Source organism: Conger conger, chromosome 16, assembly GCF_963514075.1.
Source record: "Conger conger chromosome 16, fConCon1.1, whole genome shotgun sequence".
NCBI lineage: Eukaryota > Metazoa > Chordata > Actinopteri > Anguilliformes > Congridae > Conger > Conger conger.
The window spans coordinates 32,477,909-32,599,804 of record NC_083775.1 but is presented as its reverse complement, the minus strand read 5'-3'; the positions used below and the strand labels follow the sequence as shown (position 1 = coordinate 32,599,804).

At 40.9% G+C, this 121,896-nt stretch overlaps 5 protein-coding genes across 5 annotated transcripts; 1 reads left to right on the top strand and 4 right to left on the bottom strand.

The window, feature by feature from the left end:
• Positions 1-4,380: 4,380 nt before the first annotated feature.
• On the bottom strand, positions 4,381-6,773 carry LOC133114174 (GTPase IMAP family member 4-like). The gene is made up of 2 exons (XM_061223345.1): positions 6,743-6,773; positions 4,381-5,060 (listed from the first exon to the last, which is right to left on the bottom strand). Exons 1-2 carry the CDS (start codon positions 6,771-6,773, stop codon positions 4,381-4,383), a joined length of 711 nt encoding a protein of 236 aa, XP_061079329.1.
• A 14,312-nt stretch (positions 6,774-21,085) lies between these two features.
• LOC133114173 (contactin-associated protein 1-like) lies at positions 21,086-65,620 on the top strand. The gene is made up of 24 exons (XM_061223343.1): positions 21,086-21,158; positions 22,471-22,572; positions 24,392-24,585; positions 25,981-26,134; positions 27,123-27,326; positions 28,595-28,779; positions 29,000-29,152; positions 29,681-29,942; positions 30,661-30,810; positions 31,655-31,826; positions 32,450-32,556; positions 35,121-35,243; positions 36,200-36,364; positions 37,170-37,326; positions 38,419-38,546; positions 38,748-38,921; positions 41,086-41,304; positions 41,912-42,151; positions 43,639-43,872; positions 46,699-46,826; positions 46,954-47,047; positions 47,934-48,164; positions 48,935-48,982; positions 65,415-65,620. The coding sequence occupies exons 1-24, from the start codon at positions 21,086-21,088 to the stop codon at positions 65,618-65,620; spliced, it is 3,903 nt and encodes a 1,300-aa protein (XP_061079327.1).
• LOC133114550 (C-reactive protein-like) lies at positions 55,487-59,864 on the bottom strand. The gene is made up of 3 exons (XM_061224043.1): positions 59,815-59,864; positions 59,389-59,461; positions 55,487-56,178 (listed from the first exon to the last, which is right to left on the bottom strand). Exons 1-3 carry the CDS (start codon positions 59,818-59,820, stop codon positions 55,562-55,564), a joined length of 696 nt encoding a protein of 231 aa, XP_061080027.1. The 5' UTR covers positions 59,821-59,864; the 3' UTR covers positions 55,487-55,561.
• On the bottom strand, positions 62,362-63,965 carry LOC133114549 (C-reactive protein-like). The gene is made up of 3 exons (XM_061224042.1): positions 63,913-63,965; positions 63,518-63,590; positions 62,362-63,033 (listed from the first exon to the last, which is right to left on the bottom strand). The coding sequence occupies exons 1-3, from the start codon at positions 63,913-63,915 to the stop codon at positions 62,408-62,410; spliced, it is 702 nt and encodes a 233-aa protein (XP_061080026.1). The 5' UTR covers positions 63,916-63,965; the 3' UTR covers positions 62,362-62,407.
• A 35,223-nt stretch (positions 65,621-100,843) lies between the features above and the next one.
• Positions 100,844-103,098, bottom strand: LOC133114485 (C-reactive protein-like). Its single transcript, XM_061223942.1, has 4 exons — positions 103,025-103,098; positions 102,661-102,733; positions 101,908-101,934; positions 100,844-101,636 (listed from the first exon to the last, which is right to left on the bottom strand). Exons 1-4 carry the CDS (start codon positions 103,028-103,030, stop codon positions 100,990-100,992), a joined length of 753 nt encoding a protein of 250 aa, XP_061079926.1. The 5' UTR covers positions 103,031-103,098; the 3' UTR covers positions 100,844-100,989.
• Positions 103,099-121,896: the final 18,798 nt, after the last annotated feature.

The window sequence follows — 121,896 nt, the reverse complement described above, 5'->3', positions numbered from 1 at the left end:
ATTTTTCTTGTGGCTTTTTAAAAACAAATACACAAACTAGTATTTCAAGTTTAGATACCTGCTAAAACATAGCAGTAACAACTCAATGTTTTGTACCTAATTCTGCCAATTATACCTTTTGAAGAACAAAAAGTTTCATTTTTATCAGACTTTCCACCTTACATTCCACCTTTCCAACTACTTGGTTGAATATGCATTTTTGGTCATGTTCTGGCCAGAACCAATAAATTATCTATTTGCCTCCATTTTCCTTGTGGCTGTTCTTCACCAACATACAGTAAAGTGAAAAAATTGGGACACCCTATGGAAAATTGTGTTTTTTTAAACATTTTTAGACATATGGATATTTAATATCAATTTTAACAAAACTGAGAGGTTCAAGTAATATAACTAAACAAGTAAAACCGAAGAAAATCCTTTTTAAAACTTTCTGTAAAATGTAATAAAATAAAAATGCAATTTCTGGTGAGGAATAAATTAGGACATCCCCACATTTTTTCCCACCTAAAATGGCTGAAATCACACACAGGTGTATCACATCAGGTGCACATGATTAGAACATTGTTACTCAGCATTTTGAAGGAGGCTTGCCCTATTTAAACCTCAGACATTTAGTTTGGTGTGCTCCTGACTGTCGACGTGAGGCCTTCAGAAAGAAGATTGTAGCAGCTCATGAGTCTGGTAAGGGATTTACAAAGATTTTGAAATCAGCCATTCCACTGTCTGGAAAATAGTCTACAAGTGGAGGACATTCAAAACAACAGCCAACATGCCCAGTCTGGCTGTCCAAGCAAGTTCCTGAGAGCAGAGCGCAAGATGCTAAAATAAATCTCCAAAACCCCTAAAATGTCATCACGGGACCTACAGTGACTGTTGATGTGAAAGTGCATGCCTCTACAATCAGAAAGAGACTGCACAAGTTCAACTTTCATGGGAGGTGTGCAAGGAGGAAACCTTTACTCTCCAAGAGAAACATTAAGGCCAGACTGAAGTTTGCCAGAGAGAACCTGTTCTAAAAGTTCTGAGTCTAAAATTGAATTATTTGGACACCAGAACAGAGGACATGTTTGGCGCACACCAAATACAGCATTCCAAGAAAATAACCTCATACCAACTGTGAAGCATGGAGGTGGAACTGTCATGGTTTGGGGATGCTTTGCTGCAGCAGGACCTGGCCAGCTCACCATCATAGAATCTATCATGAATTCTACAGTGTACCAGTGGGTGCTTGAGGAACATGTGAGACTATCTGTAAAAAAATTAAAGCTGAAGCCAACATGACAATGACATGACATGACTGGACCCAACATGACAATGACCCAAAACATACCAGTAAATCCACCAAGGACTGGCTGAAAACTAAGAAGTGGAGAGTCCTGGAATGGCCCAGTCAAAGCCCAGATCATAATCCCATTGAGATGCTGTGGGGTGACTTGAAACGGGCTGTACATGCAAGAAACCCCTCAAACATCTCACAGGTTAAAGAATTCTGTGTTGAGGAGTGGGGCAAACTTTCCTCAGACCGATGTCAGAGACTGGTAGATGGTTACAAGAAGCGTCTCACTGAAGTTATTTCAGCCAAAGGAGGTAAAACTAGGTATTAGGGGGTAGGGTGTCCTAACTTTTTCCTCAGTTAGAATATGCATTTATGTTGATGTGAGTAAAACGAGGTTAATTTTTGTTGTTTACCTGCAATTAGATCACTTTCTTTTCCAGAGATAAATAAAAACAAGATTAGACATCGATATGTGATCATTTCTTAATGAATAACTGAATATTTAACGGGGTGTCCTAATTTTTTCACATGACTGTATGTACTAAGTCATACACCAAGTGGTGCAGATGTGGTGAGCCAACAAATATTGAAAAAAAGGCAAGTTGCAAGATTTAGCATTTTTTAATGACCATAACTTTTTTCTGAGCAGAATTATGAATTATGAAAAAATCGATATAAAAATATATCTGACTTTTATTACAAAAAAACCTCCGTATGAGTCTTGCATCTGGATCCTCTGTTCTGAGACCCTGATAGTGATGCTGTATTACACTGTTCAGTGTTGATTTAGTATAAGGAGTGGTTCTATATTACACTGTTCATTGTTGATGTTGTATAAGGACTGATGCTATATTACACTGTTCATTGTTGATGTTGTATAAGGATTGGTGCTATATTACACTGTTCAGTGTGGATGTTCTATAAGGAGTGATGCTATATTACACTATGCAGTGTTGATTTGGTATAAGGAGTGATGCTATATTACAGTGGTCAGTGTTGATGTAGTATAAGGAGTGGTGCTATATTACAGTGTTCAGTGTTGATGTAGTATAAGGAGTGGTGCTATATTACACTGTGCAGTGTTGATTTGGTATAAGGAGTGATGCTGTATTACACTGTTCAGTGTTGGTGTAGTATAAAGAATGTTGCTATTTTGCACTGTTCAGTGTTGATGTAGTACATGGACTGATGCTATATTACTGTGGTCATATATTCATGCATCTGCAGTCCCGCACTGTTCCAGTCCCTGGTCTCTTTCTGTGATGTCAGAGGCCTCTGTGTTGCTAATTTCAGAACTTGTTTCATATCCAGATGCAGCAGCAGCAGAATTCCCTGAATGCTTTTCACTCATCCAGTCACACACCTTGATGCAGGCCCTTGCAAGATGAGAGGTGTCAGGCTCTGAGGATATCTCTGCACACACTGTGAAAGGAAACAGGCTGTATCAGAGAGCGCTGGTAGGCAAATGCAACACTACAGTAAAGTAACAATCATTACTCATGCATTACACTTCAGAATGCCCATACTAGGGTATTTTCTACATCCTTTCAACGATACATGTCACATTTCCTGTGCTCCTGTCTCAGACAGTGTTACTGTGCTGTTCTGATGTTCACTGTTGTCAGTGGTTCATCTGGGACTAAATACGGACAAATAGCAAACAAAGAGTCGGAACACAGGGCTGTGTCTCGGTAACCAAGTTAATCTCCAGGGCTACCTTTTCACCTAATGCTTAAAACCTTTAAAATTGTATTTGTACTTTGTTGTTCCTTACCAATTCTTAAACATGGCCAAACTAGACACAGCATATTCAGAGACAAGACACAAGTCATTCTAAGGAGATATCCAGCTGAAGAGCACAGTGCTACCCAGCTGCACATCCCGCCTGACCCAACTGGGTAGTGTGATGTCCACTGGGTGGCGCAGGATGCCTGCATATATCTGGCTTAACAATTGGATAGTGCCTGGCAACTGTATATGTGGTGTCTTGTAACTGGATATGTAGCGTCTACTTTGCAACGGTTTTTGAACTGTTCATCTCTCCATAATCAAGCCTGGACCTGAACACCATTAGGATCTCTGCCTCTACTACAGACTGAGAAGCTATCTCATGAGCTCATTACTGTATTTTTAAAGAAATACATTTTCAGGAATTTACTTTTCACTAATATCCACCAATCTGCCTTTGTATACTCAATGGACTGAAATATAGACAGAAATTCTAGATATAATCTGCCTAGTTTTTTTCCTGAATGAAAACATTTTGCAATTACAAACTGCTACACTGATTAAATAAAACCTGAAGAAAGGGAAACACCAGTCACCCTCTCCTCCACTAGAGCTTTCTTACATACACATACTTCCTACAATAAAAACTGAACATAAAATAGAGAGCAAAAGATTCCAATGTCCAGCAGTTGCTCTCATACGCTCCACCCACCCTGAGGAGTGTTGTCATGATCATAAAATAGTAGTGTGTAGAACTCAAATTTCAAGAAAGGTTCAGTAGATAAGGATGTAATGTTAAAGAAGTTAAGGGTTCCCTTTGTTACTAATAATGTTGACGATATCAGCTTAAGTAAACTCACAGTTGGGGCCTTCCCCCATGCTTGCCGCTCCTCATTGGAAGGCTGGTCATGTCCTGAATCATCCTTCGAAATTGACAGAACATCCCTATTTCTTTCCTTCCCCACTCCTTTTCAAAAGCAGCATCCTCTCTCTCTATCCACTGTTGGGCATGTGTCTTGCTGGCTGCTTCCGTAAGAGTCCTCCCCTCTTCCTCAGAGCCAACAGCTTCTACCAAACTCCTTGATGCACAGAGTATGTCTCCCCCTAGAAAAATGCGTAGTGAGCAGTTCAGCTTGATTCAGAATGGAATGAACCAAACTCACCATAGTGGGGGGTTCCCATGCGGCCTGCCTTGTTTGGTGGAGTGGTGTATTCCTGAATCATCTTCTTTAGGTTCAAGTCTATTCTGCTCCATTCCTTTTCAGGATTTTTTAGGAAATCAGCAGGAGGCAGAATATTGCCTCTTTCTCTACAATCCAAATACAGTTTCTCCAACAGATCTTCTCTCCTGATCCACTGTTCATCAAAGATTTTCATCAGCTCCGTTTCTGCTTCTCTGTGCTGAGATCAACCCCCAGGGTCTCTCTGTCCTTCTCGTCTATCTCCTCCATAACTTCACTTTGTGTCTCAGTCTTGAGAGGAAGGACAATTCGACCTGCTAACATCTCTTCAATCTTCTCCAGCAGCTCTGTGACTTGCATGTTATCCCCCCTTTCCTTATTGCTGAGGACATGGTACCTGTTCCCACATCTCTCTATAAGTATCTGGAGGGCCTGTCCTTCTTCTTCAATGTGCTGCTTGATGGTCATTCCCCTGAAAGTGTCCCCAAAGGTGAACAGCAGTATAGTGTGTCTCCACACTGTTTCGCCGAGAAGCTCCAGGTGTTCCTGCACTGCTATCCTGTGTTTCTCTTGGAATGAAGAGTCCAGATTTATGAGCAACAGGAAAGCATGGGGTCCAGGGGGACACAGAGACACACTAGACAAAATCTGGTCTTTCAGCAGATCTGGAGAATCTTCAACAGGAAAATAACAGATCCAGCCAGGTGTGTGCACCAAAGTGGCCTGCCTCCCATCTATGGTAGCCTGCACCTTCTTACCCTCTAGAGTTTTTATTCCAGGTGCAAACTCCTGTTTGCCCAAGATGGTGTTTCCTGCTGAACATACCTCCGATCCCACCAGCACAATCCTCAGCTCAGGGAGATGTTGTGTCTTCCCTGTCAGAGAGAATAAGACTCTTTATTGCTGTTCACCAGAACATAAATTTCATAGATGTGACATAGATTTTATAAAAACTGCTGGGGTCTCTCATCAATGGTGTCAGATTAGAAATGCCTCATTGCAGAACCAGTGAAACTGCAACTGCTTTTAAGCTCAACTTGGAACTGGGTTTTTCACTTATACATGTATTATTACCATCAATATGTTATGATATTCCACTGAGCACACCTCAACTTTTGACACCAATGTAGCGGCAGGGATCTGGCGAGGCTTGAATTTGGGTCTCCTGGGGTAAAGACAGCTGCACTAATCACTGCACTGAAGATGAATTCACCAGTAGCAGAGCAGCTAGCAGTTAGGCCGCCCTTTGGTCGGACCGCAACTTTGGCATTGTATAATTTCTGACCAAATTTTTCTTCTGGCTGTTCTTAACGAATACATCTACTAGTATTTCAAGTTTGGATACCTGCCAAAATATAGCAGTAACAACTCAATGTTTTGTACAAAAGTTTTCAAATTTTAAGAAAGTTTCATTTTGATCAGACATTTTCCATCTTACAAACTACTTGAATATGCAGCACTTTTTTGTCATGTTCTGACCATCAAATATTAAAAAAAAGAAAAAAGGCAAGTGGCAAGATTTAGCATTGTTTAATGACCATAACTCTGAGCAGAATTATGAAAAAATGATGATTTCAAAATCTGAAAGGTTTCAGGTGATATGGATATGACACGCAAAAAAGTAACACAAACTCCAATTTCCACTCACAAGTGACTTTTTGGGTGCCTGCCTCCCTTTTTAATACCTCTAAATCATCAAATCCAATGAGACTAAAGTTTTGGATATTCTCTATTGAATATATAAAGAACATTTATACAAAGTTTGAGCAAAATTGGAGTGCCTCCCCTACACCTCTGGTTGATTTTTCACACAACTGTAATTTTACTCATAAAAAAAGTAAAATACTGTTTATAATTCAGCTTCACACTCCCCATCTAATTGTCTATTTGTCAGCAAGACTTTCCCAGAATGTGGCCTCTGGTTTAAACAATGAGGGGATGTGGGGATCACTATTTTAATTATTTTAAGCTGATTGCATGCATTACCCAACCCGTATTCAGCAGTAACTCCTCATGCACCAACTAGAAGCCAGAGCCCAGTGCCAAGCCAGTCCCCGTGTTTGCAGAATTTTGAAATGCAGGTTTCTAGCCCTGCAGAAACCTATTTTATCACAAAATCTCTGCCCAACATAATTATGATACTGGATATTTCACCTGAATATTGCAGACGGTGTGCAATATTTGGTCATTACAGTCAGAAAGCCATTGAGATATGGTATGACTGAAATATAGGACAAATACTGACTTTCTCAGAATACGTTGCGACACACGAAAAAGAGCTGCATTTCAATAAGTTGAAACCTTATTTTTAGGAGATACCATTACTTGATTTTATCATATCATTTTGAACTTTCAAAAGGAGCACGAAACAAGCCAATTGATGCTTATGCTTAAAAAATATATATATTACGGACAATGTAATACTTTTTACTTTCTGCAAAGTAGCCAGTACTGCAACAGGGATTGCAGTTAAAACTGTTTAAATTCCTTCAGAACGTGTTTTTGTTTGAGATGTATGACTATGGGCAGACATACACATTATTAAAGGAAAACTCACCAATATAACCAGATGATCCACTTGTATCCATTTCTCAACTTGTTTGTTCTCTCTTTCTCACACATACACACACATGCTTTATTCAGAGTGCAGCTGTTTTGGGTTTGAAGATTCTCACAGGACTGTAGAATCAGCAGCACTGGTCCTCTCCTGCTGTATAACTTCACTTGATCTGAGCCTCAAGTGTTGCTGAGCCTTAAACATTGAACCATGAGAAGTGGTAAACATATTTGTCTGAACAAAATACATAACTTTCCGAACTCTATGTACCTGGCTTCACGTATATAAGTTAATGCTTAACATACTGTCCATGAGGAACTATGAGCAGCATAGTCCATAGGGCAGCTGAATTTGAGATTCCTCCTGTACGAGTGTTGAGGTTTTCAACTGTGGGCCCTTCTCTCTGTTATCCTGTCTGAATAAAGCGACAAATTTGATAGGTGGGTGGATTTACCCACTCCCTCGTCTAATTGTGTATTTGCAGACAAAACTTTCCAAGAATGTGGCCTCTGGTTTTTTCCAACCAAAGATTGAAAGCAAAGAGAGAAATAAATGAATAAATGATTCCACACACAAGTCATCGATCTGTAATGTTTCCAATTGGTTGAAATACACCTATATGGTGTCCAATGCAACCTCTTTACTCCAGGAATACTGAGGTATGACAATAGCCCAAACAAATCCCAAAGCAACATACTGACTTAAACGTGCAGTACTGCACTTTAATGAATGCAATGATGTATTTTCATTTCATTCATGTGCTTCTGCTCTAGCCAGCTAACTCTGGATAATATCCATAAATATTTTACTAATGGCCACTTACATACATACAGTCCTGTAATGAAGCAGTGGCCATTAATAAAATGTCATACAATTTTTAAAAAAGTGTAAGTGGGACAGAAGGCTTCAACTGAAAACTCAACTACCAGCTTTTGCCATTTTTATGTGGATATCTCCAGTGCCACCATGTGGTTGGATTGGGCTAAATCTCTACTGCACGAGTTGTGATCCAACTGTAAATGCACACCCCGAGTTGTGTAACTTTATTTCAAACAGTTTAGGAATCATTAGCATTTTTGTAATAATTGAATTTGAAATTAACTGAATAGTAATTTTGGCAGAAGAAACAAAAACAAAAAAATTGGGTTCCAGCAGCTTTGCTGCTTGGACCCCTAATAATAACCTGGAATGATTGTTTTCTAATGTACATATGCATTTGCACTACATTAAATGAAATAAGGGATATTGCCATGCTGATTGAAGAGTGGCAGGGAGCTTTTAAAATGCCTATCTGTCATGATTAAAAACAAAGTAAATCCCTTTTCAATCCAGTCCAATCTATCCCCAACACCAACACTGCTCTGCCACGGCCCATAAACCCACTGCTTAATCCCAAAGCCATTTCATATCGTGGTCAGGCTGCTTTGCATGTCACAGATTTGCTCTCCCCCCCCACAAAGCACAGCTGCCATTGCTTAACCCATTCATTTCAATTAAATCCCCAGTTCTCCTTTAACATTGAACAGCAGTATTCTTCTGAAAACAGCATTATTCAAGCTAGTAGCTGCATATTTTGTCTACTTAGTGCCAGCCTCCCAAGTCTGCTGATTTCTAATGAGCAGCTATGGGCGACATTGGTTCAGGAGGTAAGAGCAGTCATCTCATTGGTTCAGGAGGTAAGAGCAGTCGTCTCATTAGGTTCAGGAGGTAAGAGCAGTTTTCTGCCAGTCAGAGGGTTGGATCCCGCCCTGGGTGTGCTGAAGTGTCTCTGAGCAAGACACCTAACCCCCAATTGCTCCTGATGAGTTGGTGCCTGGCATGGTGAGTGTGTGTATGAATGGGTGAATGAGAAGCATCAATTGTACGGCGCTTTGGATAAAGGTGCTATGTAAATGCCAACCATTTATATCTGAACAAAGTTATAAACAATAGAGCAAAACATTTGAACATTCTCCTCAATATTACGCAGTAAACCTGGGCCCGGAGGATATTTTTTTGAAACTGACATGACGCAGCTCTCAGCCTCATGGGCTTTGAAGTATTACATCAGGATCAGCACCAGGGTGTTCTGGTTGAGCGGGCATTTACATGTTTTCATGGGGGGTGGGGGGTCTATTCACTTGACTTCACAAATGTAAATTAAATCACATGAGCAATGCATAGAACATTACATTATATTAATGACATTTAGCAGACGCTCTTATCCAGAGAGACATACAATGAGATGAAACTCAAACCCAGGGACAAGTGCGATGAGGACCCAAGAGGAAAGTCCTACCGTGACCACAGATACAATTTGAACCCTTGAATACATCAACTTACCAACTGGCATACCACGGTTGGCAGCTAGAATAGAATAGAATAGCTAGAATACCAGAGTACAACAATAACTATATCTATCTATGGCCTACGCAAGGCAACTCATACACCTTAATAATAAAGCACAAATATACATGCCCAAATAGTAGGACACATTCTCACCACACGCACACACACAGCCAAATACACGGATGAACACAGTAGGATATATTTGCCTGCTGTTTATCCCAGCTGAGCTGCACACTCCATGGTCACCACAAGCATTTCTATCGTCCAGAACATCTGTGCAATAGGCCTGCTCTCACTAGACCTAGAAAGCTATGCCTATGATAATTAAAGTAAGAGGAAAATTTGATTCAATGCTTGATTGTATGACACAGTAGGCCTCAAACAAACCACACAAACAACCCCAGACATCACTGAGACAAGTATGGAGGTCTGTATACATCCATGCACAACCAAGTACACATTTGAAGCAATACTGCCCACCACAGGTCTTAGGTCACCAAAATGGCACCAAAGCTGATGGACATATGGGATTTTAAAGTGAATAGATTTATGACATCACTATTTGTGAATTTATCACAAGGGAAGACCGGGGATGATTACAACAGTTTTTGCCCCAACAGAATGTGTGATTTAATGTCAAATACAAATAAGTTAAATTGAGTGATTAATGAGTTAAATTGTTACAACCTATCCCATTACTGGGGTACAATAATATACTGTCTGTAACAGTGTATATGTGTGTGTGCGTGTGAGTGAATATGTCAGCTGACTACCCATGTACACACAAGAGTGCGTGTGTCTACTGGAACACCTTTGTCTGTTTTTCTCTTTCATTGCCTAGGCACACTGATAAATAAATAAATAAATAAAATAATAATAAATAAAACAATATACTGCCCTAGAAGTTAAATCAGCTGACCTACAATGTAGTGACTGCTAAACAAAAAAAGGATTAGATCAGAATGATTACTTTTGACGCTCAAAATTTTTTTATTTTATTTATTAAAACACCCAGTATTTAATGTAGACTCATCAAACTTCTCCTGGGAGCTCAAAGGTTAATGGTAATTAAATTGGTGATCACATTACCACAACTAATCCAATTGTTCAAATGGATGATGTTACAACCATCCCTGCTCTCCCCAATTCTATTCTTTATTAAGTACTATTGCACAGTGCATTCATTCAATAATTAATTCCATAATTATGTTAGCAAGTGATTTCACACTAGTTTCATATTGCTGAGGGTTCTTTGTTTGTGAATTTCTCCTAATCGTCAGAATATTCCTACCATCAATACATATCCAACACCGACACACGATTTTTCATACACTAATACAAACTCCAAAATAGGATAAGAACGGTGGCTGAAAAGAATAGGCCATTTTGGTCAATCTATTGTTTAACTTATTTAACGGAACCAACTCGACTAAACTACGTCTGTTTGCGCTCAAATCAGCCAACGCTCACCTCAAATGACTTGGAAATTGTAGATGTATGCAGTTTCCTTCATGGAGCGCTGGTTAGATAAAGACGCCGTTGATATGATGGAGTAATTCTAATCAAGTGGGCAAGTACACGACAGGTAGCCTACACTACGTTGTTGAACCCCGGTAGAACGCACTTTTCATTGCTCCCAACTTTCTAAGCCACTTTCTAGACACAACTTTCGAGCTAGACGCATCAAACCAAGTCTGAACTGTCCGATCTGCGAACAGTGTACTTGTACAGCTACAACTTTCCTAGATTTCGAATCATTAAAAAATATATATCCCTAGTTTTAACTGCTTTCTACAGACATCTTAACAGATGACGGACGCCGCAGGTAGCGTTTATCCTCAAATAACATTCAGCGCGCACGTTCACGGGGCAGCTTAGCATCAGCAGTAGGCGAAGAGCTGATGCGCGCCCCCGCTCCAGCCGAGAGTACCTTTGATAATCGAGAAAGAGAGCTGTAGCTGCACTCGCTAGAGTTTGCCAAACGGGGGAAAGGATGCTACCGTGGTTGTCGAAAAAAAGAACATACAACCGAAAACAAGAAGGATAAACGTATGAGGAAACCCCTGTCTTATAAGAAGAATGAATCTCAACATACTGGGAAGTCTTTTACTTTTGCTCGGTTTTCAGCACTGTTCGCCACGTAAGTACAATGCCACAATTGGAATTTATGGTTTGCCATTATAAACAATTAAATTACATCCTTCTAGTTACTATAGCCTGCCAAATGCCATTGTTAGTAATTGTTTTAATTACATTGATTTGATTAAATTGATTAAATTAAATTCAATAATACATCCTAAACGAAACAATGTTAACAGCGAATGCTAAAAGTCAATATTCCAACTGTATCCAGAAAGCAAGCCCTTATCAAGGCAATCGCGCGCGGCCGTTGCTACCTTGCTGCTGCTCACCCTGTTAAATCGCTCTGCATTGCAGTGTTTTCGCCTCCCGAAATGTCTGTACGAAAAGGTATATCTTGCGCCCACAGCAATGAAGACTTGTGGGCACTCGTTGTAGTGTCTCATGGAATAAAATGTTTGAAACACATAACGGGATGTTTCTGCTTCGTCAGATGACGGTGTTGTATTTTGGTGCATGGCTATTGCCGTGCACGGTCCCGTTTCTTAAAGTCCCCTTGCGGGACCAGCCCATGCAGCAGAAAACGTGCTCATCACCTGTCCTAAACCTGGTAAAAGGAACACTGTGGTCTGACAAAAACAGCACGAACAAATTATATGACCAACGAACATCTCAGCAAAAAGAAATGCAATTGGTGTTACAGCGCATACTGCGCATAATTTGCATGACTTCGTTTTCCCGGTGAGAATCAAGATGCAGAAACCCCCGTGACAAAAATAAAAGGTCATTATTGTTCAGTGCGAGCAAAAGGGGTTAACTAAGCACAACTCATCCGCTTATTCTGTTCTGTGTCAGATTTTGTTTTGATGGTATCATGGAATTAAAAATCTCCTGGCGAACATGACAGCGTGCAGCCTCTAGGCTATGCTCTGTGTACTTGTGTAATGCTGTTCGAATGATATTCATTATCACTTCACATGGTATATTTTATACAAAGGAAACGTTACCTGTGTACATACATTACATAGTGTATCTTTTACATTTAGGCTAATTGCTTATCATTATGACAGTCATATGGGCAGATAGAACTGCATAATTTTGTAGGCTATTTTCTAAAGCAGGGGAGGGGGTAATATTGGTTCATATTTTTGCTGGTTTGAGATTGTACCGTCATCATTAGTATTTCATGTGAATTGTAAGACTTTACCTCACGATTTCACAGTAAAAGGGTAATGAAAGTGACCAGGTGTTTTGTGTTGGGTGTTTGTGGTGATTGTGTTTGCTGCATGTGTCCTTTTATTTGGCAGTGTAGAAACGGTTCTCTTGTTTCTGCGACTCTGGCAGAGAACCAATAGATTGCTGTGAAATGCAGCAATTAAAAATGGAGACTTTGGCCGATGCTAAAATATTTTGTGATTTGTACCGAAACATAGAACAGGATAATTTGGGCAGGATATGACCTCTCTCTCTCTCTCTGTTAGTTAGGCTTCTGTGTTTTAAGACTCAACTGTAAACTCACCTCAGTTGGATTCAAAATAATTTTACTATTGAATCTTTTATCACTTATATGTTTTTGGCATTGTATTTTTAATAGCATTGTATTTTAATGTCTTTATGTTTTGTTTGACTATGTGCTAAAATTAATAATAATAATAATAATAATAATACTAATAATAATAATAATAATAATAATAATAATAATAATAATAATGTTGAGTTCTATAGCTTCTCCTCATGGCCTTTGTGTGCCTGTCAGTGTAAATACCAAGTTATATACTATGTCAAACTACTTTGGATTAATAAGCACTTTTGCAAGAAGCCACTCCTGCTGGAAATATTTTCAATTCAGTGGTCATGTTTGTCATGGAAAGTTTCTGAGAACAACTTTCAAAAAGGAGCTTCTACTGAACATATTAGTTCAAACTTGGAAGAGATGTAATTTAAATGTTTTACTGTTGATTAGCTGTTGTTCGACCAAACAGAATTGGCAAGATGTGACTGTGATATGATTGCTGGTGCCAGGCCTGGTGGTTCCAGCATCTCAGAAACAGCTGCTCTCAAAATTTGCTGAGTAACAGCAATTACATTTCAGCAATGTAACAACAATAAATGACTTGTAGGCACTGCACTGGAAATGCATTGTCAAGTTTGCGTTAGGATCCAATTGTTAGACCATGTTCAAAAGGTTAAGGCCACCAACTTGCTTAGCTAGCTCAGTGTTAATGTAACGTAAGATGTTCAATGCAAAACAAGCGTCACTTGTCATCAATTTCAGCCACTGCGTTCTCAAGTTCATATTGATTTATTTTGTCGTATTGAATGTGCTGGCTCCGGGTTTAGTGCACGCCTCTGGGATGTTGCTCAGAACCTTTGTTAGACCATGTTAAGGCAGTGGCATAACAAGTGAACATTCTAATGATACATTCTAATCACATTTGTGATATTTGTGATGTTGGGCCAGTTCTGGAGTGATCACATATTTCAGATGGTATTACATTACATTGTTTTACATGAATGCAGCAGACACTCTTATCCAGAGAGATGTACAGTTGATTAGACTAAGCAGGAGATAATCCTCCCCTGGAGCAATGCAGGGTTAAGGGCCTTGCTCAAGGGCCCAATGGCTGTGCGGATCTTATTGCGGCTACACCGGGGATTGAACCACACAGGCAACCCTACTGGTATGCATGAAAGGGTTGAGCGAAAACATTTGCGAAATATAAGTTAATGGGGAGCAGTTTGCAGATGTACAGACAGCTTCTGAATACCCAGCTCAGATTAGACATGTTGAAATCAAAATTAATCTTTTCCTCAATTTATTCTATTCTTCATAACCATACGAACACATCTTAAAGTATATATTCCCGAAAATACAAACATTGTAATACTTTTGCACCCAAGTTTTTTTCCATCCACTTCCTGGAAAATCCGATTTTATGAGATTTGATGTCATCCTGTACTAGTGGCCATGTATTTACGTGAAATATCTGTCAATATTCCATTCCCCTCCAAGCAAAATCCTTTCACGTAGCTGGCATTCTTCCACCCAGAGCCATAGGCTACGGCTCCGCTTCCTTCAAATGGTAAATGGTTGGAATTTATATAGCACCTTTATCCAAAGCGCTTTACAATTGATGCTTCTCATTCACCTATTCATACACACACTCACACACCGACGGCGATTGGCTGCCATGCAAGGCACCAACCAGCTCGTCAGGAGCATTTGGGGGTTAGGTGTCTTGTTCAGAGACATTTTGACACAGCCCGGGCGGGGGATCGAACCGGCAACCCTCCAACTGCCAGACAACTGTTTTTACTGCCTGAGCCATGTCGCCCCCATTGAAACAATTGCCCCCAACTTGGTGATTTTAGACAGATGTAGTATTAATTCATGGAGGGAGAGGTAGGTTGACTATGATAGGTGTGTCATAGTCTGACTAACATGATGATCGCTTCATAACCTTTTTCTTTTCCGGCAGTGGTGGTCAGGGTTTTGGGTGCTGCTAGGGTGCTGTGCAATACGTAATCGTGGCTTCCTTCATCCTTTCGGTTTTTTAAATTCCTGATTGTCTTTCAATTGGCGACTGTTAACATTAAGCCCAAACAAAACGTACATTTTCTGGGGCAGCATGTTGAACACCAAGTTGCAAACCATGGACGGAATAACTGACGTAGGTATGGTTTGCTGGGTAGGAAACGTATCGTTCAACCCAGAAACTGTAGCAATTGAACGTGTCCCAGGTGAGGTCACATGACATGATTTGCCATGACCCTCTATGTGACCTGGGTGTGCAAGGCGTATCAAAGGCTTTGCCATGCATGATATCATCAAACACTGATGATCTTCCACAAGGGGTAGGTATGTCCTTTATATGGAAACCTGGTTTACAGAAGGTGGCTCATGTGAAGGATGTCTTTTTTCAGCATTGTGTGATGTCATGGATACCAATTTCACACTGCGGGCTTGATCCTGACTGGAGGAACCTAGGTTATTTATGTAGGTACTCTCCAATTCATTGGACATAGGTGAAACGATTTGCTTCTAAGAAACAGACCCCGGCACACTTAAAACACTTAAAGGTCCCATATTGTGTATTTTTCAGTGTTTTATTTTAGCTCCTGTTATCAGTAAGAAGGCATTTTTGTGATTTTAAATACCAAAAACGATCTCTATCCAGTTTTAAATGCCCATTCTCCAGCGCCTCCCTTGAGCATTTCCAAGAATAGGCTGTTTCAGTGACTGTGTCTTTAAGGCTAATTGATATCAATGAACCTCCATTCTGATCGCCTGGCTAGCTCCAACTAAATGAACGAGCGCTTGGATTTGTTCTGGCTACAAGGTGGGCCGCGCTGAAGCAAACAAGCGCATTGTTGTGATGTCACTTCTTCACGGAATTCCGAAGGGCTCATTTAAATGCAGATTTTCTTCATACGGATTGTGTGGATTTATACGGGAACTGTGCGTTTTGATAATTTCACAGTATATTTAAAACAAATTTATAATCCCGTGCTGTTCATTAACCATGGTACTCTATGCCAATTTCTTACCTCCAGATCACTGTTCCCCACATTCGGTTTTAAACACATTTCCGAAATTAAACCAGTGGTCTCCTGGGATAATCATTCATTCTGTGTTAACATATATAAAGCTTTGCAGAAAATGGTTATGGACAATGTATTTGAACTCTGATAGGGATACAAAGATCTGTAGCTGCATTAGCTTTTGTAAGGTGTCTCATGATAATTATAACTATAAATCATTTTTCCCACTTCTCATGTCCTGTTCAGATGGGCTAGCCCACTCATTGTTTCTGTTGTTTTGTGTTGTGGACTACAAGAAGGAGAGGAGGCAGCTCTCTTGGCAAGTGTGATGAATCATGCACAGAGGGTCTTGAATGGCAGGCATAAATAATCGCACAGAGGATCTTGAATGGCAGGCATAAATAATCGCACAGAGGATCTTGAATGGCAGGCATAAATAATCGCACAGAGGCTCTTGAATGGCAGGCATAAATAATCGCACAGAGGCTCTTGAATGGCAGGCATAAATAATCGCACAGAGGCTCTTGAATGGCAGGCATAAATAATCACGCACAGAGGGAGAACTTTCAGGCAGAAATGTATTCATGTTATAGACTGCCTAAAGAAGTTACTGGATCAGTGTGACATCTTTTCCCATAGTAACAGCCATTTCTTCCATGTCTAGAAATTTGTGGAGTATAGCACTATTGAAATTATTGTTGTCCATTTGTCCTTTTTATGTCTTGGTCTCAAGCCTCTAGGCTCGAGACTCAAGCATATTCTGTTTCATAAAATGGGCATGTGTTACAGTGGACAAGCAGGGTGGTAAGGCACTATGTCTTTGTGAGGGTGAAGAGATTAAAGAGAAGAATGAGGATTTCTTACTGAGTGATATATTGATGGCAGAGAGGATTGCATTGTGGGGGAAAGGTGAGACGGCAGCAACGGGATGCTCCCTTCTGTGCTCCTGCTGTATGTTCAGTATGGTGGAGGGCCTGTCCTCTAGCGTGGTGCTGTTGGTGCACTAGTGGCAATTGTCGCTAGTGCTGATTTAATGCTGATTTCACTCTTTGGCCTCATTCATGAGAGAGGGCTTTAAACACAACCAAGGGTATTACCAGACCTGGGCGAAATATGTAATTGTTTTGGATTAAAATATTTTTCTGTGCTCGGTTGTATCAGGGGAGGGGGGGGTAGGGATGCAGTAGCAGACCAAGGGAATCCACAAGTTAACCCAGAGGGTTAACCACTAATATCACCAAGCAATTTTAGAAAGGGACAGGGAAAAAACAAATAGAAGAAAACACTTAACAATCTCTCGGCCTACTCACTGAATCTTCGGTCAGTGGTCTATAAAAATAATTAAGGAAACACCATCATGGTATATCTATAAGAAGGGCAAAACAGAAAGCCAAAATGGGAAACCAAGTGGAAAGACACACACAGTAAATTAAACAAACAAAAGACGAGGACAAAATGCCCTCCACAGAGCTAAGAAGGGGTTCCGCTAAGAGAACCCACCAAACGGTGTCCAAATTTCGCCGATAGGATTGACACGGTAACTACTGTGGATTTGCGTACCCCTACACACTAGCGCAACAACACAGGCTAGCGCTCTGCATCAATGTGCACAGAGCCAGGGAAACAGATACCTTTATAGAGCTCACACAGTTGAGCCCCATCAGGGTTTTTTGTGGGCAATTGTGGTTGCCAATTTGGTTGCCAATTGTACCCCAATTCTATTCCAATCCCTCATGTGGCTGTGGATACACCGCAACGGCCCCATCGCTTGACGGCCCGGGAGGATCAGGATATTAGAGGTGCGCCTTCTTCAAGCCACATCGTCTCAAGTTCCCGCGACCGTGAAAACAGGGCTCTTCTGTGGCAGCCAGACATGCCCAAACCGTAACACTCCCACCACCCGTGTTTCACACATAAAGAGGCATGCTTTTGGTCTTGGGCAGTTCCTTTTGGCCTCCACACTTTGCTCTTGCCATCACTCTGATGCAAGTGTATCTTCGTCTCATTTGTCCACTCTGTATTCCACAATATACAAAATTGTGGAGCCCGGAGCCAAATCAAGAAAATCTCCTCTTTGTCCAAACCGTTATCGACGGCCCTGTATATCTAGTGAAACTTTGAAATCCAGGAAGAGATTTAGAAGGAGTAGTGCACTTGATTAAATGCCAAGGGCAGGAGTAAATCCAGATAATCTGTGGTCTCCCCACATTATATCAATGGAGGAATTAAGTTCCTGGCAGTAGGTCGTGCAGTTTAATGTGTTTTCTGCTTTTCAGCATACTCTATTGGCTGTGCTCCAAAGGCAGATGAACCCACAAATAGTCTTTCAGTTGGGTAGAGTTCATCACAAGGCCAGTTTAAAAATGCAATGTCTTTCTTAAAGGCATTTTTTAAAATCACCGTCAGTGTAGCCAAATCTCCAACGTGTGTTACCCAGAAGGTAACAGGCACTCAAACTCCACCCTTGAATGCAGACGGGTTTATGGGCGATCCATGACACTCCAATGAAAATACGATGTTTATCACAGCATACAGATATCACGGAACCTACCTTGGCTAGCCTGAGCGATGTGAGGACAGCTCTGACTTTGCCAAGTTACTCAAAGTCAGCAATCGCCATCAGCCATCGTTTTGACATTCTACCAGCTCCATTGCAGCCATCGCCATTATCAATACATCGAGCCTACCGTTGTGTTTTGCTAGCTCACTTTACATTGGATGTTGAGACCTATGATGTTTTCACTCATTAGATTAAGCAACGATGCTCTGGTTCAGTTGTAACCAGCTAATTTAGCTAACTAGCTAATCTAAACTAAACTAGCTAGTCTAAGAGACCAGCTAAATTACAGACTGTGATGACGTAGCCGATGTGAATAGCTGCCCACTTTATAATTTGTATGGATTTAAATGAGAAAAAACAAGCTGAGCAGCTACATTTCTCATTAAAATTAATTCACAATATGGGAATGAAAGCGGGTGTCAACCATTGAGAAGTTATCCCTGGTGATTCTCTAACTTTGACACTGCCGTCAAATGTGACGCGATGGCTACAGTGGAGCCGCTGTCATTAAAATGGATTCGCTCTCTCAGCTTCCGATGGCTGATGGCGATTGCTAACGTTACAGTTTTGAACCGGAATTTACTGAGGAACAATTGCAAGAGCGAGAGGGACAAGGGGTCCAGGAGGGCAACTTAGCAACGAGTAAGTAAATATCTAGCTATCAAGCTGTATCAAAATCTTGGCTATGGATACTTCTTATAAATAACCTTCCTATTACTGCAGACAAATTTGGTAAGTACTTCAGGATGTAGCAAGGGTTCATCCTGAAGTTATTATTGGCAGTGATGCAAACTCTGTGTTTGGTTGTCCATGTTCCTCCGCTGTCTTCCTCTGTAAATCCTGGTTAAAAACTGTAAGGTTGTATTTCTTTGTCAAAAATCAAAAAGGTCATCCTCTTACTCGGCAAAGTCAGAACTGTCCATCCTATCGCTCAGGCTAGCCAAATACGTTACAGTATTTTCTTGGAGTGTCATGTGATCGCCTGGATGGGTGGCCGTCCATAAACCAGTCTCTGCGTTCAAGGGTGGAGATTGAGCGCCCGTTACCTTCTGGGTAACGCAGGCTAGAGATTCAATCTTTGTTTTGTTTTGAGAAGTTTTGCCACATAGTTAGGAAACGGCTACCCTGACGGTGATTTAAAGAATGCATACACTCATAATTTAACCATTTAACCCAAATAAGCTCAACCGAAAAAAGCGTGATAGTGCTCTTTTAGAGGAAGTGATACCCAGTGTGTTTTCAAGCATCTTCTGATATATTTAAATGTTATGAATATCCTATCGGTTTTCCTGTTTGTCCCTTGAAGGTTTTATTAGAAGGAACATTGTTGGAATGTTGTTTGGCTTTGCTGTTACTGTTAACATCAACATACTATTGTAATGGATTTTTAAGTTAGCAGAGTTCACGGTTATGACATTTCAATACTTTGGGACATTTGTCAAAAGCCTATGGACACGTGTCATCCACTGTACAAGTCAATGACATCTTAATTGTGATTTGAGAATCAGCCATTTTATAAGATTGTGCTGTGGGTAGGGAAAATAGGTTGGGGATAGAAACCTTGTCACCAGAGTCCTGTTTCAGGTTTAGTTGGCTTTACAGTCTGCAAACAGAAGACTACACAACAAGTTAGTGGGTCTTGATTTCAGTACTGAGAGCCTTTCGCCTTTTATAGACAGGCAGCTGATTATCCAAACATATTTAATCTGTCCCTCTGGCTCTGAGATAATTGGTTGCCTGATTGAATATGGCTGCAGAGATACTGAGGCTAGAGTGGAGGGCAGGGGTGCTGATTCTCTCCTGGCCTGTTAGTGCTGTCGAAGGTGCTGAGGTTCTCCTCTGTGGGTGACGTTGGCCCAGGTGGTAAGAGCTGTCGCCAGGCTAGTCGGAGGGCTGCTGGTTCGATCCCACCCTGGGTGTGTCGAAGTGTCCCTGGGCAAGACACCTAACCCCACAAATGCTCCTGATGAGCTGGTTGGTGCCTTGCATTGCAGCCAGTCGCTGTTGGGGTGTGAGTGTGTTTATTAACAGGTGAATGAGAGGCATCGATTGCTTTGGATAAAGGCGCTATATAAATACCAACCATTTACTGCTGGTGAAGGGGACATAAAGAGTCAGCATTGGCCAGATACAGGGAGGGGCAAGGATTCTGATTCCACAAATACTGTACAATACAATACTATTTTAGCCTTGACAAGTAAGAAATAATTAAACACTTCAGTTTTTGTTTCATGCACCATTTCACCAGGAGATAATGTTTTTTCAGGGTTTTAAAAGCCAACACCCTACTAACCAATTTGTCTGTTTCAAGACACTTTTTCAATATAGGCCTGAAAGCTTCAAATCCTGTTGAAACAAAAATGATTATAGCCTGAAAACATTACAATCCTACTGAAACAACAGGATTATATACTGTCTGGCTCGAAAGACTAACAAATACAAGAATGCCCCCTCCCCCCTTAAAGATAGTGCATTGTGGGATATTTAACATTTTATAGATCTTGTGGTATGTTTCATACTGCAAGGCCTGGGACTGTACTGTAAATGGTCCTCTGCTGACAGAAAGAGTTGGGTGTCATCGGCATAACAACGATATGACATGCCATGCGCACTGATAACACGGCCAAGGGATCTGGTGTAAATGGAGAAGAGGAGGGTGTGATTGCCTGAAGGGGGTTTGAGGGGATAGGGTCGAGGGCACAAGTAGTGGGGCGGTGGGAGAGCAGGAGGTGAGACACATCAGTATCTGTAAAGGGGAGAGAAAGAGGAGAAACGGGGCAGGCACAGAAAGGGAGGCAGGCACGGAGGTGGCGGTGGTCGCGAAAGTGCTGCGGATGTCTGCATCCTTCTCGTCGAAGAACACTGCAAAGTCATCAGCAGTGAGGGAAGACTATGATGGTGGGGGAGGTGTGCTGAGGCGAGAGGAGAAAATGGAGAACAGTTGACAACGGTTAGAGGTGGAATTATGAATTTTTGTTTGATAGTAGTTTCTTTTGGCAGTGGTGATAGTGGAGGAGAATGCGGCCAGGAGAGACTGGTGGGAAGAGAGGTCCGATGGGTCCTTTGATAGGCTAGTCCTGGAGGAACGTAGAAGGTCGGAAACCCATGGGCTGGGAGGGGAGGATCGAGCAGGCCTGGACACAAGAGGACAGAGAGAGTCAAGTGGTGATCAGACATGTGTAGAGGGGTAACAGTAGGGGAAGAAGAGGAGCAGTTCCTCACAAACATCAAGTCTAGAAGGTTTCCAGTCTTGTGGGTTGGGGGAAAATGTTGCACGGAGAGGTCAAAGAAGGGGAGTAGTGGTAGGAAGGCAGCAGACTAGGAGCCTTCCAGGTGGATATTGAAATCTCCCAGGAGGATCAGTGGGGTGCCATCCTCATGACACTCTACTCAGCGAACAAGCTGAGTAGAGTGTCAAGCTCATCAAGGAAACTTCCCAGGGGACCTGGAAGATGATAAACAACAACAATATAGAGTTTACCGGGGTGAGTAATTGAGACAGAGTGGTATTCAAAGGTGGATAGGTATAGGTCAATGAGGGGAAACACAGAGAATTTCCAGGAGGGGGAGATCAACAAGCCAGTGCCACCTCCATGACCGGATGGCCCTGTGAGAAGGAGGATGAGAGGGCAGCAGGGGTGGCGGTGTTATCTGGTGTAATCCAGGTCTCGGTGAGGGCAAGGAACTGTAGGGACAAGAGGGAGGCATAAGCAGTAATGAAGTCCGCCTTCCGTGTAGCAGACCTCCATAGTCCCCGTGCAAGTGTGAAGTTGTCACAGGAGGTCAGTGTGAGGTAGCGGAGGTTGGTGGGGTTCTGTCGCCGTGGAGGGCTGGAAGCGCCATGGCGTAACTGTGGTGGTGATAGCACTATGTGGCCTGATTGGTTGTTGCAGCCTTTCTGACTGGATATAGTTGATTTACAGGTTCATCCTAGCACACATGTACAACGCTAATGTGTAGTATTATTACATTTATTGTATCATGACCTTGACCAAGATAACCTTCATAAAGCAGCCTTCCTATAGCTACTAAATAATGTAGTAATACAGTGCATTCAGGTTCTTCTGAATTTGCTTTCTGCATGTCTCATATGAAATTACAAATCCATAAAGTCATCCTCCTAAAAAAATGTAAGTCTAGCTGTAGTGATTAGTCACGTTGTTATTCTTATGTATAGACATGTATAATTCATCTCCTCTCTCTCTCTCTGTCTCTGCAGGAGAGTGTGTTGATCCAGTGGTTGGCCCCCTCTATGCATCCTCATTCTCAGCCTCATCCCGGTATAACTTTATATACTCTCCAAACTTTGCCAGATTATACGGTAAGTGTCATAACTAATGGAGGACTCACTTATGTTTTGGTGCAAGATAACTTTAGATATTAACATGAGCACAAGCACAGACACCAGTGAAAAATTGTGAAAAAATGTGGTCTAGGGTGGGTAGAGTCGGTGTGTCCATCTTATTTGCATACAATATTTTCTAACCAATTACTGGCTTTGAAAACAAGCCGTTAAATTTAATCGATAAATCTGTGGCCTTCAACAACTGAATATCTGACACTTTTCAACCAGTTTTTTAAGCCAAAATGATATTACACCTGTCCACACAATTAATCAGATTCCAACGTTTCCACCATGGCCAAGACAAAGGTGCTGTCTAAGGACATCAGAGATTGTAGACCTGCACAAGGCTGGGATGGGCTCCAAGAAAATAAGCAAGCAGCTTGGTGAGAAGTTAACAATTGTTGGAGCAATTATTAGAAAATGGAAGAAACACGAAGTCACTGCCAGTCTCCCTCGGTCTGGGGCTCCACGCAAGATCTCGCCTTGTGGGATATCAATGATCATGAGAAAGGTCAGGGATCAGCCCAGTACTACACAGGAGGAGCTTGTTAATGACCTGAAGGCAGTTGAGACCACAGTCACGAAGAGAACCATCAGTAACACACTACACCGTGAAGGATTAAAATCCTGCTGCGCGCGCAAGGTTCCTCTGCTGAAGAAGGCACATGTACAGGCCCGTCTGAAGTTTGCCAAAGAACACCTGGATGATCCAGAGGAGGCTTGGGAGAAGGTGATGTGGTCCGATGAGACCGAAATAGAGCTATTTGGCATCAACTCGACTCGCCGTGTTTGGAGGAAGAGAAATGGTGAGTACTACCCCAGGAACACCATCCCCACTGTGAAGCCTGAAGCTTCAAGTTGCCAAGCGACAGCCTCGGAACCTTAAGGATTTGGAGAGGATCTACAAAGAGGAGTGGACCAAAATCCCTCCCAAGATCTGTGCAAACCTGGTGAAAAACTACAACAAACTTCTGACCTCTGTGCTTGCCAACAAAGGTTTCTCCACCAAGTATTAAGTCCTATTGTTCTATGATCAAATACTTATTTCATGTGAAAATATGATATTAAATTAGTAAACTTTATATGAGGTTGTTATTGTAGATTATCTTTGTGATATTCTGTCTCTCAATGTTAAAATGTACCTATGATTAAAATTCTACACAGTTCCATTCTTTGTAAGTGGGCAAACCTACAAAATCAGCAAGGGATCAAATAATTATTTCTCCCACTGTATCCTGAATCAGCAGTCTCCGTGAACAACTTTATGTTGTGTCCAAGGCTAGTGCAAAAAGTGACATAACCTGGAGATTATAGGAACAATTATATTTTGAATCCTAAGCAAATGTGATGTGGTCTGATGAATCCTATACCTACACCTGGATAGGTTTATGCTCACAAAAAGCCAAAGGAAGCCCTTTTGCTACAGGACGTGTTACCCTTGGTGGTGGATCTGTCATGATATGGGCTGGCATCTCATTTGTATCATTGGGTCCGTTAAATGGTCATATAATGGCCAAGGAATATGAAGCAATTTTACAATACCATAATGTCATTGATCATTTATGGGACATTTTGGAGTGTTGAGTATGACGTAGATTTTCACCACCTTCATCCCTTGAAGAACCGGAGGCTTTCTTTCTTGAATGACGGTCCAGTATCCCACTGCACACAGTTGAGAACTTGTATGACAGCATTTCAAGAAAGACTGAATGAAAATAGTGGTCCTACTCCTTACTGGATAGTCCTGTACTGTCATATTATTATTTCAATGCACGCATGTGTATTTTTTGTACAGGAAGTAGTGGGTGGTCTCCATCACCAAGGGACCGGCAGCCGTGGCTCCAGATTAACCTGAAGAGGAAGTACCGACTGGTAGCCATCTCCACCCAGGGCACCTTCAACTCCTACGACTGGGTCACCAAATACACCCTGCTGTATGGAGACCGGCCAGACTCCTGGACCCCCTACACCCAGAGAGGGGGAAACTCGGTAAACCTGGGACACAGAAAGAACCGGAAGGGGTGGGGATATATGCAAATGTGTTGTCATTATTTAGTAAGATGTTCTGTTGGTTATATTAAGAGGCTGTGACAGAGACGGAGTGACAGTGTTGTATATTGATGTGCTACATTTTCATGCCATTTTTGAAAATGTATACCATATTTATACCATAGAACAAAATATGGAATGTATTGTATGTAAGTGCCCAGATTTGTGCTAAAACTGTTTTAATCATACCACAGAACAAAAATAGCTGTAGAAAGTTCTTTGATATGCACGTCTGTGTCAATGCTGTGTCATGGATATCTGCAGCAGGCATTTATCATTCATCAAACATGAGCCGAAAGAAATGTACCATTAAGTTTTCGGATGTCAGTTTTTTTGTCCGATCCGGATGGACTTCATGAGTGGCCTAAGCTGTTCGTATTGTATGTGGAAATGCACATGGTGGTAAAGCTTGTTTTGTGCTTTTATTATTCAATTCATTCATGTTTCATATCATATTTTGATTTAGAGTAGCAACATTATTGACACTCTAGGCCAATTGAATATTATAATTATTCATATCATCTAAAAAACACAACTGGATTCAACAGTAAAATGGTGACAGTTTCATCCGCCCTTGGTAATTCCAGGCAGCAACTTCTCTCCTACAATTTCATAACTTTACCTCCAGTTTTATATCAAACCATTATTGTTGTACCTGTTCTATAGTATGTGGAACTCAAGACAGAGTTTACAACAACAGCAATATCCCCAGTGTGTATACAGCACGTACAGTAGCACGGCACGTACGCAGTTCATGTAGCCTATATAAACAAAAGTAGGCTAATTAGCAACAAACTATGTTTAGTTGTTAGTTTGGCACATTGCTTTATGTTTCTCCAACAGGACAATTTTTCAACAGAATAAACAAGAACAATAATAGCGAGTTCAAGTTCAAGTTTATCATATGAGAACATCATGGCATAGAAGATGTTGAACTCCTGAATTTTAATATACATTTTAATGTTCGCAAAGACAATTACTAAGTAGCTGTAACACACACAGTTATACAATAATTCAAAAAGAGATCAGACCATGTGTAGGCCTCACAGCATAAAGCAAAAGTATTTTCTCGGCCATCTCTTTAAGTTGCCTGGAATTGCATTCTGTGGTCCTTATAAGGTATTTTAGGGGCGTCAATTTATGCTACTCATAAGTTTTGTGCACACGATTTGTGTTTATGATTGATTGGTATTCACCTCAAAAACCTGTATTTACACCTGTTTGATAAATCCGGCGGAACTGATATATGAGGCCCACTGTTTTCATAAGTGGCCAGCTCTTTGGGAAGGGACGTTTATCTCTGTTGTCAATAGTACCGCCCTTCTCTTTGGACAGACCCTTTCGGGGAACTGGAACTATTACCAAGTGAAGAGACATGTTTTCCACTATGCCTTCACCGCCAAACACCTCCGCTTCCTGCCCCTTGAGTGGAACACACAGTCGGGCGGCAAGATTGGCGTTCGGCTGGAGGTCTACGGTTGTGCCTACGGTAAAAGCTTTTCAGTCTATATCTTTTAACGCTCTGTACTCCCAAACTTGAATTTTTGTTGTTGAAAACATGTATTTAACCCTCCTATTATGTTTGGGGTCAATTTTACCCCATTCAGTGTTTGACATCTCTCAAAAACCAGTTAACCCTTCATCTTGATACTGTATGATTATTTTTATTTTGGTAGGATTAAATAGTAAACGTGCCATAAACATACTGCTATGTTTTCAGTCCTGAGCCAACTTTGCATGTGTTGTTTGGGCTTATTTTGACCCTTTGTAATGGTACAAAATGTCAGAAAATATACAACCATTTTCATTTTTATCTCAGATTTCTTTGTGAAAATGCCAAAGAGGTGCCAAACTTTCACTTCCTGTACCTCAGGCTCTAAAATGAGATGTTTCCCACAGATTTTTCATATTTATAGATAAAAGGCTAGTAATTTGGGAGACAATAATAAGGTGACACACAAAGTGTCAAACTTTTCTTTTGCAATAATCTCGTGTTTCTTTAAACTGTTAAAAGTACATAAAAATGGTCATAAAATCTTAACATGATAGGACGGTTAAGTACTTTTAGTTTCAGTGCCCATGCATTAAAATGAGAATTAGAATTATGAAAGATGTGCCCTTCAGACTCCTATGTGTGTGTGCCCTTCAGACTCCTATGTGTGTGTGCCCTTCAGACTCCTATGTGAAGTGTGCCCTTCAGACTCCTATGTGTGTGTGCCCTTCAGACTCCTATGTGTGTGTGCCCTTCAGACTCCTATGTGAAGTGTGCCCTTCAGACTCCTATGTGTGTGTGCCCTTCAGACTCCTATGTGTGTGTGCCCTTCAGACTCCTATGTGTGTGTGCCCTTCAGACTCCTATGTGTGTGTGCCCTTCAGACTCCTATGTGTGTGTGCCCTTCAGACTCCTATGTGTATGTGCCCTTCAGACTCCTATGTGTGAGTGCCCTTCAGACTCCTATGTGATGTGTGCCCTTCAGACTCCTATGTGATGTCGTACGATGGCGATCAGATGATGGCGTACCTGTTCCCGCTGGGTAACCTGCGCACGCTGCAGGACCACGTCGCCCTGAACTTCAAAACCCGGGAGAGGGACGGGGTGCTGCTGCACGCTGAGGGCTTCCAGGGGGATGTCCTGACCCTGGAGCTGCAGAACGCCCGCCTCTACCTGCACGTCAGCCTGGGTGGGTGCGCCTCCTGTCCCGTGAGGATCATGGGGTGCTGAAGCAATTGGGTGTTTCTACCAGACATTTTCCTGCATTTCCAGAACACTGGATTTGAAATGAAATGTGAGGTTAAAACGCAGACTGTCAGTTTTAATGTACGGGTCATTTCCATCCATATCCAGTATACTTCCCTACTTATACACACATCAAGCACCTCACCGATATGCTCACATTACTTAGTTCTTGTAAATACCATAGCCAGTTTGGAGACATTTCAAGGCTGCAATATTGTAGACAAACAATTAAGCAGTACTGTAATCCAAGCTAGACGTCACACAGTCATGAACCGTTTCTTCAGCATCTTGAAGGGACTACATCTTCCTTTATGTAGGGGAGATCCTTAATTTAATATTGCTCAGGTCAAAGAAGGCCACTCTTTTGAAATTATTAATATGGGCCTGAGAGGAAAGATCATGAATGTCTTTATGTTTTTAACAACTGCATTGCCTGAGACAGGTATGCCGCCATCTAGATTTAAATAATGTATAATGATTAAATAATGATTTAGGGCCTACGGCCAATACCTCAGTTTTATATGAATTCAATACGAGGAGTTTTTGGGTCATCCAGGCTTTTTTAAATGTAAAATGTCTTTAATTTGGCTGGATGGGCAACTTTACTGTTGTGCAGTTGTGCATTCAATGTACTAAGAAAATGGTCAAAATGAAAAGGACTAAGTGGTTCAATATCATCCATCCATCCATCCATTATCTGAACCTGCTTATCCTGATCAGGGTCGCAGGGGGGCTGGAGCCTATCCCAGCATACATTGGGCGAAAGGCAGGAATACACCCTGGACAGGTCACCAGTCTATCGCAGGTCACACACACCATTCACTCACACACTCATACCTACGGGCAATTTTGACTCTCCAATCATCCTAACTTGCATGTCTTTGGACTGTGGGAGGAAACCGGAGTACCCGGAGGAAACCCACGCAGACACGGGGAGAACATGCAAACTCCGCACAGAGAGGCCCTGGCCGACTGGGATTCAAACCCAGGACCTCCTTGCTGTGAGGCGGCAGTGCTACCCACTGCACCATCCGTGCCGCCAGTTCAATATCATCAATTTCAATACCAAAACCAGGTCATAACTTAGACCAGGTCTAAGTTTTGACTACGATAATGTGTGGGGCTGAGAACCTTTTGTATAAAGCAGATGAAGCCAGAGTGATCACTCTCATGGGCCAGTACCGATCTCACAATAGAGTCTCTTTATCACAGGGCACAATACCATTCAGGAGGTGGACGGTATGACCACTCTAACCGCGGGCGACCTCCTGGACGATCAGCACTGGCATTACGTCACCATCAAGCGCTATGGTCGGCAGGTTGACCTGACGGTTGACAGCCACACCGAGAGCACTATCTGTAATGGGGAATTCATCCACCTTGACCTTGATACTCAGGTGAGAGCTTAAGGGAGAGGCAGCTACTCACTGTTTCTTGATCAAGCAGAAAAAAGCAGTATCTCATATAGGTAAATTACTAAGCCAAAATGAAGCTCGTAATTTCATAATAAAAGCTTTGGATTGAAATGTCACCAAAAAAGAATGAATTAGCCTATAGTGAGGTGGGCAAGGTTCCTTAAATTTATTAGAAAAATGTGCTGGTTTCATTCCCTGGCAGGTGTACGTGGGTGGAGTGATTGAGCCTGACATGCCACACCTTCCCGAGAAGAGCAACTTCCGAGGCTGTCTGGAGAACGTCTTCTACAACGGGATGAACATGGTTGACATGGCACAGCGCAAAGCCCCGCAGATTCGATTTCCTCGTCGGCAGGTGTAGCACTTCACAGCAGTGCCATCGCTTTACACAACCCCTGACTCCTCCTCCAAAGACATGTAGGCTCCATAGCTCACTTTCAAAAGAGATGTCAATCTCAATGTGACTGGTGAAATAAAGGTTAAATAAATACTTTTTATTTCTTCATTTGGGCAAGTTATCATGGGAGTTCCTGCTATAGATAGGAAGCCTCTCACACGCCTTGGTTTAATAGTGAAGATTGAATTAATGGTAACAGGATTATCCAACAGTCTAAACCCAACTCACAACACCCAGCACTCTGCATTCAATACGTGATACTAAAGTCAATGGGGATGATAGGACTGACAATTGTTGCGTTTCCCAGCGTGGTCAGCACAGTACCAGCATTGATTCATAAAATATGTGATGTTTAGTTTATGGGACTTATTATCTGTTACTGTCATCTGTTGCGTATTTGTGAGCCTCAGCATTGTCAAGTGGATGACAGGAATTTCATTGAAATGTATGGTAAGAAATCAATGTTCTTTGTGTTTCTGTTTCCAGAAGATTGTGCGGTATGCCTGCCAGGACATCCTGCTGAAGCCCCTGAGTTTTGTTGGGCCCAAAAACTACCTGCAGGTGCCGGGAATGTTCCGGAAGCCCCGCTTGGCTGTTAAGTTCAAGTTTCGCTCTTGGGATTACACAAGCCTGTTGATGTTCACCAGGTTTTCTGATGACTTTGGGTCTCTGGAACTGGGCCTGAGTGAAGGCCAAGTGAATGTGTCCCTCATGCAGCCAGGCAAGAAGAAACTGCAGTTTGCTGCAGGTGAGAGTAAAGAAATTAACATTAAATAATTAACCCTCCTGAGGGTTAACTGCCCCTTAATAGGGCATGAAAAGTATACATTTGCATGAGTGCAACATTAAACCCAGGGCTTATCGTGATCTGATACCTACTGTATATGTACATGTGCTATATATTCGTGTCAAAGTTGTGCTGGGTCTAGATGTGTTAGGTCTAGAGGTTTTGGGCCAAGGTGCCACATTTAGATACACTCGGTGTAGATGTACTAGACATACCGCAGATGTGCAGGACATAGATCTACTGGGTGTATATACATTAGAAGTTGATGTAGATTTGCATGATGATCTGTTGTATCACATGTATTTGTTGTATCATGTTCACCATTACATTATTATCAAAAGATTCATTGTTTTAGCCCCTTTCTAACAAGACCAAACATGAACACTTTAGGTAATTAAACATAGCTACTGCATACAAGATTGAAAATAACTCCTACTTTTAACAACAGATGTGATGGTTGTAAATTTCAACAAGCAGGCCTCAACAACCAGTTCTACATAGACAATAGGATTGGATTGTTGATTATATCAGATTGGCATTCAAAATGAAAGGAAAGGAAATTAGTCTTATTGCAGTCAGTGGGCATGCTGAGCCTTGACACCCCATAATATCTTTGTGTTCTGGTGTCTCTTCAGAGAAAAACTCTGTAATAATTAGTTATTTTCCCTGATTGTCTCAGGTTACCGTTTGAACGATGGCCTCTGGCACACAGTGGACTTAGTGGCCCGCGACAATTTCATGATGGTGACCATTGATGATGATGAGGGGTCGCCCCTAAAGATCAACGGTCTCTTCACCGTGCGCACTGGAGACCGCTACTTCTTTGGAGGTGAGTTTAGTGATCTGAGTGATGACTGTACTTCAGGAACAATGGCACAGCTTATTTTCTTCATTTGCATTTAGTACCTGACCCTCAGTACATAACAGAAGAGAAGCAATTAGCTGTATAAACAGAAAATCAAGAAATGATAAAGTAAGAATCTGGAAAACAGAAGCAAGAAGTACACATCAGGCACAGACAAGGGGCACCAACAGGGATTCATCCATGAAAACATCTCACATTGGGCCCCACCTCTCCTGAAAATCCTTTTGCATATTTCATTTGTTTGTTTGATATCTGACGGGGATAATTGAGGAGAGGATTCCCCATGAAATAAAAGGTTCTTGGTCATTACTTGTCTTCTTAATTATAAAGTAGATATTTATTTACTTGGCACACTTTATTAACATTAGGTCACTTGAGATCCAAGTGAGACTGCAGCAGTACATTTAATGATTCATGAATGAATCACAGTCACAGATATTTAGAGAAATAGATTCAGAAATAGATTCAGATTTACAGTAAATAAAACAGTGGACGGTTATATTTGAATATAATTTGAAAATAATTTTGGACTTTCTATGACTAAGATTACACACCTCACCTTCACATGATAGTTTATAACACGTGTATCGCCACCAGTTGTTTTGGACTGTAATGATATGCAGTCCTCTTGCTGCTGTTTGGTGCAAGAAGTATAAAACCTATTTTTCCGTGCCTCCAGTTACACATAGGTTTTCACTAATGGCCTCTAATCCCAGTTGCACTCAGGCCTGTTTGGGCTTGAAGGCTGCAAGGCTACACGGAGCACTGTTTTTCCCCATTTCATCTCTGGATTGCCATCGCCTTACAGGATGTCCCAATACCAACAACACAGACACGTGTGAGACCAAGCTCGAGGCCTTTCACGGCTGCATGCAGCAAATATTCATCGATAACGAGCTGGTGGATATCGACGTCGTGTTGCAGAGACGCTGGGGGCGCTACTCCAACCTGCTGCTGGCCACCTGCAGCATCACCGACAGGTAGCCACCTGCAGAACCAGGCGAGGCACCGGTTGTGGAGTCAGATCATAGGCCAAGCACAGGCTCCACTTAAACCTCTCTTGTGCCTCAAGTGTGAACCGCCACAAAAAAAAAAAAAAAACTGCTATAATGAGAACAAGACATTTTGTTTTCAATCCATTCAGGACCACAGACTCCACTGCAGACTTACTGGTTGAAGTCAATTCTTGAACCCATGCTTGAATGTCTTTATGATTCCAGTTGACGGTTTCCAATGTGAATTTTTTTGTTTGTGTCAATAAGTTTCACATCTCCTGCAAGTATTTACATGGATTGAACTGGCTTGAGCCAGACCAAATCAATCACTACCATTGGAGATTGTGCATTGCTGTCTCTTTGAGATGCTGTAAATTATTTAAATTCTTTCAAAAATATTTAGACTAGAACTTTTTTCTACCGTAGTGAATGTGAGCAAAACAGGTTTAATTTAATTCAGATTTGAGGGCTGAATATCAGGAGAAGAGATGCGGAGCAGTTTGATTTAGAGTTGTGCATTGGAGAGGTTTAATTCAGACCAGGTTAATGCCGCAAATGTAAACAGGTTTAGTTGAGTTTGACTCCATGTTTGCTTGTGTGTTTTCCAGGTGTATCCCAAACCCATGCCAACACGAGGGGAGGTGCATTCAGTCCTGGAATGATTTTATGTGCTTGTGTGAAAACACTGGATACAAGGGGGAAGTATGCCATGCGTGTGAGTATGTGTGTATATGCCTCCGTATATACTATACAGCGCCAAGAAAAAGTATGTGAACCCTTTGGAATTACTTGGTTTTCTGCATTAATTGGTCATAAAATGTGATCTGATCTACTGATAGATCCCTGATATTATTCTGTAGGATACCTTGATAAACTTGAGAATTAATTTTCCCCTCGATGATGGCAAGCGGTCCAGGCCCCGAAGCAGCAAAGCAGCCCCAAATCATGATGCTCCCTCCACCGTACTTCACCGTTGGGATGATGTTTTCATGTTGGTATGCAGTGCCCTTTTTACGCCATATGTAGCGCTGCGTGTTCTTCCCGAACAATTCAACCTTGGTTTCATCAGTCCACAAAACATTTTCCCAGTAGCGTTGTGGAGTGTCAAGGTACTCTTTGGAAAACTTCAGGCGTGTAGTGATGTTTTTTTTGGAAAGCAGCGGCTTCCTCCATGGTGTCCTGCCATGGACACCATGCCTGTTCAATGATTTGCGTATGGTAGACTCATGAACAGAGATGTTAACCAGTTCCAATGATTTCCTCAAGCCTTTAGCTGTTACTCTAGGCTTCTTTTTTACCTCACTGAGCATTCTGCATTGTGCCTTTGGAGTCAACTTGGCGGGGCGCCCACTTCTAGGGAGAGTAGCCACAGGACTAAATCATCTCCATTTGTAGACAATTTGTCTAACTGTGGACTGGTGAATACCTAAAGTCTTGGAGATTACTTTGTAACCCTTTCCAGTTTTATGCAAGTCAACAATTTTTGATTGTAGGTCTTCGGAGATCTCTTTTTTGCAAGGCATGGTTCACATCAGCAGATGCTTCTTGTGAATAGCAAACTCAAAAAGTTTGAGTGTTTTTTATACGTCAAAGTAGCTCTACACCTCGCTCCAATCTCGTTTCATTGATTGGACTCCAGGTTTGCTAACTCCTGACTCTAATTAGCTTTTGTTGAAGTCATTAGCATAAGGGTTCACTTACTTTTTCCACCAGCACTGTGAATGTTTAATGGATGTGTCCAATAAAGACATGAAATATTATAATTGTTTGTGTGGTATTAGGTTAAGCACATTGAGTTTGTCTATACTTGGGACTTGGATGTAGATCAGATCACATTTTATGACCAATTAATGCAGAAAACCAAGTAATTCCAAAGGGTTCACATACTTTTTCTTGCCACTGTGTGTGTGTGTGTGTGTGTGAGTATGTGTGTATATTCTCAGTATATACTGTGTGTGTGTGTGTGTGTGTGTGTGTGTGTGTGTGTGAGTATGTGTGTATATGCCTCCGTATATACTATATGTGTGTGTGTGTGTGTGTGAGTATGTGTGTATATTCTCAGTATATACTGTGTGTGTGTGTGTGTGTGTGTGTGTGTGTGTGTGTGAGTATGTGCGCATATGCCTGTGTGTTAGTATGTGTGTGTGTGTGTGTTCCAATATGATATGATAGAGCAGGGCTACTTGACTCCAGGTCCTAGGGGGGCCGCAGTGTCTGCAGATATTTGCTCCAACCGTGCACTACACCACCTGATTTCACAGACAATTTTACATACTTTGTTGTAATAGTATCATAGGAAATATGATCATGAGTGAAATCAGGTGGTGTAGTATGTGGGGCGACATGGCTCAGGCAGTAAGAGCAGTTGTCTGGCAGTCGGAGGGTTGCCGGTTCGATCCCCCGCCCGGGCTGTGTCGAGGTGTCCCTGAGCAAGACACCTAACCCCCAAATGCTCCTAACGAGCTGATCGGGGCCTTGCATGGCAGCCAATCACCGTCGGTGTGTGTGTGAGTGTGTGAGTGTGTGTATGAATGGGTAAATGGAGAAGCATCAATTGTACAGCGCTTTGGATAAAGGCGCTATATAAATGCCTGCCATTTACCATTTAGTATGTGGCTGAAGCAAAGGCCTGTAGACACTGCGCCACTCCGGACCAGGAGTAGCCCAGATATAGAGGGAGTGTACGTGAATATGAGTATTTACACTCACTGGCCACTTTATTAGGTAGACCTGTTCACCAGCTCCTTAATGCAAATATTTAATCCGATAATCGTGGCAGCAACTCAATGCATAAAATGCATGCAGACATGGTCAAGAGGTTGAGTTGTTGTTGAGAGCAAACATCAGAATGGCTTAAAGACACAACATTTTAATTACACTGTTCATGCAATTGTGTAGGTTTGTTTACCTGAATCCAGAAAGAAATCTGGTTTGATTGAATAGTATATGCCCTTAAACTGGCATAGTGTGTTTGATCGAATCTAGGGGTTATTCTCACACACTAAAATAATGCTATACCATGAGTTCTCAATGCAGTTTTTCTACTGACATCGTTCTTTCATTTCTAATTTCAAAATACTTTTGTTGACTAATGTTTCTCTCATGAAATGAACTGGATTCAATCCTATGAGATGTAAACTGCATGTAAATATTCTTCCTGTTCATAAGAGTGTTACTGTATGTGGCATTATTCTTTGAACAAACCCGTGGTTAATAAGCCTGTTGTATGGGAGAAGACATTTTAAAACACTAACTCCCCTGTCGGTCGTCTTGGTGAAGCGGTCTACAGGGAGTCATGTGAGGCGTACCGACTGAATGGGAAAACTAAATCCGGAAACTACACCATTGACCCTGACTTGAGCGGCCCTCTGAGACCTTTCAGCGTTGACTGTAAAATGAAAGGTGAGTTACTGTATAACTTCTCTCAGTATCTTATAATTATAATATTTAGCAGCTTCCTGTTTGTGTTTCCATCCTGATCATGTTCGTTAGATTTATCCCAAGCCTAGCCAATAGAGTCAGATCCATGCTATGGAAGCTTTCTGCCAGTATGTTTTAATTATTTAAATTATAGACTTAAAGGTGAAAATAGTGTGAAACTAAACCACTTGTGGAAAGTAAATAATTGAAATGCCATTGGCAATGAACCAAACCTGCATTATGCTTAAAAAACAAAATTGGGATTCTTTGTGAAGGATATCGACTTTCTTGCAAGTACTAGCATATACCCTGACATGTAAATTGGCTAAAGATCTTGTTCTTGTAAGACTCTAATGTTCTTGAATGGGTTCTGACCAGTGCCTTATCATGGATAATGCTGTTTGTCACAGGCGACATAAAGTAAATAAGGTAACACTTTACAATAAGGTTACATGAATTGCCAAGAACTAATGTAGTTGTTAATTATCTAACTACTGAGAAGTTAAACTGTTCCACTTTATTTTTGTATTCACACAGCATGAATACATCCTAACAACTACATTAGTCCATGACAATTAATATTGGAATGAGAAGAGCAGTTAATGTATCTGTTAATGCTTCACTAATTATATGTTTATCCTATGGTTTGCAAATGTATAAGCATTCATGTAACTAATACAGTAGTTAGGAGTTAAGAAATACATGAACAAATGAAAAGTAGTTGTTAACATTCATCTGAACAACTACATGAGTTAATGCCGATTCATGTGACCTTATTGTAAAGTGTTACCGTAAATAATGACTTCAACCTTGCCTTCTATGGTTATGACTCTGACTACACCGTGCCAGGTAAGTGAAGAATAGATAGCTGTTTCTGATATAATGTGGGTCCTGTTTTTCAAATACAACAAACGTTACGCTATTGTTGCACTTCCTAGCAAACAAGGCCTGGACAATTGTGGGCCACGACCATGTCGATATCACCAAGGTGACAGATTACAACGCTTCCTTGGATGAGGTCACTGCGCTGGCTCACACCTCAGAATACTGCGAGCAGTGGATTGAGTACTCGTGCAACAAGTCCCGCCTGCTTAACACGCCCAGTGAGTGTACTCACTTTACTTTACCCCCCATCAACATCACCGTGTTCACAGAGAAGGGGTGTGATAAAGAGTGTTGTGGTTTGAGGGTGTTTGTTGCGTCAATTCCTCTCTTGACCATTAGAAGTCTGAAATTACCTATTGTACCTTTACAATTCTTGTTTTTGTTTCATGTTTTTAATCTGGGCCTCAGTCCAATGTAACCGGTGTCTGTAGAGCTGATCTTTGGGAATGTGATAGTTTCAGCTTGTTTTGGAAAATGTGTATTCACATTTGGTAAATATTAGTACATAGGCCGTAGAGATATTATGCTGCATTCACATGCATCACGGTAGACAGTAAACTGGATGTCATTACAGTGGATGCGAGCACAATGGTAAAATGTGATTAGGACGGAAAAGAACTCTGTCGATGGCTACGGCAGATGACACTAGCTGCTGAACTTTTTTACATTTATATTCAATGGTATTCCAAACAGGATGGAACACAAAATTGCCTTTACATTTTTCTACATATGCAATCCTCCTTTTCCTATCCACATCGGAAACTGCCTGTATTATATGAAAATTAGCTAGCAACATCACCATAGCAACATCCAGGCAGTTGCAGTCCTGCCCTTTTTTCTGTACAGTCCCAAAAGTGCTATTCTGCCGTCTACTCTCTACTCTAATCCGTGTGAACACAGCATTAGTCTATTTTTCACAGGGTACACAGGTATACTTGCATGCTTTTAGTTTGATATGTTGAAACTATTAGGAGTGGTTACCTCGCATGTATCGACTGATGCTCATTTTTTTGTATGTCTTAGATGGGAAGCCATTCAGTTATTGGGTCGGTCGTCATGGCGAGAGGCAGGTGTACTGGGGCGGTTCCTTCCCTGGGATCCAGAAGTGTGCCTGTGCCGTCAATCAAAGCTGCGCAGACTCCGGGCTCCACTGCAACTGCGACGCAGACTATGGAGAGTGGTGAGAGAGGGGTAGACAGAGATCAGAAGCACTGCATGCAATGACATTCATTTCCAAAGAAAGTCTTAACTTAAAAATGCTGAAGAGAATGTTTGGGGGTTGTTCCTTAAATTGTTTTCTGATAACAATCAGCGGATTACGATATAAATACAGATTTCGTCTGCAATTACAGGCTTCACCAGTCCCTTTCAAATGTGACCTGAGTCATATTGACCCCAAAACGTATTTTGAGTTTTAGAAACTAATTGAAAGAGGAGAATGTATGCTTTCTAACGATACCTAAGTTATCCAAGTTATCTCTCCACTCGAGATTCAAAATAGCGAGTTCTTGAGTTACGTGAGGCTGGGCTAACGAAACTCCGGGGCTATAACTTTTAATCTTATCTATAAACCCTTTAAAACTATATTTTTACTCTGAATATTAACTTTTGGCATTAAGACATACAAACCATGAAAGCAAATACATTAACATGTAGCCACGAACGCAGCTGATGTGGGTGTTTGTGACTGGTGAATGGTGACAAGCTGGCTAGCCTCCAAACAATGCATAACTCCGGTGTTACCGGACAAAAAAATGAAGATGAATGCCTAAAACAGCCAAAAGTTAACATTTTTACATAAACATTGATTCATGTGAAATTAGCCAACTTACAACTGATTATGAACGGATCACAAATGTAGTCCGGTTTTAGGAGTTGGAGTAAGATATGAATCATGCTTGCTTTTAATTTGACAACCCCATCCCTTCATCAAATACGGTTGCCAAAAACAGTAAAATAATAAGTACAGAAACTGCCCACAAACATTTTTTACTTTTATTTTTACTTATTTTACATTTTATTAAGAAATGTTTGCCTCCCATTGAAAACAAATGGCTTCAAAACTGAGATCTGATCAAGTTTGTTTTCTGCTTTTCCAGATTTTATGATATTCCATATTCAGTTGTGTGGAAAAAAGTAGCTGTCCATACTGAAGCCAAACCTGACTTATTTCAATAATTTGAAAATTCCATATTCATTTAATGTATATTGTATGTAGATAAAGATGCAATTACCTGTATTGTGCTAACAAGCTTTACGTACCTGGAAACAGGTACTCAGATATGGGCTGGTTGAACTTCCGGGACCACCTGCCTGTCCAGAGGATTATTATCGGAGACACAAACCGGACAGAATCAGAGGCCCAGTTCAACCTTGGACCCCTGCGCTGCTATGGCGACAGTGAGAGCACATTCCTTTGCAGGGGAAAATCCTTCTATCTCTGATCAGTGTTGACTGCAGAGCAGTGAAAATATGTTGACAGCCCAGTGTAGCATACACGCTGGGTTCAGTTTAACAGTTACACTGTACACTGCATGGCATTTGCTGTACACACTGCAAAAAAAACTATTTTCGATCATGACCCCTCGCACCTACCCACAGGAAGCACATGGAACACAGTCGCCTTCACCAAGCCCACCTACATGGAGTTCCCCACCTTCAGACCTGGCACCACTGCTGACATCAGCTTCCACTTCAGAACCACGGCGGACCACGGGGTGTTCCTGGAGAACTCAGACGAACATCATCGCTGTTTCATCAGAGTGGAACTCAACTGTAGGCCCCTCACTCTGACAGCACCATCACACACAAAAGCCCTCTAACAATATGCTACAGTAATAGTGTTACTGAAAATCATATGTCAGAATTTAATGTAAAAATTTTATTCATTAATTTCCTGTCAATATCCATTTTGAATGTCAAATATTTTTAAAATATGTTAAATAAGTCTTTACCCTGAAAATGAAATGTTGTAAAAAAAAATATGTAAACACATTCAAGCTACATCTAATAGTCATTCTATATATTATTTTGCTCGAAAATCTCAGTTGCATATCATGTTACCATGTGACATCTTGCGTGTACTGGGATTTAAAATGTGAAATTATGCAGTAGCAATCTTTTCAGTTACAGAACAGGGAATCATGTGTATACTCAACCATTTTAAATTAAGTCTTGCCATTGGTAACCACCCCTGTTCCTGGAGATCTTATTCCTGTAGGTTTTCGTTTGAACCCTTACTGTATGCTCGCTCACCTGACTCTACTAATTGGCAGCTCAACAAGATCTCTGGCTGTTGAATGAGGTGTGATTTGTTAGGGTTGGAGTGGAAACCTACAGATCAGTAAATCTCCAGGAACATGGTTGGGCAGCCCTGCTCTAGCTGTTGAATGAGGTGTGCTGTGTTAGGGTTGGAGTGGAAACCTACAGATCAGTAAATCTCCAGGAACATGGTTGGGCAGCCCTGCTCTAGCTGTTGAATGAGGTGTGCTGTGTTAGGGTTGGAGTGGAAACCTACAGGTCAGTAGATCTCCAGGAACATGGTTGGTCAGCCCTGCTCTAACTGTTGAATGAGGTGTGCTGTGTTAGGGTTGGAGTGGAAACCTACAGGCTAGTAGATCTCCAGGAACAGGGTTGGGCAGCCCTACTCTAACTGTTGAATCAGGTGTGCTGTATTAGGGTTGGAGTGGAAACCCACAGGCCAGTAGATCTCCAGGAACATGGTTGGGCGGCTCTGCTCTAGCTTTTGAATGGTGTGCGATTTGTTAGGGTTGGAGTAGAAACCTACAGGCCAGTAGATCTCCAGGAACAGGGTTGGGCAGCCCTGCTCTAGCTGTTGAATGAGGTGTGCTGTGTTAGGGTTGGAGTGGAAACCTACAGGCCAGTAGATCTCCAGGAACAGGGTTGGTCCATTTCCCTCGGGGATACCACACTCACGCCGTCACCCAGTGCAAGGAACCTTGGCGTGGTGATGGACAGCAGACTGTCCCTCTCCGAGAACATTGTGGCGGTGACCCGGTCATGCAGGTTCTTCCTATACAACATACGGAGAATCCGCCCCTTTCTCACCCCCTACTCGACCCAGCTCCTGGTCCAAGCGATGGTTCTGTCCCGCCTGGACTACTGCAATTCCCTCTTGGCTGGCCTCCCAGCGTCTGCCATCAGACCCCTCCAACTCATCCAGAATGCAGCAGCTCGTCTGGTCTTCAACCTTCCCAAATACTCACACGTCACCCCCCTGCTTACTTCCCTCCACTGGCTGCCTGTCATGGCTCGCATCAAATTCAAAACATTGGTGCTAGCCTTCCAAGCAGTTAAAGGGTCTTCCCCAGCTTATCTACAAAAAATCATCAGACCCTACACCCATGCCAGACCTCTTTGTTCAGCCTCCACAGGCAGCTTGGCACCTCCCCCTCTCCGAACCTCCACCTAACGCTCACGATTACTGTCTGTTTTGGCTCCACGGTGGTGGAACAAACTCCCCGTTGAGGTCAGAACTGTAGAATCTCTCCCCACCTTCAAGCGCAAGCTGAAGACACACCTCTTCAAGCAGCACCTCTCCCCATCCCTCCCTACCTCCCTGTGAACCTTAATTGTTGTCTCTGTGACTTGCTTTGTGTATCGGTATTTTTAGTTGACTAGGTAAGCAGTGTTTGGATAGTTAACTTTGGTCACTTTTGCTCTGTTTGTTTGTTTCTTTGTTCTCAAAAAAAAAAAAAAAAAAAAAAAAAAAAAAAAAGGCCCTCGTCCTTATCTTTGTTGTACAGGTAGCAGTTGAAATTGTACTTCCCTCTAGGGTCTCTCAGCGAACTTGTCCCTGGTTATGGGTATGCACTTTGTTGTACGTCGCTCTGGATAAGAGCGTCTGCCAAATGCCAATAATGTAATGTAATGTAATGGTCACCGTGGCCTTAATGCCCGCTGTCTCCTCCTCCCCCAGCCACCACAGACCTGCTGTTTATCTTCATGGTGGGCGACGGCATCATCAACGTGACGCTGCGTTCGGCGCGGCCCCTGAACGATGACGCGTGGCACTGGGTGCAGGCGGAGATAAACGTGAAGGGGGCGCGGCTCAGGGTAGACCAGCAGCCCTGGGCCGTCCGACGCTTCCCTGGCCAGACCTACGTCACCATGACGTTCACCCAGCCCCTCCTCGTGGGTGTGTTACTGTGGACTTACAGGGGTTCTCACCTTGCAAGCCAGTTTTTAGTAATGATAACGATAAGTATGATTATTATTATAATGGCAAATTTATATACCATCTTTCATAGCTTTTAACTGTGTTTTAGCCCAAACAGAATTGTATCATTATTTATCCTATTTTCATTTATATAGGAACAAATATATGGTTATATATATATATATATATATATATATATATATATATATATATATGTTATATGGTTGAGGGCCCAATCTGGTTTTCTGTGGGTTTCTGTCCTACAGATCAAGAAACAAATAAAAAGAAACAAATAAAAGATTAAATCGTTTTTTTAAGAGAATTAACTCAACTAACCTTTACTTTCCCTGTATTAAAGTAAACAGAAAAGGGCTTGTGTGTAATTTGCCATGCTGTAAAAGTGTGCAGCATATTGCATCCGTTATGCCAAAACATTACCAAAACATAATCTGGCTTTATGGAGTTAGAATGTTCAGAAATGCAAAGTTTATGCTCGAGATCAATGATGTGATTTTCTGAGTGCGGATTGGCCGTATTACATGTGTGGTATAAGGTTTATTTGCGTGCGTTATTTGCCTCCTCCCAGGTGCTGCTAAGTACAAACTGAGGGCGTACCTGGGCTGTCTCCGAGGCCTGCGCATGAACGGCGTGCCCCTCGACCTGGCAGGGCAAGCGAGCGGACAGGAAGGAATCCGGCTGAACTGCGCAGGGCAGTGCCTGAACGCAACCCTGCGATGCCGCAACGGTGGTCGCTGCGTGGAGGGCTACGGCTCCTACGACTGCGACTGCAGCAACACAGCCTTCGATGGCCACTACTGCCATAAAGGTACATACAGGGTGTAGCACCACCCACAGCCACAACACCTCCATAACGGTACATACTCAAATAACACTTCCACAGCTAGAACACCTCCATAACGGTACATACTCAAACAACACTTACACACCTACAACACCTCCATAACGGTACATACTCAAACAACACTTCCACAGATAGAACACTTCCATAACGGTACATACTCAAACAACACCTACACAGCTAGAACACCTCCATAACGGTACATACTCAAACAACACTTACACACCTACAACACCTCCATAACGGTACATACTCAAACAACACCTCCACAGCTACAACACCTCCATAATGGTACATACTGTAACAACACCTCCACAGCTAGAACACCTCCATAACGGTACATACTCAAACAACACTTCCACAGCTACAACACCTCCATAACGGCACATACTGTAACAACACTTCCACAGCTAGAACACCTCCATAACGGCACATACTCAAACAACACTTCCACAGCTAGAACACTTCCATAACGGTACATACTCAAACAACACTTCCACAGCTAGAACACCTCCATAACGGCACATACTGTAACAACACTTCCACAGCTAGAACACCTCCATAACGGTACATACTCAAACAACACTTCCACAGCTACAGTCACTTAACACCAGAGAGAATGGTTGTCAGGAGATGTACTCTAGTAAACAGTATAATTTTCATATGCCTGAGTAACAAATACTTTGTATTACTTACATCAGTACTTATTAGACATTAGTACATTACCTATGCTTTGTTGGATATTGAGATTAGGTTGCTTAATCCAAAAACTGTTTTGAAACACTGTTTTGTTTTTATCTTCAAAAAACAAACTGAACTCCACAGAAACCCAGACATTCATTAAAAACCCAGACGTTCTTAAAACAAAGAAACAAACAGAAAAGGCACAGCTAATAGCAAAAGAGAAAACAGGCAGGGCCAGACGGGGTTAATCAAAGTTCAATAACAAAAACAAAAAACAAAAAAGCAAGAAAATAAATGTAACTCCTTGCACTCTTCACAGCTGGTAATCCCTTTTCTAATTGGGTTACATAGAATAATGAAGTTAGGAATTTTGGTCTGTCATCTCCGCTGGGAGCACTGTTCAGTTTTAAAGGCAACATCTGGGGCAGGCACCATTGCAGGGCATGAACGGGCCCTACAGTACAGGATCAACTCTTAACAGTGCTACTGCGGCCAGTAGCCCCACATGCTGATGTGTACTAGGGGATTGCTTCCCCCAGAATTAGGCAGGGTTCAGTCAGCTGGGAGCTTGCTCTCTAGACCCCATCAGTGATTCAGAACACTGGTAAAATGATAATGGCCAGATAATAAAAATTATGTTTTTCCTTGGTAGTTGTCACATGCATTTACAACTAGCTACTGTATAAATGTTTATTTTAATGACAAATGCTGAACTCATTAAATGTCAACAGTTCAGTCAAAGGAATCGATGTCTTGTCTGTTTTGCTAAGATATCGGAGCCTACTTCCAGGCTGGGTCATGGCTACGCTACGACATTCGAAGGGAGGCTATTTCCGACGAGGCCACTTTGTCAAACTGGCTGGACCCGCATAACGTCAGCCTGGGATTCAGTCAGGCCAGTGAGGAGATTGAGTTCAGCTTCAGCACCACCCAGACCCCAGCTGTCCTGCTCTGCGTCAGCTCCTCCGCCCGAGACCACATCGCCATCATCCTGAAGAAGGACGGTAAATCAGCCAAGGAATACAACCACCCAACAGAAGCCTGATTAGAGTGGAACTCCAGCCAAAAACATAGTTTATTGCTTGTATTGTAATAAAGAGTCTCTATTAGTTCAAGAACGTTGCGTAACATTCAGATACACTCAGTGAGCACTTTATTAGGTATTGAATGAACCTTTTTTTTTTTTTACTTATTGGTTGTACAGCTGCTGCTGTAGCCCATTCACTTAGACGTTGTGGTAGAAAAAACCGCCCCAGTCCGGGCCAGAAGGACTGGACGCTCTCTCCACATTAAATGAAAACATCTTCAAAATAAAACTCAAAGAGAACTGAGCCTGATGGAAGTGGGTTTATTGTATATGACTCGTGAGTGACATACAAGAACCTGGGCTGGTCTGCGCAGAACAATTACATACGAACATTCATTCCCAAGACAGACAAGACAGACAAGACGGACAAGACAGACCGAGATCTTCCCCAAACGAATCCCTCTTTTATCCTATTTCTGTAGCATCTTGATTTCATAAAAAACGAACAGATCTCTTCTTCTTTTGCTGGGCTATTTTTTCCATGCAATATACATGATTGTTTCTGACAATGCTCAATGCTTGGCATGTCACCTGGCATATCACTTGGCACATTGCCTAGAACACTGTCTGGGATACAGATATGGCCTAGCCTTAGCTCAGTAACCAAACTGTTGCTTCAATGGAAGACTTTGAGCAAGCGTTATCTCTCTCACTGCTCGCAGCATATATTTACAGACATATTGAAGAATGCAAGAGTGTTTCAACCATTTACTGCTTTATGCATATACTAATATAGTCTTTTTTTAGGAATTACATTTCTTAAAATTCTATTTCTGTGTTCAGAGATGCTCTGCTGCATACCACTGTTGTAATGTGTGGTTATTTGCATTACCGTCACCTTCCTGTCAGCTTTGACCCGTTTGCCCCTTTTCCTCTGACCCCTCTCATTAACACCGCCTGCAGAACTGCTACTCAGGAGATGTTTTTTTAGTTTTTTCACCATTCTCTGCTAACTCAGAGACTGTTGTGCATGAAAATCCTAGGCGATCAAGTTTCTGAGATACTCAAACCACCCACGTCACTTAGATTGCATTGAATATTTGGATTAACAAGCTGGTGTAAAGGTCTACCTAATAAAGTGCTCACTGAGTGTATAATATTTTAGCCCAATGCAAAGAAAAGGTACAGAGCCCCACCCCAAAAGACTGATGACATCCAGTTAGAAACTCTTCACTCTACCATTACAGGCTTACCACCAATATTTGGACTGTGAGACCGTATGAACAGGGCTGCAATTCCTACATGATTCACACGATATGTAAATACCAGCAAATTGAAGTTGGCACTTTATACTCGCAATCACGGTTTTCAAATCCAATGTGCTGGAGTACAGAGCCAAAAAGCAAATATTGTGTCACTGTCTAAATACTTACGGACCGCACTGAATATTCAGAAAGCAGCCAGCCAGAGCGTGACGTCTAATCACAATCACAACCAGACACTAGTTATTTCAGAATATCTGACTCTGATTTTAAGCTCTTTGGGCCAAGCAAAAGGTCTGTTATTGGCGTTCAGCCAGGGCTACTACATGGAGCAATGTTTACATACCCAAGAAGTCAACAGACATACAGGTTCAGTTCTCTCCGAGATCCTCTCATTATGTTAATGATAATGTAAATATACAGTGTTGAACATATAGAATTTTGTTGCTTCATTTTGGAACACAGTATTCCACTTTAAAGTCATTGTCTGCAGTCATAAACCTCAAGTCTTTAATTGTGGTGTCTGAAATAGCAAAAACAGTCTGTTGCCATTAAACTGTTACTCGGAAAACAGTAGCTTCAAAAGATATCGCCGCGCGAAGATGATGAGTTATGTCCCAGTGATATCATCACATAAAGTGATCTATTGCAGATACAGAAGGGAGGTTAATGATGAGATGAAATGCAGGTCACTATCACCAGTTACTCAGCGGGTATGACAGACATGGTGTTGCCTTAAATCTCGACTTTGGAAAAACTTCAGTGCAGGGGTACACAACAAGGGCATGTCTGTTTCAGGAAGTGCCAACCTCTGTTCTTAGCTAACTTATCATACATTGATAAGCTACAACTGGTGCTTATACAAATGTCTATGCCTAACAAGTCTACACGAAAGACTTTATCGTGCTCAAGTACACGATAAGTGAACCAGCATAGTTTATAGATCTTTCAGATTACCAAAATGAGGTTAATCGGTTCAGGCAAAAAACAGCATGCAGAATGACCCTCCAGGACTACACCTCAGTAGTGCAAAAGTTTGTGTGTTGCAGGGCAGATCTAACTGATCCAGTATATGCATGTTTTCTTTTTCTAGTGTACACCCAAGCAAATGTAGTTTGCCAGCTCACTGCGCATGTACTGATTATACCGTATTTCCACACTGGTAAAATGCCAGTGTACCATTCAGCCCTTTACCAATCCTTTAACACCCCAAAGGTACACTGAAAATCCACTCCAAATTATGAATGAATTAAGAACTGATTCAGGAACTTAAAAGCATAGATTGGAGGAAAAAATCAACAAACTCAAAGGCTTGAACTGGAGATACAGTATTCCCCTTCTATTTTTTTATTTATTAGTACATTTGTTGAGTATGAAATGTTTTGTTAAACTTGTGTTTTTTGTTTTTTTTTCTCATTTTTTAAATTTCTCTGTTATTTAACTCATTGTCCTTCCTTCAGTAACCAGGTGTTCCAGGTAAACAGCATTATTAAATGTTTTTTTCCCCTCTCCAATGATCTTGCCGTCTATCTCCATACCAGGCAGCGTAGAGCTGAGGTACCGGCTGGGACAGGTCACCCATAAATTCCAGGTATCCCTGAGCAACCTGGCAGATGGGTTTCCCCACTTCGTCAACATCACCAGGCATAACTACACCATACGGACTCAGGTATGTATGAATCACGGATCTCTGCTTATTCTGCAACCATTTCAATTCAGTCAAACTGGGAATTAACTGATATTGCAGTAATGAATGGGCACATTGCAGTAATGTGTGTGTGGTGTGTGCCACTCAGCTGGACTACATGGACCCTATCTGGGAGAAGATTCCCCAGCTGCAGGATGTCAAGTTTAACTCACCTAAGTCCATGTTCCTGGGGAGAGTGATGGGTAAGAGCTGGCTTTTAACACGTGCAGTTCATGTTCTGACAGCTGATGTGGAGCTCACATAGAAAATAATTCCATATACACTCACCGAGCACTTTATGAGGAAAATTTTTACTTTAATCAAACCTTTTCAAATCAGCCAATTGTGTGGCAGCAGTGTAATGCATACAATCATGTAGATACGGGTCAGGAGCTTCAGTTAATGTTCACATCAACCATCAGAATGTGATCTAAGTGACTTTGACCATTGAATGATTGTTGATGGCAGACAGGGTGGTTTGAGTATCTCAGAAACTGCTGATCTCCTGGGATTTTCACAAACACTAGTTTGCAAAGAATGATGCAAAACTGTCAATGGTCAGTTCTCTCTCAATCATCAAGATGGTCATCCTGGATTTAGAGATTTAGCACAATTCTTCAGTGAGGAGGAAGAACTACAGTGCCGTTTCCCCTTCCTGATTTCTTCTATTATTGCATTAGTCACATTAAATGGTTTCAGATCTTTAGACAAAATGTAATAGACAACACAAAGCACATTTTTTACATTATTTTTTCATTCATGTCATGAAGAAAAGTACCCATATCACCCCCTCAAACTTCCCCCCTTAAACTTTAAGTGACTGTAAAGTTGCTGGAAAATTCAGAAATAACCATAAATTATCACAGAGGGATACCTCCACTACACAAACACCAGATAGCTATTGTAATATAATAATTGTAAGTAATGTAAATAATTATATGACACATATTTCAGACATAAAATCTGTATTGAAAACTGGACCACCTCAGCTCCTCCTAAAATACACAATACAGAATGGGCATGGTCAGGATTCAAACTCAGGACATTGTTATTTATATATAATATATTGTATGTATGTTCTTACTGCAGAGGTTGGGGATTTAGACCCGGAAATTGAGAGGCACAACAGTCCTGGGCTGGATGGCTGCATTTCAGGGGTGCGGTATAACATCTACGCCCCTCTGAAGACATACTTCCGCCCCAATGAGACAGATCCCCCAGTCACTGTGCAGGGATATGTAGTTGAGTCCAACTGCGGAGCCTACCCCCCTATCCAGGGCCTGGTACCTCCTGAAGCAGACCCCTGGTACACAGGTCTAGGTGAGACATCCACTCCTATCTGGCATTTCTGTAAGGGGTTTCCTCCCAGATTTGACCATTCTCAGTCCCCGGAATATGTAGTTTTCCAAAAGAACCTTCCAAAAGAATAATCTTTTAAAAGTCTTATCTGTGAAATATGTTGGAAAATACGAAGGTGAAACTGCTTTAGCTTTTTTTATTTTTTTATTTCAAAGTTCTGAACAACCCTCATTTAAGGATTGTTTGTATCTCTGAGGTAGGTTGAAGTACAGGTATATAATTGGCTGTTAAACCCATTTCATAGAGAGGTCCAGTGGCAGACTGTGAAATAGAGGCAGAAATCTCAAATTTGAATCAGTCATTGCTCTTCATCTGTATTTATTTGTTTTACTTGATTGATCAGAATGTTGATTAATTAATAATGATTACCTGCTAAAAGGCTATTATTTTTCCTCCAATATGAAAAGGCTATCTACATTTCATGGTACATAGAAAAATAACACTGGCAAAAAACAATAATTTGCTATTTGCCAGTGAAAACGAGTGACTTGACTGTTAATCAAGCAAAAGACAATCAGGAGAAAATCATTTGAAAGTGAAATCTCTTTCATTTAATATAATTTAACTAGTCTGTTTAAGCCTCCACAATCTACTGGATATAAACCTCCAAATCTTGTAATGTCTTTCCGAGATTAAATTATTGGTTGAGATCATTTTGAACCTTTTAAGCTGCATCAGTCTCCAAATGCCTGGTTTTGAGCTAAAATTTTTTCTATTTTGTCACTTTTCAGAGTTTGAGTATATCCACGACGACCTGCCCAGTGGACCAGTGTTGGCATGTAAGTCCTTGTGCAGTGTAAGAGTGTGTGAACTGGTTTCAGATCTTGAGAAACAGGCACACATCACCCTTGTGAAAATGTAATTCCCCTTAAAACTAATAAGTGGTTGTACCACCTTTAGCAGCAATAATTGCTACCAAACACATATATAATTTTATAACAGCCTTTCACATGTATAGGAATTTTATCTCACTCATCTTCACAGAAAAACTGCTTTAATTCAGAGCATGAACTGCTCATTCCTGTTCCGGCCACACTATCTATAATGGGTTCAAGACTTTGAGTGGGTAGGTGTGCGGCTGTAGCACTGTTGGACATCATAACATTACATTACATTACATTAATGGCATTTGGCAGACGCTCTTATCCAGAGCGACATACAATAAAGTGCAAAGTGCATACCCATAACCAGGGATAAGTACGCGGAAAGACCCTAGAGGGAAGTACAATTTCAACTGCTACCTGCACGTCAAGGATAAGGACCAGGGCCTCTTTGATCATCTGATTAAAAAAATAATAATGTAATCGTAATACCGCAACACGCAAATGTATGAACAAACCGCTTACCCCGCCAAAGAAAACATCCTAATACACAAGTAAATCTTCTGTGCTTGAAGATGGCAAGAGATTCTGCTGTTCTCGTGGAGCCAGAATAGAGGTGCCAAGTGGCCTGTGGGGCCCGAACGAAGAGGTCTGGCAGGGGGCATAGGTTCTGATGATTTTTTGTAGGTAAGCTGGGGCTGACCCCTTAACTGCTTGGAAGGTTAGCACCAATGTTTTGAATTTGATGCCATGACAGGCAGCCAGTGGAGGGAAGTAAGCAGGGGGGTGACATGCAAGTGTTGCATTCTGGATAAGTTGGAGGGGTCTGATGGCGGACGCTGGGAGGCCAGCCAAGAGAGAGTTGCAGTAGTCTAGGTGGGACAGAACCATCGCTTGGACCAGGAGCTGGGTCGAGTAGGGGGTGAGAAAGGGGTGACTCCTCCGGATGTTGTATAGGAAGAACCTGCATGACCGGGTCACCGCCACAATGTTCTCGGAGAGGAACAGTCTGCTGTCCATCACCACGTCGAGGTTCCTTGCACAGGGTGATGGCGTAAGTGAGGTATCCCCTAGCGAAATGGAGAGATCCAGATGGGGAGAGGTAATAGCAGGAATGAATATCATTTCAGTCTTACCTGGGTTGAGCTTCAGATGGTGGTTGTCCATCCAGCTCTGGATGTCACTCAGGCAAGCAGAGATACGGGCTGAAACCTGAAACTGAAGAGTTGGGTATTGTCCACATAGCAGTGGTAGGATGCTCATAACAGACTGTAATGTCTTGCAGCAGCAGTCAGACAACTGTGCTGAAATTATGAATATCCGCTCTAGCTACATGGGCTTGACTCCTCATGTCCAATTAAACATTAATGAATTAAGATAAAATAATAAATATATGAAGAAAAATCCAGTCTTATTGGCACCCTTGATAAATATGCACAAAAAATGCTGTTTAACAATAGCAATAGCAATTTATTAGAACATTAAGGAGTAGGTTACTTAACAATTATCTCTGGCGAAATGACTTAGTTTGGGGGGCTACATCTCGTATGAGTATATCGAAGCAGACATTACATTTTTACAGCAATAACATGATAGCAAATTAGATACGAAATTCATGTAGATGTGTATGCAAAACGTAAGACAACTTAAATTCAATGTAATGCACACATGATAATACATTCATGTAATACACTTAGAAATACAAATAGTAATAAGGACAAAAAAAGGTATAAAACAACCATAACTATTAACTTTAGTTAATTGAAAAAGAAAAATGTATCACAATCAAGACAAAAGAGAAGGTGGACCTAGGGAGGAGGTGGGTGTTCAAAGGCGAGCGCAGCAGTGAAAAGGAACGGGAGGGGAACTTCTAAAAAGAACCGCCTTCATTCAGAGAGCCATAGTGTCGGTGAATCAGCTGGGTGTCAGCTGATGCTTGAGAAGTGGGCGGATTACCATGGCCTGCCTGAACTAACGCTATGCTTAATTAGATGAATGCCTTGGAATCTCCCAAGATACAACCACATACAAGAATGACTTTTTTCAGGAAAACACATCAACAGTTATTGGGCAAAATGTGTTTTTACTTATTGCGGTGGCCCCCAATGGTTCAATTACAAAAAAAGATTTAACCGGTCCTCAGGAAGGGACATGTCCCCATTAGTGTTGATACATCAAAGCGTTGCTGAAATATGAGCTCACTTTCTCTTTGGCGACTTCGCTGCCGAATTTAATTGGCTGTGAGGGACGAACGCTTTTGAAAATCAAAGATCCATCTGATAATCCACCCATCTGATATCACCGGTGCCAAATTTGGTGAAAATTGGACAAAATGTGTGGCCGGTAAAAAAATATAAAACTTTTTCAGAAAATCCAATATGGCGTTGAACTCAGCTTGATCCAAGGAATCCATTTACATTTACATTTTTGTCATTTGGCAGACACTTTTAATCCAAAGCGACTTACAAGTGCATAGGTTCTTCCACAAGTTAAAGCATCACATCCATAACTAGTCAAATACACAAGAAATGCTGTTCTAAACATATAGTCATCATTTTTTTTTGGGGGGGGGGGTTAGACAAGAGGGATAGTGATATCAGAAAGGGGGGCGGGGGAAATCAGGAGAGAGGACAAAGGTGTGTTTTTAGTCTGCGTCGAAATAGGGGGAGGGATTTTGCAGTGGTAGGCAAGTCATTCCACCACTGAGGAACCAGAACGGAAAACAGGCATGAACGTGCAGCTCAACCGCCAGGTGCTCGTAGAGAGGGAACCATAAGGCGACCAGAGGTGGCAGATCGGAGTGGTCTAGCTGGGGAGTAGGGAGTGATTAAGGATTGTATGTAAGGTGGGGCAGTCCCCTTAGCAGCCTGAAATGCCAACACTAGGGCCTTGAATTGGCTGCGTACGGCAATAGGAAGCCAGTGGAGGCCAATGAGGAGCGGGGTGACATGAGCCAACCTGGGCTGACTGGTGATCAGGCGGGCTGCAGCATTCTGGACCAGCTGGAGAGGTTTGATGGCACAAGCTGGGAGACCAGCTATGAGGGAGTTGCAGTAATCCAGGCGGGAAATGAAGAGTACCTGGACTAGGAGCTGGGTGGCTTTCTCCGTTAGGAGATGATGGATATAGCGTATATTGTAGAGGAAGAACCTGCAGGTTCTGGCAGAGGAGGATACTTGTGGAGCCAGGGTGAGGCAGTTGTCAAGAGTCACCCCAAGATTCTTTGCCATATGGGAGGAGGAAACTACAAAGTCCTCAACAGTCAGTGAGAGGTCAATTGTCGGAGAGGACTTAGCAGGGATGTAGAGAAGCTCAGTTTTGCTAAGGTTAAGCTTCAGGTGGTGGGAAGTCATCCACGCAGAGATATCAGCCAAGCAGGCAGGGATCTGTGTGGTGACCTGGGTATCGGGTGTAATCGGCAAAAGAGTGGTAAGAAAAGCCATGGGAAGAGATAACAGAACCAAGAGACATGGTGTATTGCGAGAAGAGGAGAGGACCTAGAACTGAGCCCTGCAGGACTCCAGTTTGAGGGGGTGAGGATCAGAGACTGAGCCCCTCTAAGTCACCTGGTAGGAGCGACCAGAGAGGTAGGAGGAAAACCAAGCAAGTGCAGATCCTGTGACACCCATCCCAGACAGCGATGAGAGCAGAATCTCATGGTTGACTTGTATCGAAGGTGGCCGACAGGTCGAGGAAGATGAGGACAGAGGAGAGGGATTTGGCTTTAGCAGAGTGGAGTGCCTCAGTGACCATGAGCAGGGTGGTCTCAGTGGAGTGGCCAATCTTGAAGCCGGACTGGTTGGGATCGTGGAGATTGTTGTGAAGAAGATAAGTGGACAGTCGGGAGCAGACCGGCCAATACCTGAAACTTACATGCATGAACATACCTCCAACTTTGACCTGTTAGTGGTGCTAGAGCGCTCAAGGTTGAGACAGGAATCTTGGTGAAAAGAATCATGGGACTGTCCTCAATCAAGTGTGCTAAATTTCAAAATGTTTTACCATGCGGTTCTAGGGGCTGCTGTAGACACCCTAGCCAGAAGAAAAAGATGAATAATAATAATAAGAAAAGGTAGAAACACACTGTGTGCCTACGTAGCTTTGCTGCTTGGCCCCCGAAAAATGGTTAATAGTTGGCAATGTAGATGTGTGTACTCCCACGACGCTTATATTTTCCAATCTGTACCGGTTGAAATGCCTGATAAACAGTTAATAGATCGGGATAAGTTAATACCTAGATACATATAGGCAGGAAAGAAACGCAGAATAAAATACAAAACCTTGCAGCTGTCAAAGGATAAAGGGGGCACCTGAGAGATACTATAGGGCAGTTAAATTAAGGCCTGTTATATGCTGGTGTAAGCCAAACTACAAGGCCAGGTGGAAAGAAATTGAGTGTACAGTCAGAGAGGGGATACCAGTTAACGCAATAAATGGAGATACCACATTACTGAATCGGCTCTCGGATAGAGATAATCCATGGATAAATCATTTGTTGGGAACCTGGAAAGAAATTATGAAAAGAGTTGTTATTGTTACTTATTATAAATTATTGTCCACGTCTTCCTTACCCCTGCACAGAATACATTTTTCACAAATAACCCTAATTGTTGGAGGCTATCAAATTGCTTTTATGTATTTTGTTGTCCATCTGTGCTCTGTGAATACCTGAAAAACCAAGTTTGCTATAAGTTATGAAAACATTTTCAACATATACAGTGGGCTCAAAAATTATTGGCACCCCTGACAGAAAATGAACAAACAAGACTCAAAAAAATTCTAAACAATATATTTATAGACAAACTCGAAATAGCAACATGATAAATACTGTGCTATATTAATGTTGCAATGGAACCAACAAAAAGCATTTACTGATTTAATTAAAAATCAATTTCCTCCAAATCAATGTTTCACAATTATTGGCACCCTTAAAGATTATTGTAAATAACACCTACCAAAATTAAACCAGGTATTAAATTCCACTTATTTAAGTTTATCTATGTGTTAAGGAACTGGATTGAGTGATTACACCACTTCCTGTTTAACTAGGGTATAAAAATGAGGTAACACACATGCAATATCCCTTTGTCATCCAACACCATGAAGAAAACAAAAGAATTGGCAGTTCAAAAGAGGCAGATGGTTGTAGACCTTCATAAACGTGGTAATGGCTACAAGAAAATTCACAAACGATTGAATATACCACTGAGCACTGTCAGAGCAATTATGAAAAAGTTCAAAAGATATGGAACTGTTGAAAATCTCATGGGTAGAGGACGCAACTGCATCTTGCCCCCCAGGATACTGAGGAGAATGGTGAGAGAAGTAACAAAATCCCCAAGGATCACAGTGAAAGAATTGCAGGCCTTGGTGGCATCTTGGGGTCACCAGGTTTCAAAAAGCACCATCAGACGCCACCTCCATAACCACAGCCTCATTGGAAGAGTTGCCAGAAGAAAGCCTTTTCTGACCACAAGACACAGAAGAAAGTACTTGGAGTTTGCCAAACGTCTTTTACATTATGACTGGAACAAGGTTCTCCGGTCAGATGAGACCAAAATTGAACGTTTTGGTCAGATACAGCATCGGTATGTTTGGCATAGGAACAGAGATGCATACAAGGAGAAGCACCTCATACCCACAGTGAAATATGGTGGTGGGTCAGTCATGTTTTGGGGCTGTTTTAATTCCAGAGGTCCAGGGGCATAATGAATTCCAGCAAGTATCAGGCAATTTTGGCTGAAAATCTGGTTCCCTCTGCCAGAAGTCTGGGACTTGGTCATAGGTGGACTTTCCAACAAGACAATGACCCAAAACACACCTCAAGATCCACACAGAAATGGTTCCGTGACAACAAAATCAATGTTCTGCAATGGCCATCTCAGTCACCAGACTTGAATCGAAAACCTGTGGGCTGAGTTGAAGAGGTCAGTTGATAAGCACAAACCCAAGAACGTGAAGGATCTTGAAAGGATATGCAAAGAGGAATGGTCCAAAATCCCTCCAAATGTGTTCCTTAATCTTGTAAAAAATTACAGGAAGAGACTCCATGCTGTTATCCTTGCCAGAGGTGGTTGCACTAAGTACTAGGTGAAGGGTGCCAATAATTCTGAAACCTTGATTTTGCTGAAATTTATTTTTTATTAAATGATTGTTATGGTTTTGGTTGTTTCCATTGAAACATTAATAAAGTACAGTATTTGGCACATGTTGGCGTATTACCTTTCTCTATAATTATATAATTCTTTTTTTTTTAAGCCTTGTTTGTGCATTGCTGGTGAGGGGTGCCAATAATTCTTGAGCCCACTGTAAATGGCATCTAATTCATAAAAGTGCAGAGAAGCCTTTTTAACTCTATTATATGTAAATATATGATCAAACAGACACTTGACATGAAGCAAAATAATATTAAAAACACAAAAACCCATTATAATTCACACTTGTAAGTTGCAGACGCTAAGACAGTATTAGACACTTTTATTGGATCTAATTGGTTCTGTACATCACAGCACATTTACTGATGAAGTGCATATTTCATTAGATCACACAATTAGAATAGGATGAAAACACGTTCCCGTAGGTTTGGTACTGAATTGTCGGCCAGTCAAAAATGTTGCCTTTGGGAACATGTCCACCGCACGAATGCAGTGCCTTAATCTGACTTTCAGGCAGGACATAGTCCCACATGTTAACGTTATAAATTTCCCCAACAAAATTATGGGAATGAAAATCCCCCAAGAAAGCCCCACAAGCCTGTCCTAGAATGACGGTGCCATTGGATCGAATTGTATGTCCTGGTTTGTACACTTTCCTGACGCTCCGCTTGCCATCCACCCAGAATGCAGACAGACCTTTGGCGGATTCCCATGTGATGCACATTTGGGTCTTGAACGTGGTCAGTGGCGGTATGTCAAAGAAAACCCCCTCTCCACTCATGTAGAAGGAATAGCGCCCATCTGATTCTCGCCAGACAGTTAGTTCATCAAACTTTCTGGTGCGGTAAGCGAAGAGGATGACCTCTCTCTCGCCTTTCAGCTCCGTGGCCACGTTCATGCAGAGGGTAAATGCGTGGAGCTCCAGGGGCTTCTGTGGAGTCAGTGTGACGTAGCTGTTCGTCTCTGAGGGAAACACCAGGGCTTGCCTAAACAGACCTACTACACGGGTGGAAACAAAAGGGTTGAAAATGCATATAGCAATGAATATTTGACCACAGGTGAATAGGGGCCAACATTTTTTTTCTCCAATGAAAAATAAAATGTAATATTTTGAATGTGGCCACAACTGCAATGAAAAAAAATTTTGTAGGAAAATTAGCTAATGGATAATTAAAAAGCACAAAGATAATTTTTATGTTTCATTTTTATCTATTTTGCTTATGAAGCACAATGTTAAATTTGATAGTGATATTTCTAAGTTAATTTGTATGTTTTCTGTTTCGGAAATATGTAATTTAAAGAAAATGGGCATTAACGTTTTTTTATGTTATATATGTGGTATACTTGACCGGGCTGGTATCAGAACATCTAAATTAACTATTTAAAGTGGTTTCATACGATGTATTCCATATATTTTATGAAACTACAGTAGTTGTAGGTGATAAATATCCTAATATCCCAAAGTTGTCATATCCAGCCAAAATCACCCATTTCACCTGTGGTGCTTCCCCTGAAGTCCACCAGTCCTATAAATACAGTCAGGTCCAAAGTTATTGGCACCCTTGATAAAAATGGAGAAAACCCTGCATATAATAAACTACTTTTTAAATATTTTATAATATTAATAAATCATAAATAATTTGATTAATTCATCTTATTTTTTTAATGAAAACCATAGGTGTCAAAGTTATTGGCACCCATTAATTGAATTGATCTCTAGTCTAAAGGAACTGTCTAAAGGAGTGTCATTCCATCAGTTCCTGTTTCAGTAAAAAAAAGGTAACAAGCATGGAGAATCCTTTTGTCATCCATCAGTATGGGAAAAGCAAAAGAACTGTCCATTTAAAAGAGACAGATGGTTACTGACCAACATATGTCTGGTAATGGAGAGAAGAAATTAACAGTTAAACATGCCACTTAACACTGTAAGGGCAAATTAAAAATGTACTCATCAATAGTTTCTTACCACAATGCAAATGCAGTAACAAAATGAAAACACATAGGTCTTCGTCAATCAAATATTGGCTTTACTGTTGAATTAATTATACGTCTTCAAGAGAATAATCTCTGTTGTTGTTATTTTGACCACAAAATGTGACTTTATATCAATCAATGAATAAATTCATCCAGGAGAATATTGTTGCTTTTCATAGCTGCGATATCATGTCTGGTTATAGTCTTCACATTTTTTCCCCAGATAACTTAAACGCTAGTTTAATGGCCATCTTAGTCCGCATCAAAAACCTGTGGTCAGAACTGAAGATGGCAGTCCATTAGTGGAAATATGTTTTTTAACCTGATGGGGGTGACAGTAATTGTGAAATCTGTTTCTTAGGAATTTTTATTAGAAAAATGTTACACATGTTGGAAAATAAAGTTTGTCAATAATAATGCATCTTTTAGCTTACAGTATTTTTGGGGGTATATGTATCAAGCGTGCCAATAATTATGACCAGACTGATTGTCTGATTTTATTTACAAAGCTATAGTCCAGAGAATATACATGTGCATCTCAAAAAATTTGAATATCGTGGAAAAGTCATTTGTTTCCATAATTTAATTTAAAAAGTGAAACTTTAATATATTCTAGATTCATTACACATTAATTGAAATATTTCAAGCCTTTTTTTGTTTTAATCTTGATGATTACAGCTTACAGCTCATGAAAATCCAGTATCTCAAAATATTAGAATATTACATAAGACCAATCAAAAAAAGGATTTATAATGCAGAAATGTCGAGGGTAAGCCACAGAAGGTCATTACTGAAAGGGCTGGCTGTTCGCAGAGTGCTTTATCAAAGCATATTCATGGAATGTTGACTGGAAGGGAAAAGTGTGGTAGGAAAAGGTGCACAAGCATCAGGGATGACTGGATTGTCAAGCAAAGATGATTCAAGAACTTGGAAGAGCTTCACAAGGAGTGGACTGAGGCTTGAGTCGGTGCACCAAGAGCCACCACGCACAGACGTGTCCAGGAAATGGGCTACAAGTGTCGCATTCCTAGTGTCAAGCCACTCTTGAACTAGAGACAATGTCAGAAGCGTCTAACCTGGGCTAAGGAGAAAAAGAGCTGGACCGTTGCTCAGCGGTCCAAAGTCCTCTTTTCAGATGAAAGTAAATTTTGCATTTCATTTGGAGTCTGGAGAAAGAGTGGAGATGCACAGAATCCAAGTTGCTTGAAGTCCAGTGTGAAGTTTTCAGTGATGATTTGGGGTGCCATGTCATCTGCTGGTGTTGGTCCAGAGTCAACGCACCGTCTACCAGGAGATTTTAGAGCATTTCATGCTTCCGTCTGCTGGCAAGCTTTATGGAGATTTCCTTTTCCAGCAGGACTTGGCACCTACCCACTGTGCCAAAACTACTAGTAACTAGTTTGCTGACCATGGTATTACTGTGCTTGATTGGCCGGCCAACTCGCCTGATCTGAACCCCATAGAGAATTTATGAGGTATTGTCTAGAGGAAGATGAGACACCAGACCCAACAATACAGATGAGCTGAAGGCCACTATCAAAGCAACCTGGGCTTCCATAACACCTCAGCAGTGCCACTGGCTGATTGCCTCCATGCCATGCTGCATTGATGCAGTAATTTGTGCAAAAGGAGCCCCGACCAAGTATTGAGTGCATAAATGAGCATACTTTTCAGAAGGTCAACATTTCTTTTCTTGATTGGTCTAATGTAATATTCTAATATTTTTGAATATTTTTTATTTTCATGAGCTGTAAGCCATAATCATCAATATTAAAACAAAAAAAGGCTTGAAATATTTCATTTCATGTGTAATGAATCTAGAATACATGAAAGTGTCACGTTTTGAATGAAATTATGAAAAAAAACGAACTTCTCCACGATATTCAAATTTTTTTAGATGCACCTGTATGCTATATTTAAATTACTTGGTGAAAGATCTGTGGCAGCCCTGCATCACGATAATTGGCATTGCATCGCCCACAAATATCTGGGAGAGATAAAGATAAATAAAAATAAATAAAGAAAAAAAGAGAATGGGATGAATTAGGACCTGTGTGAAATGTTAATGTAATCAGGTTTCTCCCACTAAAATGGAAAATTTTTATTTTGAAATCCACACAAAATGAGGGAATTTATATCTATTTATAATTTATATCACCTTATACCTTAGTAGATTATATTGTTAGTAATTTCCTGTTAATAGAGATATTAGTGAGGATTGTGAGCAGGCCATACCATCAGCTGATGAGAGAGCGACACCACTGAGCAGGAGGGTAGCCACCAACACCCCCATTTCACCGCATGCAAACTGGAGAGACCGCAAGATATCATACAGATCAATCCACAGCCTTACAGAAGCAGTGTCTCATGTAAGTAGTACAAAACGTAACCAACCAAAGCTATTCAGACCATGTATGAAGTCATTCTGATTGAGTGAAATCAAACTTAATACTCAAATGCTGGGTTTTCAGGTGTCAACTTACATAACAGTAAAAGTAGTTTGAGCAAAATAATACTTCTTTAAATAGGGTTATTGTTGCAGTGTGAGACAAACATACATTAACAGTTATAGTACTCCAAACATTCATCTTACACGTATATACACAGACAAGATACATAGATACAGGATTTAGTGAATGGACAGAAAGAATTGCCCCATACCATCATGTGTTTGATTTCCCCGGCAGCTGAAAATGGAGAGTCAGAGAGAGAGAGAGATCATGCTACTGAAGCAGTACCTGAGACCTCCCTCCCCTCTGTGTGATATGGACTGCCCAATAGGCTGGTTAATTTGTAGTGTGAAAATAGTTTTTAGTTAAGGTCACAGAAAATCACCCACATATCATTTTTGTACTAGTGACCACTAATATTTTACTTTCATGTTTTCATGGGAATTTCATATTTAGTTTCTTTATTTATTTATGTCGGGAGGTCCTACTGAAACAATGGCAAAACATGATTAAAAAAGAAAAAAACGGAACACTGGTTTCGTGTTTCATTTGCCGTTTTGCTTCTGCGGCAACAATGGTGCTGGCCAGGAAAATAATACTTGCAAGGTTCTGACAGCCAGAGAGCTACACTCTCCCTCCCCCTCCACGTGATCCAGAAACCCATGCCCCATGCAGGTCTTGATTTGCGAAAGAGATTTGTGACTGTAAGCAGGCAGAAGCACAAGAGCTTTACGGTGACCAAATGAGAAAAGTGAATCCGTAATCTGAAGGTCATCCAAAGTCCAATGAAAGTGCATAAATGGATGCATTACATTAAATTGAGCATTTGAATTTCCATGGGTAAGTCCCATGTTTTCCGCGGGTGTGACTGTTAGCTCAGTTCATTGTGAAAAATAAAATAAAATCCAGCAATGACCTGGAATGGTCAACAACAACACCAGGTGATGCAAGGAGGCACAGTGTCCTGTCAGCGTTTTTGAAAGTTCAGCCTGTTTTATAGGCTAGTGGTAATTTACTACACAATACATTTGGCCTTTGGAGCATGTATCTTATGTATGTACTGAAAGACAAATATTTAAAGTTGATTAAAGGGTCCTGCCCTCAGTAACCTAACCTTTAAATGTTTGCTTTCAGATAATGAATTTGTTCATTGACTGGTAGCCTTTCCAGCAATTTGACTTCAACTGATGGTTGGTGGAGCAACATACAGTTTTAACTTACATGTCAGTGCGATTCTGAAATATTTTCACGTTCACAACATAAGTTATCATAAGTTATTAAAATTATATATCCGAGTGCCTGTTTACTGTATTTTCAACCATCGATTAAGTGGAATACACATTGCCTTTAATTTTCCTGGGCTTTGGGGAAGAGCAAGAAACATTGTTGGGAACAGATAAGGCTTTCCAGACACACTGAAAATGAGACTGGGCCAGCCTGGTTTAGCCAGACCCTGATGTGGCTAAGGTGGAGTATGTGTGGCAGAACCTATATGGTTTGACCCATACCTGTCAACGCAGAATAGAACTCACTTTTTTATTAATATATAACATTATATTGGTGATAAAATGGCTAAGTAATGTTAAATATAACTCCCATTTCTCCAATAGGCTATATTTACTTAATTCACTGAGGCATTTCCATCTCAATAGGCTGCTTGTACTATAGAGTGCTAGAAGATCAGTGTTGTGGCTTTAAGAGCTTTTGGTTTTGGTAGGGCACTATCTAGTAGCTCTGAGATTGCCTTGGCCAAGAGAATCAAATGGCACTACATTGTTTTGAATGTATTGATTCCATTAGTTAAATCAGTAATACTGTGGAAACAAACCATTTCAGTAGATAATCACAGACATAGGATCCCATGTGTAACAAGCCACTGTTAATAGTTATGGTTCTAGTTCTAACACTAATTTATACCTAAATTATGAAAATGAAGTGCTAATGAAGTCCCAAATGTATAAAAAATGTTGAATCCTAAACTTCTTATACAAAATCTGAGGATGATATCCACTAATAATAAAGATATATGGAACAAAATCTAAGCAGTGTACCCTGGTGTCCCTTATGCAGGAATGACACCAGATGCGTAGCATTTACGGTGTGGAGCTCGCTTCCATTCAACGCCAATGATAGTGGATTATGTATGGAAGAAAATAAAGGTTAAAAGGATTTGAATTATAAAAACATATTTAACAGATGTGAATTTTTCAACTGTGATTTAATAAATTTGACTTTTAAACAGTGAATTCATTATATTTATTATTCTTTTCATTTAGATTTTACTGAAGCTCGTTACAGGGCTCCCAGCCACTGCACTCTTCTGGACCTTTTTTGAGAGCTTGGCTTTTTGAATCTCAATAATAGGATGCTACGTTTCTGAGAGGAATACAAAACTATCCAATGCTAAATGAATCAATTCTAATATACAGAATTCACAGCTTTAAAATTCTAATGTATTAATTTCACAATTCAAATAAATTACATTCTATGCGTTTCTAAATTTAGAAATGGTTATGTGATGTATGTCTATGGGTCACAGACTTCAAGCAGTCATTACAGGACATTAATATGTACATGATGAGTGAGGAGATTTTTGGTATCAAAATGTTACATTTTCTAATGCTTTTATTCAGCTGTTAGCTTTCACGCACAAAAAGACCCATACAGAGACCAAATTGTTTACAATTGAAGCTGCAGACACTGAGAAATTATGAGACACTTTTATTGAATCCAAGTGAATACGTATATCACAGCACGTGTCAATAGCACTGTCACATAGAACTGAATGATTTATGATTTGCATTCTAGTCTGCGGATGCAACAAATACACTTCCACGGATCTGATACTGAATTGTCTCCCAGTCAAAAATGTTACCTTTAGGAACATGGCCACCGCATGAATACAGCGCTTTAATCTGATTTTCAGACAGGACATAGTCCCACATGTTAAAATCAGATATTTCACCAACAAAACTCTGTTTTGCATCAAAATCCCCCAAAAAACGGTCAGGGTCCTGCCCTAGAAGGACGGTACCCTTGGGTCGAATTGTGTGTCCCCGTTTGTACACTTTCCTAATGCTCCGCTTGCCATCCACCCAGAATGCAGACAGACCTGTGGCAGATTCCCATGTGACACACAAGTGGGTCTTGAATGTGTTTAGTTGCGGTATTTCAAAAAAGACCCCCTCTCCACTTAGGTAGAAGGAATAGCGCCCATCCAGCTCTCGCCAGATATTGAGCTCGTCAAAGTCTCCGGTGCGGTAAGCGAAGAGGAGGATTTCTCTTTCACCTTTCAGCTCCGTGGCCACGTTCATGCAGATAGTAAAGGCCTTAAGCTCCAGGGGCTTCTGTGGAGTCAGTGTGACATAGCTGTTGTCCGTCTCGATGGGAAACACCAGGGCATTCCCAAACAGACCTGCTCCACTGGAAACTAAACGGTTAAAATATTTATTTACAAAGCCATGGTACACAAAGCCATAGTACACATAAAATGAGTTTTATTCACTGTTCCTTGTCAGCAGGGGTTGTACATAATTGGTGAATTGGACATTTGGGTGTGATTGGAGCGTAATCACACTCATATTGACAAAATGATCAGCACCAAAATGGTATATAATTCTATAATGCTATCAATTATCTCTGAATTTACACTCAGTGTATGGTTACGTTGGTCATCTCTCCCATGGAAAGCAGAAATATTTAAACCTGGATTTGTCCACTGTCTCAAATCAAATATTATGTCATTTTGCAGGTGGACTACAATTGCCACAGGCTCAACAAATACTGATTTTGGTATTGCTACGTTAGGCCATAACTATGTTGTGGATACCAATAATGTGGATACCCCTAAAAAATGTATTAAAAATGTTTTGTGATTAATAGAAACTTTAGTGAGGATTGTGAGCAGGCCATACCATCAGCTGCTGAGAGAGCGACACCACTGAGCAGAAGGGTAGCCACCAACACCCCCATTTCACCGCATGCAAACTGGAGAGACCGCAAGATATCATACAGATCAATCCACAGCCTTAAAGAAGCAGTGTCTCATGTAAGCAGTACAAAACGCAACCAACCAAAGCTATTCAGACAAGTCTGAAGTATTTCTAAAATAAATGTTCATAAATTGTCAAATGCTCAAAATGAGTTATCAGGTCTCAACTTGCATAAGCATTGATAAAATTAGTTTGAGCAAAAGAACACTTCTTAAAGTGGAGTAAAGTAGAGGGTTCTTTCATATTACACACATATACACAGACAACATTCCAATAGATACAGGATTTAGTGAACGCACAGAAAGAATTGCCCATACCATCTTGTGTTTGATTTCCCCGGCAGCTGAAAATGGAGAGTCACAGAGTGACTGCTCCTGCTACTGATGTAATGATTTTAACCTGCGCCCTCCCCTCGTTGAGATATAGACTGCCCAATAGGCTGGTTATTTTGTAAGACATAGGATAACACATTTTGTAAGAAATTCATTTTTTTTAGTTAAGGCCACAGAGAATCTCCCAGGTATTTGTCAGCCCCTTTAGACCTGAATTATGTCCAAAAATATCATCCAGAAATGAGATTCAATTAAAGAATTTCCAGTGGACCGAAATGTAGCGTGCAAGATTCAATGGACATTGTTTTTTTAATAGATTAATGTGGTGAAAAATTGCACAAAACATTAGAAAAAATGGTGAACCAGTGTAGATTGTAATGAGCATAGGGTCTGAAAGGGTTTTGTATTTGTGACCACTGACATTTTTCTTTTGAGAAGGTCATGTTTATTTACTTACTTTATTTGGTCATTTATAGGGGTCCTACTGAGACAATGACTCTGTTTCAGAGGAGCCTTGCCTCCAAATCATGATTCTAAAAAGTACAGAAGAACCTCAGAAAAGTCTTCTATAGAGCTCACCCTGAAGAAGTGTAACCTGTAGTTCACTTTGTTCATCTCTTTAACCCTTTCAGTCCCAAGACTGCCATCTGGCACTCAAGCGCAACCAAGAGCGCTTTTGATCCCCTATTAAAATACAGGTTTAAAATACAAAATATTTGGTTGCCCTTCCTTTAAACCTTTTCCAGTGCCTCTATACGTTTTTTGTAGTATAGACTCAGTGATCACTTTATTAGGTAGACCTGTACACCTGCTGGTTAATGCAAATATTTAATTGGCCAATCATGTGGCAACAACTAAATGTATAAAAACATGCAGATATGGTCAAGACGCGGTGAGCTGTTTTTCAGACCAAATGTCAGAATGGGGAAGAAATGTGATCTAAGTGACTTTGACCGTGGATTGATTGTTGGTGCCAGACACGGTGGTTTGATGGTACGAAAAACAAAAACATCCAGTGAGCAGCAGTTCTGCAGGCAGAAATGCATTATTAATGAGAGAGGTCAGATGAGAAGGGCCAGACTGGTCGAAGCTGAAAGGAAGGTGACAGTAACGCAAATAACCACGCATTACAGTGGTATGCAGAAGAGCATCTCTGAACACACAACCTGTCAAACCTCTGGATAGGCTGCAGCAGCAGACTTAATAAGTCTAATAAGTCTAGTAAATACCCAATAAAGTGCTCACTGAGTGTATATTGTGTAATGATTGATCTACTACACCTGGGTTACATTTATTTGCGAAACCATAACCTTAACACTAACCAAAATATATATGAACATGCATTTTGTTCTTTCAAAATGATCAGTAATCTGCATGAATTTTACAGGTATCTCAAGGGTTAACTCATTTATTTCTAATAATTACTGCATCTGGATGTACTATCTATCAACTGTGATGTTTCTTTCTCCTTTGCATGTTGTCTCCAGTCATTACCTTGCTGTTCCTGGCACTGATATGTGTGGTCCTGTATGCAGTCTATCTGTACCTCTACCGGTACAAGGGCAGCTACCACACCAATGAACCCAAAAACCTGGAGTCCCCCATCAGTGCCTGGCCTCTGACAGAGACTCTCCTCAGGGACAAGAACAGCAACCTCCCCCAAATACAAGAGGAGACGTCCAGGAGCGAATAAAGGCACTGGATGGAGGCTTTGGGCTGGGGGTTTGGATGAAGCAAGGTGGGGACAGCATCAGGAAGTTTGTAAATCTCTTTCAACTGGTTTGTTGTTTTTTTGCTTGTTTGACAATGACAATCCCTCTAAGAGGCAAGCAATCAAACTCTCACTGTATTCATTTCAACCAACGCGCTATCATGAATTAGAGGATATATTTGTTCTGAGTGTCAGTCCAGTTGATTTAACAGCAGCTTAAAGGGGAAACAGGTTGGTATCCTGAAAGCAATATGTATACACATTCTGTTTCTGTGGAAGGGTGAAGGACATGTAGCCACTAGTCTCACTATCTAAACGCAGGGGCACAAAACGTGTGTTAGTACAGTTTTAGTTAGGTTTGTGTAGCTCTGTTGCTTTTATTCTACAATCCTCAAACTGAGAAATGCTGATGGTTTTCCTTTATTATATTCTAAGAAATACTTGCAATAGCCTCCTACTGAAGAGATCCAAACTGGGATGCTTTGTCGGTTTTTACTGTTATTCAAATATATGAAGACAATATGCAAGGTATAGGAGGAGCTGGGTGTTTAAATGTTACAGGAATCTCAATATTGATAGGTTCTCTGGAAACTTGACTACTGTCACTGTTATTGGCACAACAAATAATGTTGTTGACTTCTTAGAACTATAAACGCAGGATGTACATAACTACCAGCAGGAGAGTGAAGTACAAGTAGTCTTCCTAGGAAATTGTCCATGTTGTCCAAATATGGCTTCAGTGGTGGGACTGAAACACAGTGAGGTGAGCCATTGTTTACAGCGGGGATCATCAACCCTGGCCCTTGAATCCATTTCTTTTCTCCAAGGTAATTAGCCAGATTTTCTGGGCTAATTCCAATCACTTATTCTTCTCATCTCTTCTTTTTCTTGCTATTTTGTTCCACTCCTAAGTCCACCCATCGGGAGAGGCTAGGAAAAGTGACAAGAAAAATAAATTAAGATGGGGAAATCAAGAAAACGTGAATTGGGTAAATTGAATGTGCTCTTTCAAACGTCAGTTCGAAGCCATATCAATTACAGATGTGACAGATGAGTGGCAGTTGGGGAGAGATGGATCCACAGGTCAGTCATTTATACATCAGGCTTCCCAAAAAAATACTTACACAAAAGATATGCTGATGCTTTCCTGCTCAAAGGAAAGATTGGGAGTTCCTAACTTCTACTTCTAGTTCCTAGATGGAACATTTAAGAGGTTAGAATGTCCTTAAAGTTGGCAGACCTCAGTCAACTTCCGGGTCAGGAGCAAGGACAGGAAAAATTTGGAAAATAATTAGTGATTATAATATGTTTCTCAACTCCAGTCTACGGGAACGACTTGCCAGAAGGTGGTTATTGTAACCAGGAACTCACACCTCTGATTTAATTACTGAACCAATCAAACCACCAAAAAGTCCTTGATTAATTAAATCAGGTGTGTGAGTGTGCTCCTGTTTACAATAAAAACCTTTTGGCAAGTGGGTCCCAAGGTTGAGAGTTGAGAAACGCCAGTTTAGAAGGTTGTATTTTCCGGGGGGATGAAAAAAGTGTGGGGAGAAGAAGTGGAGGTAAATTACTCACAGGAAATGGGTGAGTGAACCACAATGACAATGTAGTACTCCCTATTATCCAATATACAGGGAAGAGGAACTTGATCCCCTTGCTGTTGGAAATTGGTTCTGTAGTAAATAGACTGAATTTATATAGTGCTTTTATCCAAAGCACTTCACAATTAATGCCTCTCGATCACCCATTCACACACACACACACACACACACACACACACACACACTGGCTCCTTGCAAGGCTCCAACCAGCTTGTTAAGAGCAATTAGGCTTAGGTGTCTTGCTTAGAGACACTTTGACACACCCGGGGCTGGGGATCGAACAGGCAACCTTCCGACTGCCAGCCGACCACTCTTACCTCCTGAGCTAATGACGCCCCCAATCTCACGATTTCGTGATTCAGTTCAGACAGTGGAGAGTTTGATTGCTTGTAGGACATTTGAGTGTTAACTGGTCTACAGAGAGTTTGATTGCTTGTGTGATCTTGGTCTGTTCACTGGCATACAGGGTCATGGGAAAGGGGGCTCAAACACATACAGTACATTACATTACCTGCCAATCATTGCCAAACACTTATATAGAGCCATGTACAGAATTGAAGAACGTGTTTGTACTGGAAATACAAAGCCATGGTACCACCAGGATGGCAGATAAGGCCCTTCTATTATCAATAATGAGATGTTAGAACGCAACCATTTGTATTGTAACAAACAAAAGCACTGCTAGGCAAAGAACCTAATATTTACACAGCTATACTGTACCTATAACATTAGCACAAAAGGAAACCAAAGAAAGAAAGAAAGGATTCTAGTGGGACAGCGGTGCTATGTTGTAACCTTAAGTGATGAGTCTTCTTTGGGAGATGGGCAGGGTTTCTGCTGATATGACTATAGGGAGACTCATTCTACCACTAGGGGGGGGGGGCAGACATGACCTGTAAGCACTCACACTTCAAAGAATCACAACAATATACGTTAGCCAGCCCAGTCAGATGGCATAAACGTACCTCAGCACTTATTTGCAGAACTACAATTATGTCCTCACAGGTACACTTTGTTGCAGTTTTTAAACAAAATGTCCGTTGGGGGTGATAAAGAAGCTGAGACCGGACTCTCCTCCTTGATTCATTTAGATTTAATATAGTTTGCTGTATTTATGCCAAGCAGTTTGATATGTTATTGCATAAATGTGCTTTTTGACCCAGATAGCAAACGAGAGAAGCTAACATGCTATTCACAAGCTTGGACCACTACACTAAACCTGCGGATTAGTGAAGCCCGTCTCCCAAGCAAACGTGCCTATTCTCCAGTAATTTCAAGCGTAAGCTTCTCTTTAGCACCCCCAGTGGACATTTGATTTAAAAAACTGCAACAAAGTGTACCTGTGAGAATGTAACCTCTTCTGCAAATAAGTGCTCAGAGGTACGACTGGATAGACTTTAGCACTTTTTAACTTTACCACACTGGACTGTTGATCGTAGGATATTGTTGTTGCATCTAGAGTTGCATTTAGAGCTTCATCAGAGCTTAAAGTTACTACCACACTTACTTACTACAAAACACTGACGAGCCTTGGTGCATTTCTATATTTCTGTTAACTGAACACAGCAACAAAAACCAACAAAGTCTGATGCTGCCAGAGCAAATCACTCATCACTGTAGATGTAAAATTTGATGTGTATTGTAAGCACAGAAAAAAATGAAAAAACACAATCCTAACAATTTTTGTGAACAGTTTGCTACGTGACATTACATTTCACAGATACTTTTATCCAGAGCTATTACATGGATTCTGCAAATAAATAGACACACCGTAATTGCTTCAGCTGAAAATAAATCTTTCCTTCTGGACACACATTGCAAAACATGTTATTTAAAAAATGCAGCCAATATGATACAGGATGTAAATGACAGCATTGTGCAGTGCAGTATGCTGTATGCCTGTTATCAAAACACCCTGTATAACCAGCAATCAGTCATTTCCACTATTCAACTCCACACATTTTAAGTATTGCTAAAGACACAAGGTACTGAAAGGTACAATTGTTAGTAACAATTATTGCTTTCCTCCTATTTTTACCACATATCTAAGGAGGGAGAAGAAAGAGGTTAACTAAAAATGCAGAGTGAGAATGCCTGCAACTGTGCACTGACCTCAGCATGCACAGATCTCACACTGCAAAGGCCACAAGGGGAGATACAAGTGCTAAATCTACTGTGTGCTAGAATAGAATACCTGCATAACAACCTTACTGTACCTAGGCATCACTCCTGAGAGTTCTGTGAGGATCTCTTTCTGGCCAGAAAATTTGCAAAAGGTAATCTTTTCAGAGTCTACTTGTGTTACTTGAGAAATGTTATAGACCTCATTACCATATTTTGGCCACCTTTTACCAGGGCAGTTAAATAACTCAAGCTGTCTACCTTTGGTGTTGTATTTACAGAGTCGATCTGTTCTTCTCTGTCCTATGCATATGCTTTTACTCAATCAAGAAGTCAGGAAAATTATTTTCAAAAGAATTGGTCTTGAAACTATACGTACTTACTTTTTTTTTTTTATCCAAACACACTGAATGTACAGTGCACCTGTGTGATTTGGGATGTTTTGGAGTTAAGGTTTTAAAACTGCTATTAGTATGGGTACAATCAAATGGATGCATATCGGAAAACATGTATAATAGTATATATTTTCATAGTATATATATTTTTATGCTGTTTTTTCAGAACGAGTGAAAAGTCATTTAATCAATCTGTTAAGTTTGATAATGATGTTGTACTGCTATGATTAATGTTGTAAAACAGCTCTGTACAAGCACAAGACTGAATATCTTTTGACATGTTCTTTTACACTGCTGCCATAATATGCCTCTTATAATATACACTCACCGAGCACTTTATTAGGAACATTTTTACTTTTACACCTACTTATACATGCGATTATCTAATCAGCCAATTGTGTGGCAGCAGTGCAATGCATACAATCATGTAGATATGGGTCAAGAGCTTCAGTTAACATCAGCCTTCAGAATGGGGAAAGAAAATTTAATCTAAGTGACTTGACCGTGGAATGATTGTTGGTGGCAGACAGGGTGGTTTGAGTATCTAAGAAACTGCTGATCTCCTTGGATTTGGCCAGACTGGTCAAAGCTGACAGGAAGGTGACAGTAACGCAAAAAACCACACAATACAACATTGGTATGCAGAAGAGCATCTCTGAACACACAACACATCATAACTCTGAGTGGATAGGTTACAGCAGTAGAAGTCTAAAACAATAAGTCTAATAAATACCTAATAAAGTGCTTGGTGAGTGTACATACACAAGTGGTACTCTGATGTGTGCAGTCGGCTGTTGGCATTTGAATGACTCATCTGTATATACAGAACGTGTAAGAAAGTAGTAAAGAAAAAATGCGAGATGACAAAAATACAGTATAACTTCAGTATTCCGAATTTTCAAATATTCCAATGGAAAGATGTTTTTGCGTTTTTCTTTTTTCGTTTTTGGTAAAGCCTCCTAAGTTTTTGTTGAATTGTTCATAATTGTTGCTTTTGTAGCTATGGTGTCATTAATGTGGATGTTTAAAATGTTTATTTTGCAGAACAACACTATACAGCAGTACATGCAGTTACTGAAAAGCACAAATATTTCCAGCCAACAGCCGTATGGGTCTTCCAAGTTCACTGCAATACCCCCTTGTCAATCTGCCCAGATTACCATCAGTGTGTGTGCAATTTTCAAGAATCCCAACATCAGGTCAAATAAATACTGCTGGCCCTGCAGTTAGTGTTTATGTTGACTGGCTTAAAGTGCACTGAGCGTATTTCTCTGACAAATTATCTCTAGTTCACCACAAAACTACTGATTTCCAGTGTTACTGTTAAGCGACTTGCACAGGAGCCCATTAATCTATACTTAATAACCCAAAATGACAAAGTAAAAAAGAAATTTTTTTAATCTAAAACTGAAATCTTTAATTTTACATAAGTATTTAGACCCTTTGCTGTGGCACTCCAAATGTGGTCAGGTGCATCTTGGCTGCTTTTTATTATAATTGAGATGTGTCAAGAACTTGATTGGAGATCACCTGTGGCAAATGTAATTGATTGGACAGTTTAGAAAGGCACACATCTGTGTATATATGGTCCCACCATACACACAAAAGGTAAGCCATGAAGTCCAAAAAAATCTATAGACCACTGCGATAAAATTGTGGCAAAGCATACATCAGGGCAAGGGTATAAAACCATTCCTAAAGCTTTTAGTGTTTCCAGACGCACTCCATTATTGTGAAATGGAAGAAGTTCGAAACCACAAGGACTTTTCCTAGAGTTGGCTGCCCGGCCAAACTGAGGCAAGAAGGGCCTTGGTCAGGGAGGTGAGCCAGAACCCCACGGTCAATGACCCAAAGCAAACAGGTGGCTTCCGGACAGGTCTCTGACTGTCCTTGAGTGGCCCAGCCAAAGCCCAGACTTAAACCCCATAGAACATCTGTGGAGAGACCTAAAAATGACACTTCACAGACCCTTCTCATCCAATCTGATAGTGCCTGAGAGGATCTGCCAGGAAGAATGGGATAAACTGCCCAAACCCCTTGTAGAGACTTACCCAAGAAGACTTACCCAAGAAGAAGTACTGAATCAAGGGTCTGAATACTTTATCAAGAATTGATTCTTGATAAATTTGCAAAAATCTCTAAAAACATGTTTTCACTTCGTCATTATTGGTTATTGAGTGTAGATTGATGGGCATAAATGTTGATTTTATTCATTTAAAATGAAATTAAAATGAAAAGTGTGCAAAAAGTGAAGGGGTCTGAAGCCATAGAGAACAACTCTAGGTGCCCTTTGACCCGGGGTTCAGACCCTCCTTGGGTTCCCTGCTGCAGTGGTGAGAGCATAAGAGCAGGCATACCAAAGTCTTCACTCTTTAGAAAGGAAGGCATCGGACTGATCTGGGACAAGAAAAGCAGTGTAACCTGTATGATCTGGGAGCTGGGGGAGAAAGATGCGAGTTGTGTGCAGATAGTTCATTCACAATGCAGGGATGCAATAAGCTGCCATGTCATATTCACACTGATTTGCCCACTTTGAGTCCAGACGTAGTTGTTGTTCTCTAGGCTGGGGCATGGGAAACTAATAATGTACTCTACACAGAACATGCCCTTTACTCATTGGAGTCTTCCTCGTGTTAGTAAAAGGGCATTACATTACATTACATGGCATTTAGCAGACGCTCTTATCCAGAGCAGATCAAACACAAGTATAAGTGCGAAGAGGACCTGAGAGGACAGTACAGTTCTGAGTCCTAGTGTAAACATACAGATAATCAGAACCCTTGAAGAATGCATCAACTTCCAAACTAGCATACCACAGTTGGCAGCTAGAATACCCTGAGTACAACAATACAATAGCTAATAAAAAAAAAAACAACAATATCTGTACAACTATATAAGTGCCATTACAGTCTATAAGGCTAATCATGGTGGTGAGTTAGGGAGGGAAAGGTGTAGCCTGAAGAGATGAGTCTTCAGGCTGCGCTTGAAAGAGGTCAGAGACTGCCGTTCTGACATCCACCAAGGTCATTCCACCACCGTGGGACCAGGACAGACAGCAGTTGTGAGTGAGAAGTGCAGGTGTGGTGAGGGGGAGGCACCAGATGGCATGAAGTGGCAGAACGGAGGGGTCTTGCTGATGTGTAGGTCTTGATAAGTGATTGAATATATACAGGGAATGATCCCTTAACTGCCTGGGCATACCACTCAAGCTTGCTCTCATTAGTAAACAATGGTGAATTCCACTGAATTTGATTTGTCCAGGTTAGGTTACAGGTACATTGGAGGACTGGCCTTGTTTGAGAACACAATGTAAATATGGCACGTGATGAACTGCAGGCACCGCACAGAATCGCTGCATTTGCTGGAAACAGACTATTTTTAGTTTGTTTTGTAATACATCAGTTGTAAATATCCATGAAAATCTAAATGAAATGAGAGTATCTCTGACTGAGTATCTGAAAGCATAAATAAAAAGTTTGAAGTGGATGACGGCACTGTGGAGTTTTTGTTGAAATTCAGAAATAGCCATTTGGCTGTTCTGGTGCACGAACGGGCCCCGTAGTCTCGTTTCAGAATCAGACCGACAGTGCAGAACGACCAGCAGCCCCACAGTCTGATGCATAACAGCTGCTAGTATAACCCAGGGAGGAAGGGCTTTAGCTGGCCAGAATGGTAAGGTCTCATCGCACACCTGTCTCCTCTGGCTCATCCCACATGCAAAAGGTTTGTAAAAATCCTATACAAAAAAATCATTATTACATGAAATAACACATAACATTTTATGACATAAAACACATTTATTCTTACATTATTATGGCCCCTTTTATATAGTGACAAATTACAAAGGAATGGGAATATACAGGTCCCCTTATAGCCTCATATCTAAATCTCATATCTGTATGACATATCTAGATCTCAATATAAAATTAAATCCCTTATACAGTAAAAAAAGCTTAGGTGCCCTAGATGGCAACGTGCACTCAAACTGGCATGGACTACACAAATTTGTGCAAAACCTGATGATTCAGGCTTTTGTCAGTTTTCCCCCCATAAATGTTGAGTGGGGTTGAGGTCAGGTGATTGTGGATTGTCCAGCACTCCTTGCTCTTCTTTGGTCTTTGAGTAGTTCTTCGAGTATAATTAGCCATTGCAAAAATTTTTAGAAAAAAAAAGCATTATAAAAACAAAGGAACAGCTCTTTGTGGCTCAAATAGAAAGAACTTTGATTTTGCAGAGTTTGGATCAAACCCTTCCCAGAGTTCAGTTTGTGGCTGGACTCAGACTCTGGAGCTCCCTCTGGTGGTGTCATCAGTCCTGGCAGGATGGAAAATATGAGACGGCGACTGGAAAGACTGGACACCTGGTCACTGAAACTACAGCATTATGAGTTCAAAGACAAAGAAAATAACAGGACACTGAACTTAAATACCTTTCAATAACATTAATTGATCAGGATCATAACAAAACTAAGAGTTTGGGAACCACTGACAGTGATTCAAATTTAAGATGGCACACAAGGAATAAAATAATACAGATAAGGTTACCCATTTGGAAAAAAGCTCCAGCAATAAAATAATACATAGGTGACAGCCAAAAGAACAATGTCAATGGTGATTTGTGGATACTGAGGCAACGTGCTGAAAATAATATCTGTGAGGTGAAGCTGAAGTATAATTGGGTTATGCAGTCAGACATTAGTCTGTTTAAACATAAATAAAATGAATAAATGCTCCATGAAATGGGATTAACAGGCCTATTGGAATAAACATGTCTCATGTAACCACTCAATTGGAACAAATTATCCTATTCCGATTGAAATTTTATTTGGATTAAAAGGGGTAGTCTAAACCTTTTGACAATCCATTTAACAGGAGAATATATGGAAACACACAAACTGACTTCCTTCTTTGGAAAGTTTGTAAGTGATCCCACACAACTCCAAAGAAAAATGGATCCACCTCCATACTTAACAGTTGGCATGGTGTGCTTTTCTACAAAGGCTTCACCCTTTCTTCTCTAAACATACCTTCTTTGGTGATGGCCAAAAAGTTCAATTTTGGTTTCATCAGTCCAAAGCACATTGTTCCAACAGGCTTCAGGATTCTCAAGGTTTTCTTTTGCATACTTCAGACACTTAATTTTGTTTTGAGGTCATTTTTTCTGGCAACTCTCGTATGTTGGTCTTTGTTATTTGAAGTTGTATTGTTGTCCTCTGAACACCGAGACCTGTGTCTGCTACTCTTTTATGCAGCTCTTTTTTTCGCAGAGCATTTCTCACCAGGCTCAGGCCATTCTATCTGAAATCTTTCTTGACTTCAACTGTTCCATTTATTTTCCATTTTCTAATATGTTTCTGAAGGTGGAAATAGTTTGAAACATTAAGAGTTTTCGTAGCCTTCAACTTCTTGGTGGAAACAAACCATCTTAATTCTGAAATCCTTAGACAATTGTTTAGAGGAACCCATGGTTGTTAACACCAGACAGGACAGCCACTGCAGTGGCATTACTTCAGAATAAAAAGTTCAATCCTAGAATGATATTAACTTGACTCATTGAAGCGCTAAATCACCTGGGTCTGGGCCTTAGTAATCATCTTTTAAAAAGGAACAAAGAATAATTCCCAAACTTGTGCACAGGGCCCTTTTACTGCAGAAAGGCCTCATGTTTAACTCTGTACCATTTAGAGTTCAGGTATGCTTTTGATCACGTACAGATTAATTGTAACAGACATTTAAACCAGGGGTGCCCACATTTCTGCACCCAATGTCTACAAAACTATGCATTAATGTGTTGTAAGTTTTGTTCAATCACTGTAAAAGAGAACATTGTCTTCTAAGGAGCACTTACTATTAAGTAGTAAAAAAGGCACAATTTGATAGTCTACAAAATACCACTAGGTTGTTTTTGTCATAAATTTACTGTGCTAGAGTTTTTCATCAAGTATTAAGCTGGCTAAACAACTGCCAGTAAAAGTGCTGAAGCAAGCACAGTAACATTTATTTGTGACTGCAATACAAATTTGTAATACAAATTATGTGGCTGCATTGAGGATTACCTGGAAAAGACAAATAAAAGGTGTGATTTAAATACTTTACTTTGGAAGGTGAGTCTGTTTACTTAAATAAAACAAAACTGTCATGAAGAATCCCACAAACTGGCCCTGCAGGAAACAGTGCTGTGTTACAGTGCTGAGACATGACAACAACAGAAGTGCACATCTTAGAATATAGTTTTATTAATGTGTAAGAGTAAGAGTAATGTGTAAACTGAATTAAATTCTCTTGATTTATGAGCACAAAATATGAACTGTCTGCAAATTGTTTTGAGGAATATTATCTTTCAGAGTTGACTCCGCTATTTATGTGCTTGTGACTGTTTTGTACACAATTGGGTGTAGCAGAATGTAATATTGTATATAGCATATGATGAGCTGTAATAATGCTCTAACTGATGTCTTTTGGTTTAGCAGTGTGTGGTTAGCATTCTCTCCTTTGTCCCTCATATGAGCACTGACCATCCATGCATTAATGCCTTCTCCCTCATCCGTTCCAACTAGCAGGGCCACTCAGAGCCCTACTGCCCCAGCTGCTTGCCTGCTTTGTCTTTAGTGCCTCTCTGTACCAACGTGCTCACAGGCACCCCTCAGGCTAAAGCCGGCAATGTCACCACTCCTGATCTCCGGGAATCCACCCTCTGGCCTGTCCAATGTGCCGTCCATGTACCACGATCTCCAGCAAGTATTCAGCAAGTCCCAAATCAGCTCCTTCCCACCTCACTGTCCTTATGACTGAGCCATCAACCTGCACCCGGGCACCTGAGATACAAGCAATGGAGAAGTGCATCAACGAGTCCCTGCCTTTGGGTCTGATCCATCCCTCATCCTCATCCGCCGAACCAGGGTTCTTTTTTGTGGTGAAGAATCACTACCCCATTCCATTCATCTCCTCCGCATTCTCCTGTCTCCAGTATAAGTTCTTCACTAAACTGGACTCACGTAATGCTTTCCACCTGGTTCACATAAGAGAGGGGGCCGAGTGGAAGACTGCCTTCAACACCCCAAGTGGACACTGAGTACCTGGTTATGCCGTTTGGGCTCAAGAATGCTCCAGCTGTGTTCCAGAACATGATAAACAGCATCCTGAGAGACATGATCTCCAAGATTGTGTACCTTGTCGTGAGCTACGGACCCCTTGCCAAGCTCAGACCTCACGTTCCCACGAGCAGTACCCCACGAGGAGGTGTCTCGGGGACGAACTCTCTTTTCCTTTAAGTACTTTGAACATCCTGGAGCCCTGGTAAGTTCTACTGAACTTCCAGCCCAGTCTCGAAGTGAAGGGGTGTGATGCAAATCTGGTATATGATTTCCTGTATTCACTGTATTCCTCTAAAAGAACCTTTCTCACATATGATCATAGTCAGATATACTTTATTATAATCAAAAGAATCAAAAGAATAGAGTTATACAGCTGACAGGTTAAATATCATCTTTCAGTTTGCTAATCACATACAAGGTTCATATAACCCCTTTTGCTCTTTCTAATTCACCTTTACACCAGATGTAAAATTCAAGGTACACCCCTCAAATATCCACCATCCTCTTTGGCCTTTACCTTATCGGATGGCTCCCCCTTCACGGAGATAAAAGCTACTGAACTTCCATTAATACAATGGGTACGAACACCCCTAAAGTCTACTACTTATTTATATCGTATATAGTATCTTACTGCAAAATAAAAGACATAAAAATGAAAGGAAACTTTAAATCACCTAACAATGCTACCTTCTATAGTATCTTACTAAAAAATAAAAGACTTTTCCTACTTTTACAAGTAATATAGATTATAATTACCACCCATGCCCTAAATATAGCCATCTCGTTTTCTGCGGGATTTGATCCCTCCTCCTGGAGGGAGCGCGCCACTCCAGCTTGATTATAGCTGTCCTGAGTTGCTCTCTCCTCAACAGCCTTAGATATCTTCAACAGTGAAATCCTAAGAGGGTTTCTTCTCTTCTTTTTTTTCTTTCTGCTCTCTAACGCTCTAAAAGCTCACTCCTTATATATCCTGAAACTTGTACAGAAGTACGAATGGGAAAACACTAGCTCTTATGCAACTTTTTTAATGAGCCTATTCATCACTGTTATTTGTCTCCCTGTCATAATCTCTCCTTGGACTCTCTCCAAACTTTGACGTCATATACCCTGTCGTGAGCCACGGACCCCTTGCCGAGCTCAGACCTCACGTTCCCACGAGCAGTACCTCACAATGAGGTGTCTCGGGGACGAACTCAAGTACTCCGAACGTCCTGGAGCCCTGGTAAGTTCTACTGAACTTCCAGCCCAGTCTCGAAGTGAAGGGTGTGATGCAAATCTGGTAATCGATGTCCTGTATTCAATGTATTCCTCTAAAGACTCTTTATCACATATGATTATAGTAAGATATACTTTATTATAATCAATCAAAAGAATAGAGTTATACAGATTACAGTGTACATATCATCTTTTGCAGTTTGCTAATCACATGCAAGTTACATATACCCCTCTTAGCTCTTTCTAAATTACCTTTCCACCACGATGTTTAAAAATCAAGGTACACCCTTCCTATATCCATCCTCTTTGGCCTTAGCCTTATCCTATAGCTCCCCCTTCTTGACGTTTAAAAAGAAACTATTCCTATAATATTATATTTATCTAAATATGATAATTTCTCTACATTTTTCTACTTTATATAGTATCCTAATAAGAAATAAAAGATATATAAAAGTAAACTTATAATATGTTACTTTTCCTACTTCTACAAGTAATATAGATTATAATTACCACTCCAGCTTTGTTATAATTGTTCTGCGTGGCTCTTTCTTCACCTGAGTCCGCACCGCGTACGTCACTCCTCTCTCCATATCCATATCCTGGAGTGGCGCGCAGAGGGAGCGCGCCACTCCAGCTTGACTGTCTTGCGTTGCTCTCTCTTCAACAGCTCGTAGATATCTTCTGAAGCCAAATTCTGGGATCCTGCTCTAAGGTCTAAAAACTTATCCCTTATATATCTTTTTTGCATACAAAAGTGTACCTTTTTTGATAAGAAATGCCCCCATTATGTCAAGCGGGAAGACATTTATCTTTTATATAACCTGTTTTTCAATGACCATATTAATTATTTCTGTTTTTCCAATTGTCATTTTCTCATACCTCCAAAGAACCGTCCCCAATATTTTATTTCATGGGCCCCTCTGGTTTGGGAATTTCCCCCAACTTAATATATGAGTGGAAAAACACTAGCCCTTATGTTGTTTTTAATGAACCTATTCATCACTGGTGTCTGTGTCAGTTTCATAATCTCTCCTTGACTTCCTCCAAACTTTGATTTCATGCAAGCCAGACGTTAAAGCCTGCCACCATCTCAACACCCTCTTTAGGTGCCCCTTTTTGTGGCGCCTTAAGGGATCTACAAAGGACATCCAGCCAATAGCTGAGTGTAAATCATCCGCCATTAATCATTAATTTTCTTTCGGTATTGACATCCCTTCCGTTTTCCTTATTTTTGTTTTTCTTTAGCCAGGCATTGTGCCCCTCCCCTGTAGGGTTGGGGTATTCTCAGTCAGAACTTTAACCTTGCTCCTTAAAACCCTAAATCTAAGTCTCCCGACTTCAGACTCCTCTACTGACAAGTATGGCTGCTCATTCTCTGAACCACATATTTTTCTTCTTACGGGCGTTCTTACTACCACCTCGATGGCGTGTGCGAGGGGTTAACAATGCATTCCTTTCTAACCCATCCCCCGTCAATCTCTCATCAGGGGGGCCTAGGGCCGGGTCCTCGACACCCCCTTCAACCCCTCGCACTAAGCCAATCTTAGCCTGTAAGTGCCTCTCAATTAACTCACACAGCTTTAATATCCAGGTATCAAACGGTAGGGAGTACCAAGTACTAACTGGGCTCCCATCTGTCATTCTCCTCATTGTTTTTTATCATCAACCAAGCCCATGAGCACACCTACCAATGGGAAAGTATTCTACCCTATCTCCTGCACATATGCCTATATGACGTAAGCTGAGGAGAGCACTCACCCCTCCCTTACATTTTTTCTGGTTATCTGTCACAAGAACAATTTATTATTTAATAGTCCTCTGACTATATGCATGAGAATACATATCTGTATATATAAATCCTAGGTTATATTATACTTTTCTTCCATAATCCTTCTATCATATAAATGATAACATGTTCAAAGATAAAATAATTTGTCTACTTTTCTCATCTTGATACATAGAATAACATAAGATAATTATACTGATTCATAAGATAACTAGGAATAACTATGGAAAATATTCTATATAATTTTCCCCCTTTTGCAGCTTCTAAGCCACACACATAGCAAGCTTATCCAATAGTAATGTGCCTGTTTCGTGCCTCATTCCATCGTTAGCCACCTCATTTTAGACAGTTGCACATCCGCAGTGTGCTAATATAAAAACAAAAAATAAAAGAATAAAACAATGATGCAACCAATAGTCCCAAAAGCCACTCCTTTACAGGAGCCTCGTATCCAAAGTCCTGTCCATTCCTGAGCGTTGTCTTCATGTTGAAGCAGACGCATTCCAGGCATCCCCGCATGCCTCCTCGCAGCGTGAAATGGGCAACGTCTCTCACATCCTCAAAGCAGATGATGCACCGACTCCTTGGGATCTTTCCTCCTTCAGGTTCAGGGATACAGCGTGTAATCTGGAAACTGTTCCTTCCATCGAGGAAGGCTTGTTGTTCCAGGAAAGCCTTTCTGTACACATCACCACCTCCTGTCCTTGGTTGGTACTTCTCCTTCAGAGGTATACCCCAAACTGTCTTTAAAGATAAAATAATATATAGATAATACAAACCCCTTCCCCACATAGTTCTCCCCGTTCGAGTGTTTTTACAGCTGTCGAGAGGGTACTTTTTTTCTCTTGATTATATATTTAGTTTGTTGTGTCCCTTCAAGGTCTTCGTAGATATACGGAAATATATTCCTGCGTATTGTCACAATATCTTGTTTTTCCTCATTATAAGGATAGAATTTAATCATGCTGATACATGTTATGGGTGTGAATAATCCCTCTGACAATGGGTAATTTGGAATGTCTGTATATACAGTCATTTTATTCTCTAAAATTTCAAATTTTTCTCTGTGATTGTCTAGGTTGATAATATTGATGCATTCATTCTTGTTCAAGATAAAGCATGGGGTGCAGAGACTACCGTATAGGCCCCTGGCCCCCCTCCTAAACCTCACGGTTTTCTCACAGTTCAGACAGGAATCTAGTGGGGGGTATTTGAGGTTGCAGGTGTTAAATAACCTTTTCTTATCTCCAAAAGCAAACAAAGTATTCACTATATGATTACGATACCCTCCTAATTCTATGGGATTTCTGGGTGTATCTGTTTCATTTGCGAACCCCTCTTTTAGGGCTGTCACTGGGAATTGTGATTCACTGGCTTCCACTTGTTCTTTTTCCACAATCCATTTCCCGGTTTTATTCTGTAAGAGATCAAATACAATTTTTCTTTATTTTATATTATTTTTCCATCCTACCTCTACTAGAATATATAAGTTTTTCCATGCGTTTTTGATTATCTATATTCCCTAGGAACTTAATTCTTTTATATATTTACACGGTTTCGATTAGGCCCGGTGAATAATTTAGGGGTTTATTATTATTATTACTTTTTTTATGGATATACACTACAAGATTTCTCTTTTCCTTGTGAGAATGGTTATTTATTAACCAGCAGGATTTTCCCAATCAATCTTAAACGTTCAAAGGATCAAGTTACATCTCTGTTGGATGCGTAGATTTATGTATACGGTTTGCTGGTTTGGTGAAGGAGGCCATGCAACTATTCTTACACGGGACATCTCTCTTTGGAGTTCATTTTTGAATTTGTAACTTCAGTGTGCGGATTCCTGTGAATCCCCTTCTTTGTTTGGAGGCCCTAGGCCTCAGGTGTCAATTTTGATTTTTAAGTACACAAGATATATAAATCATTCTTTGGGCTCCTGCCCCTACATTTTGGATTCACAAGTATTTGCATTTCCATGGACATACAACTGAGGACTGTTATTATTTGTGACCCATCGAACACAAGCATGATCAGGTATAGCATTTATATTATTTCTTAATACCTGCCTATTAAAATTTTTTTAGAATTTAGATATCCCATAGCCAATGCATGTTGTATTAATACTAGCCACTTAGTAAATTTGTAATTCCATATTTGTATTCATAAGGTGCCTGTTATTGACAAAAAATAAAATCTCATATTCAGCATTCAAATTACATTTGTTATCTTTGTCTGAAATCTTGTCCTGAAATCCGCATTCCAAATAAAACCATATTTTGATTTTAGAATTCAATTAACAATTTTTACTCCTAATGAGTTTAATTACTGTTACTATGTTACCAAGATTCAAATCAAGAGCTCGGAGGAGGGAACTCACCATGGATAGAGCTAACGGTATTGCTTCACCGTTATCCCGCACTCCCAGATTTCCTTCCCCTGATACATTCCCGATTAGGCTCATGGTTTCATAGGAACTGTTCCAAGTTGCCATTATTCCAATATGCTTGCCTCAGTTGTTTTTCTGCTGTGACCTGTGTCTCTGACTGTTCCAGGCTTTATACCTTATCTGTTTGTGTTTTGGGTAGCCATTTTGGTTTTTGAGGTCAGTATCCTTCACCCCTCTATCTTTTCCTTATGTCTATCTTAGGCCTCCCTTAACAGTTAGTGATTTCTTGCCGGGGTCGTCGGGTCAAGATTTCAGCAAAAGTACGCTGATGCTCATGCTCTTGTTTTTGAGACTCGAGCTTGTGATATGCATACTGTTGTCCATGACGCCTGCACCTTAAGCATACAAAAATGACATATATTATTCCTATGATTAATATTCCAACTCCTATAACCCATACCCAGGGCCCAAACAGGGATTTAATAGTGTCCCATCCCCAGGACATGATATTAGAGGTGGTTTCTTTAAACATATTTACTCCATTATTCACTCCTTGTTTAACTCCTGTCCAGATTGCTCTGATCACATTAGAGACCCCTCCTCTCCCTATAAAAATACGTTTACTTGTATTGCTATAAAGAGTTAAGTTTCTCATCCACTTATATCCTTCGTATACATGTCCTGCATTAATCATCTCCTTCCAAGCTTTCCATACCAGACGCAAGTCGTCTCGAAAGTCACAAGCTGGTTGTTGCCATATTAACTCTTTTCCTCTCTTACAGGTGTTATCTGGGGTTATGACCTCCATATTTTTAAGTAGGGCCCCAGAAGTCTGATTTACTATATACAACCTTTTCCCAAATTTGTCATTAAAATATATTAGTTGAGGCTTAGCTCCATGTTCTTGCTTCCCTGTGTAATTAGTTCTGAGCGGTGGCACAAGGTGGTCAGGGACATAATTTTTAAAATAGTCCTGGTTTTGTGCATTATTCCCTATATCTCCAGCATCGGCCTCCCACCAACCACTCATTAACGTATAATGAATCCACTCTTCCTTGTAATCTGTTTTAGGATCTTTTCCTTTCATAACTTTGTTCCAGTACCAACTTATCCAATTCCTAAGTTGTTCTTCTACGGGCCTATATCTGAAGGTTACGTATTCATCATCTTCCCAGGTGCATGCCATTGTCATTACACCCTTTTTAATGTCGTTTTTAGAGATTGATTTTTCCCTTATATCTTTTTCGTCTTCTATATATACTGATATTGCATACTGTCTCATTTCTTCTATCATCTCCCTTTCTTTCTGAAGTATCTTCTCTACTATTTCTCGAGAAGGTATTACTGTCTTAATCAATAACGATGGCATTGCTTGGATTGTATCAGCTGCCCAAATGCCCTTTCGAAATTTATCTTGACTCCAATAGGCTAATGTACACAGTAAAGTTCTATTCTGATATACATATGTATTTGTCCACCCTAGTTCCTTTTGCATCTTTATTGATTTATCTATTTTGGGATATTGTTGCGGGTCCCCTATATATAGACTAGTGAGTAGTGGTGTTGTGGGTCCCCATATTATTCCTCGTTGTTCTAATTGTGACCATCGAAGTCCAGTGTAACTCGGTAACCCTTTCCTTATAAGCAAGGGGTATCTAAGCTCACATCTCCTTGCCTTTTGAGTATTTTTTGTCGGGACCTCCCGCTTTACTTTATGCCCCAATGAGCTTGGATAATATCGAGTTTGCCTGCCTCTTGAACATTTCTGTTTCCCGTCTGTGTTGATACAGCTGACATCGCATTCTATCATACTGGATTTCCGACCTCCTTGAGTCAAATAGTGACAGCATGTTTCGTTTTTCATTTCCTGACCGCAATTTTCAGTACTATTTTCACTTCCTGGTGATGTCATGTTGTATTCACACCAGATCACATTTATTTCCTTAGTAACGCATGTGTATTGGTAAGGGACTCTATATTTCATTATATAATTTCCTAATCCTATTCCTACTACAAAAATTATTAACCCTAGTATTGCTAACCCTTTCTTTTCCCGATTTTGTCCCTTCTTCAAAGACTCACTGCGCAGGATTTGTTGATTTTTCTTTTGATTTCGGATTTTCTTGTACTCTGTCAGCATTTCCTGATCGGAAACACCCGCTGAAGCACGACATTCTCGGCCTCCTTGTGCATCGTTGCTGAGAAGCGTCTCTAGGTCCTCCATCGTTCGGGTTATTTCTCAGTGGTATTGTAGTAGCAAAATCGTGGACGTCCTTGTACTCTGGCTCGGGGTCTGGAACTACAGGTTCAGCTGCTTTTCCGTCAGCGTATGTAGACAGGGGTTCCACTGAGTGCCTAGCTGAAATAGAGTATACACCTTCGCCAACCCCAACTCTGGTGGTGACTGTTATGGTTAGTGTGTAAAGAGGCCCTGTGGCCTCGTTTTTATCATCAGAATGGTTGCGGCGAGGGTTTATCCGCCCTGTGGCTCCCCTCCGAGATTCCTCAACCACAATTGTTTCTATCACTTGCCCTTTATCATCAATTATGCCTTCTGCGCACACAATTAATTGTCTCCTCACCCCTTTTAATATCCCTTCTACAGGGAAAGCGTGTAACCTGAAGTATGCCACTTGCCCTACTTTTTGTGCTCTAGCTTTGAACTTTCTCATTAATAAATCTGTATCACTGCTGTACCATGCTCTGGTTTTATGATCCCCAAAAGGTATGTCTAGTACTTCAGCATCTTCTGGTGGGTACAGACAATTTTTAACTTCCTCTTTATAATCTGTTAATCTCCATACTACTCTTCCTTCTCTATTTATGGCTTTTCGCCTAAATCTCATAGGTCTGGTATCTGTCTCTCCCCTTCGGTTAACCATCAGCAGCCAGGTGGGCCCATAATTGTATGTCTGTTCAATAACATTTCTTAGTTGGTCGTCTCTTTGTCTACCCATAATGGGCTGGGCATATGTTGACTTTTCCTGACCTTTGGAGGTCTCGTTTTTATCATAGGGGATTAATGCATGAGTGAGGCCCGCTGCTACAGCTGATCCCTCGAAAGTGAGTTCCCTGCACTCATTACATGTCACAAGTTCCCCTTCTGCTGTTTCAAGGCAGCTACATTTTTTCCTAGGCTGCCCCCCCTTCTCAGGCCCCTCTATTTCTCTGGCCATGAGAAAAGTGGTATTTGTCGCAATGCTAATCCTGCACTGTCCACAGACCACTAATCTGTGCATCATTACTACTGGAGAATGCCCTGTCTGGGTTGTCATTCCCCATAGGGCGTCCCCTGGTAACCCCTCTATTTTTGGGGGTACTCTTGCCCCACCAGGTCCCTGATATCCTGGCCTTAATTCATTACATGAACACATGATGCAACAGCCTGGTCCTTTAATTTCTTCCAGCATTGTGCCACTGAGGTTATTCCTCCCTTTTTCAATTTTACCATATTTTTATCTAACACTTTCTCTACTATCTCATTTCCTTGAGGATGATAGGGTGGGGAAAATATTCTTTCTATATTGTTTTTGATACACCATTTATTGATAATGGTATTCTTGAAATGTGCTCCATTGTCTGATCTAATTTCTTTAGGTTTTCCTATTGCCATTACTGTGCTTTCTAGCTTGGCTAGAATCTGTCTCCCCGTACCTTGCCGCAGAGGATGGACCAGGGTGTACCCAGTGCACGAATCAACTATTATCAGCAAGTATCGGTGCCCCCCTGTGGATCGTACTACAGGACCGGCCACGTCCATGCAAATACTTCCCCAGGGTACTCCCGACCTTATAGTTAATCCAGCACTCCACAGGCCGTGTGGTGTATTAATCATCTGGCATTGTGAGCAGTTCTTAACTACTCCCTTCACTACCTCTTTCAGCTTGGGTATATGTAACCTATTCAAGTTCTTAATTACATTAAAAGAGAAATGTCCATTCTCTTTATGTATTTTCCGAACCTATGCCTCTCCCTCTGTCGGAGGCGCGACTTGTTTAGTCCCTAGTAGTCCCTACTATGGGCTATTCTTTATTAGATAATATATTTCTATATGTGGGTCTGGCATATCACTGACAGCCATTTTCCCACCTATTTATAAATTGATATGTATACTATTACTTTATTAGTATTTACTGTCCTATACAGTTTTCTAATATTGTAACTTATTCTAAATTACTTCGATTCCTTTTGAGTTCGAGTATTTACGGTTTCACTACTTAGGTGTCCAGCACCTTTCTCTTCAGTGCCAGTAATCAACTCGAGACCCTCGAGTAGGAATCCACTCGGACAATGCCTCAATAGGCCGTGAGCAATTCTCTGCTGCTCGTGCCCCACGTTGGGCGCCAAAATTGTCGTGAGCCACGGACCCCTTGCCGAGCTCAGACCTCACGTTCCCACGAGCAGTACCTCACAATGAGGTGTCTCGGGGACGAACTCAAGTACTCCGAACGTCCTGGAGCCCTGGTAAGTTCTACTGAACTTCCAGCCCAGTCTCGAAGTGAAGGGTGTGATGCAAATCTGGTAATCGATGTCCTGTATTCAATGTATTCCTCTAAAGACTCTTTATCACATATGATTATAGTAAGATATACTTTATTATAATCAATCAAAAGAATAGAGTTATACAGATTACAGTGTACATATCATCTTTTGCAGTTTGCTAATCACATGCAAGTTACATATACCCCTCTTAGCTCTTTCTAAATTACCTTTCCACCACGATGTTTAAAAATCAAGGTACACCCTTCCTATATCCATCCTCTTTGGCCTTAGCCTTATCCTATAGCTCCCCCTTCTTGACGTTTAAAAAGAAACTATTCCTATAATATTATATTTATCTAAATATGATAATTTCTCTACATTTTTCTACTTTATATAGTATCCTAATAAGAAATAAAAGATATATAAAAGTAAACTTATAATATGTTACTTTTCCTACTTCTACAAGTAATATAGATTATAATTACCACTCCAGCTTTGTTATAATTGTTCTGCGTGGCTCTTTCTTCACCTGAGTCCGCACCGCGTACGTCACTCCTCTCTCCATATCCATATCCTGGAGTGGCGCGCAGAGGGAGCGCGCCACTCCAGCTTGACTGTCTTGCGTTGCTCTCTCTTCAACAGCTCGTAGATATCTTCTGAAGCCAAATTCTGGGATCCTGCTCTAAGGTCTAAAAACTTATCCCTTATATATCTTTTTTGCATACAAAAGTGTACCTTTTTTGATAAGAAATGCCCCCATTATGTCAAGCGGGAAGACATTTATCTTTTATATAACCTGTTTTTCAATGACCATATTAATTATTTCTGTTTTTCCAATTGTCATTTTCTCATACCTCCAAAGAACCGTCCCCAATATTTTATTTCATGGGCCCCTCTGGTTTGGGAATTTCCCCCAACTTAATATATGAGTGGAAAAACACTAGCCCTTATGTTGTTTTTAATGAACCTATTCATCACTGGTGTCTGTGTCAGTTTCATAATCTCTCCTTGACTTCCTCCAAACTTTGATTTCATGCAAGCCAGACGTTAAAGCCTGCCACCATCTCAACACCCTCTTTAGGTGCCCCTTTTTGTGGCGCCTTAAGGGATCTACAAAGGACATCCAGCCAATAGCTGAGTGTAAATCATCCGCCATTAATCATTAATTTTCTTTCGGTATTGACATCCCTTCCGTTTTCCTTATTTTTGTTTTTCTTTAGCCAGGCATTGTGCCCCTCCCCTGTAGGGTTGGGGTATTCTCAGTCAGAACTTTAACCTTGCTCCTTAAAACCCTAAATCTAAGTCTCCCGACTTCAGACTCCTCTACTGACAAGTATGGCTGCTCATTCTCTGAACCACATATTTTTCTTCTTACGGGCGTTCTTACTACCACCTCGATGGCGTGTGCGAGGGGTTAACAATGCATTCCTTTCTAACCCATCCCCCGTCAATCTCTCATCAGGGGGGCCTAGGGCCGGGTCCTCGACAACCCCTCCAATAGGGAGTTTCCACCATCTCAATACACTCTTCAGGTGCTCTTTCTTGTGGCACCTTAAGGAATCTACAAAGGACATCCAATTAATAGCCGAGTGTAATTCATCACCCAACTCCTCTACAGTCAGTCCTTTGAATCTATCGAATAAATTATCAGATTATCATTTCCCCATCATCTATATTGTTTTCCTCATCTCTTTGCTTTAACCAGGCATTATTGCTCCTCCCCTGTATGAGCAAGCCCACACTTCTCAACCAAGAATGTTATTATACATTCATGTTACGCATGGCCTCAGTCAGACCTTTAGCCTTGCTCTATTCGGGGCCATAGGTTTTGACCCCTCTAATATACAGACATACTAAAAATTTGATTAATTATTCTCTTCTAAGGGAATAAATGTACGTAGCATTCTTTGCTCTCATTTCAACAGTTTTCACTGTGGTTTCTTGCGTTTTCATAAGCTCAACTATAATTAATGTTCTAGGTCAAATAGATACACTTCTGGCATAAAACATTGAGAGTCCCGGAGAAATAAGCTGTACAGTCATATCTTGCTCTGCCCGTGTACTTGACAGTTTGGTCTACACAGTTCAAGACGGGCCCCCCCCCTGCCAGCTGGCTGGGCTCACTGTGTAATCGTAGCACAATTTAGCAGTTAATCAGTTTGAAACTATACAGGGTACATATCATACTTTAATACAGATATATTGATAAACTTTTAGCACACATCGTCGAGAGTTTTGGAGGAACCAGCCTGCTCACTAAGGCGGAGTCTGATTTTGACTTGTGATTGGTTATCATGCTTTTAGGAGGGAGATCTTTCATTCTGTGAATTTTCCCCTACACTCCCTAGAAGCCTAAATCTAAGTCCCCCGACTTCAGACTCCTCTGCTGACAATTAGGGCTGCTCATTAGTTCTGAACCGCATATTTTTCCTCTTACGGGCGTTCTTGCTACCACCTCAATGGCGTGTGCGAGGGGTTAACAATGCATTCCTGCCCAACCCATCTTCTGTCAATCTCTCATCAGGCGAGCCTAGGGCCGGGTCCTCGACAACCTTGATGACATCTAAGCAGGCGGCAAACTGTGTACACTGGATCTCCATCAATGAGGGGAGGGGAGGCAGGGGTGTGGCAGGAGGGAGGTGATGAAGGGCTTGACGTGGGAGACATGGAATATAAGATGAATGTGGCGTGGGGGAGGTTGAGAGGGATAGCAGAGGGGGTGATGACTCTGGAGATGTTGTCGGGACCGATGAACCTGGGTGTGAGTTTGTGGCAGACAGAGTGGAGGGGAATGTCTCGAGATGACAGTTAGACCTTCTGTTCCACAGTGTAATGAGGAGCGGGGCATCGATGGCAGTCCAAAAACCTTTTCATCTCCATGACGTGTTGTGAATATCTCTAGGCCCAGTGCACACGCCAGACTAAGAGCTGTGCAGAAAAAATTAACGGTTAAACATGCCACTTAATACTGTATGGGCAAATCAAAAAATGTACAGTTTCTTACCACAATGCAAATGCCTTGTCGTGGCGGACAGCCGACACTGAATGAATGTAGCGGAAACACTGTCTCTGCTAGGAAGCTGGATTTTCCAAGGGGTTGAGTGAAAACATCATCCAATGGCCATCTTAGTCTGCATCAAAAACCTGTGGACAGAACTGAAGAGGGCAATCCATTAGTGCAACACTTTAAAAAGCTCTGCATGGAGGAATGGAGGAAAATATGTTCTTTAACCTGATGGGGGTGACAATAAAATGTGAAACCTGTTTCTTCGGAATCTTTATGAGAAAAATGTAAAACATGGTTGATTCCATTGAATCACTAAAGCATGTTACATGTTGGAAAATAAAGTTAGTCAATAATAGTATTATTTTTTAGCTTACAGTATTTTTGTATGCATATTCATCAAGGATGCCAATAATTCTGGACCTGACTGTCCAGACTGATTGTCTGATTTAATTTACAAAGCTATAGGTTAGAGAACTCAGAGACAAGTACTAACAGTTAGTATGCTGGGGTACTATAGAAGTATAGAATATATGCTATATGTAAATTACTTGGTGAAAGATCTGTGGCAGCCCTGCATAGCGATAATTGGCATTGCATCGCCCACAAATATCTGGGAGGGATTCAGTCAGCGGAAATAGTGTTCAATGTACATTGCTAAGGTGAATTCTATAGGCTGTCCATGGCTTTCTCCCAACCCATGGACAGAGAGGTGCAACTCTCTTAAAAATGAATAAAGAAAAAAAGAGAATGGGATGAATTAGGACCTGTGTGAAATGTTAATGTAATCAGGTTTCTCCCACTAAAATGTAATGTCAAGTATATTGCCACACCCCAGTGTGCCTTACTTCACCTCTTTCCCAAGTTAGACAAGACCACTTGTGAGCTTACCTCATCATTTAGAAATGAGACCACCTCTCCATTTCCTTCCTGATGACACAGCCATAAGGTTAAGCTTGGATACAGGAAGCTGTCCTAATTTGAAAATGTCCCCTCACATATTTCAGATGACAACCCTCGTCAGCAACCTGACTGAAGGGACTAGAATAATTGGTCGGTCTGAACAAGACTACCAAAGGCTACAGCCTCTCCATCCTAGACCCCTACGTCATCTGAACATTTTCGTGGCTGGGTCATTCCTGTAGATGCTCCACCTTATGTTTTGTGACAATGTTTCACTGTTCGACCTTAGTGTTTCACATTGTTTGTATCATGTGTTTTAGACAAGTTTAGTTAATTGTTGATAAATGCCTGGATGTTTGTCAGTCAATTGTGAACTGTGTTACTGACCAAATGTACTTGACCTGTGGACTGTGAACTGACTTTTGTGCTCTCAAGGAACACTGGCTTCAGCCGCATCCTGAGACCACAGGGCGGATGTAGGATCCACAACTCCCACAATCCCACAGGACAATTCCGCGACGTCCACCCCGCAAGACGTCTAGCTCGGTTCAGCCAATCCCGTAATGGCGGGAGCAATAAAGTTTCCCGTAAAAGAGCAAGACATGTTCTCGGGATCCCTCTCTTCTTCTCCTTCTATTCATTCCCTTTTTCGACGCACCCTTTTGGCCATTCGCTTCAGCTCATCTGCTCCGAGACTCGGACAGAGGCTGAATGCTGCATAGCGCACTACCAGGCCTACGGACATACCTAGTTACCTCGCTGTAACTTCGTGGCCTATAGCGAGTGGAAACTAGTGTACGCGGAACGCTACATCAGTTTACCCCTGCAAAGCTCACCAACGAACAACAGCAACAAACTTTTCCACCCGGAAAAAGGACCAGCGAACATCCTTCCAGCAACCGAACGGACCAGACGACAACGCACGGCTAAGACGGGAACACCCCAGCTTTGCGCACCTCTCCAGGACATCATTCACAGCACCATCGCGGCTCCTATAAGGACAGCACGTCTTTTGGACCAAATGCGTATGGACTCAGTAAGACAACAAACATTCAGGCATAGCCAGTGTTTAGTTTAGTACAGCTAACAATAACTAACACACCCACTTTTACGTTCCTTTGTTCAAGGGACACGCGCGCTTGCACGTGTGCACACACACTCCCTACTAACTTACCCTACTAACTTCCCGTTAGTTTATCTGTTCTGTGTTTGTACGTTTGTTTATTAATAAATATATTTTATTAAACCCGGTGTCTGTTTTGGCGTCACATAGACCTGAGAGCCGAGTTAAAGCAGTCTTTTGAAGAACATCCAACCTTCAGGTTATCAGTATGTTTCATCATTAATATTGGTTATTTTAATTATTAATTAAAATACTAAATTTGTGGTTAGATATTTCTGATAACAGTAATTTTATGAGACTGATTACTTTTTGAAGTTATACTGCTACATAACATTAATTGGCGTCCCGGTTTCGTAGAGAGTAAAATCCCTAAGTTATTTGGCGGCCCGTGAAAGGACCCTACATTTATTTGGCGGCCCGTGCGAGGACCCTACAATTCATTGACTGGTAGCTTTTCCAGCAATGCTGCTAATCTTGCTAATCTTAATGAAGAAGTGGGTAGAGTAGCCAGAACTGTACTCAGTAGGAGCACTATTACTATTATAATAATTACTCAAGTAAGAGTAAAAGTAGTGATCCAAAAAATGACTTGTCAGAGTAAGATAGTATCTACTCAAGTACTCAAGTACTGATTTCATTTAATACAGACATTGTCGTGAGCCACGGACCCCTTGCCGAGCTCAGACCTCACGTTCCCACGAGCAGTACCTCACCATGAGGTGTCTCGGGGATGAACTCAAGTACTCCGAACGTTCTGGAGCCCTGGTAAGTTCTACTGAACTTCCAGCCCAGTCTCGAAGTGAAGGGTGTGATGCAAATCTGGTATTCGATGTCCTGTATTCAATGTATTCCTCTAAAGAATCTTTATCACCTATGATTATCGTAAGATATACTTTATTATAATCAATCAAAAGAATAGAGTTATACAGATTACAGTGTAAATATCATCTTTCAGTTTGCTGATCACATGCAAGTTACATATACCCCTTTAGCTCTTTCTAATTTACCTTTCCACCATGATGTTTAAAAGTCAAGGTACACCCCTCAAATACCCATCCTCTTTGGCCTTAGCCTTATCCTTTAGCTCTCCCTTCTGGACGTTTAAAAGAAACTATTCCTAGAATATTATATTTATCTAACTATAAAAACTTCTCTACATTTTTCTACCTTATATAGTACCTTAACGAGAAATAAAAGACATAATAATAAAAGGAAACTTATAATGTATTACTTCTATGTATTACTTTTCCTACTTCTACAAGTAATATAGATTATAATTACCACTCCAGCTTGATTATAGTTGTTCTGCGTGGCTCTTTCTTCAACAGCTCGTAGATATCTTGTGAAGCAAAATTCTAAGATGCTATCCTAAGGTCTAAAAGCTTATTCCTTATATATCCTTTTTGCATACAAAAGTGTACCTTTTTGATAAGAAATGTCCCCAATATATCAAGCGGGAAGACATTTATCTCTTATGCGACTTTTTTTTTTTTAATGACCATATTCATCACTTCTGTTTTTCCCACTGTCATTTTCTCATACCTCAAAAGAAATTTCCCCAATACTTTATCTCATGTGCCCCTCCGGTTGGGAATTTCCACCATCTTAATATACGAGTGGAAAAACACTAGCTTTTTTGTATTTTTTTAAGGAACCTATTCATCACTGGTGTCTGTTTCAATTTCATAGTCTCTCCTTGACTTCCTCCACACCTTGACCTCATGCAAGCCAGAAGTTAGTGCCTGCCTCCATCTCAATACACTCTTCAAGTGCCCCTTTTTGTGGCACCTTAAGGGATCTACAAAGGACATCCAGCTAATAGCTGAGTGTAATTCATCATTTAACTCCTCCACTGTTAGTCCTTTGAATCTATCCGATAAATTATTTGTGCTATAATCAGGAAGGCCCTTGAAGCCTCTTAATCTTCTTTCGGTATTGACATCCCTTCCATTTTCCTTATCTCTCCTACATTTTTCCATCTCCTCATACTCTTTGATCTCCCAATTATCTTCATGGTTTTTCTCATCCTGTTGCTTTAACCAGGTCTTGTGCTCCTCCCCTGTAGGAGCAAGCTCACACGTGTCAACTAAGTATGTTATCACATCTACCGTCTCCTTGAATGCCAAACTCCCCGGGTCACCAATTTCCCGTTCAGCCTGTTCAGCATCTTCCATAGTCATGCTAGAACACATTCTACCCATGGCCTCAGTCAGGCCTTTAGCCTTGCTCTCTAAAACCCTGAATCTAAGTCCTGTGACTTCAGACTCCTCAGTGTCCATATACGGTTGTACATTTATCTTGTACCATATACTTCTCCTCTTACGGGAGCTTTTACTCCTACCCCATTGGCGTGTGCGAGGGGTTAACAATGCATTCCTGCCTAACCCATCTTCTGTCAATCTCTCATCAGGCGGGCCTAGGGCCAGGTCCTCGACAACATACAGCAAGATCAACATAAATAAAATGTATACAGATTTAAACATGGCCTAAAACAAATACCATTATAATAAAACAATGCACAACAATAAATTCAATATTTTTCCAACATAAGCCACATGAAACACTACTGTAGATCCCGAAACTTGTTCTTCAACAGATTTCTTTTAGTATCAAAGCCCTTTCACTCTGGTTTTACATACACAGAATGAACAAATTATCTTGTCATGCCTCTTCCTGGCATTAAGCTATTGCATCAAATACTTAGTGGTCTCCAAGGTAAAAACTTCTCACAGTAAGAAATTTCCCACAGAGCGGGCATGAAGTGCTTGCAGCTCTACTTGTTTTTACAGTAGGTTTGATAAATGTAGTGACAGCATATAACTAGCTTAGTTTTTTTGAGCTATTTCTCAGTGTAATTACCTCCGTGTAAACATCTACATTTGCAGGTCAGGCACTCTGCACGGTAAGACATTTTAGGACAGTGCTATGGAAGTATATCTGCGCCAAAACAAGCAAATCGCTACCTTAATTTACATCACAGTACTTTCCACATGCACTGTATGGAGCATATCCGCGCCAAAATTTTAATTAAATGCAAGTGGATGATGCATTTTACATACAACAGCACTGTGGTGATTTCTTAGAGATGAGTGAGGCAATAACTTAATAATCTTATGGGAAAAGTAACTTATTGGCCAAAAGCATATGTAATAAATGACAGCTTCCCCGACTCAATTACAGGGCTAGGAGTTTGCAATTCATTGCTTTAGACAAAAAATATGCTAAGTTGAACCATACTAGTTGTTGAGCTGAATCTCAGGAGTGGGTCTGAAAAACTACACTTCCCAGAGTGCACCAGTAGCAGCAAACAGGCTGCTTGTCGCCTGAGCAGTCATCAGCACTGATTTAGAGCACCTGAGAAGGACTGGGGGAAGCTCAGTCATTCAACCAAACAATTTGCAGAGAGAAGAAGCTCCATGTCCACTGATAAATTCAGTCCAAAGACGCCAATGGTTGGTGAAATGTTTTATTTGCTTTCATGATGTTTGAACTGTTGTTTAATATGGTCAAGTTTATGTTTAACTGCTGTGTGATTGGTTAATGAAAGCACTGCAGCATTTATTTAATTGATTTTGTGCTTAATGAGTTTGCACTAAGATATTTCATTTTGAGTTTGAAAAGAACCCTGAAAGTTTAGAATCCAAAAGGATAATACAAAGGTAAAAATGTTACATTTCTGTTAAATGTTAAAACCTTACTAAAAATGAGGATTTGTCTTTATTCCATTTAAAATGTGGACACCTCATGAAATTGTATTATTCTTTATGCCATTTAAAAGACTTAAGATTGATTAATTTAAAATGTTTAAGATGTTAACTTTTGTTTTTCTGTCTTTAAAGGCTTACAACCTATTGTGTTGACTATTGTGTCGAAAAGACCAACCAACCAAAAGAAAAATAAAAGTTTGAGTTGGAGAGAAATTGAGTTGTCCTTGCGTCAATGCAAATGCAAATGCCTTGAAATTTGCTCCACTCAAAACACCCAGTGAAAATACCCCAATCTAGGTTATGAGATCAACATGCTGAAAAGCTACGTGTGGATCATACAAACGTTATTTTCACCAGTAAGCGATGGCCAAGATCTCCGTACTTTGTTTTAGAGCTTGAAAATTATCAGATGCTTTCACCTCTTATAAAAAGTGCATATGGATTGCCGAGCGGCTTTGCTCACAAAATTAAAACAAAATCATTGATAGCCGAAGTTACCCACAGCTTCAGGTAACGAAATAATGAGTTATCTTGCATAATTTACTGTGGTCAAATAGAAGTTTTGCCATGCCCTGGTGGTTCGCGAGTTGCGGGTTGGCGATTGCTTTAAAAAAAGCCATCTGACTTCGACAACTTAGCTCCCTTTTCTTAATGTCCGTTCTTATCGAGCTATCGATCTTTGTGTTTCCAAGGCATTTTGCCTTCTCTAAACTTCACCGCTAAAACTAGCGAACAGTTGGACTTTATCATTCTGCATCATCACAAAAAATACACGCTGGCAATTTCCCAGTAATTGCATAACTTGCATATTATCAGAAAAGAAGACGATGGGTTACTACTTTCAAGGAGACAACTAAAGATACTTCAACATAACTTAATTAATAGTGTTTTCAATATCTAACCTACATTTCTCTTCACATGTTTGACACGGCCAGAAGCTAATGTATTTTATTTTTTAAGTGAGCAACGATGAAGCGGATATGTTGGTTGAATTGATGGTATGTAATAGACATAGCCCATCTCTACAGATACTGCACTGATCATTTCTTCCTTTTTGCACAATTTGTTGTGAAAGTCGAGAAGTGAAAAACTAGTCTACATGTTGCCTTAAATTTTTCTGTACTTTGGGCCAGGGTAGGAAACATTTTTGGGAACAGATCTGTTCCCAACAATGTCAATTTTCGTCACAGTAAATGATGCCTATGTGTGGTGCCATTTCAGCCAATAGGACACATTGAAAATGAGACCAGGCCAGACCCTGATGTAGCTGAGGGCAAGTATGTGTGGCAGAAACTATATGGGTTGACCCATTCCTTTGTAGAGGCATTTCCATCTCAGTTGGCTACTTGCATTACTACGACAGAATGTTATAAGATCAGTATTGTGGCTATAAGAGCTTTTGGTTTTGGTCAGGCACTGTCTAGTAGCTCTGAGATTGCCTTGGCCGAGAGAATCAAATGCCACTATATCGATTTGAATGTATTGATTTCATTAGCTAAATCAGGAATACTGTGGAAACAAACCATTTCAGTAGATAATCACACGGACATAGGACCCACGTGTAACAAGCCACTGTCAATAGTTATGGTTCTAGTTTGGAGGGTGCTGTGCCAAAGTACACTGACCATACTGACCATCTTCCAGGGCCTGGGAGGCATCTGGTCCCTCTCTGTTGCTTGTTAGCATACTCATTCCAAACTGAGCAGTTACTAACAAAAAAGTCATTTATTTTGTCATGCATATTTGACCAGTATAATGTCTTGCACACCTCTCTGAAACATGCATCACCTCCAACGTAGGTGGATAGAATATGCATCTGAATAAGACTCCACCTTGAACACTAATCTCATTGTGGAATGGCCAGTATTCCCTGATGCCAAGCACAACCTAATTTTTCAGGTCAGGCCAGCTTGCCAGGACTGTAGACTTCAAGCACTGGAGATATTCATTGCTACGGCTATCTATGTGCATCAGGTGTTGATCAATGAGGTTCAAGCAGTCGGCCTGATTGACTTGTTCCACGTCACCCTGCTCCACTTTAGGCTGCAGTCTGTGTGATGGCCATGAGCGTTGGAGCCACCTGTGTCTTTTGTGATCGCTCTACTGAGTTTCACTGTGAAACATACCCGGCTTGTAAACCACTTCCAGGTTGTAATTTTGCAAGGTGAGTAACATGCTTTGGAGCCGCTTGGGCCCGGTGAGGAGGGGCTTGCTGTGGCGTGGTCAATTCATGACAGAATCACGGCCAAATAAGTAGTTATGAAAGAATTGGCAGGAAAGGTGATGCTCAGGCATTCTTTATCTGTCTGAGCATAGTTTCTTTGAGTGGGTGCAAGTGGGTGCAAGCCCAATTGGCTGGAGTCACTTAGGACTGGCTTTGACATGTCTTACTAACGTAGGACCAGGTTCATCCTGTTTTGGCAGCCAGTGCCAAATGGTGTCTTTGTCCAGCAGCCTCCTCAATGGCTCAGACACAATGGACAAGTTACGCATTAACTTTGCCAAGTAATTTGTGAATCTGATTAGTTGCTGGACCCTTTCTGCATTAATTGGGTGTCCAAGACCTTCTCAGGATCCACCTTCAATCCTTCAGCTGACCAGATATTCCAATGGAAACGGGCATCCTTCACCTTGAATTGGAGTTTCTTCAAGCCCAGCCTGAGCTTGACTTACATGCAGCGGTTCATCAAGGCTAGAAGCTTCCTGTTGTGCTCACGTCCAGCTTCCTAGTTAGTGTCCTCACAGTAACAACAACAGGGATGTCGTAGGCAATCGGTTCGAAGCCATTGAGCCCTGCCAGGAGCTCATGCTGCTTAGACCTCTGGTGCTAAGGGGAGTTTCCGCCACCACTTCCTGCCCTATGGGGTCCAGAAGGTCGTCATGTAGCTGCTGTCATCATCCAACTCGCATTGAAGGAAGGCGTTGTGTGCGTCAGCCAATGTGAACATCTGGGCCTTTGGCAGCTTGTAAAACACATCTTCCAGGATTGGCATGATGTAGTGGGAGCGTTTCAGTGCCTGATTAAAAAAATGTGGGGTTAATGCATATTAGAATTACTGATCCAGCTTGTAGGCTTGGTTACTGGAGCTGAGTGCCCGTCAGCAACTGTTGTATAAATTCCTTGCTTTCTCCTAGCTAGCATCGATTTGAAGTGCAAGCCAACTTTGCATAGCGGGTTGTGATCCTATCTTGTCTATAACTTGTACTGTGCGATATCGGTCATCTCTTACTATTTGTAAGAGATGCCTGATGCTATTGGTACATGTCGCACCGTGTCATGCAGCCCTGTCTTTCATATTATATGCATTGCTGTGACACTGCGATAACATCCAAGAATTCTATAATAAAAGCAGAGATTCTATCCTACGATTACAGTGGCTACATCATCTGACTAGACACAGAATTTGAGGATGGTGGAGCAAAAAGCTGTAGACAAATTGTGGTGTGATTTGCTTGGAAAAAGTCATCCTAAACACAGTTTCTTTTCTCGCTTTCCTTTTGGATATGAGCTACATTGTTACTGACAGGTGTCTCAATTTTGGCTATTTACTCGGGATGCGAAGTGGTTTGAGAGTGGTAGCACAAGCGATGCCATTTTAACGATGCACTTGATTAACCTAGGCTACTTTATCCACATGCAAGTAATATTTTAGTATTGAATGTGACACTAGAAATAGTGACTGAATAAATGAAAGGTACATTAGGTAATTTTGCACTTCCAACAGTCAAGAGAGGAATTGCAGGAACAAACATGCTCAAACCATAACACTCTTTATCATTCCCCCTTCTCTGTGAACACGCTGATGTTGAAACACCATTTGCTGTGGCAATTATGGCCAATTTTCAACCAATGAGCTTGAATTATTGTACAGCTATACGATGTTTTGGTACTGAGTGCCGACCAGTCAACTGCATATTTTGAAAACCGAATTTAAGGACTTTAAACACAGGCAGAGGGTGAGTCAACGTGTCAGTGAGCCTTTTTCAATAACACATTGCACAAGACACTGCGAGTCTTCTGTCGGAGAGCGAGATTCACTAAATCGTCCATCTGTGAATACATTGAAAGATCCAAGACGGCAGAATCGTGGCAAATTGCAGTGTATACCCAGCTTAATCCAGCGCGTTCATGCATGGTATAGCGATGGCATATCTGGCAACCCTAGCCAATTTTGTGTTAGAATTTTAGGATTTATAACTCCAGACGTGAGCATCACAGACTTGAAAAGGTACATAAACTTGTACCTTATGTATAGTAACGCTTATGTATACCTAAATTATGAAAATAAAAATACAAAAGGGATGTTGGTGAAAATGCACAAAAAAAGTTTCTTTATTTTGAAATGAAATACTGCTAGTCCCAAATGTATAGCAGGTAAACCTATGCATTTTTAAAATCCTAAACTTCTTTAGCAAAAGGTATGCAAAATCTGAGGGTCATATGCAGAAATACTAAATTATCTCCATACAAAATCTAAGCAGCGTACCTTGGTGTCCCTTACGCAGGAATTACACCAGATGCGTAGCATTTACGGTGTGGAGCTCGCTTCCATTCAGCGCCCATGATAGTGGATTATGTATGGAAGAAAATAAAGGTTAAAAATATTTTAATTTAACACATTAATTCAACAGATTTTAACTGTGATTTAATATATTTAACTTTTAAAAAGTTAATTTTTCCATTTTTCATTGACAATTTATAGTTCCTAGAAAAGCTAGCATTGGGACCGCTCGCTAAAGGGCTCCCAGCCACTGCACTCTCCTGGACCTTTTTTGAGAGCTTGGCTTTTGGAATCTCAATAATAGGATGCTACGTTTTTTTAGATGAATACAAGATTAGACAATGCTAAATTAATACATTTAAATATAAACAATTACAAATTCAAATATATTAATTTCTCATTTCAAATAAATTAATTTATATGTGTTTTTAAATTTAGAAATGGTTATGTGATGTATGTCTATGGGTCACAGACTTCAAGCAGTCATTACAGTACATTAATATGTCCCAAACATTATGAGTAAGGAGATTTTTGGAAAAATTGTATGATACATTTATTGAGCTCTTAGCTTTTCTGAATCACATTTCGGATTTCGGTCTTTTTCAAGATATATCTGATTTCAAATGTTTTACACGCAAGTCCTGCTCCTATTCCCACACCTTCAAATCCATGTCCCCACAGTCACCCTGTTTCCCCACTCTGTTTAAATTTCCTTTGAAATGCCTTGATTTGAGGTCTAGGTGCCGATAACCATTTGTCTTTGGCCTACACCCTCAAATTTCGTGTAACGACTCTTTCTTTCCTGAACGTGATTTGATGTACCAGCAGCGAACAGTTATGATTAAGAAGAAGAAACAAGAATTTCTTCAATTACAAAAGACCCATACAGAGACCAAATTGTTTTTATTTGAAACTGCAGACACTGATATTTATGAGACACTTTTTTCACTCCAAGTGAATATGTATTTCACAGCACGTGTCAATAGCACTGTCATGTAGAACTGAATGATTTTACAATGACATTTGCATTCTAGTCCGCAGATGCAACAAATACCCTTCCATGGATCTGATACGGAGTTGTCTCCCAATCTAAAATGTTGCCCTTGGGAACATGGCCACTGCACGAATACAGCGCCTTAATCTGACCTTCAGACAGGATATAGTCCCACATGTTAACATCAGATATTTCACCAACAAAACTCTGTTTTGCATCAAAATCCCCCAAAAAACTGTCAGGGTCCTGTCCTAGAAGGACCTTACCCTCGGGTCGGATTGTGTGTCCCCGTTTGTACACTTTCCTAACGCTCCGCTTGCCATCCACCCAGAATGCAGACAGACCTGTGGCAGATTCCCATGTGACACACAACTGGGTCTTGAATGTGTTTAGTTGTGCTATTTCAAATAATACGCCATCTCCACTTAGGTAGAAGGAATAGCGCCCATCCAGCTCTCGCCAGATGTTGAGCTCGTCAAACCTGCTGGTGCGGTAAGCAAAGAGGATGACCTCTCTCTCGCCTTTCAGCTCCGTGGCCACGTTCATGCAGACAGTAAAGGCTTTAAGCTCCAGGGGCTTCTGTGGAGTCAGTGTGACGTAGCTGTTGTCCGTCTCGGTTGGAAACACCAGGGCTTTCCCAAACAGACCTGCTCCACTGGTGTAAACTAAACGGTTAAAAATACCTGAAAATATATTCAATCCGTCATTCCTAGAAATATATTGTATGCTTTTATTTACAAAGCCATGGTATAGAGAACACATTAATGGAATGAAATTAAGGAGGAATAACTCTGACAACTTGGTGGAAATATTCATACCCAGATATTTAATATTGCTTGGAGGTGAGGGGTGAGTTCTGAGATATAGCATCCCAGTCGGCACTATTTATGGGTAAATAGTGAGAGGTGAGAGGCCGGGGTTCAAATCCAACCTCGGACTCAGGCAATTTCTCACCTGTTAAATTGGTGCCGGGACTCAGATCTGGGTGGGAGTAAAAAAAAAAAGTTTCTCATGGAGGGGGAAAGTCAAGTGGGGGTGAGTGTAGCTTCAGCTTCAGCAGCAAGCTAGGTAATACCAATATGTTTCATCCATTTCCATGAGTTGCCTATTAGGTAAATATCTAGCATGAGTAGCTACCTAATTTATCCATTATAACTAGCTCTAAATCTATAGCGTTTACATATGCAGAAGTTTGTCAGATTGTATTGTTAAGTAGCTAGATGCAAACATAGCTATATAATGTATGTTATAAATGCACATTGGATTACTGAGCGACTTAATGCTGGTGTATGCTCACGAGAAGAGCTAAGTTATGTCCAGGAATAATACAATTCATTATTGCCATGTCTGTTTTTACTAAGTTGGATGGATGCCATCTTCAAGTATTTGTTTCTGGAAATCATCAGCCTGCTCCCCATCAAGGTGTATCATCACCGATCCTTCACTTAGGTTTTAATCTTAAGCAAGCTACCCAGTTGTAAGTACAGGCTTGAAATACAGTAGACATATGCAGGGCTGTCAAAGATCTGTGCTGATGCACCTTGCTGGAGAGCAGGCTGATGCTAGCGTTAGTGCTGATCAATTGATTTACCTTTATTTTGAGGAAATACTTATTTAAGAAAAACTTTTGGCAAATGCAAACATTTCACTTGAAACAGTTTTTTGTGAATAATAGAAACTTAAGTGAGGACTGTGAGCAGGCCGTACCATCAGCAGCTGAGAGAGCGACACCACTGAGCAGGAGGGTAGCCACCAACATCCCCATTTCACCGAATGCAAACTGGAAAGACAGCAAGATATCATACAGATCAATCCACAGCCTTACAGAAGCAGTGTCCCACATAAGCAGTACAAAACGACCAAAGCTTTTCAGATCAAAGTGTGAAGTAAAATAAATGCTCAAATGCTGAGTTTTCAGATGTCAACTTGCATAAACATTGATAACATTAGTTTGAGCAAAAGAACACTTCTTAAAGTGGAGTAGAGGGTTCTTTCATATTACACACATATATACAGACAACATTCCAATAGACACAGGATTTAGTGAATGCGCAGAAAGAATTGCCCATACCATCATGATTTCCCGGCAGCTGAAAATGGAGAGTCACAGAGGGAGAGACTGCTCCTGCTTTTGAAGCAATGATTTTAACCTGTGCCCTCCCCTCGGTGAGATACAGACTGCCCAATTGGCTGGTTATTTTGGAAGACATTGATGGGACAAAAAATTTTTATAGTCAAGGCCACATAGAGAATCACCCAGATATTTGTTAACGCCTTCGGACCTGAATTTTGTTAGAGGGATGGGTAAAGTACAACTCTACATTTTGTAAAGGCAAAGGCATCCAGAAATGAGATTCAATCAAAAAAACGTTTTTATTGTAAATCTTTCATTATTGTTTTTTGTACATTCCAGTGGACACTTGGTCCGAAATGTAACAATTGACTGTTTTTTTAAGATACTAATGTGGCGAAAAATAGCACAAAGCATTTGAAAAAAAGGGTGAAATTGTAATGTACACAGGGTCTGAAAGGGTTTTGTATTTGTGACCACTGATGTTTTTCTTTTGAGAAGGTCATGTTTATTTACTTACTTTATTTGGTCATTTAGAGGGGTCCTACTGAGACAATGACTCTGTTTCAGAGGAGCCTTGCCTCCAAATCATGAGTCTAAAAAGTACAGAAGAACCTCAGAAAAGTCTTCTATAGAGCTCACCCTGAAGTAGTGTAACCTGTAGTTCACTTTGTTCATCCCTTTAACCCTTTCAGTCCCAAGACTGCCATCTGGCATTCAAGCGCAACCAAGAGCGCTTTTGATCCCCTATTAAAATACAGGTTTAAAATACAAAATATCTGGTTGCCCTTCTTTGAACCTTTTCCAGTGCCTTTTTGTAGTACGGTCCCCAGAACTGCACACAATAAGTGTGGTCTGATAAGGTGAGTATAACTTCTTTAGATTTATTCTCAATACTCCATAATGTTTGGGAGAAAGACCCATAACTGATTTGCCTCTGTACTGCACAATTTGAGATTAGTAATAAAAAATCTAATGTGGTTAAAGTGCAGATTGGCCAATTTTAACAAAGGGCATTTTTATACCTTTTGGTTTCGCCACGTAGAAGTTACAGCAGTGTTTATACATAGCCCCCCATTTCAGGGCACCATAATGTTTGGGACACAGCAATGTTATGTAAATGAAAGTAGTAATGTTTTGTATTTTGATGCATATCCTTTGCATGCCGTGACTTCCTAATGTCTGTGACCCATCAACATCAGAGCCTGGATATCTTATTTTCAGGTTATCCTACAAGCAATACTAAAACTATGTAAATTACACTGATATAGTATGGAACACATTTGCTGGCTGAATGGCTTTAAGTCATCAAGGGTCCAAGGTATCAAATGAGCCTAAACCACTGTGCTGCTTCCAGATGTGCACTAAATATGAAAATAATTGTTTCTTCTGAAAAAGGCATCCTGTTGGCCTTTTTTTTTTTTTTACTGCAACATTACATTGACTAGAACCTGTAAACAACTATTACAAGTCATTTTCAACTTGAGCACATTCCAATTTTGTTTCACCCGTAAAGTAATCCTGCCTTATGTGAGACGGGTGCATGGGGGTTGGACCCAAAATGCAAAACTCAGACGACAGAGATGTAATAAGGTCCTGTCAGGGCTTTATTTAGGGAATGTCCAGTGAGCGTAGTCAAAAAGCAAGCAAAGTTCATACACATAAAATCCGGCCAAAAACAAAGTACAGTACCGAGGGAGAAGGCAGACTCGAAATCGGTAAACCATGCAAAAAGTCCAGTAACCAGGAAAGCTGTCAGCGGGGCAGTAGTGCAGATGGACGGTAGGCAGAGTCGATGACGGCGCAAGAGTCAAGTCCGCTCCATGGAGCAAAAGCACAAAGAGAGTAGGCAAAGTCATACAGGCAGGCAATGGTCAACAAAACAGAAGTCAATAATCTTTGTTCAATAAACAGGCTTGGCTCAATAATTGGCTAACAGGTAGCCACTAGCTTGCCAAACCACTTAAACATGCACTGACAAACAGGAGGCAACAATTTCACAAAGACTTGACATGAAACTGAGCTTATATGCCGGTGTAGACAATTAGCTTGAGAGCAGCCTGCGAATGGAAATCAGTTGTGGAGGATTGACAAGTTAACAAGATAATTAGTAATCGTTAGTAATAAACCTATTCTGCCCTCGCGTTAGTAAATTAGGAAATATAAGAAATGTAAGGTAATGTGAACACATGGTTAGAATGTTAGTATTACCCAATCCTGATCCCTAAAGTTAGTAGATTAGTAAGGAATCAAGGGAAATTGAAGCAATTAGGGAAGCGTGAGTGACAGAAAGGGAGAGAGAGAAAAAGCATGAATGCAAGGTTTGCAGAAAGACACAAAAAAGTGTATGCTTATCAATGAACAGAACATAACATGAAACAAACATAAATCGTGACATAAGTTGCACCTAATTACTATATAACGTGACATGACAAGACTAACAATTAAGTCGTAACAACTAAACATGAAATGTAACATGACAATGAAACATAAAAACGTGGCGAGACTAGACTAACATAATACGTAACATGACAATAAAATGACTAAGACAATAACTAAACATGACGTGACAAGCATGAAACGTGACATTATGTTTTTATTTCCCACGTGTAGAACTTTACATTTAGTTTGAGGCTGGTGCTAGTAGAAAACCTACAATTTTGACTGAATTAAATTGCAATTCGCAGTTCGGCGAAGAAGAGTGGGCTAAAATTCCTAAGACACACACAGTTAGCTGATATTACAATTGCAGAAATATTCCCCTTTATAATCAATGCTTAGTCTAACTGTAAGTCACTTTGGATAAAAGAGTCAGCTAAATAAAGTCTTGCCAATTATTGTAATCACTTATGGTGTTCGATTTTAAGGGAAAAAAGCTCCTTTTGCCTGGGAGGGCTACATGTACCCAGGAGGCAGGGAAGCACCAGAATCCTGACTGGTGTGAATTTGTGCCCTAGGTTCTAACTTAGCACTACTTATTTCATTCTTTTGTTATTTTTTTCATTTAAACTCTAGCAGCAGTAGGTGATTAAGGAGATATTTCTTTAAATGTTGTGTTTGCTAAAATGTACCCTGTCTCAGGCATGCCTACTTTGTTGTCTGATTTATGGGAATGTTAATCTTGCTCATAGCACTTGGCAGATAATTGATAAATAGAGGTACCTCCTCTATTATACATTTCCCAAACCATCTGATTAGTAAGATCAATGCAAGTAATCAGTGATCCCTGCATAACAATTAAGCTGTAGTAATTAAACAATTAATATTACTAAAGTTTAATAATAACATTTTATGAATGTATGATACTAAAGCTTTAATAGCCCCATATAACCAAAACTTTATAACTCTGCATTATTATAGCTTCATTTATTTTCATTACCAAAGCATAGACTCAGTGATCACTTTATTAGGTAGACCTGTACACCAGCTGGTAAATGCAAATCTTTAATTGGCCAATCATGTGGCAACAACTAAATGTATAAAAACATGCAGATATGGTCAAGACGTGGTGAGCTGTTTTTCAGACCAAATGTTTAATATTGGGGAAGAATGGGGAAGAAATGTGATCAAAGTGACTTTGACCATGGATTGATTGTTTGCGCCAGACACGGTGGTTTGATGGTGCGAAAAACTTTTAAAATCCAGTGAGCAGCAGTTCTGCAGACAGAAACGCCTTGTTAATGAGAGACATCCGAGGTGAATGGCCAGACTGGCCAAAGCTGACAGGAAAATGACAGTAACACAAACAACCACACAATACAACAGTGGTATGCAGAAGAGCATCTCTGAGCACACAACACATCATAACTCTGAGTGGATAGGCTACAGCAGTAGAAGTAGAAGTGCTCGGTGAGTGTACACACACAAGTGGTACTTTGATGTGTGCAGTTGGCTGTTGGCATTTTAATGACTTATCTGTATATACAGAACGTGCTAGAAAATAGTAAAGAAAAAATGCCGCTTTTTCTCAGCATAATTGTTGATTTTGTAGCTATGCTGTTGTTAATGTGGATGTTTAAAATGTTACTTTTGCAGGACAACATTATACAGCAGTACATGCAGTTATTGAAAAGCACAAATATTTCCAGCCAACAGCCGTATGGGTCTTCACTGCAATACCCCCTTGTTAGTCTGCCCAGATTACCATCAGTGTGTGTGCAATCTTCAAGAATCCCAACTTCAGGTCAAATAAATACTGCTGGCCCTGCAGTTAGTGTTTATGTTGACTGGCTTAAAGTGCACTGAGCGTATTTCACCACAAAACTACTGATTTGCAGTTTTACTGTTATGCAACTTGCACAGGAGCCCATTAATCTACACTCAATAACCCAAAATGACAAAGTGAAAATTGATTTTTTAAAATTTAAAATCAAAAACTGAAATCTTTAAGTTACATAAGTATTCAGACCCTTTGCTGTGGCATTCCAATTGTGGTCAGGTGTTCCTGGCTGCTTCTTATTATTATTGTATTAAGAACTTGATTGGAGATCACCTGTGGCAAATGTAATTGATTGGACAGTTCCTCAGGATGTCTCTACCCCTGAGAAATGAAGCCCTGGCCGGCTTCTGCCTCTCGTATTTACGGCCTGCCCTGGGCCAGTCTGACAAACTGGAAAGACTGGACACCTGGTCACTGAAACTACAGCATTATGAGTTCAAAGTCAAAGAAAATAACAGGACACTGAACTTAAATACCTTTCAATAACATTAATTGATCAGGGTCATAACAAAACTAAGAGTTTGGGAACCACTGACAGTGATTCAAATTTAAGATGGCACACAAGGAATAACATAATACAGATAAGGCTGTCATAATGTTACCTGTAGGAGCCATTTTCCATTTAAATTAGTTGAATGCGTGCTACAGGAGCACAGAGAACTTGGTTTCTATTTAGGATCTTTTATTTTGAAAAGAACTCTTATTTTTGTTATTATGAGAAGGCCTTGAGCTTTAAGATGGCCGACACTCACTTTTGATTTTAGAACACTGAGAACAAAGGAGTTAGGAAGACGTAAGAGCACACAGTTCTTTACGGCTGTTGAAGACCTTTGGACCCTTTTGAATACTTGAATGTCACATTTTCATTATTTGGATCTACTGATTTAACTACTTTCTACTAACCATTTGTTTGAATCATTGGAATCTATTGGAGTTTCCTTTGTTTGCTCTCATCCACCTGCCAACTCACCTGCCTTGCCTGTCTGCCCTGCTTCCCTCTCTACCCCCAACCATCGCATCTTCATCCATAAAGGTAAAATTCAATCATTGTAAAGCCAGTCAAAGAAGCTCGACATTACGTCTACACTTGTGGCTATTTTATGGACAAATTTGAAAATATGCCCTTACATAAGGTAAAGAACTATGCCATCGCTTCTGCTGATTGAGAACCGAATGCTTTGAATTGTTTGGAAAGCATGGAATCTTTGTTTGACTGCATCTGAAGTGTGAAGCTTTTGGATATTCTGGATTTGAAGTTGACCATCATATTTTGGACACTGCTATTGGAGCGGATTTTGATTTTTTGTTCATGTTTATGAAGAGAATGAATGTGAAGACACAAATTTTGCCGCCGTGCTGAATTTTGAACTGCTGTTGATTAAGCTTTAAACATGGCTGATGAGAGTGTTAAAGAGCTTTGTGCAACACGCAGAGGAAAACTTGGCGTGTGTACACGTAAAATGAATGAATTAAAGGAATCATTAGAGAGAGAAATTGTTGAAGATATTGAAGCAAGCATTGAACAATTTCATCAGGCATTAAATGAATTCAAAGAATGTCATCAGTCTGTGCAAGAGCTGCTTGAGGGAGAAGAAAAAACAGCTGATAATGAGGACTGGTACCAACCAAGAATGCAAACCTTTGAAACATTTTATGTTACTGACGTAGGAGCATGGAGAGCCAATCAATTCATGCAAGCACAAGCTGCAGTGTCTCATCTTGACAGCATATCTAATTCTGGTAAAGCAGAGCAATCACAGACTGTTGTAAGCCGTGTCTCCAGATCATCATCAGTGTCTTCGGCACGGCTAAAGGCTGAAGCTGAGAAGGCAGCCCTACTGCAACGTACAGCTGCTCTGCAGAAAAAGCATGCTTTGGAAAGGGAAAGAATTAAGGTGCAAAATGCAATAGAAAGAGTCGAACTTGAAACAGAGCTGGCTGCAGCTCAGGCCAAAGTGCAAGTGTTTGAGTGCATTGATGTTGAGGCCACTAATTCTAAATTCACCTCAACAGAACTTTCAGAACTACCAGGCGATGGTATGAATGCTTATCTGGAGAGTCATGATGCAAGAATTCATCCAGAACTCTCACCAGCGCAATATGCCAAGATCTCTGTAGTTCCCAAAACACCGCTGCAAAGAGTTCTGACACAAGATGCAAGGCCAAAGAGGCCTCTACAGCCTGCTCACTCAATCCCATTGAATCCGGCCAATCATAATGCTGCAGGCTCTTCCAGACCACCCATGCCTTCAAGCTCCATTAATAACAACCTGGGTGCGATCGCTGATCTCATTGTGCAGCAACAAAAGTTGACTTCTCTTCCTACTAGAAATGTGACTGTGTTCAACGGTGAACCGCTTAATTTCAAGCCATTCATGCTGGCATTTCAACACTGCATAGAAAATAATACTAACAGTAGCCAAGACCGGCTATATTATCTCGAACAGTACACGTCCGGGCAGCCTAAGGAGATGGTCAGAAGTTGCCTTCATATGGATGCAGACAGAGGGTATGCAGAGGCAAAAAGGCTACTGGAACATCATTTTGGAGATGAATTTAAAATCACTAATGCGTACTTGGATAAAGCATTGAATTGGAGCAACATTCCAACAGACAATGGAGAAGCTTTGCAAAGCTATGCTCTTTTCCTGCGTGGATGTTGCAATGTAATGCGTACCTTGTGGTACATGGATGAACTTAACCTTCCATCAAATTTGAGGCTTCTTATCTCTAAGGTGCCATACAAGCTAAGAGAAAAATGGAGAGAATGTGCTTTTGACATTAGGGAACGAACTGGAGCCAGGGCCACATTTGATGATCTTGTCCACTTCCTGGAAAGGCAGGCCAGGATTCTACAAGACCCCATCTTTGGCAATCTCCAAGATGCCACCGCAACCAAACGACCACCCAAAGCAACCATAAGCGTCACCAAGCCCATTCTAAGTCCTGAACAGAAGACCAGAGGGAGCAGTTTTGCAACGACAGTGGCAGCAGTGCCACACGACAATGCAGCGCGTTCTACTGCAGAGAGCACAGTGCAAGTGTCAAGGGTGTCCATCATGCCAAAACTCTGTCCTGTCTGTAATGATGAACATGATATTGCAGACTGCCAAGAGCTGGTGAGCAAGCCTCATAATGCAATAGTTGATCTTTTGAAGACTAAAGGTATCTGCTTTGGCTGTCTGGTTAAAGGGCACGTGAGTCGAAATTGCAAAAACAGACAAACCTGTTCAGTGTGCACAAAACTCCATCCTACTATCTTGCACATACCACAGAACGACATTAAAAGCCAAAATGTTGATTCAGCCAAAGTTTCTGAAAGGATAATAAACAACGGGCTGGTTTCATTGAAGACCAAAGCACTTGACTGTAGTGATAAAGACTGCACTCTCGCAATTGTACCAGTCCAAGTCAAGCTAAGTAATTCAAATCATGTTGTCCAGACATACGCTTTCCTTGATCAGGGGAGTTCGGCAACATTTTGTACTGAACAGCTTAGAAGGAAGTTGAATGCCACAGGAAAGCATAAACAAATTCTTCTGCACACGATGGGGCAAAAGAAACCTATTAACAGCTTGGTGCTCAAGGGCCTCGAAGTGTGTAGTCTGGAAGGAAGTGAATTCATAGACTTACCTGAAGTTTACACTCAACAAGAAATCCCTGCTGGCAAAGAATACATACCCAGACAAGAAGACATCAGGAAATGGTCCTATCTTCAGGATGTGGAAATACCCAACATTGATGCTGAAATTGACCTTCTCATAGGGATGAATGCACCCAAACTGATGGAGCCGTGGAGAATTATCAATAGCCAGGGTAATGGGCCTTTTGCTATAAAGACACTGCTAGGTTGGGTGGTGAATGGTATTCTCCATAATGAGGATGCATGCATCAATCAGCAAGGCCAGAAGCATGTTCATTCACATCGAATATCTGTTGAAAAAATGAGTGAACTCTTAATTCAGCAATACAATCATGATTTCCCAGAGAAGGGCTTTGAGGAAAAGCAGCAAATGTCAGTTGAAGATTGCAGATACATGCAAATAATGGACAGCTCTGCAAAGATAGTTAATGGACACTACCAACTGCCCTTGCCATTCAAGAAGGACGACCCTACAATGCCAAACAACCGTCACCTGGCAGAGCAACGGACCTTGTCATTGAGGAGAAAGTTTCAGAGGAGCATTGACTTTCATAGGGAGTATACAGCCTTCATGGAAGTAGTCCTATCAAGTGGACATGCTGAACTTGTGCCACAAGAGCAGCTGGAAAATGGAAAGGTGTGGTACATACCTCATCATGGCGTGTTTCATCCAAAGAAGGGGAGTTTGCGAGTGGTGTTTGATTGTTCCGCTGCTTATCAGGGAAAATCACCGAATACTGAACTCCTTCAAGGTCCCAATCTTACAAACACCTTAATTGGAGTTTTAGTCCGTTTCCGTCTAGGCAAGATCGCCATCATGGCTGACGTGGAGAAGATGTTCCACCAAGTCAAAGTCCCACCTCACCATGTGAACTTCCTGCGCTTCCTTTGGTGGCCTGATGGAGATATCAGCCAGCCACTGAAGGAATATAGGATGGTCGTACATCTTTTTGGTGCAACGTCATCGTCCAGCTGTGCAAGTTATGCTTTGAAGAGGACAGCTGAGGATAACAAAGGGTGCTTCTCAGCTGAGGCAACTAGCACAATCATGAATAATTTCTATGTAGATGATCTGTTGAAAGCTGTTGATGCAGAGGGCTTTGCCATCAAGCTCTGCAAGGAACTGAAGTTACCCTGTGCAACTGGAGGCTTTAAGTTGACAAAATGGATTAGTAACGACAGAGCTGTCTTGGCCTCCATTCCTGAGTCTGAAAGGGCAAAGGATGTAAAGAATCTTGATCTTGACATAGAAGATTTGCCAGTTGAGCGGGCTCTGGGTGTGCAATGGTGTGTCAAGGAAGACGCCTTCACATTCCAGGTGACAATCAAGGAGCGTCCATGCAGCAGACGTGGAATTCTGTCCATGGTCAGTTCCATATATGACCCACTGGGGTTTCTTGCACCTCTCACCTTCAAGGCAAAATGCATTCTACAGGAGTTATGCAAGCAGAACATTGGATGGGATGAGGAGTTGCCAGAGACCCACGCCCAAGCCTGGAAGCAATGGTGGCAAGAACTTCCAAAAGTGAGAGAATTCAAGGTCTGTAGATGTTTGGTTCCAGAAAACTTTGGAAGCATCAAGACAGCACAGATGCACCACTTCTGTGATACGAGTGACGTCGGGTATGGGACCGTTACCTACCTGAGGTTGACCAGCAGCAACAAGGCCCATGTCACTTTTCTAATGGGAAAGGTCCGAGTTGCCCCCTTGAAAGTGATGACCACACCACGTATGGAGCTTACTGCTGCAGTTCTGGCAGTACGTATGGACAGAATGCTATCTGAGGAGTTGCACATTGATTTGGATGCATCTCTGTTTTGGACAGATAGCATGACCGTTCTCCGGTATATCCGGAATGAAAGCAGAAGATTCCAGACCTTTGTGGCCAACCGCGTCAATATCATCAGAAGTGCATCAGAGGTGTCTCAGTGGAAGTATATAGGAACAAAATTGAACCCTGCTAATGATGCCTCCCGAGGACTGCATGTCAACACCTTTCTGAAAAGAAAGACTTGGATCAACGGCCCAGACTTCCTAAAGGAACCAACCCATTGCTGGCCAGATCCTCCTTTTGAACTTGTCCTGTCTCCAGATGACCCTGAATTAAGAAAGGGAGTTGTCACTGTGAATGTCACTGTAAAGGAAAACTGTGAGGCCTTTTCATCGCTTCTCGGCCTTTTGGCTAAGATCAAGGGTAAGATCCATGATGGTTCATGGATCCCCTTGGGTCTCTGCCTTAGGCCTGGAGCTTATAAAACCGGCTCTCAAGCCAGGCTTCGGCCTGGTGGTGAGGAGCGATCGGGGGTTTTATTTTTTTTCCCCTGATTAGCGTAGCGCCCTTCGGGGATTGAATTGGATCCTTCGGGGATTGTATTGGACCCTTCGGGGATTGAATTGTACCCTTCGGGGTCATTGGATTGGATTTACTGATATTGGAATTTGGAAATTGGACTGGATTGACTTGGATTTTGATTCGGACAACGGTGCTGTTGTATATATGTATATAGGATTAGTGTAGATTCAAAAAAAAAAAAAAAAAAAATTAAAATTAAATCTAAATTACAAAAAAAAAAAAAAAGGGGTCATGTTAATAGTATATGGCTCCTTATAAATTTTTCATTTTTGATTGTTATAGCTTGCTTCCTGCAGTAGCTATAAGGGGCCGGCTATGTAGGAGCCATTTTCCATTTAAATTAGTTGAATGCGTGCTACAGGAGCACAGAGAACTTGGTTTCTATTTAGGATCTTTTATTTTGAAAAGAACTCTTATTTTTGTTATTATGAGAAGGCCTTGAGCTTTAAGATGGCCGACACTCACTTTTGATTTTAGAACACTGAGAACAAAGGAGTTAGGAAGACGTAAGAGCACACAGTTCTTTACGGCTGTTGAAGACCTTTGGACCCTTTTGAATACTTGAATGTCACATTTTCATTATTTGGATCTACTGATTTAACTACTTTCTACTAACCATTTGTTTGAATCATTGGAATCTATTGGAGTTTCCTTTGTTTGCTCTCATCCACCTGCCAACTCACCTGCCTTGCCTGTCTGCCCTGCTTCCCTCTCTACCCCCAACCATCGCATCTTCATCCATAAAGGTAAAATTCAATCATTGTAAAGCCAGTCAAAGAAGCTCGACATTACGTCTACACTTGTGGCTATTTTATGGACAAATTTGAAAATATGCCCTTACATTACCCATTTGGAAAAAAAGCTCCAGCAATGAAATAATACATAGGTGACAGCCAAAAGAACAATGTCAATGTCTGTGAGGTGAAACTGAAGTATAATTGGGTTATGCAGTAAGACATTAGCCTGTTTAAACATGGAATAAAATGCTCCATGAAATGGGATTAACAGGCCTATTGGAATAAACATGTCTCATGTAACCACTCAATTGGAACAAATTATCCTATTCCGATTGAAATTTTATTTGGATTAAAAGGGGTAGTCTAAACCTTTTGACAATCCGTTTAACAGGAGAATATATGGAAACACACAAACTGACTTCCTTCTTTGGAAAGTTTGTTCACAGGGTAAGTGATCCCACACAACTCCAAAGCAAAATGGATCCACCTCCATGCTTAACAGTTGGCAAGGTGTGCTTTTCTACAAAGGCTTTTGGTTTCATCAGTCCAAAGCACATTGTTCCAAAATGCTTCAGGATTCTCAATGTTTTCTTTTGCATACTTCAGACACTTACTTTTGTTTTGAGGTAATTTTTTCTGGCAACTCTCCTATGTTGGTCTTTGTTATTTGAAGTTGTATGAGACCTGTGTCTGCTACTCTTTTTTGCAGCTCTTTTTTTTGCAGCGCATTTCTCACCAGGCTCAGGCCATTCTATCGGAAATCTTTCTTGACTTCAACTGTTCCATTTATTTTCCATTTTCTAATAATGTTTCTGACAGTGGAAATAGTTTGAAACATTAAGAGTTTTCGTAGCCTTCAACTTCTTGGTGGAAACAAACCATCTTAATTCTGAAATCCTTGGACAATTGTTTAGAGGAACCCATGGTTGTTAACACCAGACAGAACAGCCACTGCAGTTGGAAACTTTAGAAGGCATGGAATTACTTCAGAATAAAAAAGTTCAATCCTAGAATGATATTAACTGGACTCATTGAAGTGCTAAATCACCTGGGTCTGGGCCTTAGTAATCATCTTTTAAATAATTCCCAAACTTGTGCACAGGGCCCTTTTACTGCAGAAAAGCCTCATGTTTAACTCTGTACCGTTTAGAGTTCAGGTATGCTTTTGATCACGTACAGATTAATTGTAACAGACATTTAAACCAGGGATGCCCACATTTCTGCACCCAATGTCTACAAAACTATGCATTAATGTGTTGTAAGTTTTGTTCAATCACTGTAAAAGAGAACATTGTCTTCTAAGGAGCACTTATTATTCAGTAGTAAAAAAGGCACAATTTGATAGTCTACAAAATACCACTAGGTTGTTATTGTCATAAGTTTACTGTGCTAGACTTTTCAGATGCTACAGGTCTTTCAGTTTTTGATCAAGTATTAAGCTGGCTAAACAGCCAGTAAAAGTACTGAAGCAAGCACAGTAACATTTATTTGTGACTTCAAAGAAATTAGTAATACAAATTATGTGGCTGCATTGAGGATTACCTGGAAAAGACAAATAAAAGGTGTGATTTAAATACTTTACTTTGGAAGGTGAGTCTGTTTACTTAAATAAAACAAAACTGTCGTGAAAAATCCCACAAACTGGCCCTGCAGAAAACACTGTTACTGTGTGCTGAGCCATGACAACAACAGAATATCTTAGAATATAGTTTTATTAATGTGTAAGAGTAAGAGTAATGTGTAAACTGAATTAAATTCTCTTGATTTATGAGCACAAAATATTAACTCTGCAAATTGCTTTGAGGAATATTATCTTTCAGAGTTGACTCCGCTATTTATGTGCTTGTGACTGTTTTGTACACAATTGGGTGTAGCAGAATGTAATATTGTATATAGCATATGATGAGCTGTAATAATGCTCTAACTGATGTATTTTGGTTTAGCAGTGTGTGGTTAGCATTCTCTCCTTTGTCCTTCATATGAGCACTGACCATCCATGCATTAATGCCTTCTCCCTCATCCGTTCCAACTAGCAGGGCCACTCAGAGCCCTACTGCCCCAGCTGCTTGCCTGCTTTGTCTTTAGTGCCTCTCTGTACCAACATGCTCACAGGCACCCCTCAGGCTAAAGTCAACAACATCACCACACCTGATCTCCGGGAATCCGCCCTCTGGCCTGCCCAATGTGCCGTCCATGTACCACGATCTCCAGCAAGTATTCAGCAAGTCCCAAGTCAGCTCCTTCCCACCTCACTGTCCTTATGACTGAGCCATCAACCTGCACCCGGGCACCACACCTCCCAGAGGTCGTCCTTTTTCCCTGTCTGCACCTGAACCACAAGCAATGGAGAAGTGCATCAACGAGTCCCTGCCTTTGGGTCTGATCCATCCCTCATCCTCACCCGCCGAACCAGGGTTCTTTTTTGTGGTGAAGAATCACTACCCCATTCCACTCATCTCCTCCGCATTCTCCTGTCTCCAGTATTGCAAGTTCTTCACTAAACTGGACTCACGTAATGCTTTCCACCTGGTTCACATAAGAGAGGGGGACAAGTGGAAGACTGCCTTCAACACCCCAAGTGGACACTGAGTACCTGGTTATGCCGTTTGGGCTCACGAATGCTCCATCTGTGTTCCAGAACATGATAAACAGCGTCCTGAGAGACATGATCTCCAAGATTGTGTACCTTGATGACATCTAAGCAGGCGGCAAACTGTATACACTGGATCTCCATCAATGAGGGGAGGGGAGGCAGGGGTGTGGCAGGAGGGAGGTGATGAAGGGCTTGACGTGGGAGACATGGAATATAAGATGAATGTGGCGTGGGGGAGGTTGAGAGGGATAGCAGAGGGGGTGATGACTCTGGAGATGTTGTCGGGACCGATGAACCTGGGTGTGAGTTTGTGGCAGACAGAGTGGAGGGGAATGTCTCGAGATGACAGTTAGACCTTCTGTTCCACAGTGTAATGAGGAGCGGGGCATCGATGGCAGTCCAAAAACCTTTTCATCTCCATGACGTGTTGTGAATATCTCTAGGCCCAGTGCACACGCCAGACTAAGAGCTGTGCAGAAAAAATTAACGGTTAAACATGCCACTTAATACTGTATGGGCAAATCAAAAAATGTACAGTTTCTTACCACAATGCAAATGCCTTGTCGTGGCGGACAGCTGACACTGAATGAATGTAGCGGAAACACTGTCTCTGCTAGGAAGCTGGATTTTCCAAGGGGTTAAGTGAAAACATCATCCAATGGCCATCTTAGTCTGCATCAAAAACCTGTGGACAGAACTGAAGAGGGCAATCCATTAGTGCAACACTTTAAAAAGCTCTGCATGGAGGAATGGAGGAAAATATGTTCTTTAACCTGATGGGGGTGACAATAAAATGTGAAACCTGTTTCTTCGGAATCTTTATGAGAAAAATGTAAAACATGGTTGATTCCATTGAATCACTAAAGCATGTTACATGTTGGAAAATAAAGTTAGTCAATAATAGTATTATTTTTTAGCTTACAGTATTTTTGTATGCATATTCATCAAGGATGCCAATAATTCTGGACCTGACTGTCCAGACTGATTGTCTGATTTAATTTACAAAGCTATAGGTTAGAGAACTCAGAGACGAGTACTAACAGTTAGTATGCTGGGGTACTATAGAAGTATAGAATATATGCTATATGTAAATTACTTGGTGAAAGATCTGTGGCAGCCCTGCATAGCGATAATTGGCATTGCATCGCCCACAAATATCTGGGAGGGATTCAGTCAGCGGAAATAGTGTTCAATGTACATTGCTAAGGTGAATTCTATAGGCTGTCCATGGCTTTCTCCCAACCCATGGACAGAGAGGTGCAACTCTCTTAAAAATGAATAAAGAAAAAAAGAGAATGGGATGAATTAGGACCTGTGTGAAATGTTAATGTAATCAGGTTTCTCCCACTAAAATGTAATGTCAAGTATATTGCCACACCCCAGTGTGCCTTACTTCACCTCTTTCCCAAGTTAGACAAGACCACTTGTGAGCTTACCTCATCATTTAGAAATGAGACCACCTCTCCATTTCCTTCCTGATGACACAGCCATAAGGTTAAGCTTGGATACAGGAAGCTGTCCTAATTTGAAAATGTCCCCTCACATATTTCAGATGACAACCCTCGTCAGCAACCTGACTGAAGGGACTAGAATAATTGGTTGGTCTGAACAAGACTACCAAAGGCTACAGCCTCTCTATCCTAAACCCCTACGTCATCTGAACATTTTCGTGACTAGGTCATTCCTGTTGGTGCTCCACCTTCTGGACGTCTAACTAACAAAAGGACTAACCCTTTCAAGGTTTCTTGTGTTTTGTGACAATGTTTTCACTGTTTGATCTTCGTGTTTCACATTGTTTGAATCATGTTTTAGACAAGTTTAGTTAATTGTTGATAAATGCCTGGATGTTTGTCAGTCAATTGTGAACTGTGTTACCGACCAAATGTACTTGACCTGTGGATTGTGAACTGACTTTTGTGCTCTCAAGGAACACTGGCTTCAGCCGCAACTCCCATAATCCCACAGGACAATTCCGTGACGTCCACCTCGCATGACGTCTAGCTCGGTTCAGCCAATCCCATAATGGCGGGAGCAATAAAGTTTCCCGTATAAGAGCAAGACATGTTCTCGGGATCCCTCTCTTCTTCTCCTTCTATTCATTCCCTTCTTCGACACACCCTTTTGGCCATTCGCTTCAGCTCATCTGCTCCGAGACTCGGACAGAGGCTGAATGCTGCATAGCGCACTACCAGGCCTACGGACATACCTAGTTACCTCGCTGTAACTTCGTGGCCTATAGTGAGTGGAAATGGGCGGAACGCTACATCAGTTTACCCCTGCAAAGCTCACCTGCAACGAACAACAGCAACAAACTTTTCCACCCGGAAAAAGGACCAGCGAACATCCTTCCAGCAACCGAGCGGACCAGACGACAACGCACAGCTAAGACGGGAACACCCCAGCTTTGCGAACCTCTCCAGGACATCATTCACAGCACCATCGCGGCTCCTATAAGGACAGCACGTCTTTTGGATCCAATGCGTATGGACTCCGTAAGACAACAAACATTCAGGCATAGTCAGTGTTTAGTTTAGTCTTAACTGTTTTTGTGAATCTGTGTTTCCATATTTGCCGTCTTATCATTGGAATGTATTTTGTTAGCTATATATTTATATATGTACGTGAATTGATTCACCGTCTTTTGTGCATATATAGATTAAACTATGCAAGTAGTCTTCTCACAGCTGACAATAACTAACACATCCACTTTTACTTTCCTTTGTTCAAGGGACACGCGCGCTTTGCATGTGCGCACACACACACCCTACTAACTTACCCTACTAACTTCCCGTTAGTTTAGCTGTTCTGTGTTCTGTACGTTTGTTTTATAAATATATTTGTTTGTTTTGGCGTCACATAGACATGAGAGCCAAGTTAAAGCAGTCTTTTGAAGAACATCCAACCTTCAGGCTGAATGAAACATCATTAATATTGGTTATTTTCATTATTAATTAAAATACTAAATTTGTGGTTAGATATTTCTGATAACAGTAATTTTATGAGACTGATTACTTTTTACTAATTGGCACCCCGGTTTCGTAGAGAGTAAAATCGCTATGTTATTTGGCGGCCCGTGCAAATTCCCCTTTAAACGTTTTACTTTTGGGAATTTCATGTTCAATTTCTTTATTTATTTAGGCTGGGCGGTCTTACTGGGACAATGTCAAAACATGATTCTAAAAGAAAAAAATGTACAGTGGTTTCGTGTTTCATTTGGAGATCTGCTTCTGTGGCAAGAATGCTGATGGCCGGGAAAAAATACTTGTGAGGTTCTAGCAGGACAGTAGGGGGCAGCCACGTTACATCTCAGGGTGACTCACCACATACAAAGGCACACTTAGCTCTGGTTTGGAGAGAAAAAGTTGTCATGCTGTGTAATCATTGTTATGGCAATTTATGCAGTGCCTTCAATTTTTTATTTTTTTTGCCCAGGAGCAGACTGAGCAGTCATTTGTAGCAATATTACCCACAATACTTTTGTTGTTTTTCACACAACCACCACCAGCTGGCAAATGTGAGCACTGTACTCCAGAGCAGCCATGATCTCACAGTCCATGGTGCCAGTGCTTCCGTGGAGCAACATGACGGATGGGGTTATTTGTGTGCCCCCTACTAGCGCTCAGTGGTTTAGCCCCGCCACGGTCTGTAATGTCGCTATCTGAGTTGACTTATTAAATCAACCCAAAGTTTGATTGCCACCAAACTGGCTGTTTTTCAGATAGTGATACTGTTAGATAGGAAAACAGGAAATGTATTGTAAAACATTAGCTAGCTAGCTATTTTTTTATGATAAAATGGGCAGTGAAAAACATTCTATATACCACAGCCGTGTATTCTCTTCTATTTCAAGTATCACTCCACGGCTAAGCAGCCATTTGACTCAAAATGGAAACACTGTTAGATGCTAGCCAATGCTCGTCAATCATTTGCAATAATGTTACCCAGAATTTCCAAGCCAGCAGGGACGGAGAGCTACTCTACCTCCCCTTACATGTGATTCAGTAAATATTTGATGTCTTGATTTGCGAAAGAAATCTGCAATTGTAACAACAAAAAATAAATGCATAAATCGTTAATATTTTCCAGGACAAAAAAACACTGAGCATATTCTGCATGGATGATTAATCCAGCAACCAATTAGGAATGCTGATTATTTGTAGTTTATTGCGAGATTAGGGAGCGGCAAATGAAACACAAAACCACTGTATGTATGTTACGACGCCAAAGCACAAATAAACAAAATCAATAAATCAAATAATTATCTAAATCAAATGTTATCCCTTCTTAAAATGCTGAACTGACCAAGTGAGAAAAGCGAATCTATTTTGAGAGTAATTTGAATGTCATCTCAAGTCCATTGAAGCTACAGATGCATTACATTAAAATTAGCGTTCTGCCATGTTTTTCCGTGGGTGTCACTGTTAGCTCAGGTTGTTGTAAAAAAATAAAATAAATCCAGCAATGACCTGGAAAGGTCGACAACACCAGCAAGTGATGCAAGTAGGCGCGGGGTCCTGTCAGCGTCTTTGAAAGTTCAGCCTGTTTTATAGGCTAGTGGTAATTTTTTTAGCAAATAATTTCATAACTTAACAGAGATAAGATACTTAAAATCAGGACAACAAATTAGAAGTACGCTACACTATGGGGTTATACTGTCTCATAAATCATTAAATGAATATAAATAGCATGACACTCGTGCTCGAAAAAATTTCATGTCATTCATTGTACCGGTTACTCGCATACTCAGCTCACCCCTCGTGAGAAGATTAGTGCTGACATTATGGCTGTAATTTCTGTTTCAGTTGTTTACTTCCTCTGAAAAAATCATTTCTGATAATATTGTGCCTGTGTTATGCAGTTAACTGTTATCACTGTAGCCTATCTCAGTAAAGCTTGGTGCTATTTCATCCCACAATGCTATTCTTTCCCCTAATACACATATTTCACAAATAAAAATATAATGTAAAACCAGAGCATCAGTGCTTTGATACTGGCAGCTGGATGGTGCTGCCTAATGTTTGTCAAGATATTGATGTGATGAGAACTGAACTTTTGGTTGAAGTCAGGTGTTCTTTGGAAAATAATAATAATAGTAATAATAATAATAATAGTAATAATAATAATAATAATAATAATAATAATAATAAGCTTTTTTTATATAGCACCTTTTGCTTCTAGGTAGACAAACTGCATCTCAACATTTTCAGAACATGTAATTGTACTTAAAAGCACATTTTAAAAGAAGACAAAGGCACAGATTAAATTATGTGTCCCATTTAGAAATTACATGGTCATTTTCCAAGTGGGACTGTGATAAGAGGCTACA

What these genes read in the sequence shown, in the direction of transcription:
- LOC133114174 (XM_061223345.1), bottom strand. Translation starts at nt 6,773, where the DNA reads ATGGATACAAGTGGATCATCTGGTTATATTG. An exon ending in TGGATCATCTGGTTATATTG is followed by an intron (nt 5,061 to 6,742) that starts GTGAGTTTTCCT and finishes TCTCTCTGACAG; the next exon opens with GGAAGACACAACATCTCCCT.
- LOC133114173 (XM_061223343.1), top strand. Translation starts at nt 21,086, where the DNA reads ATGTCTGCATCCTTCTCGTCGAAGAACACTGCAAAGTCATCAGCAGTG. An exon ending in CTACCTGCACGTCAGCCTGG is followed by an intron (nt 27,327 to 28,594) that starts GTGGGTGCGCCT and finishes TCTTTATCACAG; the next exon opens with GGCACAATACCATTCAGGAG. An exon ending in ACTACACCATACGGACTCAG is followed by an intron (nt 46,827 to 46,953) that starts GTATGTATGAAT and finishes TGTGCCACTCAG; the next exon opens with CTGGACTACATGGACCCTAT.
- LOC133114550 (XM_061224043.1), bottom strand. An exon ending in CGCTCTCTCATCAGCTGATG is followed by an intron (nt 56,179 to 59,388) that starts GTATGGCCTGCT and finishes CCACCCGTGTAG; the next exon opens with TAGGTCTGTTTAGGCAAGCC.
- LOC133114549 (XM_061224042.1), bottom strand. An exon ending in CGCTCTCTCAGCAGCTGATG is followed by an intron (nt 63,034 to 63,517) that starts GTATGGCCTGCT and finishes TTAACCGTTTAG; the next exon opens with TTTCCAGTGGAGCAGGTCTG.
- LOC133114485 (XM_061223942.1), bottom strand. An exon ending in CGCTCTCTCAGCTGCTGATG is followed by an intron (nt 101,935 to 102,660) that starts GTACGGCCTGCT and finishes ACTCCCACCCAG; the next exon opens with ATCTGAGTCCCGGCACCAAT. An exon ending in TCCCGGCACCAATTTAACAG is followed by an intron (nt 101,637 to 101,907) that starts GTGAGAAATTGC and finishes ATATATTTTCAG; the next exon opens with GTATTTTTAACCGTTTAGTT.